Below are 138,235 nucleotides of genomic sequence, written 5' to 3'. Positions count from 1 at the left end.
CTCTCCTCATAAGTCATGTGCTCTAGACCCCTAATCATTTTTGTTGCCCTTCGCTGGACTCTCTCCAATTTATCCACATCCTTCTTGTAGTGTGGGGCCCAAAACTGGACACAGTACTCCAGATGAGGCCTCACCAGTGTCGAATAGAGGGGAACGATCACGTCCCTCGATCTGCTCGCTATGCTCCTACTTATACATCCCAAAATGCCATTGGCCTTCTTGGCAACAAGGGCACACTGTTGACTCATATCCAGCTTCTCGTCCACTGTCACCCCTAGGTCCTTTTCCGCAGAACTGCTGCCGAGCCATTCGGTCCCTAGTCTGTAGCGGTGCATTGGATTCTTCCATCCTAAGTGCAGGACCCTGCACTTATCCTTATTGAACCTCATCAGATTTCTTTTGGCCCAAACCTCCAATTTGTCTAGGTCCTTCTGTATCCTATCCCTCCCCTCCAGCGTATCTACCACTCCTCCCAGTTTAGTATCATCCGCAAATTTGCTGAGAGTGCAATCCACACCATCCTCCAGATCATTTATGAAGATATTGAACAAAACCGGCCCGAGGACCGACCCCTGGGGCACTCCACTTGACACCGGCTGCCAACTAGACATGGAGCCATTGATCACTACCCGTTGAGCCCGACAATCTAGCCAGCTTTCTACCCACCTTATAGTGCATTCATCCAGCCCATACTTCCTTAACTTGCTGACAAGAATACTGTGGGAGACCGTGTCAAAAGCTTTGCTAAAGTCAAGAAACAATACATCCACTGCTTTCCCTTCATCCACAGAACCAGTAATCTCATCATAAAAGGCAATTAGATTAGTCAGGCATGACCTTCCCTTGGTGAATCCATGCTGACTGTTCCTGATCACTTTCCTCTCATGTAAGTGCTTCAGGATTGATTCTTTGAGGACCTGCTCCATGATTTTTCCAGGGACTGAGGTGAGGCTGACTGGCCTGTAGTTCCCAGGATCCTCCTTCTTCCCTTTTCTAAAGATTGGCACTACATTAGCCTTTTTCCAGTCATCCGGGACTTCCCCCGTTCGCCACGAGTTTTCAAAGATAATGGCCAAGGGCTCTGCAATCACAGCAGCCAATTCCTTCAGCACTCTCGGATGCAACTCGTCCGGCCCCATGGACTTGTGCACGTCCAGCTTTTCTAAATAGTCCCTAACCACCTCTATCTCCACAGAGGGCTGGCCATCTCTTCCCCATTTTGTGATGCCCAGCGCAGCAGTCTGGGAGCTGACCTTGTTAGTGAAAACAGAGGCAAAAAAAGCATTGAGTACATTAGCTTTTTCCACATCCTCTGTCACTAGGTTGCCTCCCTCATTCAGTAAGGGGCCCACACTTTCCTTGGCTTTCTTCTTGTTGCCAACATACCTGAAGAAACCCTTCTTGTTACTCTTGACATCTCTTGCTAGCTGCAGCTCCAGGTGCAATTTGGCCCTCCTGATATCTTTCCTACATGCCCGAGCAATATTTTTATACTCTTCCCTGGTCATATGTCCAACCTTCCACTTCTTGTAAGCTTCTTTTTTATGTTTAAGATCCGCTAGGATTTCACCATTAAGCCAAGCTGGTCGCCTGCCATATTTACTATTCTTTCGACTCATCGGGATGGTTTGTTGGTTTGTAAACATCCCAGGGTTTACACTGGTCACCTCTTGCCGCTAGAGAAGTTGTGTACAATTCCACACTAACACATAAACTTTGCATTTTTAAAGGATGCCAGAGCTACTTAACCTTAATTCACTAAGGATTTTCCGGGATGATGCAGAAGATTGTCCTGTTGCACAGCCCTGTTGCGTAGGGGAGTGGCTAGGGGATTAATGCAGTCCTAGACGCACCAGATCCAACCCTCCCCTGACCTGCTCCTCCAAAAACACCCGTGCATTGGGGAAGGGAGCATGGCTCTATAGAATCCATCTGTGGGCTCCTGGAATCCTGCCCCACTTTCCCATGGGCAGTGGAATGGTACCTGTTTGACTGTAATCAGGGATTGCTACACAATTTTTTTTTAAGGGTGAGGGGTAGAGAAAAGATTTGGCTCTAGCTCTGTATTGCATCTCGTAAGGGTGCTGTGGAAGTATAACATTGTATAAGTATAACGTTGTATAAGGGGACATGCTGGATACATTGTATATGAGAGGGCATGCCAAAACATGTTACAAAGTATCTGAGGGAGCACACATAGGGACAGTTAGCTTTTGAATGGAGAAGCAATTAAGATAGAGTCAGCACGTCTAAGAAGCAGGCATCAGAATAGAAGATGTGAAGGACAATTAGTTAAGTTAACTGGAAGCTGTTAAAGGAGATTGTTAAGGGTGGCAGGTAATTGAAGATACGTGACTGGTCTCAGGGATCTCGAAGGGTGGTGACTAAAATCTTTTTCTTCTTTTGTCTGTAACTTCTCTGTAACTTGTATAAATTAAGAGACACAAGCCCCATTTGGGGGGCTCACTTCTAAATATATTAGCAGAGCAGCTTTGCTAATAAAACAGAGTGGTCTGATAAAGTGTGAGTCTGAGTCAAACTTTGACAATTTGGAGGTTCCACCGAGATGGCAAGCGGCTTCACTGAGGCTGTGTGATCCCTGACTGCCTTGCAGGACGATCGTGGCAGCCGGCGCCTGGACGCTTAGTCCAAGCGATCCTCCACAAGACAGAAAGGTACACAGCAGCAGCGCAGTCTACGCCATTGAACTTGTTGGTTCCCACTCTGTTCGGGTAGGGGTCTTTGGATCCAGCTTCTGGAATCAGACGTCTCAGGTAATTATTATTTTTGTGCTTTAACCGGTTTGAGGACTGTCTTGTCTTTGTGTCTATCCGTCTTCCCCGTGGTGTGTGTGTGAATCTGGGAGCCATCTCTGTCCGGAGACTGGCTGACCAAGGGGTCCCCGTCCCCACGGTCTGAATAAGTGGAATCTGCACAGCTGCAGCCGCACCACGCCTTGGGTATAACCCCTGGTGTGAAAGCAAGGGCAGCTGAGGCAGTTGCCTGTTGGCTCCTTTCTGTGTGTTGCACCGGGTACCGCTCTGCTGAGCCCGAATTTCCTTCTTGTGTGAGTGCTGTGTGAAGTCCTCCTGGATGGGTAATCAGAAGTCTAAGGTAGAACAGTTCCCTAAGGGAACTCCAGCTTATTTTATGTATTTTAGGAGGGGTCCGGACTCTTGTAGGTTTCTTGAAAAATGGTCCAAATTAGCTCTAGAGAACCCCAAATTACATTGGCCACTGTTAGGTTCTTGGGACAAGGATCGAGTGGACGCTTTAAAAAGCAAACTCGTCCTCCCAAAAACCAAATTGGAGAGAGGAGAAGTAGACTGCTTCATGCAGTGGTGGGAAGAGGCAAATCGTAGATGGACTGAGTCAAAACTCACCTCTCTTAAAAATTCTATCAAAAAAACTAACAATTCAATTGGATGCAGTCTCTCCCACCACTAGTCCGAGCGCTCCCCTTTGCCCAGTCCTGTGCACTGATCTGGATCAAACCCGACCCCCACCATACTCCTGCGCAAATCAGAAATCAGAAAAGGAAAAATCTTCAATGACTACAGATAATGAAAGTGAAGAAGATACCCTCATTGGCCTCGCAGCTCTGCAAAATATTATGAAGAAGAAATCCAAAGCAGACTGGAAAGATTCTCTTGACATCTCTTCTTGGAAAAGAGAACCTGATGGGAGGTTAATGAGAGACTCTGATCAAACTGTTGTGGCACCCTTACGAGTCCTTAAAATGGGAGAAAGTGAGTCCATATGGGATTATAAGCCCTGGACTCGTACGGAACTTTTATCTATAGTTAAAAGTTTTCCCAAACCACAGGAAAACTCTGTCAAATTTGCTGAGGAGTTTCTGTTGATCTGTGAAACCTATGAACCCTCTGAGACAGATCTCCTCCAACTGTGTAAATTGTTAGCTCCTGCCAGTTATTATGAAAAATGGTTGGCTGCCGCAGACTGGCCAGCTGAGGCACGCCACTCAACCATAAAAAGTACTGGCCCAGATTCGGCATACAGAGACCAGTGTATGGCTCTTTGGAAGCGCCTGCATCAAGCCATTCCCAAAGTGTGGTCTCCTAAAACAAACTGGACAGCAATACGTTGCTGTAAGCAAGGGCAAGGAGAAAGCCCAGGCGACTATAGGTCCCGCCTAACTGATATTTTCCTACAACATTCAGGAATACAAGAGCCCGATGTAAATGGGCAGGGGGCCTTGGCACATGCATTTGTTGATGGTCTTCTCCCTGCCACAGGCAGCATGTTAAAACGAATAAGTGTGGGATGGGAGACTGAAACCATGGACAAATTGCTGGCAGTAGCAGAGCATTGCCACCGCACTTTAAAAGGAAAGGAGGAACAGTCCTCCCAAAAGTTAATGGCTCTGCAGATACAGCATTATTCAGGACTAAGCAGACCACACCGGGGACAGGGACGGGGTTGCGGAAGGGGGAGGAGGGCTGGATTAACTGGGGTTTGTAACTACTGTAAACAGCCTGGACACTGGAAAAAAGAGTGTCCAAGACGACCTAATAATTGTATGGGAAATTAAGTGAACCCCCCGCTGATTCCTCCAGCTGATCCCCAACCCTATTTTTCACCCCAACAATGATGGGATGCTGGGGAACCTCACAAAGTTTTAGCTCCCTTATTACCTCTGTCCCCTACTGGAGAATGTATCCTGACTGTAAATGATCTCTCTCTCCCTTTCCTTGTTGATACTGGAGCTTCTCTTTCTACAATCCGCACCACTGACTTGCCTGAGGTTCCCCGATCTGGAAAATCTGTGTCTGCTGTTGGCATTACAGAGATCCCTACCTCTTTTCCCCTCTCAAAACCTTTGTCTGTTCAGGTCGGTCCCCTCTCTGAGGAGCATGCATTCCTCCTCTCTGATTCCACCCCTGCAAACCTTCTGGGATGGGACTTGCTATGCAAACTTGGCTGTTCTATTTACTGCTCCCCAGATGGTGTCTATCTGCAAATCCCTCAGTCTTCCTTATGTGATTCTGTAGCCTCCCTGCAACCTTGGACCCTGTAGCCCAGGGTTTACCCCCTTGCCTACGCGCTGTAGCTGCTGCAGCGCACCTGGTCGAGATGTCTGAGTCCCTTGTCCTCCGCTCTCCTCTCACTCTCATGGTTCCCCATTCTGTGGAAACTCTCCTTCTGCAACGCAACACTGCTCACCTCTCCTCTGCTCGCCTCACTAGGTATGAACTTTTGCTGCTTTCAGCCTCACATATCACTATTAAGCGCTGCTCCTGTTTAAACCCTGCTACCCTCCTTCCCTTACCTAGTGATGGTGAACCCCATGACTGCCTTGCAACTGTCTCCGCTATCACTGTCCCGCGCCCCGACCTTTCAGATGTACCTCTCCCTAACTCTGACCTGGTATTATTCACTGATGGGTCCTGTTATAGAAATGACCAAGGCCACCTTCTTGCAGGGTACGCTGTGGTCTCTCTCTCTGAGACCACAGAAGCTGCGCCCTTACCCTCTGTGACCTCTGCCCAGGTGGCTGAACTGATTGCTCTAACCCATGCCTGCTTTCTAGCCGAGGGGCTCTCTGCCACTATTTTTACTGATTCTCGGTATGCCTTTGGGGTTGTGCATGACTTTGGCACCCTCTGGCAGGCTCGAGGTTTTCTTACCTCTACTGGTACCCCTATCAAGAATGGCCCCTACATTGCCGCCCTCCTGTATGCAGTTTTACTACCGTCTGCCTTGGCAATTGTTAAGTGTACTGGCCACTCAGCGGCAGACACCGAGGTGGCAAAAGGTAATGCACTTGCTGATACTGCTGCAAAACATGCCGCCACTATAAAACCTTCATCAGAAGCGTTTCTTGGTCCCCTCTCTGTCTCTGTAACGCCACCATCCCTGTCTCATCTCGCTCAGCTCCAGGATTCTGCCCCAGAAACAGAGAAAGACTCCTGGAGTGCTTTGGGTTGCTCTTTGCATTCTGATTCCCTTTGGCGATCGCCCACCGGTACCTTTGTAGCCCCCCTCTCACTCTACCCGTCTCTAGCTGCCCTGCTACATGGTGTTTCGCATGTCGGCAAGGAGGGGATGGTCTCTGCTATGAGTAAGGTGGGGTGGTGGGCTCCCCATTTCAGCTCCTTTGCAACCCGCCACTGTGCCGCTTGTGTTACTTGTCAAAGCCACAATGTAGGCAAATCTGTAAAAGTAACACAAGGGTTCCGGGGTTTGCCTCAAGCACCTTTCCTACACTGGCAACTTGATTTTGTACAAATGCCAAAGTGTCAGAAATATGAATTCATTTTAGTTATAATATGTCTGTTTTCGGGTTGGATTGAAGCCTTTCCCTGTCGCAAAGCTGATTCATTGTCCGTTGCAAAATGTCTGTTAAACCACATTATCCCTACCAAGGGAATTCCTGCCACTTTGTCTAGTGACCGGGGAACACATTTTACTGGAAAAATTGTTCAACATCTAAACCAGGTATTACATGTCACCCACCTGTTGCACTGCCCTTACCACCCACAGAGTGCAGGGGCAGTTGAAAGGCGAAATGGTGGGCTTAAAAATAAGCTGGCAAAAATCTGTAGTTCCACAGGGTTAAACTGGCCAGCTGCTTTACCACTGGCCCTTATGGAAATTCGGTCATCCCCATCCCAGAGACACAAATTGAGTCCATTTGAAATCATCAGGGGACGCCCTATGCGAACAATGGCTACTATTACCCCAGCCCCAGACCTAAACCTAACTCACAGCACGCTCCTCCAGTACTGCAAAGGGTTAATGCAAGCTGTGAGCTCCTTCCATTCGCAGTGCGAGCAGCGTGGCCGACGGAACCCACCTCTGCTGCCTGTCACACTCTTGAGCCCGGTGATTGGGTCTACCTGCGGCACCACCTTCAGAAGCACGCCTGGAACCCCGGTGGAAGGGTCCATACCAGGTACCGCTCACCACCCAGACAGCCGTGAAATTATCCGGCATCGCTGCATGGATCCACGCCTCACAGTGTAAGCCAGCGCCACCTCAAGGGGACCAAGCACCTCTGCAAGACCACGCAGAACCAGCTTCAACCCCAGAAGACAAAGAGGAACAGCCTGCAATACCTTACAATCTGCGCTCTCGTAAGGGTTGCCAGAAGCAGAGGGTAAGCAGACAGCAGGACCCAACAAACAAGAAGCAGTAGTGAGCCTAGCGCCTGCTGCCTGGTGGACGTAAAACCGTGACTGCGGTTCCCTCGAAAGGGGTTGTCGGAACCAGAAAGGGTCCTGCTTCCAACATGTGTCCTTTGAGAAGCTTAATCCTCAGCTACTGTGTCCTGAGTGTCTGGGGAATCCAGAGTGACAGTGACAATTCTTTCATCCAACAACAGGTGCAGATAGCCCAGATCCTGAATATTTCTAATTGCTGGGTCTGCAGCCACATCCCAGCTCACTCACAAGCTAGTATCCCCACCATGGCAATCCCTTTGAATTCCTCAGAGCTTGCTGGAGAACCCTATCCACTTAAAAGGACATGGAAGGAAAATGACACTTGGGGGACACACCATCCATCAGGTTACCCCTAACCAGAGTGCTAATCTAATGTTGTTAAATGTCACCAGTGAAAGTAATGAAAAAGAACGATTGATGTATGGAATCCAGTAAGTCATTGGTCATGGGCGTAGCCTTGACCAAAAGGGGGGATTGTGGAAGTATAACATTGTATAAGTATAACGTTGTATAAGGGGACATGCTGGATACATTGTATATGAGAGGGCATGCCAAAACATGTTACAAAGTATCTGAGGGAGCACACGTAGGGACAGTTAGCTTTTGAATGGAGAAGCAATTAAGGTAGAGCCAGCACGTCTAAGAAGCAGGCATCAGAATGGAAGATGTGAAGGACAATTAGTTAAGTTAACTGGAAGCTGTTAAAGGAGATTGTTAAGGGTGGCAGGGAATTGAAGATACGTGACTGGTCTCAGGGATCTCGAAGGGTGGTGACTAAAATCTTTTTTCTTCTTTTGTCTGTAACTTCTCTGTAACTTGTTCTCCAAAAAACTGTATAAATTAAGAGACACAAGCCCCACTCGGGGGGCTCACTTCTAAATGTATTAGCAGAGCAGCTTTGCTAATACAACAGAGTGGTCTGATAAATTGTGAGTCTGAGTCAAACTTTGACAGTGCCCAGGGCTGGAAGCCAGGCATTGCTGAGTTCTAACCCATTCACCGTTATCTCTCATGAGCCACCTCGCCATTCTCCTCTTGGCAAAATGGGGTTAACACTTCCCTACTTCCCGGGGAGCACAGAGCGGGCTCGCTGGTCTGTGCTTTGGGGATGAATGCGCATGCACAGCAGAGAGACTAAGACAGATCAAAGGGCTTCACAGAGCTAGAGCAGAGGGCCCCAGAAATTAAGGGGCAGCACCCAATCCATGTGCGCCAAACCGTGCCTCCTGGTGACTTTTAGGTTCACTACACAACCTACATTGTAGAAGGGAAATACTGTAAAATATTCACACTCTCGCTCTCTCTCACACTCCCACATACACACACACCTCGCCCCCAAACCGTCCCCAGCTCTCTGTATAAGTCAATTGGCCTTTCTAAATTAAAGTGCCCGTGACACTGGGGAATTGAGCAAACTGGTTAAAAACAGCCCAAGTCCTGTGGCACACACAGCTATTTGCCACCAGTTCTCTGCCAGCGTGCTGGGTGTTCCCAGAGCACATGGATTATTGGCTCCAAACTCTGAAGTGGGTTTTGCTCTTCGTTCAAATATTCCTCTGCTGTGGATTGATACTGAGACCAAACTCATCTCAAATCTGAGCCACCCCGGGTGCTTTGCAGAGTTCTGTCATCAAGGCAAGGAAGAACGGCAAGGTAATGAACAACAACTTCTGCAGATCCAAAGGTCTCAGGACAGGAGTTCAGGTTGTATTGTGGAGATGGGGCTGTGGTTAAGTTTAATGGGAGTTGAGATCACATGCTGGGGTAACAGACAGGACTCAAGTAGCTCAGACAATCTAATGCTACAAGTTTCTTTACTTGAGCCGGACTGGAAACCTAAACGTATTGACATCTGCCGTGAGAGGAGGGTTGATCTGATTATAGCCATGGTGTAGGGATCAGGAGACCCAGTGTCTATTCCCCACTCTGCCACTGGCGTCCTTGGGCATGTCACATAGCTTCTCTGTGCCTGGGTTCCCCATATTAAAGCTGGGGTCAATGGCACTTCACGTGAGGATAATACATTACAGAGTGTGAGGTGCTCAGATACTACAGTGACACAGGATAATGAGTACTGTAGATAGAAAGATGCCCCAAGAACCGATCAATTAATGGGCAGTTTCACCATACAGATAACAGTAAGAAAGCCACATAATGTATCTAGCACCAACAGTGTGATAGGCACTATACTGGCAGGTCTGGAGGAGCCCGGCTTCCTGCCCCCAAAGGACTTAAATGCTTTTTACCACCTCTCAAGAACCATCTCCGCCAATGCAACAGAAGCGAGTAAATGATGGGGAAACCCGAGGTGTGATTGTCAGAACTAGCCCCATTTAATATCCTAAACCATCATTATCTGGGAAATGTTTGGAAAACAACCAAAGATGGATTTTGGAAGGAAAAGTTTGGTAGGACCCATACGCAGCAGCTTGGTGAGTTTCCAGCAGGAAGGGCTTTACTAGGGCTGTGAAAAAGTTCTTACATACAGTTTCTAGCTTCCCAATTACTTTGGGGCTGAAAGAGAAGGTGGCAGTAGGGGAGGGGAATTGTTTTTGGGTCTTCATATTTTTGGGGCTGGGGAGCTCTAATTATTGCTTCCAAGTGCCCACTGTTCTCCCCATCTCACCACCTGAAAAAAGGCAACTTAGATAAGGGTCTAATAATATGACAATGCCAGTCCCTTCAATGCAGGCCCTTCCCACGCCTTTGCCCCTTTGGCCACACGGCCAAAGTCCTTCCTCACCCATGCCTCCCCCGCCTTACCTAACCCTCAAACCCAGGCCCTGGTGGCTTTACCCTAAAGTCCCATCCTTCCACTGCAACACCAGAGGCTCCTGGAGGACTTTGTGGACTAGGGGTTCCCCATGAATTGCTGGGGCGGAGATTTACCCCCCCCCCCACCCCAAATTCAGGTAATTTTCCCTTCCATCCACATAATTGTGACCAGGACTCAAGGTAGTGGGAGAGCAAACAGCTGCAACAAACAAAATCCAGCTCACGCAGCACTTTGCACCCAAGGCAGAGCTGAAGCCAGCATCTCAAGGTCCATCTTTTTTTAGCACGTGCACACACAGGAAAATGTCCCATGGGTGTGAAAATTCTCACTGGTGACTGAGCCACACGCCCCCTGCTCCAGGCTGTACCTCCAAGAGATAAGCCGCACAGCCATATAAGAGGGCTCAGAAGATGCACTTCTCCTGACACAGCTACAGGGCACCATGATCCGTATCCTGTTCGCTACCCTGACGCTGGCCGCTGGGGGTATGTATCCCGCCTAGACGTAGGTTTTCATCTGTTTTACCAACTGCAGACTTCGAGCTTGATCCTGTGGTCCTGACACTGACCAGCAGCCGGGAGGTGCTGAGATATCAGAGTAATGGGTGCAGTGTAAGGGTCAGAATAGACTATGGCTTAGAAATGTCTGTAGTGATAGAAAGGGCGCCAGATCGGTCCCCTAAGTTCAAACATGTGTTACACAAAGATCAGGTCAGTTTTGGTTGGTGGCTTGGTCTGTTCTGATTTCTAAAGCAGACCTCATCTTGTGTCTCTTGCAGCCCTCAGTTGTGGGAATCCCGCCTACCCACCTCTCTTGAACAGAGTGGTTGGAGGAGAAGATGCAAGACCATTCAGCTGGCCCTGGCAGGTTAGTGATTCCCGGGTTTCCTTAGCCCAGTCCAGGATACCTTGAGCCATGTTGCCTTCCCATTACGTTGGGCCTTGCTTTGCTCAGCCTGCACGCGCGTTGATGGCATTTCCCTGTCTGATATGCGATAACTTTTGAACACGGTATCCGATCAATTCCAAACTGCCAGGGAACGTTCTAGGCATCAGTGGTCAGAGCCCTACTGAGTTTAGTGAAAATTGGAAAACGAGAAGGCAGAAAAGTAGAGGACACCTGGAGCCCCCGGCATCTGGTTAGCAGACCCAGCAGCTATAGCTGGGTCTATAATAATAGACATAGATCAGCGAAGTGGTTGATGGCAGCCATTGACCCCTTCCAGTGTAACAACACGCCCCAGATCTCAGCCCTGCCCTGCATCCCAATGGAGCAGAAGGTTTTGATTCCCTGAAGGACTTTGCTCCCACATGGAAAGAAAAGAGATAATTTAACAAATAATAAACATTTAACTGTTTACACATGTCACTGACATGAGGGCAGCACACAAGGAGCTTAGGGGGTAGAATGGGGAATGCAACTTAAGGACCCCTGGTGGGTGCGTGAGCTGAGCCTACAGAAGCAACAAAAGGAGAGACCGTGTAGGTGTATCGTGGCTGTATTCTGAATGGGACACACTACAAGGCCAACTGGCCTTGTGCTTAAGGTGAAGGAAGAGATGTGAGAACTGAGTTCTATCCCCAGCTCTGCCACAGACTCACTGCCTGCCCTTAAGCAAGTCACTTAGCACCCAATCCAGCTCCCATTGAAATCAGTGAGGAGGAGGAACTCTCCCTGGCTTCAATATGTATGGGAAAGGGCTCTCTTTGCACCCAGAGCCATGTGGTGAGCCCTTTGATAAGCTTGTCAATAAATAGCAAACAAGGAGCATGCTGGGAAATGATCCTGACATGCTATTTTGGGACACGGCACCTCCGTTTCTGATCCTACTCCCAAGGGCGCATGTCGGGATTCATTTGCTAATGCTGGAGCTCCTCGTACGGAGTGTGCTAAAGACGAGTTACCAATTAATGACTACTATTAATCACAACATCCCAGATGGTTGTGCAGCGTTATTGTGCTCTTTTCAGGAACTAACTGGGGAGCGAAGCGATTCCTGTCTACAGCTGACAGGTCAGCTAAGTGTCAAAGCCTGCTCAGATCCATCAGGATGAAAGCTCTGGAGGAATAAGAGACCGATGTCATTATATTTTGCTAGGTCTGCAGAGCCATGCTCGGCAAGTAACTGGTGTCTCAAAATAGGGACTATTTAACTCCTAGAATACATTTTAAAAATTGCACTTATTTTGCTCTTCACCTGTTGAAAGGTTAATAAATGACACCCCTGTACCGTTGATACAATCCCCATGGCATATTTGGGCAACTGTGGCAGAGAAGCGGAGCAGCCTACCCATGGTCACACAATGAGTCAAAGGCAGAACAAAACCGACAACGCGGGAGTTCCCGGATCCCTATTTCCCTAGATTCCATTTCCATGATCAGGCCACAGGCCCACTAAACCCAGTGAAATATTTAAAAAACAAAAGCCCCAAACGACTTACAGGGACCTATTTCTGCATGGAGTGACAAAGAGGTCTTTCATGAATCCATTTCTTCTGTAGCAAATACAACCCTCTGTTTGGCCCGTGCTTAGTAAATAGCTTTGGGAAAGCAACAGTGAATGAAACATTGGAAAAAAGCCTTTTCACAAGAGAGTGATCTAGACACGGAGCACCTGGGTGCTCAGCTTTTCACCTTCCCAACAGAAGGAGAGGTCGATCCGTGAGTAGCATTCTTACCGTATCGTTCCTAGGTCTCCGTGGCACTCGGTGCCAATGGTGGCTGGTATCACAACTGTGGGGGAACCCTCATTGCACCCAACTGGGTCCTGACAGCTGCTCACTGCATCAGGTACGTTAGCTGCCGAAGCCTGGACAATCATTTCTTTTAAGTCAACGTGCAGAAAGCTGTCAGTGCTCTGCGAGAAAGAAAAAGCCAGTGCATATTAATAACAAAAGGGACAGATGCCAGTGCAGGAGCCACCTCCCCAGTAGTTAAGTGATTCCTTCAGCCTCCACTATCTCCGAAACTTTCAGACACATTCACCTGAGCTGCTGACCACTTGTGGCTATTGAAGAGTCCACAGCAGTTTCTGTAAGAGTACAAGTGAATTAACCCCAGTGTCCGAGCCAAATTCCAGCTATGGCAACTGAATTCAATTCAACGCCTCTAAATTGCTCCGTGGCACCGCTGTGCATTTCTTAACAGCTGCCTTGCTCGACCCAACAGTGTCTCCCCCACCAAAAAGGTAACGACATCTAGAGCATGTCTCTGGCAGTGGCCCCTACCTGATGAGTCACTGGAAGGGGAAAACTTTCTTCCTCGTCCCCTGCCTGTGCCATGCCCTGCACTGTGGACTTTATTTTTGCATGTATAACAATACATATTAGTTATTAAATTATCCAGCCCTTTTTAAAATCAGCTGTGTTCTCGTTACAAGCACATGTAGCAGTGAGTTCCATAGGTTAACTAGCACACCCACTTCCATGAGGAAATCGTCCCTTTGGGTTTAAAGTCACCTGCCATCAATTTCAGTGAGAGCTTCTTGTTCTCAGATTATGGGGTGCTGTAAAAATGAGGGGCGTGGTCAGCTTTGACTTCATCACCTTAAATACCTCAGTCAAGGCCAGCTGCCCTACCCAGCACCGCAGTACAGGCCTGTTTCCCGTACACACATGCACTGCGGCTGGTTACTACCACTCCAGTCACGGAAAGCATCGTCAGAGCAGATATGGGCCCTCCCGGGCGGGCTGTGTGTGAGGTCAGATTGCCAGGGTGCACAATACTCTTCCACACACCTCTGTACCCGTGGAGATGCTTTCGTAATAGACATGGTCACACTACCAGAGAGGCCTTCAGAATTGCTCAGATGTGCCAGGAAATGGCAGCCTCAAGCTCGAAGATCAGCTGGGGCCCACGTTTAGCGGGAATCTTGGCAGGAGGCAGAGGAGCATGTGGAGACGCAGCCTCTAGTGACTAGAGGTTCCAGCATGCAATGCTCCGTCCTAAACCAACGGCTGGTAATGTAGATCAATGCATGCTGGCCCCTGCAGTTCTCAGAGGGTTCCCACTGGAGACCCCTAGGCTGCATTTGGCCGCCCTTCCCAAAGAGGCGTGTGACTGCGCAGCAAGCCAGAAGTTACACAGCTAAGCGTGTCTCCCTGTTCCTTTTCCTCCCCAGCTCTTTTCAGACCTATCTAGTGTTTCTTGGCAAATTTGACCTAACTGCTGCTGAAGAAGGATCGACTGCCATCAGGCCACAAAAAATCATTGTCCATGAAGGCTGGAACGCAGACAATGTCGCAGACGGGTAAGTTGATAGAAGCTATTGGTACAAAGTATGAGAGATAGGGCCCCAAACCAAACACCCCTGCACCGTGGTCAGCTCCAAATCTGGAGCCAGTTGTTACAGCATAGGCCAGAGGTCCCCAAACTGTGGGTGAAGGCCCATTCTGGGGAGGGGCGCAGCTGGGGCCTGGGCCAGCCCCCCCCCATAAGGGGTGGGGAGGGACCGCCACCCAGCTCCTCTCCTGGCCCCGGCCCCAACTGTTGGCCCCGTGCCCAGGGCCCCACTCCCAGCCCCACACCTGGGGCCCCGGCAGTCATCCTAGGCCCTCAGCTGAGGCTCCGCTCCCGGCCCCAGCCCCGCTCAGGCCTCCAGCTTTGGCTCCCTTACCCCGTCCGCATCCCCCCCACCCAGAGCTGTGGCCCTGTTTCCAGCCTGGGGGAGAGGGGGTGCAGACTGGAGTAAGGGGGGGGGATGCGAGGTAAAAAGTTTGGGGAACACCGGCATAGGCTCATACTGATTATTCCAAAATACCAGGAGACTGGATGTGGGGAGTGGTGAACCCTTTCCCCAGTTCAAACCCTTGTCCCATTATGGAGGATGGCGTGTCTGGCTCAGCGATCAGATGCCCATGACCCACAGAGAGACAGATGCCAGTGCAGGAGCCACCTCCCTAATAATTAAGTGATGCCTTCAGCCTCCACTGTCTCAGAAACTTTCTGGACACAGTCACCTGAGCTGCTGACCACTTGTGGCTATTGAAGAGTCCACAGCAGTTTCTGTAAGAGTCCAAGTGAATTAACCCCAGTGTCCTAGTCAGATTCCAGCTGTTGCAACTGAATTCAATTCAACGCCTCTAAACTGCTCCGCGGCACACCTGTGCATTGCTTAACAGCTGCCTTGCTCGACCCAACAGTGTCTCCTGCAGCTTAGCAGTGGGTGAGGGGAGCTCTCACCAGACAGGTGTGTGGAGAGGTTCAATTAATGTATGTAAAGTAGTATTAGTAACTCGGATGGAGGAGACGTTGCTGAAGGACTCCTTGGTTCTGCTGAAGCCCTAGTGCTTTAGCTCCGTGGATCAGCTCCGTTTCCAACTTTCTACACGTTTCATCCCCAAGTATGTGGCCAAGCCCAGCTCCCCAAGGCAGTAGTACAAGAACTAGGACGTCAGAATGGCCATACTGCCTCAGACCAATGGTCCATCTAGTCTAATATCTTGTCTTCTGATAGTGGCCAATGCCAGATGCCTCAGGGGGAATGAACAGAACAGGGCAATCATCGAGTGACAGTCAGAGGCTTAGGGACACCCAGAGCACAGGGCTGCATCCCTGACCATCTTAGCTAATAGCCATCGATGGACCTGTCCTCCAGGAACTTATCTGGTTGTTTTTTGAACCCCATTATAGTTTTGACCTTCACAACATCCCCTGACTGTGTTGTATGAAGAAGTATTTCCTTATGTTTGTTTTAAACTTGCTGCCTATTAATGAGCCCTGGTTCTTGTGTTACATGAAGGAGTAAATAACACATTCTCCACACCAGTCATGATTTCACAGACCTCAGTCATATCCCCTCTTCGTCGCTTCTTTTCCAAGCTGAAAAGTCCCAGCCTTCTTAATCTCTCCTCATACAGAAGCTGTTCCATACCCCTTCTGTATTGACCTTCTGTGCCTTTTCCAATTCTACTATATCTGTTTTGAGATGGGGTGACCAGAACTGCACGCAGTATTCAAGTGTGGGCGTACCAGGGATTAATAGAATGGCATTGTGCTCTTATGATAACTGCCCAGGGTCAAGCCGCCTCCCTTAGAGGCCTGAACACCAAGCAGTTAAGAAACTTGCTACATTATGTTATCTGCCAAATGTAGGGCTGAACACCATTAAACAGAGCCGGACTATGTCCAACTGCAGCCGACACTTTTAGATTCCACTGGTTTATTACACCTCAGTCTAGCAGTTACAGGGCACAATATCATGATGTTTACTGAGGCTCGGGAAGGCTTGAAAAATTACTTAGATGCTGCCCCGTCTGGAGAGGAAAGGCACAGCACACTGCCCTGCTGTGAGGGTGATGGGAAGGGAAGGGATTTGGCAAACCCCTAGTGTTAAAAAGAAATACAAATAACTATCCTGGAATCATTGGTGCTCACGCACAACAGACGAGCCCTTGTATGTTTGGATGCTGACTCGGGAATGAACTGAAACATAAAGACCTCACAGGCCTCACTTACCTCACACAAGGCCTGGTGCCCCAACAGGGCCGGGGGGCATTAAGGCGTGAGTTTGAGATGGAGTACAGGCAGCACTGACTGGAGGAGGAGCGGGTATGCCTCTTCAACCCACAGTCTCACTCCCCCGGCCCCGACACAGCACCTGCCCCAGGCTGATGAGGAAGCCTCTGGCTGAAAGGCCAGTTTCTGGGAGTCTCTGAGTAGAAGGATGAGTCGGTAACAGCATGGGCACCTCTCTAGGGAGACGCCCACCCACCACAGGGAGTTGAATAGAAACGAGTGCTTTAAATCAGGGAACCTTGATAAACCTGAGGCTCCAGGAGGCTCTCCATGTATTCTCCAGAAGCTCTCATAGTCACAGGCTGAGTTTACGCCAAAGCTTGACAGAGACAGGCCAAGCCTCTCAAACTGAGCCCTATGTGGGCAGAGGAGCTGCAGATGCTGGTGCCTGGATTTCCACACGGCTTTTGGGCCATGGGGAAGGAAAATCAAGGTGCTCCACCAGGGCCTATGGGCACTGAGGCATGTGTTTGTGTGTGTTACGGGCAATACCAAGGGGTGGGACCCCTCTGCCATGGCCTGAGGACGTTCCTTCCCTCCTCCTCCCGCTAAAGGCAGGGCCCCCTCTTTCGAATAGGCGGAGCACTCTATAAATGCTACATGTTAATGGGTCTGTGTTTTCTTCCACTCTCCCTCTGTGCACGCTCCCTCCTCAACCCCGGCTTCTGAACACAGCAACGACATCGCTTTGATCAAACTCTCCCAGAGCGTTGCTCTGAGCAATCAAATCCAGCCGGCCTGCCTCCCTCCGGCAAACAGTCTCCTGGCCCCTGGCTTCATCTGCTACGTAACTGGATGGGGAAGGCTGTACAGTAAGTGTTAATACAGTTCTCAGTGGTAACACTAAGTCCGTCTGTGTTAACATCTCCATTGGGATTGACTGGAATAAGGGATCCTGGCCTATTCATTCCTTGGCCTGTTTGCTGACGCTACCGCCAGTAGGGTGTTGATATGTGAATGTTAAAGTGCTCGGCCCCCAGCTGATTTCCCATGCGATATAGACAGAGAGCCATTGTTAAAATGGATGAGGATTATCCATCTAGTTCAGACACTTTTCTGAAGGAGGGATGCGCTAAGGACTGGATTCTGCAACCCCTCTGTGCTTGGAATCCCTGTTGACTCTTGTACCTGGATACGTTATTTTGCTGTTTCTTGACTGCCAGGAGCTAATGCTACTCCCTTGTTTCTCTTCCCTTCCAGCAAATGGTCCTTTCCCAAATAAACTGCAGCAAGGGCCATTGGCTGTGGTGGATTACGCCACCTGTTCCCTGCCTAGCTGGTGGGGTAGCACAGTGAAACGCACCATGGTCTGCGCAGGCGGCGACGGGGTGATCTCCAGCTGCAACGTGAGTCCGGAGAACTTGGCATTTATGGGCATGGCTTTAGAGAGTTTTCCATTATTGGAAGGGACTCCGAAGATGAGGCAGGGTACTAGGACCTACCCATTCTAGCTGGGCTTTGAAACCCCTTCGTAGAGGTTGATAGCAATTAACGTGTTGAAGGACTATTTAATAAACACATTTCTATACCCCCACCTACAAGAGGGATCCACCCCAAACCCCTGGATCCAAACTCCCCCTACGTGTTGGACCTGAACATGGCAGCTGGGAGCCTTCTCATAAGACAGAACCTATATTCATTTCATTCACACTCCTGCCTTTCTCCCATGTCCCATCTCCAATTATACGAGACCCCTGTCAGTGACTTCTCTTCTCATGCACCATAGAAAGACGTGGATTTTTCCAATCTGGAGTTCAATGACTGTGCCTCTCCTTCCTTGCAGGGGGACTCTGGTGGCCCACTGAACTGCAGAGGTGCTGACGGCAAGTGGGAAGTGCATGGTATAGTCAGCTTTGGCTCCTCACTAGGCTGTAATTATTACCGCAAACCCTCCGTCTTTACTCGGGTGTCGGCTTTCAACAACTGGATCGCTACGGTAAGGGTCTAGTGTCTGCTGCTGAGCAATAATAAACTCTGCTGTGAACTTCTAAATGGTCATTCGGGGTAAAACAAAACAAAATACCCCCTAAACAGTTCAAGACCGAGGGTTTGTCCATTTGGGTACATAGGCCAGCAGCAGCTTCCAATGTGGATACCCCGTAATAGCTAGTGCACTTTAAATTCACCCCCTAACTTATTCCATTATAACGTCACCACGTAGACAATCCCTTAACACAACAAAAGAGAATGTTGTCTTGTTTCTAGGGAATTAGTTCCTGCAGCGAAGGTGAGGTGTCTTTCTGTTGAATGCAACTATCCAAATGATCTTCATTTCTAACCAAAGTTCAGACATTTTGGAATAAATCTGTCACAATTTTATATTAAGGCTATATTTGTAGAATTTTAATAAATGTTAATTGATGTCCAACAACTTAATTATCTATCATCTATTATTATGATAATCAGTAACACATACTGCTCATGGCTATAATGTTCTTATCAAATATTTATTAACTATAAATGAACCCTTATTGTAAAGGATGACACAGAAGCCAAATCACCTGTCTTAAATCCTTAGGAAGAGAGAGGGTTGTAGGACTGGTTTATGTATTTAAAGGGACAATTTGGAGAGTCTGGATGTCCCTGTTCACAGATTTCCTTTGTTTTCTGGTCTGATTGCTCCCTCCCCATTTTGTTTTACACTTTCTGCAGGTTATGGCAAACAACTAACCTGAAGAGCCGTGGACAACAGACTAACCCTGTGCTGGCGGAAGGGAAGCTATTTTGCTGCTTGAAAAAAAGTTGTAATCATGAAATTCCAATCTGAGGTGCTGAAAGAATCTGTATATAATAAATAACCAACGTTTGTTTGCAACAGACATGCGTAGCCTGTGCTTCGGGGAAAGGGAGGGTTTAGGATGGAAGCATATGACACGGTGGCAGGGCGTTATGCAATGGAGCATTTTCTTCCATTAGATAAAACCCAAGGTGAATGGAAGTGGAATATGAAGCACGACACAAGAATGGTGGTTGGGACTCACCCAGAGCCATCTCCTTTCACAGTGGTTGACATGAGGAATGTGTGTTGTCACCCTGGTGTCCCCACACTCCCTTCTAACGCCACATTCCTGTACTAGGCTCCAGCTGCCAACTCTCCCTTTGCCTCACACCTGAGCATGGGGGAATGATAAGAACTATAAATCCCAAGAACCTCGCAATGCTCTTGATGGGAACCCAAAATACGCAATGCAGAGCTCCCAGCACTTCCCCTTTCAGTGATTTGATGCCTTTACTCGTTGTGTTATGGCCAACCGTTGGAAGTGTTCCTGGAGCGGCTACTGGCTGAATTGCATGCCATAGAACAAGGAACCACCTGAAAGCCACTTTGAAATATCAGTTAGGCGTTTTAAGACTGAGGATAATTTCTGATGATACAGTTTAACCTTTTTAAGGGGAATGGAGCCCATGATGCTTATCTCTTCCCAGCAGCCCATAAATCTCATAGCAACAGGAGTTCCATGTGCACCTGCAGAGGAGAAACACAAGCCAGTGTTCATTTTTCTACCACTATAAAATTTAACCGATTTGGAAAGAGTTAGTGAAAGGCCATAAATTCACCCTCTCTGCCTTGAGCTTTCAGAGCCAGGAACTACCCATTAGAAACAGCCTGGAAGGACTGAGGGCCACCTACATTCCCATTGCCTGTAGTCAAATGATCCTAACAAAGAAGCTCTGATGCTCCAGAAAGGAGCAAAACCGAAGCCAGACAATTGGTCAGTTCAGTCCTGCACACGTGAGCAAGAATCAGGATGAGCTATGGCCTGGGAAAAGTTCCGACTCAAAGCCAGATGGATGAAAGGTTCCATATTTGTAAGCAGGGTTTGAATGAATGCTCCCCTGGCAGCTAGCTTGGAGGGGGAGAGACTTTGGTTGTGTTTATGTAAATACAGTTTGCTCCTGCTCTGCTTAGATATTCAGCAGACAGAGCGGTGTCAAAGTGATCAACTTTGGCTGGTGTTGGGTTACTAATCACCTTAATACTGAATGCAGGGGTAGTGAAATATGATTACCAATGTTGTAATAATTGTAGGAATACAGGGAAGCGGGACTGTGCTTAACCTGTCCTAAATGAGGGAGTCACACTCAGTTGAAAGAACCTCGCTAAGCCAGGAGCATGAATGCCAGAGTCCTGAGAAAGTAAGAGGGGTGGAGACAGATATCTAAGCCAGAAGACTGCAAACCGTTTCCAAGGGCTCTCCCCAAACTGGTTTAGCCTGTTTCTCCCCACTGTTCAAAGACTAGAGCTAAATAAGAACCTCTTTGTTATTTTAAATACTCAATCAGAGCTTAAAATCAGTTGTGATGGGGTCAATAACCGAGATCCCCTTGGGCCTGTCACCTGATGTGCTGAAATTACATCTGAGCCCATTTTCCCTGCCAGCTTGAGACTCCAGAACCCTGCCTTGTTGAGCCAGACACGCTAGCCTGCTGCAACACAGACCCCCAAAGCTGCAGACTTTAACCAAAAACAGCTCAGCAGGTTACCTCTCCAACACCCAGTTCCCCATGGGAGCCAAACCTCAAATAAATCCGTTTTACTCTGTATAAAGCTTATACAGGGTAAACTGAAAACTTGTCCGCCTTCTATAACGCTCATAGAGAGATGTGCACAGCTGTTTGCTCCTCCAGGTATTAATCACGTACTCTGGGTTCATTAGTAAACAAAAGTAATGTTATTAAGTATACAGAGTAGGATTTAAGTGGTTCCAAGCAATAACAGACAGAACAAAGTAAGTCACCAAGCAAAATAAAGCAAAAATATGCAAGTCTAAGCCTAATACATTAAGAAACTGATGACAGGTAATATCTCACCCGCAGAGATGTTCCAATAAGCTTCTTTCACAGACTAGACTCCTTCCTAGTCTGGGCCCGATCCTTTCCCCGGTACAGTCCTTGTTAGTTCCAGCAGACATCTCAGGTGGTAAGCAGGGACTTTCTCATGACTGGCAGCCTCTTTGTCCTGCTCCACCCTCTTTTATAGCTTTGGCACAAGGAGGGAATCTTTTGTCTCTCTGGGTCCCCACCCCCTCCTTCTGAATGGAAAAATTTAAAATGGATTCCAGCATCATGTGACATGGTCACATGTACTGTCAGACCCCAGCCTCCATTCTTCCTGGGCTGGCCCACATGTACAGAGACTGGTTTGCAACAGAGCTGTGACGTTACTGACATGAACTGTGACCATATAGATCATTGTTGCAACCAAGGTCCGATAGTTGCACCAAATCTTGTACAAAGAAGGTCAAGTAAGATGTCTATGGAAAGGTTGTAATTTGCTAGTTATGATTATACTGTCTGTATGTGTGTATCATTTTTGTATTTGAAGTTATGAGTATTGGCTCTGTACTTGTATCTCACTGTGTTTGTGTCTAAGTAGCCTCAGTGAAGCATTTGGTCAACTTCTTGAGAAAGGCCTATTCTGAGTAAGTGCCCAACCAAGAAACACTTAACTGACAATGGACTTTGGGAGACGCCAATCCACATCTGAGCTTTCCTGGGAACATTCAAACTAACATGTAAACAATGGCGTCAGCCTGCAAAAAGCTGAATCATTCATGGACATGTGTCTTGTCCAGGTGGCTACAAACTCCATCTTGTTGCTGTGATTTTGCACAGAAGAACAAAGGGGTTTCTGCCCACAAGAGAGAGAATATGAAAGGCCCTGGAAGCCTCTCCATTTTGTCTTCAGCTAGCTCAAGAGATGGTCTCTCCACCCCAAAGGGATGCCTTAAAGAAACTGGACCAAAGGACAGTAACTATGGGGGTTTGAGTGATAAACTACAACACTGGTCTGAAAAGGATTGGGCCCAGACTAGGAAGGAGTCCAGTTTGAGAAAGAAGCTTATTGGAACATCTCTGAGGGTGAGATTTACCTGTATTCAGTTTCCTACTATATTAGGCTTAGACTTGCATGTTTTGTTTTATTTTGCTTGGTAACTTACTTTGTTCTGTCTGTTATTACTTGGAACCACTTAAATCCTACTTTGTATATTTAATAAAATCCCTTTTGCTTATTAATTAACCCAGAGTAAGTAATTAATCCCTGGGGGAGCAAACAGCTGTGCATATCTCTCTATCAGTGTTATAGGGGGCAAACAATTTATGAGTTTACCCTGTATAAGCTTTATACAGAGTAAAATTGATTTATTTGAGGTTTGGATCCCATTGGGAGCTGGGTGTGTGGGTGCTGGAGACAGGAGCACTTGCTAAGATGTTTTCAGCTTTGGGGGCGTGGCCCAGACCCTGGGTCTGTGTTTGCAGCATGTCTGGCTCAACAAGGCAGGTTCTGGAGGCCCAAACTGGCAGGAGAAAATGGGCTCAGAGGCAGTCTCAGCACATCAGGTGACAGTCCCAAGGGGGGGTCTCTGTGACCGAACCCGCCACAAGAGCCATTCACAGGTCATTGATTTTGAAGCACCCTTAATGGCTTCCACTTAGTATGTTTACATCAGTAACACAAGTTTGTATCTTATTCTCCTAACTCCAGCCCTAGAACTAGTCCATGCAAACAAACAGGAGGAGACACGCAGTAGATGATACGATTTGTAATGCTACTTTACAAGAGACCTTTTGCATGAAGCATATTCCAGTTACATCATATTCACATTCATAAGCATATCTCATAAAGCACGTGGAGTGGAACGTCACAGTGGGACGGTGTGTCTGCCCAGAGCTGACAATGACAATGAGACAATGAGAGCTGAAATCCCTTGTGGTAGGACCGTATTCTGCCCAGAGCTGAAAATCACTAAGCGTCTGACTGGCAGAGGTTACAGCAGAGAGGTGGGGGTGGTGAGCAGTGGAGGGAGCATGGTGGCTTTTACCCCACACCCCCACACCCCCACTCATGGCTGGAGGAGAATTCATGCAGGTGCACCTCTGAACTCTAGGTCTGCACTGACCAGGGACAGAGACTGTGAGTGGGGAGTTAAGGGCAGGGGGAGGGAACACTATAGGAACTTTGATGTTGGCCTCAAGAACCTGAAACAAAGGACAAAGGAAACAAAGGACACTGCCCAGCGTACTCTGGGGAGGGTGTCTTGCTCCTGCTTTTATGTTTATGAAAACAGCGTGTGTTGTTTTCTCAGATTAATGCTAGGTTACTTTATTAAAGAAACTCTTTCTACCTCAGTCTCTGTGCTTGTAAGAGGGGAAGAAATGCCTCTTAGAGGTGCCCAAAGGGTAGACTGAAATTTTCCCAGGTTACTGGGTGGGGGCTCAAGACGGTTCTGGTTTTATTGTTGAAAAGGAACCCCCCTAGATATTGAATCTGGCCCTTCTTGCTGCCACTCCAACTGGCAGAAGGGTTATATTTTTATTTGTTTTCAATTATTAATAATAATAGTTCTTTATGTAAAGTGTGTAAAATTGGAGAATCTATGTAGAACATAGGAATTCTGGATGATTTTATGAAATTGCTGTACCACTGAATGCCTCAGTGGGTGTGGGAATATATGCTCTCAGGCCTGGTAACATGGCTCTCCCAGTCCAGGGACAATGGAGAGTCATTAACATGAATTGCTCCCATGCATATTGGAGCACCTTAAGACAATGGGATGGCTGAAGTCTAGGGAAATCCGATGAAGTGAGCTGTAGCTCACGAAAGCTCATGCTCAAATAAATTGGTTAGCCTCTAAGGTGCCACAAGTACTCCTTTTCTTTTTGCGAATACAGACTAACACGGCTGTTACTCTGAAACCAGTCTGACCAAGTGTGTCTGCAGGGAAGGGGTTTGGAGTGAGAACAAAGAGGAGGTGAGGGTACAGCCCATTACAAACACAGAACCTGGGCCGGTCAGAGAGATAAAAGGAAGCTTGTGTCAAGAGAAAGGAACAACGAAGGTTACTTTCCTAGCTGAGAGGACCTTTCTATCCTGCACAACCAGCCATGGTCAAAGGAAGTCTGACAAACTCCATGAGTTGAAGGAGAAGCTATGACTTGCAGGAGGGAGATCCTGGACACCCTAGAGAACTCTGACCTAAGCCCAAAGAATGCTCCAGAGTGGTGAGGACACTGAGAAGGGGAAACAGGTGCAGGTGTGTTTATTATTATGTCTGGATCTGTCTATCTTTTGTGCTGCCTGAAGTAAAGAGGAATTGGTTTAGGATTCCCCTTTTGCAAAGCCTGCGTAGTGTGTGCATCAACTGGCAAGTGTAAACCAGAGAGCTCACAAAGGTGGGAGACCTGGGCCAGGGAATGCTTGAGCAACTGGGGTGTCTTTGTGGAGCCAGCACTTATCCTGGGGGGGCCTAGGGCAGCTAGCCCCTGATGTCCCATTGCCATGATGGGGAAACAGACAAACAGCCTGTGCCATGGGACCATGCCAGAGAGGCCAAAAGAAAGAGACAGTGCTGGAGTCTACCCAGACCAAGGAAAGCCTAAACCTCACACGGCCCAATGTGGTGGGACCCATACGTAGCAGCCTGGTGAGTTTCCATCAGGAAGAGCTTTACCAGGGCTGTGAAAAAGTTATTACATACAGTTTCTAGCTTTCCAATTATTTTGGGGCTGAAGGAGAAGGGGGGGAGGGGAATTGTCTTTGGGTCTTTATATTTTTTGGTGTGGGGGCTATAATTATTGCTCCCAAGTGCCCACTGTTCTTCCCATCTCACCCCCTGAAAAAAGGCAACTTAGGCAAGGGTCTAATAATATTCCGATGCCCGTCCCTTCAATGCAGGCCCATCCCACGCCTTTGCCCCTTTGGCCACATGCCCAAATGTCCGTATTCACGCATGTTCCCCCTTACCTAACCCTCAAACCCAGGCCCTGGTGGCTTTGCCCTGAGCCTGATCCTTCCATTGCAACACCAGAGGCTCCTGGAGGACCTTGTGGACTAGGGGTATGACAGATTCGGTCACAGAGATCCCTTGGGACTGTCACCTGATGTGCTGAAATTACCTCTGAGCCCATTTTCCGTACCAGCTTGGGACTCTAGAACCCTACTTTGTTGAGCCAGACACGCTAGCCTGCTGCAACACAAATGCCCCCAAAAAGCTGCAGACTTAACTGAAAACAGCTGAGCAGGTTACCTGTCTCCAGCACCCAGACACCCAGTTCCCAATGTGTTCCAAACCCCAAATAAATCCATTTTACTATGTATAAAGCTTATAGAGGGCAAATTCATAAATTCTCTCCCCTCTGTAACACTGATAAAGAGATATGCATGGTTGTTTACCGGCCCAGGTATTAATCACTTACTCTGGGGAAATTAATAAACAAAAGTGATTTTATTAAGTATACAAAGTAGGATTTAAGTGGTTCTAAGTAATAACAGACAGAACAAAGTAAGTCACCAAGCAAAATAAAGGAAAAAATGCAAGTCTAAGCCTAATACATTAAGAAACTGATTACAGGTAATATCTCACCCTTCTCTCACACTAAGCTTCTCTCACAGACTACTTGCCTCTACTTGAGCTACATTGAGGACATCTTCATCATCTGGACCCATGGCAAAGAAGCCCTTGAGGAATTCCACCATGATTTCAACAATTTCCATCCCACCATCAACCTCAGCCTGGACCAGTCCACACAAGAGATCCACTTCCTGGACACTACGGTGCTAATAAGTGATGGTCACATAAACAGCACCCGATACCGGAAACCTACTGACCGCTATTCCTACCTACATGCCTCCAGCTTTCACCCTGACCACACCACACGATCCATCGTCTACAGCCAAGCTCTGCGATACAACCGCATTTGCTCCAACCCTTCAGACAGAGACAAACACCTACAAGATCTCTATCAAGCATTCTTACAACTACAATACCCACCTGCGGAAGTGAAGAAACAGATCGACAGAGCCAGAAGAGTACCTAGAAGTCACCTACTACAGGACAGGCCCAACAAAGAAAATAACAGAACGCCACTAGCCATCACCTTCAGCCCCCAGCTAAAACCCCTCCAACGCATTATTAAGGATCTACAACCTATCCTGAAGGATGACCCACCACTCTCACAAATCCTGGGAGACAGGCCAGTCCTTGCCTACAGACAGCCCCCCAACCTGAAGCAAATACTCACCAGTAACCACACACCACATAACAGAACCACTAACCCAGGAACCTATCCTTGCAAAAAGCCCATTGCCAGCTGTGTCCACATATCTATTCAGGGGACACCATCATAGGGCCTAATCACATCAGCCACACTTTCAGAGGCTCGTTCACCTGCACATCTACCAATGTGATATATGCCATCATGTGCCAGCAATGCCCCTCTGCCATGTACATTGGCCAAACTGGACAGTCTCTACGTAAAAGAATAAATGGACACAAATCAGATGTCAAGAATTATAACATTCAAAAACCAGTTGGAGAACACTTCAATCTCTCTGCTCACTCGATTACAGACCTAAAAGTTGCAATTCTTCAACAAAAAAACTTCAAAAACAGACTCCAACAAGAGACTGCTGAATTGGAATTCATTTGCAAACTGGATACAATTAACTTAGGCTTGAATAAAGACTGGGAGTGGATGGATCATTACACAAAGTAAAACTATTTCCCCATGTTTATTCCCTTCCTCCCCCCACCCCACACTGTTCCTCAGACGTTCTTGTCAACTGCTGGAAATGGCCCACCTTGATTATCACTACAAAAGATTCCCCCTCCTCCCCCCGCTCTCCTGCTGGTAATAGCTCACCTTATGTGATCACTCTCATTACAGTGTGTATGGTAACACCCAGTGTTTCATGTTATCTATGTATATAAATCTCCCCATTGTATTTTTCACTGAATGCATCCGATGAAGTGAGCTGTAGCTCACAAAAGCTTATGCTCAAATAAATTTGTAAGTCTCTAAGGTGCCACAAGTACTCCTTTTCTTTTTGCGAATACAGACTAACACGGCTGCTACTCTGAAACCTCTCACAGACTAGATTCCTTCCTCGTCTGGGCACAATCCTTTCCCCTGGTACAGTCTTTGTTTGATCCAGCAGACATCTCATGTGGTAAGCAGGGGTTTTCTCATGACTAGCTGCCTCTTTTGTCCTGCTCCACCCCGTTTTATATCTTTGGCACAAGGCGGGACTCTTTTGTCTCTCTGGGTCTCCACCCCTCCTTCTAAATGGAAAAGTACCAGATTTAAGATGGATTTCATTGTCAGGCGACATGGTCACATGTCACTGTAAGACCCCAAGCACCATTCCCCATGGACTGGCCCACACGTACACACGAAGGCTTTCAAGTAACTAATGCCATTTACAACTGATTGTTTCTGGAACACCCTTAATGGCCTCCACTTAATATGTTTACATCAGTGATTAAAGTTTATATCTTACTTTCCTAATTCCAGATATAGAAATAATACATGCAAACAAATAGGATGAACACACTTAGTAGATTACAAGCTTTCTAATGACACCATACAAGGGGTATTTAACGTAAAGCATATTCCAGTTATGTCATATTCATAAGCATATTTCCATAGAGTATATGGCGTGCCACATCATAAGGGTTCCCCATGAATTGCTGGAGGGAGATTTACCCTCCCTCCCCCCAAATTCAGGTAATTTTCCCTTCCATCCACATATTTGCGACCAGGACTCAAGGTAGCGTGAGAGCGAACAGCTGCAACAAACAAAATCCAGCTCACGCAGCACTCCCCAGACAAGACAGAGCTGAGCCTGCATCTCAAGGTCCATCTTTTTTTAGCACGTGCACACACAGAAAAATGTCCCACGGGTGCGAAATCTTCCCACTGGTGACTGAGCTGCACACCCCCTGCTCCAGGCCCTATCTGCCAGAGATAAGCGCTACGGGCATATAAGAGGGCTCAGCAGAGGCACTGCTCCTGACACAGCTACAGGGCACCATGATCCGTATCCTGTTCGCTACCCTGACGCTGGCCGCTGGGGGTATGTATCCCGCCTAGACGTAGGTTTTCATCTGTTTTACCAACCGCAGACTTCGAGCTTGATCCTGTGGTCCTGACGCTGACCAGCAGCCTGGAGGTGCTGAGATATCAGAGTAATGGGTGCAGTGTAAGGGTCAGAATAGACTATGGCTTAGAAACGTCTGTAGTGATAGAAAGGGCCCCAGATCGGTCCCCTAAGTTCAAACATGTGTTACACAAAGATCAGGTCAGTTTTGGTTGGTGGCTTGATCTGTTCTGATTTCTAAAGCGGACCCCATCTTGTGTCTCTTGCAGCCCTCAGTTGTGGGAATCCCGCCTACCCACCTCTCTTGAACAGAGTGGTTGGAGGAGAAGATGCAAGACCATTCAGCTGGCCCTGGCAGGTTAGTGATTCCCGGGTTTCCTTAGCCCAGTCCAGGATACCTTGAGCCATGTTGCCTTCCCATTACGTTGGGCCTTGCTTTGCTCAGCCTGCACGCGCGTTGATGGCATTTCCCTGTCTGATATGCGATAACTTTTGAACACGGTATGCGATCAATTCCAAACTGCCAGGGAACGTTCTAGGCATCAGTGGTCAGAGCCCTACTGAGTTTAGTGAAAATTGGAAAACGAGAAGGCAGAAAAGTAGAGGACACCTGGAGCCCCCGGCATCTGGTTAGCAGACCCAGCAGCTATATCTGGGTCTATAATAATAGACATAGATCAGCGAAGTGGTTGATGGCAGCCATTGACCTCTTCCAGTGTAACAACACGCCCCAGATCTCAGCCCTGCCCAGCATCCCAATGGAGCAGAAGGTTTTGACTCCCTGAAGGACTTTGCTCCCACATGGAAAGAAAAGAAATAATTTAACAAATTATACAAGCGGGATTATTTACATATGTCCCTGACATGAGGGGGTGGGAGGGCAGCACAAAAGGAGCTTAGGGGGTAGAATGGGGAATGCAACTTAAGGACCCCTGGTGGGTGTGTGAGCTGAGCCTACAGAGGCAACAAAGTGTAGGTGTATCGTGGCTGTATTCTGAATGAGACACACTACAAGGCCAACTGGCCTTGTGCTTAAGGTGCAAGAAGAGGTGTGAGAACTGAGTTCTATCCCCAGCTCTGCCACAGACTCACTGCCTGCCCTTAAGCAAGTCACTTAGCACCCAATCCAGCTCCCATTGAAATCAGTGAGGGAGGAAGAACTTTCCCTGGCTTCAGTGGGTGTGGGAACGGGCTCTCTTTGCACCCAGAGCCATGTGGTGAGCCCTTTGATAAGCTTGTCAATAAATAGCAAACAAGGAGCATGCTGGGAAATGATCCTGACATGCTATTTTGGGACACGGCACCTCCGTTTCTGATCCTACTCCCAAGGGCGCATGTCGGGATTCATTTGCTAATGCTGGAGCTCCTCGTACGGAGTGTGCTAAAGATGAGTTACCAATTTATGACTACTATTCATCACAACATCCCAGATGGTTGTGCAGCGTTACTGTGCTCTTTTCAAGAACTAACTGGGGAGCAAAGCGATTCCTGTCTGCAGCTGACAGGTCAGCTAAGTGTCAAAGCCTGCTTGGATCCATCAGGATGAAAGCTCTGGAGAAATAAGAGATCGATGTCATTATATTTTGCTAGGTCTGCAGAGCCATGCTCGGCAAGTAACCGGTGTCTCAAAATAGGGACTATTTAACTCCTAGAATACATTTAAAAATTGCACTTATTTTGCTCTTCACCGGTTGAAAGGTTAATAAATGACACCCCTGTACCGTTGATACAATCCTCATGGCATATTTGGGCAACTGTGGCAGAGAAGCTGAGCAACCTACCCATGGTCACATAATGAGTCAAAGGCAGAACAAAAGCAACAACTCAGGAGTTCACGGATCCCTATTTCCCTAGATTCCATTTCCATGATCACGTCACTTGCCCACTAAACCCAGTGAAATATTTAAAAAACAAAACCCCCAAACCATCAACAGGGCCCTATTTCTACATAGAGTGACAAAGAGGTGTTTCATGAACCCATTTCTTCTGTAGCAAATACAACCCTCTGTTTGGCCCATGCTTAGTAAATAGCTTTGGGAAAGCAACAGTGAAATGAAACTTTGGAAAAAAGCCTTTTCACAAGAGAGTGGTCTGGACATGGAGCACTTGGGTGCTCAGCTTTTCACCTTCCCAACAGAAGGAGAAGTCGATCAGAGAGTAGCATTCTTACCGTATCATTCCTAGGTCTCCCTGCAATACAGTTCCAGTGGTAACTGGTATCACACCTGTGGGGGAACCCTCATTGCACCCAACTGGGTCCTGACAGCTGCTCACTGCATCAGGTACGTTAGCTGCCGAAGCCTGGACAATCATTTCTTTTAAGTCAACGTGCAGAAAGCTGTAAATGCTCTGAGGAAAAGAGAAAGCCAAAGCATATTAATAACAGGCTCTCCCCCTCTAAAAAGTTTATCACGTCTAGATCGTGTCTCTGGCTGTGGCCCTTACCTGATGATTCACTGGAAGGGGAAAACTTCCTTCCTCGTCCCCTGCCTGTGCCATGCTCTGCACTGTTGACTTTATTTTTGCATGTATAACAATACATATTAGTTATTAAATTGTCCGGCTCCTTTTAAAATCAGCTGTGTTCTCATTACAAGCACATGTAGCAGTGAGTTCCATAGGTTAACTAGCGCACCCACTTCCATGAGGAAATCGTCCCTTTGGGTTTAAAGTCACCTGCCATTAATTTCAGTGAGAGCTTCTTGTTCTCAGATTATGGGATGCTGTAAAAATGAGGGGCGTGATCAGCTTTGACTTCATCACCTTAAATGCCTCGGTCAAGGCCAGCGGCCCAACCCAGCACCGCAGTACAGGCCTGTTTCCTGTACACACATGCACTGCGGCTGGTTACTACCACTCCAGTCATGGAAAGCATCGTCAGAGCAGATATGGGCCCTCCCGGGCGCGCTGCGTGTGAGGTCAGATTGCCAGGGTGCACAATACTCTTCCACACACCTCTGTACCCGTGGAGATGCTTTCGTAATAGACATGGTCACACTACTAGAGAGGCCTTCGGAATTACTCAGATGTGCCAGGAAATGGCAGCCTCAAGCGCGAAGATCAGCTGGGGCCCACGTTTAGCGGGAATCTTGGCAGGAGGCAGAGGAGCATGTGGAGACGCAGCCTCTAGTGACTAGAGGTTCCAGCATGCAATGCTCCGTCCTAAACCAACGGCTGGTAATGTAGATCAATGCATGCTGGCCCCTGCAGTTCTCAGAGGGTTCCCACTGGAGACTCCTAGGCTGCATTTGGCCGCCCTTCCCAAAGAGGCGTGTGACTGCGCAGGAAGCAGGGAGCTACACACCTAAGCATCAAGATAGTTAAGACCAAAGTAGACTGTGAAGAACTTCAAAAAGCTCTCACAAAACTAAGTGATTGGGCGACAAAATGGGAAATGAAATTTAATGTGGATAAATGTAAAGCAATGCACATTGGAAAAAATATATACATACAATATGATGGGGGCTAATTTAGCTACAACTAATCAGGAGAAAGATCTTGGAGTCATCGTGGATAGTTCTCTGAAGATGTCCCTGCAGTGTGCAGCAGCAGTCAAAAAAGCAAACGGGATGTTAGGAATCATTAAGAAGGGGATAGAGAATAAGATGGAGAATATTTTATTGCCCTTATATAAATCCATGGTACGCCCACATCTTGAATACTGCGTACAGATGTGGTCCCTTCAGCTCAAAAAAGATATACTGGCATTAGAAAAGATTCAGAAAAGGGCAACTAAAATGATTAGGGGTTTGGAACGGGTCCCATATGAGGAGAGATTAAAGAGGGTAGGACTTTTCAGTTTGGAAAAGAGGAGACTAAGGGGGGATATGATAGAGGTCTATAAAATCATGAGTGGTGCGGAGAAAGTGAATAAGGAAAAATTATTTACTTGTTCCCATAATATAAGAACTGGGGGCCACCAAATGAAATTAATGGGCAGTAGCTTTAAAACAAATAAAAGGAAGTTTTTCTTCACTCAGTGCACAGTCAACCTGTGGAACTCCTTGCCTGAGGAGGTTGTGAAGGCTAGGACTATAACAGGGTTTAAAAGAGAACTGGATAAATTCATGGAGGTTAAGTCCATTAATGGCTATTAGCCAGGATGGGTAAGGAATGGTGTCCCTAGCCTCTGTTTGTCAGAGGGTGGAGATGGATGGCAGGAGAGAGATCACTTGATCATTACCTGTTAGGTTCACTCCCTCTGGGGCACCTGGCATTGGCCACTGTTGGTAGACAGGATACTGGGCTGGATGGACCTTTGGTCTGACCCAGTATGGCCATTCCTATGTTCTTATCTCTCCCTGTTCCTTTTCCTCCCCAGTTCTTCTCTGACCTATCGAGTGTTTCTTGGCAAATTCAACCTAAAGGCTACTGAACAAGGATCGATTGCAGCCAGTCCAGAAAAAATCATTGTCCATGAAGGCTGGAACCCAAACCGTATTGCAAATGGGTAAGTTAATAGCAGCTATTTATAAAAAGTATTAGCGATAGGGCCCTAAACCAAGGCCTCTCGGTCCAAACACCCCTACACGGTGGGCAGCTCCAAATTTGGAGCCAGTTGTTACAGCATAGGCTCAGTCTGATGATTCCAAAATACTGGGTGACTGGATGTGGGGAGTGGTGAAACCTTTCCACAGTTCAAACCTTTGTCACATTATGGAGGATGGGCATGCCTGGCTCAGCGAGCAGATGCCCATCACCCCCAAAGGGACAGATGCCAGTGCAGGAGCCACCTCCCCAATAGTTAAGTGATGCCTTCAGCCTCCACTATCTCAGAAACTTTCAGACACATTCACCTGAGCTGCTGACCACTTGTGGCTATTAAAGAGTCCACAGCAGGTTTCATAAGAGTACAGGTGAATTAACCCCCGTGTCCAAACCAAATTCCACCTATTGCAACTGAATTCAGTTCAATGGCTGCATAGCACAGTTGTTTATTGCTTAACGGCTGCCTTGCTCAACCCAAGTGTCTCCTGCATCTTAGCAGTGGGTGAAGAGACAGGTGTGTGGAGAGGTTCATTTCATACATATGTTTAATGTATGTAAAGTACTTTGAAAGCTTCAGATGAAAGGTGCTACTAGAAGTGCAAAGTATTATTAGTAACTTGGATTGAGGCCATGTTGCTGAAGGACTCCTTGGTTCTGCTGAAGTCCTAGTGCATTAGCTCCGTGAATCAGCTCCGTTTCCAACTTTCTACACGTTTCATCCCCAAGTATGTGGCCAAGCCCAGCTCCCCAAGGCAGTAGTACAAGAACTAGGACGTCAGAATGGCCATACTGCATCAGACCAATGGTCCATCTAGTCTAATATCTTGTCTTCTGATAGTGGCCAATGCCAGATGCCTCAGGGGGAATGAACAGAACAGGGCAATCATCGAGTGACAGTCAGAGGCTTAGGGACACCCAGAGCACAGGGCTGCATCCCTGACCATCTTAGCTAATAGCCATCGACGGACCTGTCCTCCAGGAACTTATCTAGTTGTTTTTTGAACCCCATTATAGTTTTGACCTTCACAACATCCCCTGACTGTGTTGTATGAAGTATTTCCTTATGTTTGTTTTAAACTTGCTGCCTATTAATGAGCCCTGGTTCTTGTGTTACATGAAGGAGTAAATAACACATTCTCCACACCAGTCATGATTTCACAGACCTCAGTCATATCCCCTCTTCGTCGCTTCTTTTCCAAGCTGAAAAGTCCCAGCCTTCTTAATCTCTCCTCATACAGAAGCTGTTCCATACCCCTTCTGTATTGACCTTCTGTGCCTTTTCCAATTCTACTATATCTGTTTTGAGATGGGGTGACCAGAACTGCACGCAGTATTCCCCAAAAGAAATCTGATGAGGTTCAATAAGGATAAGTGCAGGGTCCTGCACTTAGGACGGAAGAACCCAATGCACAGCTACAGACTAGGGACCGAATGGCTACGCAGCAGTTCTGCGGAAAAGGACCTAGGGGTGACAGTGGACGAGAAGCTGGATATGAGTCAGCAGTGTGCCCTTGTTGCCAAGAAGGCCAATGGCATTTTGGGATGTGTAAGTAGGGGCATAGCGAGCAGATCGAGGGACTTGATCGTTCCCCTCTATTCGACATTGGTGAGGCCTCATCTGGAATACTGTGTCCAGTTTTGGGCCCCACACTACAAGAAGGATGTGGATAAATTGGAGAGAGTTCAGCGAAGGGCAACAAAAATGATTAGGGGTCTGGAACACATGACTTATGAGGAGAGGCTGAGGGAACTGGGATTGTTTAGTCTGCAGAAGAGAAGAATGAGGGGGGATTTGATAGCTGCTTTCAACTACCTGAGAGGTGGTTCCAGAGAGGATGGTTCTAGACTATTCTCAGTGGTAGAAGAGGACAGGACAAGGAGTAACGGTCTCAAGTTGCAGTGGGGGAGGTTTAGGTTGGATATTAGGAAAAACTTTTTCACTAGGAGGGTGGTGAGACACTGGAATGTGTTACCTAGGGAGGTGGTAGAATCTCCTTCCTTAGAAGTTTTTAAGGTCAGGCTTGACAAAGCCCTGGCTGGGATGATTTAATTGGGGATTGGTCCTGCTTTGAGCAGGGGGTTGGACTAGATGACCTCCTGAGGTCCCTTCCAACCCTGATATTCTATGATTCTATGATATTCAAGTGTGGGCGTACCACGGATTAATAGAATGGCATTGTGCTCTTATGATAACTGCCCAGGGTCGAGCCACCTCCCTTAGAGGCCTGAACACCAAGCAGTTGAGAAACTTGCTACATTATGTTATCTGCCAAATGTAGGGCTGAACACCATTAAACAGAGCCAGACTATGTCCAACTGCAGCCAACACTTTTAGATTCCACTGGTTTATTACACCTCAGTCTAGCAGTTACAGGGCACAATATCATGATGTTTATTGAGGCTCGGGAAGGCTTGAAAAATTACTTAAATGCTGCCCCGTCTGGAGAGGAAAGGTACAGAACACTGCCCTGCTGTGAGGGAAGGGTTTTGGCAAACCCCGAGTGGTAAAAATTAAAACAAATATCAGTTATGGAATCATTGATGCTCACACACCACAGATGAGCCCTTGTACGTTTGGATGCTGACTTGGCAATAAACTGAAACACAAACCTCACAGGCCATACACAAGGAAAGTCCTGGTGCTCCAACAGGGCCAGGTGGCATTAAGGCATGTGTTTGAGGTGGAGTACGTGCAGCACTGACTGGAAGAGAAGGAGTTATGCCTCTTGAATTCATAGAATCATAGAATATCAGGGTTGGAAGAGACCTCAGGAGGTCATCTAGTCCAACCCCTTGCTCAAAGCAGGACCAATCCCCAATTTTTGCCCCAGATCCCTAAATGGCCCCCTCAAGGATTGAACTCACAACCCTGGGTTTAACAGGCCAATGCTCAAACCACTGAGCTATCCCTCCCTCCAAAAACTGCTTGTGTAACACTGACAGACGCCAGTTGTCCGCGGGCAGGATCGAACCTGGGATGTCTGGAGCTAAATGCATTAGCCTTTACTGCATAAGCTAAAAGCCATATAACCCTTTTTCTTTTATCCATTTGGGGGGTTCCAAGACAAAGACAAAGGTCTCACTCCCCCGGCCCTGAGAGAACCCCAGCCTGATAAGGAAGCCTCTGGCTGAAAGGCCATTTCCTGGGAGTCTCTGAGTAGAAGGATGAATCGGTAACAGCATGGGCACCTCCCTAGGGAGATGCCCACCCACCACAGGGAGCTGAACAGAAACGAGTGCTTGACAAGCCTTGACGAGCCTGAAGCTCCAGGAGGCTCTCCATGTATTCTCCAGAAGCTCTCACTGTCACATGCTGAGTTTACCCCAAAGCTTGACAGAGACAGGCCAAGCCTCTCAAACTGAGCCCCGTGTGGGCAGAGGAGCTGCAGATGCTGGGACCTGGATTTCCACACGGCTTTTGGGCCATGAGGAAGGAAAATCAAGGTGCTCCACCAGGGCCTATGGGCACCGAGGCATGCGTTTGGGTGTGGTACGGGCAACACCAAGGGGTGGGACCCCTCTGCCATGCCCTGAGGACGTTCCTTCCCTCCTCCTCCCACTAAAGGCAGGGCCCCCTCTTTCGAATAGGCGGAGCACTCTATAAATGCTACGTATTAATGGGTCTGTGTTTTCTTCCACTCTCCCTCTGTGCACGCTCCCTCCTCAACCTCGGCTTCTGAACACAGCAACGACATCGCTTTGATCAAACTCTCCCAGAGCGTTGCTCTGAGCAATCAAATCCAGCCGGCCTGCCTCCCTCCGGCAAACAGTCTCCTGGCCTCTGGCTTCATCTGCTACGTAACTGGATGGGGAAGGCTGTACAGTAAGTGTTAATACAGTTCTCAGTGGTAACACTAAGTCCGTCTGTGTTAACATCTCCATTGGGATTGACTGGAATAAGGGATCCTGGCCTATTCATTCCTTGGCCTGTTTGCTGACGCTACCGCCAGTAGGGTGTTGATATGTGAATGTTAAAGTGCTCGGCCCCCAGCTGATTTCCCATGCGATATAGACAGAGAGCCATTGTTAAAATGGATGAGGATTATCCATCTAGTTCAGACACTTTTCTGAAGGAGGGATGCGCTAAGGACTGGATTCTGCAACCCCTCTGTGCTTGGAATCCCTGTTGACTCTTGTACCTGGATACGTTATTTTGCTGTTTCTTGACTGCCAGGAGCTAATGCTACTCCCTTGTTTCTCTTCCCTTCCAGCAAACGGTGCTCTCCCAGATAAACTGCAGCAAGGACCTTTGCCCGTGGTTGTTTATGCCACCTGTTCCCTACCTAGCTGGTGGGGTAGCTCAGTAAAAACCACCATGGTCTGTGCAGGCGGCGACGGAGTGATCTCCAGCTGCAACGTGAGTCCGGAGAACTTGGCATTTATGGGAATGGCGTTAGAAAGTCCTGCATTATGGGAAGGGACTCTGAAGATGAGGCAGGGTACTAGGACCTACCCATTCTAGCTGGGCTTTGAAACCCCTTCGTAGAGGTTGATAGCAATTAACGTGTTGAAGGACTATTTAATAAACACATTTCTATACCCCCACCTACAAGAGGGATCCACCCCAAACCCCTGGATCCAAACTCCCCCTACGTGTTGGACCTGAACATGGCAGCTGGGAGCCTTCTCATAAGACAGAACCTATATTCATTTCATTCACACTCCTGCCTTTCTCCCATGTCCCATCTCTAATTATATGAGACCCGTTCAATGACTGTGCCTCTCCTTCTTTGCAGGGGGACTCTGGTGGCCCACTGAACTGCAGAGGTGCTGATGGCAAGTGGGAAGTTCATGGCATAGTCAGCTTTGGCTCCTCACTAGGCTGTAATTATTACCGCAAACCCTCCGTCTTTACTCGAGTCTCTGCTTTCAACAACTGGATCGCTACGGTAAGGGTCTAGTGTCTACTGCTGAGCAAGAACAAACTCTGCTGTGAACTTTTAAATGGTCATTTGGGGTAAAACAAAACAAAACACCTGCAAAACAGTTCAAGACCGAGGGTTTGTCCATATGGATACACTGGCCAGCAGTAGCTTCCCATGCACACACACTTACCCCGGAATAGCTAGTGCACTTTAAATTCACCCCCTAACTTATTCCATAATAACTTCACCATGTAGACAATCCCACAACACAACAAGAGAGAATGTTGTCTTGTTTCTAGAGAATTAGTTCCTGCAGCGAAGGTGAGGTGTCTTCCGGTTGAATGCAACTATCCAAATGATCTTCGTTTCTAACCAAAGTTCAGACGTTTTGGAATAAATCTGTCATGCTGTATACTAAGGGTATATTTTATAGAGTTTTAATAAATGGTAATTGATGTCCAACAACTTAATTAGCTATCATCTATTACTCTGATGATCAGGAACACATATTGCTCATGGCTATAATGTTCTTATCAAATATTTATTAACTATAAATGAACCCTTCACATAAAGGATGACACAGAAGCCAAACCACCTGTCTTAAATCCTTAGGAAGAGAGAGGGTTGTAGGACTGGTTTATGTATTTAAAGGGACAATTTGTAGCGTTTGGGTGGCCCTGTTTACGGATTTCCTTAGTTTTCTGGTTTGATTTCCCCCCCACACACTGTGTTTTACACTTTCTGCAGGTTATGGCAAACAACTAACCTGAAGAGCCGTGGACAACAGACTAACCCTGTGCTGGGAGAAGGGAAGCTATTTTGCTACTTGAAATAAAGTCGTACTCATGAAATTCCAATCTGAGGTGCTGAAGGAATGTGTATATAATAAATAACCAACGTCTGTTTGCAACGGATACGTAAAGCCTGTGCCTCGGGAAAAGGGAGGGTTTAGGATGAAGCATATGACATGGTGGCAGGGCGTTATGCAATGGAGCATTTTCTTCCATTAGATAAACCCCATCGTGACCGAAAGTGGAATAAGAAGCATGACACAAGAATGGGGGAACGGGATTGGGGAGGGGGGGGGGCTCACCCAGAGCCAACTCCTTCCAGTGGTTGACATGAGGAATGTGTGTTGTCACCCTGGTGTCCCCACACTCCCTTCTAACGCCACATTCCCATACTAGTTTCCAGCTGCCAACCCTCCCTTTGCCTTACACCTGAGCACGGGGGAATGATAAGAACTATAAATCCCAAGAACCTGGCTATGCTCTTGATGGGAACCCAAAATACGCAATGCAGAGCTCCTGGCAGTTCCCCTACTCAGTGATTTGATGCCGTTATTCGTTGGGTTATGCCTGGCTATTGGAAATGATCCTGGAGCGGCTGCTGGCTGAAGAACATGCCGTAGAGCAGGGAACCACCTGAAAACCACTTTGAAATATCAGGGAGGCTTTTAAAGACAGGATAATTTCTGATGATACATTTTTACCCTTTTAAGGGGAATGGAGCCCATGGTGCTTCTCTCTCCCCAGCAGCCCATAAATCTCATACCAACTGGAGTTTCATGCGCACCTGCAGAGGGGAAAACACAAGCCAGTGTTCATTTTTCCACCACTATAAAATTTAACCCACTTGGAAAGAATTAGGGAAAGGCCATAAATTCACCCTGTCTGCCTTGAGCTTTCAGAGCTGGAAACTACCGAACAGAAACACCCTGGAAGGACTGAGGGCCACCTACATTCCCATTGCCTTTAGTCAAATGATCCTAACAAAGAAGCTCTGATGCTCCAGAAAGGAGCAAAACTGAAGACAGACAATTGGTCAATTCAGTCCTGCACATGCGAGCAAGGATCAGGATGAGCTATGGCCTGGGGAACGTTCCAACTCAAAGCCATCTGGCTAAGGGAAGCTGCAAGGGTGCAAAGGAAGGGGGCAAAGGACAATAAGTGCTTACAGTAGCAGTAACTTACTTGGATTTCGAGAGACCACGTTTCAGCACAGCGAAGGGAATGTACGGTAGCAAACCGCAGCGCTCCAGATTCTCCCCTTTCGTGCACAGAGTCCCTCACCAACCTTAGCCCTGCCATATCACTTGTGCAGAAGGCGCGTGTTGCTTAGCTGCAGCTCCCTGTGACACATGACAGGGCCCCCCAGCTCCACTTCCCACAGATAAGTCTTCTGCCACCCTCTCCACGGAGGAGCGTTAACAGTGCAGGTGCCAGGCATACCATGTTTCTAAAGTAAAGCCAATCAGACTCGTACATAAGACCAGCACCCAAGTGAGTCAGCTGCAGGGGGAAATAATGTAATTGGTGTCTTCAAACAGCAACCAAAGGAATCACACTCCTGATTTTATTTAAAGGGAGAATCGGCCATTAAGCATCACAGACTAGCTGCAGCTGGTCTAAGCTACTCTGGTGTTCCTGGTAAGCGTGGACGGTTGTGATAATTCATTAGTGGGAGAGTTCTTAAAGAGCCATCAAAATATTTTTTTGCTAAAATCATCATGCTTTTATTCCCCCGGACACTGGGAGATGCCTAGCCGTAAGAGAGAAGTCAGAGAACGCCAGGCTAGCTGGAGAAGAGACAAGAGAATAAAAGAGCAAGACAAACTGTATAGAAAGAGTGGGGTCTTTAATACAAAAGGGCAACAGATGCTGTAAAACGATTCCCCATCCCCAAACACTGGCTTTTGATTCAGGGGCATTTTTGATTCAAAGAGTGTAAATACAAAGGTAATTACAAAATGCTGACACTTCACCCAGCCTCCTGGTAGAGGGCACCGTAATCGTAGTTAGAGTGGGGCCTAAAACGGCCACCGGCACGGCCCTCTGGATAGCAGAGATACAGAGTCCAAGGCTGCAACTTCCTAATGAAGGGCAGGACTCTTCCCTTCAGTCCTTGTTGTCGGTCTTAAATGTTTGAGATTAGGAAACGAACAGTCCTGGTCTGACCAGGCAGGAGGTGTGACGTCTATTTCACAGTAACGAGCGCATGAACACATTAAGCTTCCAAGGAAAAATGAATCCATGAAAAGACGAAGGTAAAGAGGAGCACTGGTTCGGAGCAGTAACGGCCAGGTGCAGAATCTCTTCCGGCCTCGTGGAGACAACCCGGGCGTATGGCGGAGACCTCCCCACCACAACTTTAGTCGCTCAGGAAGAAGAATTGTTTACGGAGGAAGTTAAAAGTGCCCGGCATCTGCTTGTACTTTCCTTTAGCAGACACAGCATGAGCCACCTGGGAAAGAGAAAAACCAAGGAGGTGGCTAGTTTGCTGGTTGAGTGTGTTGGAACGTAGCTTTTCCCAGCACTAGAGACGCACAGATAACCATGGGTGCAGTGAGGAGAGCTGTATGTATTAGGAAAGGGGGAGGAGAGGCAGTGGGTAGGTTTAACATTTATAAGGTGAGGGTGGGGAGGGTTTGCTGGCAGAATTAAGACAACTCTGGAGAAGTGCAGGGCAAGATAAAGAGTCCCAGAGCAGATCTTGTGTCAAACCTCTGTACTGTACCGTACGTCTTTGCCTCTAAGACACTTCAGAGCCACTCCATCACCCCTGTGCTCCTCATCAGATGCTAATCTCTGAAGGCTGCCTGAGAGCAGTCAATACCCACCCCCCGCTGCCCAGTCCACACAGACAGCTCTTTGTATGAATCAGAAATAACCTTTCCTTTGCTCACAAGAGATTAGTCATTTCTTTTGCGATGACACTTCCATGCAGTTTCTTTCAAAACAGAAAGGTCTATTATCCTTCTTCCCCTTCCGTATTTGCTAGGACTCCCCATCACCTCCCCAAGAATCCTGCACTGGGACTGAATGATTTCAAAGCATTCACTTTCCCAACTGAAAGCGGTTTGACCACTTTAGAATGGGAGGGCCTGATCCTCAGCAAATTGAAATCAACAGGAATTGTGCCACTGATTTCTACCGGAGCAGAATTAGGTCCAGGAGATTGTGAGAACAATTTTTCTTTCCTGTTTTGAAGACAATGTAGGATGCTTCTTTACACACGGGTTACACAAAAGACCAGCTGAAATTCTGAAAATTGGAACGTCATTTGCCTAGTCTTGAATGGACAAAACAACCACCTCTCCACTATCTGAGTTGTAGGTGTATGCCCAGTACACAATTTCTGGTAAGTGAATGATTATGATTATTGTTGGTAGGGTGACCAGATTGCAAGTGTGAAAAATTGGGACGGGGTGGGGGTGGGGGGTAATAGGTGACTATATAAGAAAAAGCCCCAAAAATCAGGACTGTCCATATAAAATTGGGACATCTGGTCACCCTAATTGTTGGGTATTGCTGAGTAAACACAGTGGCCCATTTGATAGTGACAAAATGGGCTTTTGTGCTATTTCATTGCAGTGTATGAGGGCTGCAGCATGGTACGAGTACCCTTAAAAGTTAGTTTGAGAGGTTCGGATTTTCACTGAATTATTTCTGAAACACTGTGCCCGTCATTCACAATATGGGAGAGTTATTTCTGAGAATCCTAAATTAGTATATACTCAAACTTACTGGCTCATTAACATACACATTTACATTTCATGCACATAAATTAAGGTGCAATTACATCACTCACAAGTCAAGATAAAAAAATAACAGTAACACAAGCATCCGGTGGGGTTATCCATACAACAGGACATTCCAGGAGACAAATCAAAAGCTCACCACAGCAGCAGAGAGAGAGTAAAAGCAAAAAGCTAAGATCAATATGGAGAACTCTGACCATTACAAACACAACCATGTCTTGCTATTTTATGTCCAAGTAGGAGATTATCTCAACACACTACCTTTGTGCCTGCTGCTGCTGGCTCTGACAGTTTGGCTTTTTGTGACAGGACGGACAGATGGTACTTTGCTCTGAGGCAGGGTGAGGGCAGGCCGTTAGGCAAAGATTAAGGCCTATATTTTCAAAAGTGACTTGTGATTTTGGGTGCGACACCTGATTGAGGCCTGATTCTCAGAGGAAAGGTGCTTTAGCCCTTTTGGAAAATCAGGCTTTTTCAAGGCATCTCTTGTTGGGCCTCCCAAAACTGAAGCACCCCAAAATCACTAGTCACTATTGAAAATGGAGGCCTAAGTGTCTAACGCCTGACTAAATGCAAAACCAAATGCCTACATTCCGCAAGAGAGTCAGAAACAGGAACATTTACCCTCACTAGCATGCAAAGCAGGTCTTCAGTAGGAGCGTATTGTTCAAGTACACTGTCCAGTGTTTCGACGTACCACGAGCCAGTCTGGGTATCCCGCCAGGAGACAAAACCTTAGGAGAACACAGGGAAAGTAAGGAACTCATTCCCTACAAGCAGTCCTTTCTTTCCTTCCTAACTCCATAAGGAGATGCCCGGAAGGGTAGAAATTCCACCCTATGGATAATTTCTTCCAAATCCAGCACTAGAATATTCAGAGTCTTCGTGAGGGAGCGTGGCCAGTGCTACAGACTCACTGGGTGACCTGGGGCAAGTCAAAACCTTTCTGTGCCTCCGTTTCTTCCGTCTAAAACGGGGATCATAATTGCTTGCCTCATGCTCGTGAGGGGCTCAATTAATGTTTGCCAAGGACTGAGATCCTCAGATGATAAATGCAGGGTGTTATTGCTCACCAAAGAATAGGTTCTTTAAGACTTTGAAAGAGGGAAAGTAAGAATATATAATAAGCCCTCTCTCTCGCTTTGCACTTCTCATCCATAGCTCTGAAAGCATTTTACAAAGGGGATCAGTATCATTATCCCCATTCTACAGCTGGGGAAACTGAGGCAGAGGGCAGGGAAGTGACTTGTCCAAGGTCACCCAGCAGGTCAGCGGCAGAGCCAGGTATAGAACCCATGTCCCCTGAATCCCAGGCCAGTGCTCTATCCACTGCCAGTGCTTGACTTATGTTGTCTCACCTGGAAAAGTTGAATAGGACACGAAGATGTCACTGGGAGTGGGTAAGCTGGCTACTGCATCTGGCTCATCCAGGTTACCGGGCTGGATCTGAAAGGGAGTTGCATCCGACTCTACGGAACCTCCACGAGGTTGGTTTACAGGTGAATCAGAATCCACCTCAAATCCTCGGTCTTTCTGCTCTGCAAGAGGCAACCAGAAAACCCTTCTCCGTTACCTACGTAACTAATACGCAGTGGTTCCCTCCCACCCCTTAGCAAACACGGTCCTTTAACTAAAGGAGCCACCTGCAATTCACTCAAGCCCAGAGTCCATTCATGCCAGCGAGATGCTCTGAGCCAAAGGCAGAGAACCGAAACAATCAGCTGTGGCAGACTCCATACAGGAGTCTTCTGCTCAGAGCTCCATTGCAGTGGAACGCACCTCCGGCTCTGAAGTGCTTCTAACGGCTCAGTCTTTAGAAACCTCACTCTCTATGGCCAATCAGTGCATTGCCTCAGCAATAAGAATATGGGGCAGAGAGCAAGAGAAGACAGCCTGAGAAAAGGGAATAAGAGCAGCAAAAGAAAGAGATGACAGAGAATTATTACACCCCAAGTGCCTATGCACAAGCAAGCGGCCGTACAACTGCTTCTCCTCCTGAAGGAGCCCCGAAGGCAAAGCACTCGCAGAACTCAAGCCAATATTCACCTCCGCCACAGGCTTGAATAAAGAAGAGTTTGGGTTTTCCTCTCAAGCTTGGGCAATGGGACCCATTGAAGAAGTTAACAATCTTTTCGACTGGAATGAGCTTTCCATCCGTGCCGTAAATGCCTCCAGGAAATTGAATATGGCTGGTCTGAAAGAGCAAAATCCGCTGGCTGTTAACACAAAGGCAAGAGGCCAACCTTTTCTCTAGCCCAGTCGTTCCCAAACTTTAACTACCTGTGAAACCCCTTTCACTAAAATGTCAAGTCTCGCGAACCCCCTCCGAAAAATGAATATTTCCAGGGATTTTCTCCTTTACCTGAGTATAAATTATAAAAGCAGTGATCTTGGAAATATAAAATTTGCTTTTATGACATGATTATTACACACTATTTATTATTAATTATTATTTATCATTACAATATTTTTATTACATTATGAAAACGGCAACACTCTTCCAAGATCTCACTTTCGTAGCTTGTATCACTTTGAATAAGACTGTTATAAGACAAGGCTCCTATGTTTCGTCAAGGAGTGTCAGATGTGAAACAGCATGAAGGTATTTAAGAAGCCAACTCAAATTGTTCCTCCTACACAAGCATTCAGGTCTTGAGCAGTCCAGTCAAACAACGCACGTTACAACAAAGTTTAAACTTGTTCTTCATAATAATTTTTAAAACAGTATTAGCTGCCTATTTAATTTTAAAAACAGCAAAAATATCCACCTCCCTTTCCATTTCTTATAAGGAGTCTTAAAGTTTAAATCTCCTCAATATGATAGATATGCTTGCTTTGATCTGCTTAGCTCTTGGAAGTCCAGGGGCTCCAGGCTGCTGGCCCGGTGCTGCCTGGGGTTCCTAGGGACAGCTCTGTCTGCCATTAGGGAATTTTTTCCTGAGAACCCCCTGTAACATTTCACGAACCCCTAGGGGTTCACAAACCCCAGTTTGGGAACCACTGATCTAGTATAAACAACCCCCATTTTAAAAGTCTTTCCTTGCATATGGATGGTGGGATGAATCTGATGCTCTGATATTTAGGAGGATTTGGGATATGAGTTAAGGAGAGAGAAAACCCATGTGTTACTTTAAATAGTCTAAATTCCAGAAACCCATGCCCCTGATCTTCCAATGGCCCCCACTTCTCCCCCAAAACCTGGGATTTGTCAGCTTTAATTTACGCACTGCCCCATAGGCTAATCTGAATATTTGCTTAACAGCCACCCTAAATTTTCCTCTTTCTGTAATTTCACCACATTTTCTCTAGCTAGGCGCTGTTGTAATCCAGGGATTCATTCCTACTACATTCATTCATTCCAACACTTTTAGGGTACATCTACACTGCAAGCGAAGGTGTGATTGTAGCACAGGTAGGTAGACTCATACCAGATTATACACCCGCCGCCCCCCGCATTGATCCATGGACGCTCCCCTGGCGGATGTAGAATTATTCCACACAAAACACTGTCTAGCAGCAGGCTCCCCTCACTGTTTCATCCACCATAAACTCGGAACACACCCCATGTCCCAGGAAGGTTAGACCCCACCCCCCTGTTCTCCTGCTGGTAATAGTTCATCTTAAGTGATCATTCTCCTTAAAATGGGTATGATAACACCCATTGTTTCATGTTCTGTGTGTATATAAATCTCCTCACTGTATTTTCCACTGAATGCACCCGATGAAGTGAGCTGTAGCTCACGAAAGCTTATGCTCAAATAAATTGGTTAGTCTCTAAGGTGCCACTATTACTCCTTTTCTTTTTATAAGGGACACAGGATGCCCAGGAAGGGGAATTAGTAGCAAGGTCAGATTAAAGTAGGAAAGAGCTTGTGTTTGATACAGCATCTGTCACCCACCTGAGAAAACACCTCACCACGTTTTATAGCTATAAAGCAAATCACCGAGCCTACAATCAAGGGAGGCCCCATCGCGCATGGTAATGGGGCAACCCCCACCATGATTAGCTCAGCACTGCAGTTAGAAGATCCTTTCCCCGGGCAACCCCGCCTACATAGCACAATACCTGGAAAGGAGAGGCCCTAATGGCCTATGTCGGCAGGATAAGATCAGGACAGGAGGGAGCAGAAACCAGTCACCACGTTGATGCCCAGGGCATGGTGGCAATCCACACACGCTTTTCAGGAGCATGCTTCTCCCCCAGTCATGGGGAGATATGCACGAGAGTGCCGATCCTCCTACCTGACAGCCATGGGAAAGGATCACTACCAGGCAGCAGTCCAGAGCGCTGTGGTCCCGCCTCGCCAGGTGCTGCAACTCCCTGGCAATTTCCTACACACATTTGCAAAGGTCAGCATTCAATGATCCCATTTTTCCATTGCCAGTTTAGCAACTGCTACCTTCAATCCTGCCCCTTAGCAATCCCATGTCAATGTCATGCTGCTGAAAGGGGTCAGAGTGTGCTCCCCGGAGACTGCCTCACCCAAGAGCACAGACCAGCTTCCCCGTGCTGCTCAATGCTGATCTGCGGACACTGCTGCTGTGGAGGAGAGCAGACCCATTGCTTGCTCCACGGCCCAGTCAATCCTTGCCCTCTCTTTTGCCAGCAAGGCTGTTAAACTCAGTGCCAAGCAGGATGACAATTTTATTACCCTGACAAGTGTCCACAAGGAGAGCCACCCTATTTTCTTCGTCTGGGACACTGAACCTCTTCTCAGATGGAACAAGCTCAGGGTGATTGCAATCTACTGCTACTTAACATTTGCCATTTAAATGAAGAGATTTACTTTGCTGTTTCAAAGGACACCCCCATTTCTGTGTTTCTTCCAAACGCAGCACAAATGGAAGGCAGTGCATTTGATGTGCGCACGCACGCACACCAGTGCTCCGCCTCAGATTTAAAAATAATCAGACTCGTTTGTATGCCAGGAGATTGAATGCCCTGCTTAATATCAACTATTATATCATTCAAGAACAAACAGAAAATCAAGCCCCTGGGTACGCCAGTCAGGGAGAATCCCGGTCGGAACTATCAAATAAATACATCCACAGACAATTACTTATAAACCATGTTCAGGAATAAAAACTCAGCCCAGAGAGCCCAGAACATGGGGCTGCTTTTTCATCTGTTACTATAACTGCAAAAGACAAGATGATTTGAAAGCAGTGCTTTCGCTGTCTCTTCGAACACTGACGTTTGGGATTGGAGGGTTATGTGCTTTTACCATCGAAGCACATGTTGTCACCCTCTAGCAACACTTTTAGGGTACAGCTACACTGCAAGTGAAGGTGGGATTGTCGCACAGGTAGGTAGACTCATACCAGCTTTAATCTAGCTAGCACGGGTAAGAGTAGCAGTGTAGATGTGGCACCATGGACTTCAGTGGGGGCTAGCCACCCCAGAACGTATGCAGGCTCTCGGATGGGCTTGTCCTCAGGCAGTTAGCCTGTGCGGCCATGTCCGAACCACGACTGTTACCTGTATTAGTGAGATTGAAGCTAGCACAGGTATGCCCACCCCTGCTACCATCACACCTTCACCTGCAGCATAGCCTCTTAGCCCCTCGGCTCTTGCCAAATGCGTCCACCTTTACCTGAGCTTTGAGATCTCGTTGAACCAGGACGTCAAAGTGCAGTGACTTGAAGCGCTTCTCCAGTTTCTCACAGTCTACATTGGAGCCCTCTCGAGAAGACAGGTCAGACTCTTCGGTGAAACGGACGTTGTTGATGATGAGGCAGTAACCACACGGGTTAGCTTTCAGAACATAAACCTGGCATACATACCCACAGGGGAGCAGTCAGACAAACTAAATTCAACCTCATTTTATTCAGCGTGTCTGTCGGCTAATCCAGTGGGATGCAGCTCAGAACTGAAAATGCAGCTTTCATGAACCACATTTTATTGCTTCTGAAAACTCAATTTATTGTTTGCCCAGGATGACAGATGGATAATGGAATCCTTGCTCCCTATCTAAGTTCCCTCTAGGCTGTGCGGCCACATCCGTGCAGGTGGGGAAAGGCATCTCTCCCCTGGCCCCAGAGCTGCCGCGGCTGGGAGAGGTGCTTCTCCCTTGGCCCCGGCCCCGGAGCTCCCGCGGCTGGGGATAGGCGCCTCTGCCCCCGTCCCGGGCTGCTGCAGCGAGAGAGGGTCCTCTCTCTCCGCTGCAGCCCTGGGGAAACCTGCACCCCAAACACCTCATCCCCAGCCCCACCCCAGAGCCAGCAACCCCCAGCCAGAGCCCTCACCCACCCCCATCCCAACCCTCTGCCCTAACCCCTCATCCCTCGGCCCCACCCATACCACACATCACCTCCATATTGGTGCACATAACAAAATTCATTCCGCATATGGATGTAAAAAATTAGAGGGAAAATTGCTCCCTATACGAGTGAATACAAGCAGCTGGGATAATGTCACTCATCCAGCTTTACTTCATTCATGCAGAGTCCCACTGAAGTCAATGGGATCAGCAGAATCAGGGTCTTGACTGAAACGGATACAGGGTCAAACTCCCTTCCATTGACTTACATCAGGGATGAATTTGGCCTCCACTTTCCTAAACATGCAGGTCTGTATTCACGACACTAGCTTAACTTGTAACGGTCATGCTGCACGAATGTGTGCAGTGCATTTTAGTTAGTGGGGGGTTTTTTATTAGTATATTTCACACTATAATTACAAAACCAAAATACCCACTCTACAAATGCAGCACACTTTCAGTGCTGCGCTAGGTAATTATTAGTTGTCTTGATGATAATTGCTTAGGGAAAAATATTTGACTGTACGTTATTGGTCAGATTTATGTTGTATTTAATGTAATTAGAAGAGTGAGTGTGGTGCGACAATTGTTCTAATCTGAACTGAACTGGCCCAGTCAAAGCAGCAGGACTCACTCGGATGCTGCATCTGACACCTGGACATCAAAGTCACATTTGCTAGTAATTATTTAAATGATCTTTTAAATAACACAGAACAGTTTGATTCAAATAAACTGTAAAGAAGCACAATGTAAATTACCAGCTGCGGGCAAAAATTTTCAAAAGCACCCAAATCCCATTAACTTTGGCACTAAGGGCCAGATTTAGACCTGCTAGGCACTTAAAAGTTTTGCCAGCATATCTCTGTTGGTTGAGGGGAGGAGGGACAATCACACCCATAACTGACTGCTCGAGGGCTAGCACAACCCCTAGAGCAGACGCAGTTATTCCAGCAAAAATGTCCTTTTGCTGCTTATTTCGTTCGGGGAACTGGTATAAATTATACTGGCAAAAAAAATTATTTTGCCCAGTATGCCAGCAAATCCTTTCTAGCGTAGACAAAACCTTACAAAGGTATTTAGGGACTTGAAAATAACAGCAGGTGCCCAGCGAGATTTACAACAATACCATAGTGAGATAGACACCTAACTCCCATAGACTTTCAATGGAACTTAGGCACCTCACCTGAATAGACGCTTTTGAAAATTACACTATACACCTGCTTCAACTTTAGGCACCTAAATACCTTTGTAATTTGGAGACTTAAGAGCCTAAGTCCCTTTGACTTTTGAAAACGGGATGCAAAGTGGGTGGGACAGGGGAGAAAAAGAAGGTCGTTCAAGTAAGAAACAAGTAAAAACACTATACGTAGAAGCAGGAAACTAACCATATCCGAGTTCCTCCTGGATTTCTCTGCAGCAGAACCTACAACACGTGATGAGAGAGAAATGACATACAGCTCCACGACCTACCTCACATTCGTTAGAGGTTGGGTCCCTGCTTAATGGGATTCATATTAATGCAAATATTTCCAGTGCTTTGAAACCTGAACTCCTCCTCGCCCCCGGTGACACACCGGAAAGAAACATTGTTCCTTTACATGCACAATCGGACTGCAGATGTTGAGAGTGAGGTTCTGGGGGTTCATTTATCATGGCTTTGGACATTGCCTGTCAAAGAGTATTGGCCAGAAAGTCGTGAATTTGAGCTTCGTTTGTCACAACAGAATTAGATGGGAAATCATCTCATAGCCTTTCCATCCCAAATACCTTCTCTCCTCTCCTAAGCAGCAGGCAATCTAACCTAGCCTATAAAAGTCTCTGGAACAATCAGTGTTACAACTCAAAGTAGTTTTCCTTTTGACAGCGTCTAGTTGTTCAGATTGATTACATTCCATCTTAAATCAACAATTACATGGCACAGTACACTTGGGGCTGCATCCCTCCCACCTTCGATGGACGGATCCTTTATGACAGAGCCTTGGTTTTAGTCTTGATATTTTCTTCTCTGGGTGCTTTTAATGGCTAGCAGGCTCTCAGACACTAGCCAGAAATGTGTACGAATACTATGGATTTGATACAAGTAATGGTAAACAGAGATACCCGCTTCACAGAGGGAAATGGCTGCAGGTGGCTGCCAATCACTGCACACAGAGAGAAAATCATCATTACTCAGGAGAGATGCCTGGACTAGCAGGGAATGGACGCAATGCGTAGACAGCATGATCAGCCAGCCTGTGGCAAAAGGGCACAGGGAAAGGGAAGAGCAGGGTAGAGGGAATGCCTCCAGTGGAGTTATGGAGTGGCACTTATGCACTCCAGAGCAGTGGTTCTCAACCTCTTTACCATTGTGGGAAGCAAGAACCTTAGGTGGGCCGCATCCAATACTCCCTGTATGGCCCTGAGGAGGTCACACGGGCTGCAGCTCTGTACTGATTGGGCCGCAGGTGGAGAACCACTGCTCCAGAGGGTGCTCCATCCAGAAGGCGGATTGGCACAATATGTGGGCCACGCTGAGGCTCCCAGAGGACGATGGGCCGAAGGGACCTACATGAGGTATGGGGAGAGAGGAGATGGAATGACGGATTTAGACCAAGAATTGGCTAGCGGAGACTGCTTACCCGGAGCTGCTGCGCTGGGACATGTTGACACTTGGCCTCTCTCAGTCACGGCTTGGATTGGGGTAGGCAAATATTCATGAGCCTTCCCATCTGTAAAGGTATAAGACATCTGGGCCATGCATTACTGCCCTTCCGATAGACTTTTGCAAGAGAGAAAAGCATACGAAGCAGAGAGCAGGCCTCTCTCCGGAGGATCCGGATGGAGCACTGCTGATTGCAGGTAACAGAGCCTCTTGCCCTGTTGCTAGAACCAGACTCAACAGTGGAGGGGAATTGCGAGCACACAGCAAAACCTGTTCTCACCATCACACGGAGGGCACCTGCCCCTTTCTTCCTGGCTCATGCTCTTACAAATAGCAACCTCTCCCTCTTCCCCCACCCCACCCAAATAATTAAAGCATCCTGAAAAGGCCAAGCCTTCATAAAAAGACTTCTCTCTACTCCACGCCTACCTAAATCCCACCCTAAATTCTCACTCCTTCATGTCCTCTGTCCTACGTGATCTTTGCATCCCTCCTACCGCTCCCAGTTTCAGTTTTGCCTCTTCTTTCCCGCCACTACTTATTCTCAGGATGACCTCCCAAGACTCCTCTCTCTCCTGCTTCAAACCCTTTGCCTTTCTCAAGGCTTTACTGTGCTCATCTTCTCAGCACCAAATGTCTTTGCAACATCTCTGCTGTTGTCCTGTGTATCAGACTTGTCTGAGTGAGAGCAGACACTTGTCAGGGCAGGGATCCTGCCTTTATATTTTTGGTAAAAAAATTTGTAATATGTATAGAACTCTCTCTGTAAGGTCTGGTCTACACTAGAAAAGTAGGCTGGCATAACTACGTCACTCAGGGGCGTGTAAAATCCACACCCCCGAGCGGCATAGTTAAGCTGACCTAAGTCCCTGTGTAGACAGCGCTAGGCTGATGGAAGAATTCTTCCGTCGACCTAGCTATCGCCTCTCAGAGGGGTGGATTACCTACGCTCCAGGGAGAACCCCTCCCGTCAGTACAGTGGTGTCTACACTGAAGCCCTACAGTGGCGCAGCTGTGCCACTGTAGCATTTTAAAGGGTAGACAAGTCCTTGGAATAATAAAGAAAGAAATATGGCTATATAAGGTAAAAACAGGACAGGTAGACAAGTTACACATCAAATGCAAATAAAATATACTATGCTGTACAGTCCCTTCCATCCAAGAATCTTAGCACACTTTAGCTTTACAATAATTAAACCTCAGAACTCCTTTAACAGGTAAGGAGGTTTTACCCCCATTTTACAGATGGAGGAATTGTGATCTGACCCAAATCCCACAGCAAGTAAGACAAAGAGCTAGGAATGGAATTCAGATCTGCCAGTGTCCAATCCCTTCTCTAATCACTGGATCACACTCTCTTGCCAATAGAAAAGAGAAATGTTTGTGTCCTCAGAGGTCAGATTTGAGACACCACTGAGGTTACCTGCAAAAAAACCCAGCCGTTCTAAAGTTATTAGCACAGCACTAGGAGATTGCTGCCAATTAAAAGTTTTCAGTGGTATTGGATAGCATAATATTTTCCCAGTGGCTGTGTGGAATAATCTATACAATCAATGATTCTGGAAGACATCCGGTCTATCAGATTTCACAAGCCGTTAGCCAGCCTCCTGTACCTCCTCAGCAACAGGGTTTACAACTGCTGTATCCAATTTTGCCGTCTATCACGAAAACAGCATCACCACTGATACTTACACGTATCACCCTTTCCACCACGTAAGCCAATTTCAACTGGTTTTAGATCAACCGGACGCAACTGTGGGAATTTGTCCCCTTCACTCAGCAAAGTGGCAAGGTCATTCTGTCCAGTTTCTCGCAAGCTTGAGAGGAATGCAGGAAAAGCGTGTCTTCCTCGTGTCTGAAGGTCTGTAACCAACTGCCTGGCTTGGTCTCTTCGAGTGCCTGCTCTCTATAGGGGAGCAAAACCAAGACAGAAAGCATTAGCATCCACTGGGCACAGCATGTCTACAGTCCAGAAATTCATAAACAGCATGGTGATGAGTACAAGAAAGGACGGGGGATTTTCCAGATGTGAACAGAACATAAACTGATCAGGGTATTGTCTTTTTAGCCTGTAGCCAGGCAACTCATTGATAGCCCTCCCATCTTTCACATCAGCCTCTGGCTGGCAAATTCATGCCTCTGCCTAGTAGAGGCCCAGTGAATTTTTTAACGCCCAGATACTATCATAGGTAGGGAAACTGAGGCACAGAGGAACTGCCCTAGGTCAAACAGCAAGTTACTAGTAGAGCGAGGTATAAAACCGAAGTCACCTGATCCACAGTCCTCCACTCCCACCACCAGACAATGCTGCCTCCCACATGATAGGGCAAGTTCTACTGTATTATACTTTTGTTGGTTTTGGTTTGGTTTTGTACAAACTAACGCCCAGCCTTTAAAGCTTCTCTTTGCTTGTTTACCCCCACGGTTAGGGTTATGCCACTTTAATTCCAAGGTTGTCCTTCCAGCTCACAGTCATAAAACTTAAATTCACAGCCGCTCTGCGACCTCGGCCCCCGCAATAACCCTGAACGGCTCGATCAGAAATGCAGGGAACTCCCCACAACTGTCGATTTGCCCCTGGCTGTAAAAGTTCAGCCGTTTACAGTGGCCTGACAATGGCATCTAGCGGCTGCCGGGTTCCTTGCGGGAGATAGTGGAGAAGTTCCCCAGCAAGCCTCAGGGGGTCGTGCGAACCCCAGGGGGGCTGGGTCTTGTGGCGGGGGCATTGCCCTGCCGTCTGCACTGCAGTCTCTAGCCATGGGGGGGGGCTAAAATGCAATTACCCCAGGGGCATGGGGAAGGAGCCTGGGCAAGGGGGGGCTGAGCAGGGATGGGGAGGGGGGGTACAGCGAGGGCAGGGCGGCAGCGGTGGGGGGTTGGGGGGCCGGTACCGCCGGAAGCTCCCACCCCAGATACAGCCCCGGGGCACCTGGATCTCCTCGATCATGTCCTGGGTGAAGACGCCCTCGTGCAGCAGCAGGTCCCAGAGCGGGGCCACCTGCAGCTCCCGCACCAGGCGCAGGCGGCTCCGCTGCAGCAGCAGCCGCTGAGCCTCCTCCATCCGCGCCGCCCGGGGACCCCCTGGGGTGGGGTGCTGGGGGAGCCGCGGGCAGGAGACAGCCGAGACGCTCCGCCCGCTTCCGGGAACCCCTCTCGGCCCGGCCCCCTTCGGAAGCGTCTCTAGGACCCGCCCTTCCCCGAGGCCGCTCCTCCTACAGGGGCCTCCCCTCCGGCCCCAGTCCCCGGAGCGCCCGCCCTGGTCCCTCCCGTGTAGGGCGGTGTAACACCGTCCCCTGCGGGGCCCCGGCGGTGTGTGCGCGTCCTGCCGCTTTGACACCAGCTCCCTGCACAACCCCTTCCCTTTCTCCCTGTACAGCACCGTCCACAGGGCCCGAAAGAATCGCCCTTCTTTCTTTCTAGGGGTTCAGAAGCTCCTGGGGGGAGGGATAGCTCAGTGGTTTGAGCATTGGCCTGCTAAACCCAGGCTTGTGAGTTCAATCCTTGAGGGGGCCATTTAGGGATCTGGGGCAAACACTGGGGACTGGTCCTGCTTTGAGCAGGGGGTGGGATTAGATGACCTCCTGAGGTCCCTTCCAACCATGATATTCTATGATTCTATAAGCCCCTGCTGCACCTTTCTGTGACATCCTGTAGCCTTTCCCCTATCTCTGTCAGTACTGGTTTTATATGCTCCCCCTGGACAGACAATTACATTCTCCCCCGTCAGGCAGCACCGCACAGCTAACAGCAGTATATTGTGTGCCCACATCCTCTATGCAAGCAGCTGGCATGGGTCAAGATACCAGACTCGATGGACCATGAGTCTGTCCCAGCGCAGTCATTCCTGCATGGAAGAACACATTCCCTGCACAGATGGAAACTTTACTTGCACCTTGGTGTGAATTTGGAGTTACTCTGCTGAAACCTGTGGCTTTACACGGGTACAATCTGGACAATAAGCAGAATTTGGACCCCAGTGTGTGTGGTCTTTGAGGTTGCGCGAATAGCTCTACATGTTTGCATGGAAGCTAAGCAATTTAAGCTATTTTGAATAGGGTTGGCATTTTATACATCTAGTGGGTCAATCATGCTCATTCAGTTACCACGCCAAGAGAGGAGCAGCGGAGAGGGAGAGAAAACACCATATTGTGAGGCCAAGAAGCCACAGGGTGACGCAGCACCCCGGTGACGTGGGCTGACACCATGACGCAACGTCATGTCGTGACACAGCAGCACCATGGTGACCTGGGCTGACACCAGGGCACATTGGTGCTGGAACTAGGTTTACGGGGGGTGCTCTCTCTTGCACCCGCTGGCTTGAAGTGGTTTCCATTATATACAGGGTTTCCAGCTTAGTTCAATGGCTCTCAGCACCCCCCACGATAAAAACTGTTCCAGCCCCCCTGCAATGACATGACGTCACATGGTGACATGGGCTGACATCATGACATGACGTCACATTATGATGCAGCGCCACGGTGCCATGGGCTGACACCATGGCACGCCATCACGCCCCAGGTCACGGTGCTGTGACATGGGCCAATACTTCACCATGACATCACGTCATGATACTCCTGCCTCGACATGAAAGGGGGTTGGTTACAGGGTATCCCCCCATCCCCGCCTTCTCCGCTTGTATCCCGTCATGCTCTGCAGAATGGTACTCGCTAGCCCTCGGAGCCCCGCGCTGCTCTATGATCCGTGTCTCGTCTCTATGACCGGATGGAGCGGAGAGCGGAAGAGAGCCGTGCGCCGTCTCTATGGTGACGGCGAGAGGCGGGGCCGCGAAGCCGGAAGCGGGGACCGGGCGCCCGGAGCGCAGGGTGGGTATCGCCCCCCCCACCATGGGGTCCCGGCCCGGGGTGGGCGCTGGCCCTTTAAGGGGCTTCGCCATGTGATCTCGGGCTGACCCCTGCCCGCCCGCTCCGGGGCTCGCGCTCCGAGCGCCGCCCGGGGCCTGGCCAGGGGCAGCGGGGGCGACGGTCGGGGCGCCCGGCTGGGGGGCTGGCGGTGGGGTGAGCCCAGAGCTGCCTGGTGGGAGGCGACCTGGGGTGAAGTGGGGGGCAGCTGTGGGGATGCGGGCAGCGGGGGGTGCTGGCGGGGCCCTGCCGGGGAGCAGCGTTGGGAAGCTCGGGGCGCTCCCCTCCCCCAGTGCCGGGGGGTGCCGAGAGGGCTGGGGTGCCCTCCTCCGGGTCCCTTGGCTCCTTTCCCTTCCCCCTGCCCGGGGTAGCCCGAGTTGTCAGCAGCTGTGGCTGAAAGGGCTGCTCGGTCCGATCGCATCTGCCCCCACGTTGACAGGTCATAACAATACGGTTTTATAAAACCTGAGACGTATTTCTTGAGATTTTTTTGAAGGTTGTTTTTTTGTTTTTAACTTTTAAATGTCCAGTGCTAGGATTTCTCTTTAAACAAATAAACGCCCCCTGCTAGAGAGTGGCTGGAGACCAAAGCTTGCAGCTCTAAGAACCTGATGGCAAAACTGACTGCATTGATTTCCATTGCCCGAGCTGTGAACTATGCAGAATCTCAGCGAAGAGCATAAACAGTGGAAAAACTGGGTTACAAAAAAATCTCCTCCCCTATTAATAATCTGTTATAAATAACATCTGTGAATAAATTTATTTACATTATCTGTTTAGAAATCTCACCCCATCTGTAAGAAATGGTTTCATTTAACTATGGCAAGTAGTGCTCAAGGTAACTGTGTCAGATTATTAAAAATGTTTTTTTGTATTCTTTCGTTTTATTGAATTGTGTGGTTGGCAGTATTTTAAGTAGTCAACTTGTTGTCATTGTGCATTTAGTTGAAGGAGGTGGTTCTGTGGATCTTATACGTGAACAGGAGAGAGAAACAATTTTTGGAAAATAGGAAAATACAGTTTTAAAAACACAACAGTGGGGGCTGAGGGGCAGATGTAGTACCTGAAAATATTCTAGCTCACTTTTTTGGAACTGACTAGAGTTCAGGGTGGCATTGTCCCTTCAGCTAACATGGTCTCATGTAACTGTCAGCCATCAGAGTTCTTTGGTTTCTGATTGCTAGTCTAGTACTAGCATTTTGAAAATTGTACTGGGCCCTTAAGTATCTGCTAGTCCTGATAAATGAATAGATGATGGAATGGCAGAAACAGCTACAGTTTATTGCTTTTTTAATATCTGAAAACTGGTAGCGAACTGCTAGTAGGTGTAAAGCACAGGTCTCTTGCTCTAGAATTCTCAAGATAGAAGCTACTAAAATGTTGAACTGCAGGTGAAGCAAAATGATGATAACTAGAACGATGTGATATTTCATGAAATGCAAGGGCTGGAACAGACTCTCTACCAAATCTTACCTTTTTAGTAGTATAAGACATGAATGCTAGTCCTGGTTGTTTGAAGGAGATGGGGCCTTTGGTTTTTCAATGCTTTTGCCAGTGGCCCAGGACTAAATATAGGGGTTCCTGGATTTTGCACCAATCCCTAGTTTTGTACTTCTGTCTTATGCATATGGAAATTCTCCTGTCCAGGTTGCCTAAAGGAAGAGAAATGGAACTGAAAAAGTTAAGCATCTCGTTGGTTGTGGTCCTGGTTCTGGTCTTGGTCCTGCAAATTTTGTCTGCGGTGGATTTTGACCCATACAGAATCCTTGGGGTTAGCAGGACATCCAGCCAGGCTGACATTAAAAAGGCTTATAAGAAGCTCGCCCGGGAATGGTAGGTGGATTAAAATATGTTGCATATTAAATGGTTTCTGCAAGGTAGAGTCAGCTATTTTCACCAATGCACCAAATATTTGTGAGAGAAACCATCATCTACAAAATAAAAACAAAGACTTTCAAAATTGTACAATAACCATTTTCCCATACTTGCTCTTACCATGTTGAATAAAACCATATTCTGAATAGCGAGCCAGCACTTCAGCTGGTGTAAATCAACTTAAATCCACAATAGAACTAAACTGATTTATTTCAGCTGAGGAGCTGGTGCACTGTTCTTAAGTAAATGTATCTGCTGGTCAGGGAGAGACCTTTTTTTAAAAAAAAAAAAAAAAGAGAGAGAGAGAGAAGGAAAACTGTTTCCTAATAAAGGGCCCAATTATGCAGCCTGAAAGTGAGAAGTACTTATTTTCATGAGTAGTCCCATTGAATTCAGTGGCTCTTCTTTTGTGAGTAAGTACTACTCAAGAAGAGGTTTGTAGAATCGGACCTATAATGTTTAGCTATCTTGTTTGCATTTGTATTCTAAGTAAAAGGCTGGTTATACACTATGTTCTGTATAAGTGATGAGAGTCTTGATCCCACATCACTTAGTCACACAAATGACCTGTCGACTTCAGTGGGACTGTTCACAGGTACTAAGTATCAGAGGGATAGTCATGTTAGTCTGTATCCACAAAAACTACAAGGAGTCTGGTGGCACCTTAAAGACTAACAGATTTCTTTGGGCATAAGCTTTCATGGGTGAATAAAGAAGTGGGTTTTTTACCCACGAAAGCTTGTGCCCAAATAAATCTGTTTGTCTTTAAGGTGCCACCAGACTCCTCGTTTTTATTCACAGGTTGACAATAAGAACGGCAGGATCTGGCCCTAAATTTTAGCTGTTTGTACACACTGCACATGCTGTAATATTTTCTGATGGTACTAACTTCCGGTTCATCCAGTTCTCTGGATATCAGACTCTGGAGGATCTACTATGAAACTTTTTCCCCTCTCCATCTTGTACATTACAAAATATACCATATTGGAAGAGTCAACAAGGGCAGGCATTTAAGAAACAAATGTCTTTTAATAACTTCTGTACTATATCTTTAGGGTTGTTGTAGGAATTGCAACAGGATCACACTCACTAGTTAATTTCTCTAACTGTTTACGTGTGCTCCTCACATCCAGTAGCGCAACTGAGTAAATCTATTATTATATATGTATAAAAAATTGATCACGGCCAACTTCTAGTCATTGAGCTTTTTTTTAAGTCAAATTTTCAAGAGGAAGTGAATTAAGCTAAACCAAATTATGACCATACATTAAGACCTGTTTCATACACTGAGGAGAAGAGCTGATGTAAAGCATCTGGAAAAACATGATTATCTGAACTACAGAATCTGATAGCTTCTAGGGTCTCATAGAACCTAGGCATTAAGGTTGTGGTCTAATGCTATCATGGAAAAACTATTAACATGCAGAATAGAATTGCAGATGTACCAAGTAGCTGCTTTGCCTAATATATAAAGAGCAGTGGCTAAAGCGTGCATCTTTCAAATTGGTAGGATTGTTGCTGAAGGAATTTACTGCCTGTTGTTAAATCAACTTTTTAGCTCCACTTGGACCATTTATTTATGAAATAAAATTCAAAACCGAGGAAATGCTTTTACATACACCACTCAAATCCTATTGAAATTCTTTATGTGGTTCAGCCTGGGTAGGAGAAATAGACTTGCCATAAATCTGCATCAGGTGGATTAAGAAGTGCATACCAATAAATGGCATTAATGTCTATGTATCCCGCTTAGTATGAGTATTAAATTGAAGCTGAAAACACTTGTGGCTTGCTGTGACTCCCTGTGATAAATTGTTGATGCTTTCTAAAGGACAAAATCCATTTTCTTTATTTTTTGCATTGTAGGCACCCTGACAAAAACAAGGACCCAGGAGCAGAAGATAAGTTTATACAAATTAGCAAGGCCTATGAGGTATTCAACACTGTTTGGTAACTTTGTGCTGCTTTCAGGATGTATGTTAGAGCCTGGAAATTGCTGTTCATCCTTTACAAGTAGCCTTTACTATTTTCTAGTTATATCTACATGGAACAATTTCTCAGCTCTGTGTATGGAAGAGTAGGGCGGTGGAATCTTTGTCTGGGTTTTCTTGACAAAAACCAGCCCCTGGATACTGCTGACTTCAAAAAAACCTATATGTCCATTTAACACTTCCCCAGTTACTGGGGGAGATGTGAATTCATCTCAATAAACCGTGAACATTCCACAGCTGGAAATGTTGTGGAAGAATAAATGTAAAGTTCTGCCTTTTGCTTGCTGAAAAGCATCAAGCAAAGAGTAAGGGGTATCCACCGAGTTCAGCAAAGCAGGCTGGTGCCATCTCTTCGTATTTGTTATACATATTCCAGTGATGATGTAAGCGGGTTTAATGGCTTGAGAGCTTTAGTCACTTCTAAAATATTATTTGCATAAATATTTGCAGGTCACTCATCCAAGCCACACTGAATCAGCTACCTCAGCATGTGGCATCTCAGCCGATGCTCTTCTTACATCCATGCTGAGCTCCCAGGAATAAACTGAATTCTCATCTCCCAGCTCAATCGGCAGTTTCTGCTTAAAGTGCTGCTTGTCTTCCTGAGCACTTCAGCTCTTCAAATTCATGTGGCTGTTAAATGTTTGACATTACGAGAAAGCCACAATAGTCATCTCGACTGTTTGTTTTAGGACTCTCTTTTATAGCCTCTTAGCTGAGAAACTGAAATAATAAAAGAGTTTGGAAGACAGAGTGTCACAGAACTAGGAAGCCAGAAATTAATATTTAAAAAGAATGGTTAGCTAGTGAGTAGGTTTGTACAAAATTCTCCAAATAAATGTTGTGTTTCTTTGTGTGAACTCTGTCTTGCTCCATGCCACATACGTGGATTTGGCTACAGAGACACAGGTGTAAAAGACATGACAGTTCCCTTTCTTGGAGCTCAACTGGGTAAAAATTTCTTCAGCAAAAGAAATTCTTCTTCCAGGGGTGCTAGAACATTTTTTTATAGTGGGGGTGCTGAGAGCCATTGAACTAAACTGGAAACCCTGTATATAATGGAAACCACTTCAAGTCAGGGGGTGCTGCAGCACCCCCCGCACCCCTAGTTCCAGCACCTATGTCCTCTTCCCAGTGTGTCTGCTCCTTATGGCTATTCAATCATTTTAAGAAGGGGAATTGTCATCCTTCCAGTTCCCTCTCAAGGTGAGCCAGGTTTTGTTTCTTTTCAACCCTTCTTAACTCTGTGATTGACAGATCCTCTCCAATGAGGAAAAGAGATCAAACTTTGATCGTTACGGAGACGTGGGTGAGAACCAGGGGTACCCTCAGCAGCAGCAGCACCGCCAGTTCCATCACTTCCACGAAAGCTTTTACTTTGATGAATCCTTTTTCCACTTCCCGTTTAACTCGGAGCGACGAGACTCCTCCGATGAGAAGTACTTGCTGCATTTTTCGCACTACGTGAACGAGATTGTACCGGACAGTTTCAAAAAGCCCTACCTCATTAAAATAACCTCAGACTGGTGCTTCAGCTGTATCCACATTGAGCCTGTGTGGAAGGAGGTGGTTCAGGAGCTAGAGGTGCTGGGTAAGAGAAGCAAATTTTAAAAACTCAAGATGCAACGTGTTTTCAGAAAGAGGCTTTCTCAAAGCTTTCCATCCTAGGCCACAGCAACTGACTTCAACTTTTGGGGGTTGTGTTCGAATGTGAATTCAGCCACGGAGTTCCTTTGTGGTTTATCAGTGTGGTGCGAATAGCTTTATTTCTGTTGTTTTCCAGTGTAAGTGGAGGGGCATTGATCTCTTTCTTTTCAACACCAGTCCTCATCAATGAAACTGAGACAGGAAAAATGGAGGTTTAAAACATGAGGAAACACTTTAGATCTGTAGGGCTGGGTCAGTCTCTGAAGGGAGCTGGTGAAAGCCCCATCCCTGGAGATAGCTGCAACTTGACGAGACAAGGCATTAGGAAATCCTTCCCTGGCAGAGGATGGACTGGATGCAGTCTGGGGAGTCTCTTCCATCTCTAAATTCAGTGATTGTCTCCTTTTCTGCTGCAGTGTGATTAAACCATTCCTAGTGCCTGCATCACTCTAAATAGCACCAAGGAGTGTTGCATGGTCAGGGACTACTATGTTCTGCCCTGCAATATAAACATTACATTGCCCTTTGATATATACCAGGAATGGTACTGAGATGCAATCTGGAGTCCAGAGGGGGCTGTGAGCCAGCCCATACTTGACCAGAGTCAAGGTCACTATCCTGCAGGACACAGGAGGATGGGAGAAAATTTTGGCACCCAAAATAAAAATCAGGGAACACTGGCAATATATACACTTACAATATTTCTTGCTCAGGATGAAAATTCCTGTCCCCCTTATGGGTCATCTACATTACCAGAGATAGTCGGTCACAGAGAACACAGAATCCAAAATAAGAGTGCAGGGACCAGAAGTTGCTACACTGTATATTTAATGTGATTTTTTCCTTGGGGTTTTAACATGCCGAAGAGAGAACCTTTAGGCAGAAGAGTAAGGAGGAGATGGTGCCATTGTTACTTCTTCCTGAGAGCAGAGTAATACAACTCTCCATGGAATGTGAAAAAGGGAAACACTATGTAGTACCAGCTGAATAACTAATCCTCTCGGTGTGCTGGGTAACAGAAGCCACCTTAGTGCTGATTCCCTGTAGGGGAGTTTGGGTCATTCACCCACCATGTCAAGGTGACCCTCTTTTTGGATTGCCCTCCTTTTTCAGGAGTGGGAATTGGAGTTGTCCATGCTGGATATGAGAGACGCCTCGCACATCACCTGGGAGCACACAGCACACCGTCCATTCTGGGACTCATTAATGGGAAAATATCCTTCTTCCACAATGCGGTCATTCGAGAAAACCTGCGGCAGTTTGTGGAGAGCCTTCTTCCAGGGAACCTCATCGAGAAGGTACGTGACAGGGAGATCAGCGTGTTCGGATTCTGGTAAGTAGTAGTGTGTGCTAAGCATTTGGGTCTTTTTGTTGTCTCTGACACATCATCTGAAGGAGTCAGTCTCTGATGTGACCTTTGTCTTGGGGGTGTCAGAAGTTTCTGAAGCTATTTGCAATGGCCTTAATCAAGGGAGAATGGCAGTTTGGATGAGTGAAGTCGTTATAGCTATGAATGCTGGAGGCAGTTTTGAAGGAAACACTACATTCACGCACAAGATGGAATTTTTCTCCATCGTTCCCTGTGCATGGTGAGATAGGTGCCAGAGCTGGCAGCAGGACACTCCCCCTCACTGATGATACCCCACTTCCCATAACTCCCATCCTTCAGGGTTAACTGCAGTGCTTCATGGTAAGCATTTGATCATACACGTGGCTCACTTTAGGGCTCGTAACCACACGGGTGCCAATTTGACACCGTTTGGGACTACACCAGAGATAGTTACAACTATATTAAGGATTCGTGTTTGAACTCTGCTTGGAGGATAGTCATGTCGAGGTTCCAAAGTGGTGCTCCGGTATGGACATGACGTTAGAGACTATCACTGTATGTCTCTTCCCCTCCCCTTGCCCACTTCTGCAAACTGAGAAGTACCTCTTGCAAGATTTTCTGTATTCTCAACTCCTGCTGATATTTAGGCCTGACATAAAGCCTACTGAAGTGAATAGGGTATCATTCTGTTGACTTCAGCAGGCTCTAAATCAGGCCTTTAAATGGGAGTTGAGCGCACTAAGCCCTTTTGGAAGACAGAGTTTTTTTATCACTAGAGACATTTTAAAATAAACATATTGTTCGACTTCTACTCTGCCCTTTTTGCTTATTCCCCATCTGAAGTCATAATCCTCAGTAATGACCACCAGTTAGTTGCTGTGGAAATGATTGTGATGCCACTGAGAATTTATGACATCAAGTCAGGAAAGATCAGCAAAAGCAGAGAGAACTGTTAGTGTAAAAATCCTGATTTTGCAAAAATCGCCTTAGCGAGAAAAGATGTATGGGCACAATTGTCCTTTACCAAAAAAAACCAAAAAACCCCATGACATTTTGGCATCTTTTTAGGACCCAATTCTAATGCAGCCATTTAAGCGTATTGAACTTTAGTTTTCTGAATGTATTGAGGTTGAAACTAACTGTCTGTTTTACATTTAAGATTACAGATAAAAATTATGTCCGATTCCTGTCAAACTGGAAGAAAGAAAATAAACCCCATGTCCTTCTGTTTGATCATATGCCAGTAGTGCCATTGTTATACAAGGTAATGTACTTGTCTTTGTGTGTTATCTCTGGCATTTGGATAGCTTTGTAAATCCACCTGTCTTAGTAGAGAATGGGATCTCGGTGTAGGCACAGGCTGGATGGTTCTTCTAAGTAGCATTATCCACCCCGAACACCCAGCAATTCATGTGTGTTATTTGGAGACTGCATAGTCAGGTGACCTGCTTTTGCTAACTATTTTAAACATCGAATATGAGTAGAACTTTTCTTGCCATAGACAGATCTCTAGTGGGAGTAAGGGCATGGGTGGGGTTGGGGGCAAGGGGAGAAGTCATCATTCCTTTCCCACCACAAATAGTTAATGATCCAGGCCATTTGGACACCGCATCTAGTTTGTTTGAGGACGATGAGTTGCTAAAGAAACATCTGGCAAGATATAGAATGTTAAATTGTAAAATAAAGCTATGGATCCCGCCAACCTTCCTCTGTCATGAGGAAGAAGCTAACTGTGTAATAAGCCTAGTAAAGGGAATGGGCTGACGTTGTGTGTCATTTGGCTGTTACAATGGTGAGTGTTGTAGACTTAACAGTGCTGCGGAGGCTATGGGGAAATAATCACCATAAGCTGTATTGGGGAAGAATCAAAGCGTGATCTGCAATGTAAACATGCACTGGACCTCTGTTTCCCTCTAGCTCACTGCTTTTGCGTACAGAGATTATTTGTCCTTTGGATACGTGTATGTTGGACTCAGAGGGACTGAAGAGTTGTCCAGACAATATAACATCAATGTCTACACCCCCACCATGATGATCTTCAAGGAACACGTTGATAAGCCTGCCGATGTGATTCAGGTATCACTTCGTGGTCTGCATCTTTGTCTGTCTGGGTTTTAAGTAAAAAATATAGTAACTGCTTTTCTGGCCTGTTTCTTACATCAGAAGTTGGTCAGTGGAGCATTTCAAACCAACTCTGGGTTGGATGTGAGCAGAAATTCGAGCTTCAGAAGGATGTCTTGAACGAATGTCAGGGAGCGAGGGAGCGCTGTAGGTTTCAACAAGGATCTTAACTTGGAGGATAACTGGGTGATAGTTTTGGTTTTCACTGGAACATAGTTTTGTAGCTAAGCTGATGGGAGGAGGGTAGGTCTTTGGGTTTCAGTGGAGCAGTGACTGTACAGAGAGTGGGCAGCTCTTAATTGATTCAGCTTTGTCAGATATCGTTAGTCTCCTTGGAAGAACCCTTGGGTCTGAGGAATTCCTTAGAGAGACTAGTCCATGAGACTTAGAGGTTTCACAGAGAAAGTGAATTAATAGTGAAAGGCTGCATATGGGATATGCCCAAACCTTTGTTCTTGTGCAGGTACACCCCAGTAAAATGCTGGGTCGTCAGAAGCCTTCGGTCACTGTTGCGCTTTCTGACAGTTGGGATTTTAATATTAGTGGATGCTCTGATTTTTTTGATTTTTTTTTTTTTTTTTCCCCCTCAGCTCCAACAGCTGTTTAATTCTCCTTCTCCAGGGGCAGTCATGAGTGGCCATGCTTCCAATCTCCCAAACATCTCTTCCATTGTGTAAAACATCTTGTTGACCTTCATCATGGTGACCCTTTAACACTAGAGCATTCATGTTCCTTGAGAGCTGAATATCCTTCTGGTTTAGCTGAACAATGCTGATCTTCTGTTTGCTTTGTCCTTTCTAGGCACGAGAGATGAAAAAGCAGCTCATTGATGACTTCCTTTCCCAGAACAAGTTCCTTCTGGCAGCCAGGCTCACCAACCAAAAACTGTTTCATGAGCTGTGTCCTGTGAAGAAGTCTCACCGTCAGCGGAAGTAAGGCTCGCTGCAATGGGAGATCCTCCTAGCCTCATGCACACCTACTCCTGGTGGCTGCTTACAGGCGACCTCTTGTTTAACTCTCTGGGGGGGTCCATAAAGGGGTTCATTGGAAGAATAGAAATTGCTAGACAGGATCAGAGCAGTGGTTCATGTAGTCCAGTATCCTGTCACCATCAGTGGCCAGTGTCAAATGCTTCACAGGGATGTCCAAGAAGCTCTTCAGTGGCAGTGATGGGACAACCTGCCCCCAGGGGAGTTTCCTCCGAACCCCTAATAATTCAAGGTTAGGTCTATATGCCTTCAGAAGCGTTGAGGGGGGTCTCTCTCTATATTTAGTATTAGAACTTTGGGTGTTCTTCTTACACATCTAAATGTCTAATCTATTTTTGAATCCTGCTAAGATCTTGGCCTCTGTCCCATGGCAATGAGTCCCAGAAGCTAATTGTGTGTGTGAAAGAGCTTCCTTTTATCAGTTTCAAACGTGCCACTCTTCAGTTCTGTTCACTATCCCTTATTCTTGTATTATGGAATAGAATACCTTGCAGTAACTCTGTGGGGACAGGAACATAGAAGATGGGAAGGACTGAGATTGGAACATTGAGCAATAGAGTGTATAAGAAGATAGACACGATGAAGTGTCTCTCTGGCTCGTCAGGGTCCGTTCGAGCTGGCAGGTTGGGTTTGTTATTCCTTTGTGTCTCTAGGCCTGCTGTGAATCCTTCATTTCATTGTGTTGTCTAGGTACTGTGTGGTTTTACTTACTGGCGAGGGTGACAAGTTTGCTAGGACCTATGAGGCATTTGTGGCCTTTGCTCTGGCAAACACGAAAGACACCGTGAGGTTTGTGCATATCTACAACGACCGTCAGCGAGACTTTGCCCATGCCTTGCTGATGGACGATGAGAAATATTGGGGGAAATCTGCCGTGAGTGTCACATTTTCCTTCTGCCTAATCTGTAATTCAGTCTCTCTTTCCCTGAACTTTACACTTTTTCACCCCAAACTCAAAAATGTTGTGGGGGGACAGAACATTGACGCTGCTTCTTTGAAATATTATGGGAGCATGTTATGGGCAGGATCAGACCTTCTACTTCTGACAAATCCTCTTGTATTGCATGGTGGTGTGCTCTGCCTCAGGTCAGATCTTCATTGTCTTGTGTATTGCAATTCTCTTCGTTTTGATCTGTCCTGATCTCAGCTCTCTAGACTCAAGCATGTGCAGAACACGACTGCCTGCCTTCTGACATGTACAAAGTGTAACCTCATCATCTTCCATTCTCATGATTCCACTGGCTCTGTTCATTTCACTGTCCAGTTCAAAATTGTCCTCTTTGATGTTAAACCCCTCGATGAACTTGCTCCTGCCAGTCTCATGGATGGACCTTGTCTCTCTCTACTCCTTCCCAAACTACTTCTGCTTATTTAGCACTGTTCCGTTCTGTCATTTCACTCTGTCACTCCAGTCTTCATGTGAGAGCTTTGTCCTCTGCAGCTCCTCCTATTTGGAATGACCTTCCTATGTCTCACCACCAAATCCACTGTTTTATTTCACATCTCTGCTGAGAAAACATCCCTCTTTTTCCTCCTTGCCTATGCTTCTTAATTACTGTCCTTCTGGCTAACTCTAATGTGATGTGGAATGCAGTGTGTAGGGAAAACACTGTACAAAATAAGTGTTATGCTTCCAAAGAACAGGAGCTGGGGTTTAGAGAACACATGCTGTTCATCTCTATTCCTGTTGGGTATTATGGAACATGCGGCGTATTTTAATACTTGTTCCCATCCCGCTGTTGTGCCCGCTCTTTGACATGGGTGTTGTGAGAGATTAACTGAAATAGCTGTTTTTAATCTGGATCCTTGTGCTGAATTCTCATTTGACACATCAAGTCTTTCTTCCGAGTTGGTATCTTTTTCCCTGAAGCTTGTGGTGATGTTGATTTGTCCAGGTGGCCATCTTGGAAAGGCGCAATAACGTAGGAAGAGTGGTCTATAAAATCTTGGAAGATGCCTGGAAGGGCAGCGAAGAGGATAACTTCATGCTTTTGGATCTTCTGGCTCAGTTAAGAACAGACCCTGGTCTTCTCTCTTCAGACACTGTCCTGCCAGACTTGAATGATGAACTTGCTCCTGTAAGTATTCTCAGTTTTGTAGAGACATAACGAACCTATGTTAGCTGGTTCTAGTTAATTCTAAGACTGCACTGCTGTTGTCCGTGATGGGAATTGTGCCTAGAGGTTTGAGTACTGGAGAGGCAAGACTCTTTCACTGTGTACTCATCAGCTTCAGGGGGCAGCCCCTGTTCTCTGAGGTAGTTGAGCTGGTTTGGACAAGGGGTGCAGAGGGGATAGTGACATAGTTGATGTGTTTCTTCACACGTGGGGGAAGAGCAGCCACCTTGTCATTGACCTGTTGTATCTTTACAGGTGTTCTTTCTCCGATGGCTCTACTCCGCAATAGAGTATGTCTCAGACGTCTGGGATAGCGTATTTCATAATAACTGGTATGGAATCCCATTTAAAATATCAGTATAGCTCTTATTTTGTGTATAGATGTAATAGCCCTCTGTCTTGCCTGAGGATAAATTCAAAAGCGTATCAAGATATGGAGGTATCTGACAGGGACAGAAGGAGGCATATATATCTTCTCTTGGAGAGAGGAGAGGAACTGTGGGCCAGTGAAGCTTGACTTCTGCCTCATCTTCTGGGTAGCTGGTTGAGCTGTGAAGCTGAGGTCTGCCCCTGGATTTTGTGCTGCTAAAAACACACTGTTCCTCTTGGCAATAGTCCTGGCTTGGCTGTCTTGCTGTGCTGGTTTTCATTAGCATTTAGGGTATTTTAAAAACATTCTTCCGTTTGTCTCCTGGCTTTTCATTAGGAGATAGGAATGATGAGAGAGCTTCCATTAAAGCCCTTCAACCAGGAGACAATCAGTTCAAGGAAAATTATATGCTATTATCTGGGGTGGAAGGAAGCTGAAAACCTGAGGCAGAGGTTGACTGTAGGAACTCAGAACTAACTGCAAACCTTCTCTCTTAGGCGGGAAATGATGCCACTTCTGTCCCTGATCTTCTCAGCCCTCTTCATTCTCTTTGGCACTGTTATCGTTCAGGCTTTCAGGTGAGTACCTACCAGACCATCTGTTGGAGCCTTACAGACCAGATTTCAGCATCTCAGTTGAAACTTACCCTATTTTAAAATGCTCCTTTGCAGTGACTCGAGCGATGAGAGAGACTCTCCTCTCCCCCAGAAAGAAGAACCCAATGAAAAGAATGAAAAGAATGACACGGCCTTCAGCAAAGAGAACAGGTTTCTCCTGCTAACTCCTTCCAGCACTAGTCAGGCCTTCTCTGCACCTCCACTTTCCTGCTCAAGAGGCTTGGTGGGGCACAGTCTTGCTCCTACTGCCTTTTCCCCAGGCAGAGAGGGCAGGTTGGGGAAGGGCAGTGGGTAGGTAGTAGGGAAGTAATGGAGCTGGTGTGACTGAAAGGCAGCATGGGAACAGCAGCGCATGGGTCAGTTTGCTGTAGCTGATATAAAGCGTGCATGGGGAATGGGCACAGCTATCGGCCTATCCGGGGAAAGCAACAAATTGAATATTTGGGACCAAAAGTCCCTTCGAGGTAGAGAACTGGAAAGTAGCTGTTACCTGAGCTGTGACTGAAACCTGTCATGTAAGGGAGCCACTGCTAAGTTCTTTGAACTAGCAACAGACTAGTGGCTATACAGCCAGCTTCTTTCCATCCACCCAACTTTCTCCGTCTCCTACATTTAAAAGCTATCCTTCTCCCGCCATACAGTCACTTAGAAACCCACGTGTTTGCCCCTAGACAAATGCTTTGTGGAGTGATGAAGGAGAAAAGACAATGATTTGCCAAATAGCATCTAATCCATAACCTTTAGCAGGCCAAAGATAAACTGTTTTAATAGATGGATAGAGGGCATAGAGGAGTGAGAGTTTTCAGGGGTTCTGCACTGTGCCAGATTAGCCAACACATTGTGACATGGGTTTTGAGTTACTTTGCACTGGGTCGCTCTTTCCTTATCGTGACCAGGTGCATTTACTGTCCTTTGCTCCTTTTTCACTTGAGTCATTCTCTCTGCCCAGCAGGATTCCCAAAAAGGGCTTTGTTGAAGTGACTGAGCTAACAGATGTTACCTATACTAGTAATCTGGTACGCCTGAGGCCAGGTCACATGAATGTGGTTCTGATCCTTTCCAACCCCACCAAAACCAGCCTGCTTCAGAAGTTTGCCCTGGAAGTCTACACGTTCACAGGGTAAGTACGGAGTTCCTCGTTGGGCTTCTGCTATGGTCTTAATGGTCTGTGTAGTGTTGTGCAGTGAATAGGCTTGGGGTGTGTATTGTTGCATTGCTTCGTCACGTGTATACTTGCATGCTTGCTCCCAAGAACATCTTCAGCTTCATGTGGGTGCTTGCACCTGTGAGAGGGCTTAAATGGGTAGCTGTTTGATAGCCAGCATTAAATGGGTTGGTGGGCTCAGTCCCCTTTGTAATGGATGGATGTCCTCCACACTGCCACTAGTGCAACTGGTGATCTCAGCGGAGAGGCCAAGGACTGGATGGGCCATGGAGCCTGAACTCTCCCCTCCAGGTCTATCTACTGCCACTTATGCTATGCCTGTGTTCGGACAAATACAGAGCTTCACTTTCCAGGGCTGTAAGTCAGTCAAAATAGTGTGCGCAAAAAATAAATTACTCCAACCCTCCTTCAGTTTTTAACTTTGATGTTTCCTGTGTGGTGTCTGGTCTGAATTGGAACACAGTCTAAATTGTCTCCCTCTCACTTCTTCCGCAGGAGCAGCTGTCTTCATTTCTCCTTCCTGAGCCTCGATAAGCATAGAGAATGGCTGGAGTATTTGTTAGAATTTGCCCAGGATGCTGCCCCCATTCCAAATCAATACGATAAACATTTCTTGGAGCGCGACTACACCGGTTACGTCCTAGCTCTAAATGGCCACAAGAAATACTTCTGCCTCTTCAAGCCTCACAGATCAGGGGATGAAGGGGGAACCATGGGGTCCTGTGAGGATTATGACCCCTTGCTACACACAGGAGAAGCCCGAGGAAAATCCTCCTGCAGTCCAGGATCCAAACAAGTTAAAAACAAATTAAGCAAGTTGTCCTTATGGATGGAACGTCTCTTAGAAGGTTCCTTACAAAGGTTCTATATTCCATCCTGGCCTGCATTAGACTGAAGGGATTTAAAAGAGATTCTAACACTACAAACTTTTTAAGATGACAACCATGGACAATTCTTTCCAGGAATAAACAATCATAACAAATGGACAGTAGGTTTTAGATGAACTCTCCTAGGCCCAGTGAGTAGAAGTATCTTCCTTCATCTTTGACCTAGGAGTGAAAGATGAAACATACTGAAGTCCTCTGTACCAAATTGTTCTTGTATTTGAATGCTGTACTATCTAAGACAAAACCCAGTCTATTTCCCTTTAATGTCCTGCTCACCGCATCGCCTCTGTCCAGTCTCTTGTTTGTTCTCAGTTGAAGAAAACCTATGAGTTCTTCGCAACGGTGACTCAGTTTGGACTGAACACAATGAACTTGTTACATAGGTCAGGTCCCCTTCCCAATGCTTAACCCATAGTGCATGGTGTGATACTGGGAAGACCCTACAGAATCTCCCCAGCCTCTGAAACTCTGAAAGGCCTCATAGCAAGCATTCTTATTTATCAGCTTTCCCTGCGGTGAGTGATTTAGGAGTGTGGTTACAGTAAATACTGTAAAGATGTTGAGCCATTTAAATGTACATTGTTTTTCAGATGCCTTTTTGCTTCTGTCGATTTTTAGACTGTCTTCTTAGAGCCATAACTTTACCCACATCCTCAGATTGTAGGCATAAGCTGCTATGAGCCAGTAGACATGTAAAAGAAAATTTCAATACCTGCTAGTGAATCAACTTGGACACCTTTCAGACAACAATGGTACATCTCTAGTACAATATCGACACTTCTTTGTATCAAGGAACTTAATTCTTTAATGATTGTATTTTTGAACTATGTTGCCCAACAAATGCTGTCATCAGATCATTTGTTACATATGGAACTAGTTTGGCTGTAGACAGATGTTTACAAGATGCGTAGTTTCAGCTTCTCTCACTTTGTTTTTATCCTCAGCTCAAAGGTTTCTGAACATACAGGTTGCCTTTTTTTTCCTTCTTTTAAACCTATGGTTCAGTGTAAAACTGGAATGGTTCTAGGCTGTGGAGTTACTGTACTTAAATATATCAAATGGGCTCTCCTACCAGCCATTTGGCTTGCCCAGGGAGCTGGCTTTTTGTTAGTGACAAGTAGTCAACAAAGATGGTCTCTTGCTGCTACCTGAACGTTAAGGTAAATGGGAAAGGTTTCTTTTCAAAGCAGGGAACTGTAATCTTGTGACACTGGTACTTCCTTTTTTCTCTCTGTTAATCCGTGTGGACACAGTCACTTTATCTGATGCTTGCTGTAAACTTAATAAACTTCTCCAAAGTGACCTCGATAGGAATCTGAGGCTTCCACGTGAATGGGTCACGTTATGGTACGTGATGGCCAATGAGTTTTCCTCTCATTCAGATTGAGATTAACTCCTGAGTAGCATTCTGAACCTTATTGTAAAGCACTCCTACAAGCATGGGGGTTTACTTAAAAACCTCACTACCCTCCGTGCTTCAACTAAGGAAAGAGCACTTGAACAATAATCATAATGCTCTTATATATAAGGGTACTGTCAGGTTAAAATATTGGACTCAACCGACCTTCCCTATGTTACTGAAACCAATGGAGTTTAATCTGTAAAGTCCTAACTCCAGCGTGAACCCTTTTGATTACTAAGCACAGGCTGTGAGAGGGAAGAAGAGGATTTTTCTTCTGAGGAGAGAGGCAGCAATAAAATGCTGAAAACCCCCATGCATTAGACTGACCCTAAACTAACCTGAAGCAGCAGACTGACTTTTCACTCTTTATGCTGTTTCTGTTGAAGCCGGTGCTTTAGTTGCCTTGGGTAATGAAATAGCCTGGTTATTTTCTTGTGTTTGTAGCCAGTTCTGCCTTTTGGGTCTTGCATGGTTTAACACAGTGCTGTAAACCCCAGAGCTGGACACACTGCAGAAAAAAATCCAAATTTAAAAAGAGAATTTTTGATACGCTAAACACAGCAGAATAATGTCTCCAGGAGTGGGTTAGGCCTAGAAGGATAATTTACAAAAGCTGGCTGTTACTATCTCTTCTGCTAGTCAGAAACCAGTGTCAAACTTTAGGGCTTTAAACTAAGGGCCCAAGTGTGCTATGTAGAAGAAAGGACCCAGGAAAAGGCTATAGGCATTACTTAAACCCTATATTGAGGCTCCAGTGGTATGTAGGCCTTGTGTTTGTTCTGTACGGAGGGGTGACTCTTACTCTGTGTATAAACATCTATTGATGTGGGTCTTGTGGAGAGACCACTCGCAGGAATACACCCTCAGGAAATAGCCAACTGTGTGTGCTACAGATTCCATTCAGTTACGGATAAAAGTGAATGTAGAACAAAGTTGCAGGAGGTCAAACCAGCTCATTTGTAAAAGTACACGATTTATTATTAGTGCATTGTATTTTTAGGGAGACGCTACGCTTTCATGGGCTCAGGCACACCTCAACTGTTCTGAATTCATCTGTTCAGCAAGGATAGCACTGCTCTGATATCCAGCTAGTTGCATTATTCATCTGGGGCAGAAGACCAGTCACAGGACCTCTCTGCTGCTTGGAATTGAATGTCTCTGCTTTCCCTCCACCCTTTTCCAGATGCTGCAAGACCATTAAGCTGGGATAATTTTTTGTCCTACTGCCCTCACTATTGCCCTTTGGTTTGCTTCATAGTGAAGGAAATGCACTCAGCCATTCTCAGTTTGTGCATGGTACTTTCTTGAGCTAAGAGCGAGGAAGTTTTCAGTGCTAATGTACTGCTCTGCGAGAAACCTAAATATAAGCTTTTTAAACGTAAAACTCCTAGAAACTGAAGTGAAACATCGTTACAACACAGGGAAACGTAGCCTAGAGTCCAAATACTGTACCTGCCCTTTCCCCTTAACTGGGTGTGGTACACAGCAGCTTCGCAGCGATGGCTGACATATATGTGGTCAGTAAAAGCTTGCCAGGAACTAATACAATAATGCAGCCTGGGAGATTGGATTGAAAAGCAGGTAAATATTTTGCACTTTTGATACTCTTGGGGGGGGGGAAGGGAATAATTTATTTGGCAAATGTCTTTTTTTAATTTTTGTTTTTGTATTTGTGAACAGGCACTGATAATGTCATTTTGTTTTAAGATTATTACAGATTCGCAACTGAAATAAACTATTTTAATGTGAGACGATGAGGTGGCCTTGCATTTTAATAGACAAACTGACAGTGCGCTGTGGCGTACGTGAGTTAATTGCAAAAGTTCGATAGCTGTTAACTGCTTGTAATTTAGCAAATGCAATGGGCTAGTTATCTCCACTCAGGCAACAGGGCTGCTTAACCAAGGACAACTGTTTCCAAAAGCTGCCCTGTATTTTAGTCAATGTTCCTATTGCCCTCCTGAAGGCTGACAGCTATGGGCCCTAGGAAAATCATGCATAAATAGGGTTTAGAAACGTCCCATCACTGCAAGGGAGAACACAGTGCCTTGGCATAAGTCCTCTCCTAAGGTAGGGCTTGGAGCTAGTGTCAGTTTGGATCCACTGCATAAAGCAGCCAGAAGAACTTCTCTTCTATTCCATGCCCATCGAAGGGAGCCAGGATGTTACATTATGTCTGTATATTGCTCTCCTCCTAGGTTTATGTTTAGTGGAAAAAAATCTTTACTAGGCACTTCCAAAAGACCCCCACATTTTAGATCATAGCCGCCAGTTTTGATATTGAAAGAATTCCAGCTGCCATCATTGGACCCATATGCTGCTAAGCCATATTACTACAGCAACACGAACATTAAGCCTTCCCCCCCCCCCCCCCCGCAATTCCAGCATCTATTCTAGCCGCTGCTTATAGCATACAAGGAGCATGAAATGACTTTGTCTGATGAGGAATGGCTTTTATTCTCTACCACAAAGCTTAGCTTTCCCTTGCCCCTTCTCTAACTGCAGAGGTGAGGGAAGGTGGAAATTAAAAGCAAAATCTGACTGAGTTGTTCCATTCAGGCTTTTTTCTTCATTCATATTATGTCGAAGTACTTGTGCGGAAAGGCTGTGAATATTAAACTCATCTTGTAGGTGAAGAGAGAGCGGTCGTGACTTGATTTGCCTAAGCTGGAGCCCGCCCTACACGGCTTTAAATCGTTTTGACTCGCGGGAGTGCGCACAGCATTTCAAATAGCAGATTTGCTCCCATGAGGGCTGTGTTACCTACAAACAAAGAAAAAACCATGACTATCCAATGGCTTCCAATTAAAGGGTCAGTCAGAAAGTCATTACCACACAAACAAGGGGTTATTTTCCAACTCTTCCTCCAATATCTAGGCCCCAATCCTGTAATTGACTCCATGTTGGCAGAGGCTCATTCAAGTCAATGACGTGCTCCTGCACAAATTCACTTGCCTGACTGAGACCGGCTGCTTAAAAGCCATACGCTAGTGAAAAGCTGTCTGTGCTGGTAAACTACCAATGTAGTTATGCTGAATGCTTTAGTTCTACCAAACTGACTTCTTGTCTTCAAATGGAATCTCTACCCCAACCCCAGGAAATAAATTAGAGTAACTGATAGTCAGCAGCTGAAACAATACACAAGTAACTTAATTCTTAGTCACGCAAGTTTCATTTGCACAGTACACTAAGGCTGTATCTACAGCGCCTGCCCCTGATTCACAGCTGGTGCTACTTCCCTAGTGAGTGCCTTGGTGGAAAGCTGTAATCTTTACCATTGTACAAGGGAAGAGAACACACTTGGTCCTGTCTGTATGTTTTGTGACGGGTTGGATCACAGAAACCCCCTGGGAACTGCCACCTGATGTGCCAAGACTACTTCTGCCCCTGCTTTCCTGCCCAGACAGCTTCGGACTTCAGTGCCCTGCCTGGTTTGAGCCAGACCCGCTAGCCGGCTGCAAACCCAGACCCAGGTCTGAACCACGTCCCCTAACAGCTGTAGGTTTAACTGAAAGCAGCTTACAGAAGTGTGCCTGTCTTTAACACTCAGATGCCCAACTCCCAATGGGGTCCAAACCCTATATAAATCTGTTTACCCTCTATAAGCTTTATACAGAGTAAAACTCATAAATTGTTCGCTCTCTATAGAACTGATAGAGAGATGCACAGCTGTTTGCCTCCCCCTCCCCCCAAGTATTAATACATACTCTGGGTTAATTAATAAGTAAAAAATGATTTTACAGAAAGTTGGATTTAAGTGGTTCCAAGTAGTAACAGACAGAACAAAGTGAATTACCAAGCAAAATAAAATAAAACCTGCCAGTCTACGTCTAGTACAGTACTAAAAACTGAATACAGATAAAATCTCACCCTTAGAGATGCTTCAATAAGATTCTTTCACAGACTGGAGCTGGACACCTTCCTAGTCTGGGCACAATCCTTTCCCCTGGTACAGCCCTTGTTCCAGCTCAGGTGGTAGCTAGGGGTTCCTCAGGATGGCTGCCACCCTTGTTCTGTTCCACCCACTTATATATCTTTTGCATCAGGCAGGAATCCTTTGTCCCTCTGGGGTCCCACCCCTCCTTCTCAGTGGAAAAACACCAGGTTAAAGATGGATTCCAGTTCAGGTGACATAATCACATGTCCTGTGAGACCCCAAGCCTTCTTCCCTCCCAGCCTGACTCACAGGAAGGCCTGCCTGCAAACAGAGCCATCCACAGTCAATTGTCCTGGTCGATGGGAGCCATCAAGCTTCCAAGCCACCATTCATGGCCCATTTGCATAACTACAATAGGCCCTCAGAGTTATATTTCATATTTCTAGTTTCTGATACAAGAGGGATACATTTATACAACTAGGATGACCACACTCAGTGGATTATAAGCTTTGTAATGATACCTTACAAGAGACCTTTTGCATGGAGCATATTCCAGTTACATTATATTCACACTCTATACAGAGAGTGCATCACAACCATTGCTACACATTGGAGCTACACCCATAGTGACCAGCTGACTTTTGCCAGCATAAATGCAACCTTAGACTCCAGGGGCAGGGCTACACTCGAAACTTCAAAGCGCTGCCGCGGGAGCGAGTGTGGTCGCGTGCCAGCGCTGGGAGAGAGCTCTCCTGGTACTCCACCTCCGCAAGGGGATTAGCTTTATCGCGCTGTAACTTGCTGCGCTCAGGGGGATGTTTTTTCACCCCCCTGAGCGAGAAAGTTGCAGCGCTGTGAAGTGCCAGTGTGGCCAGGTCTGTCCCTTTATGTGATCTCACACTAAAATCAATCTAAAGGCAGAGTGGCCCCGGGACAGGACCGTCCAGTGGTGTTATAGTCTCTACAGATCTCCAGGAACCAGATACAGTGTTTGGGGGTTTTGGTGTTTCTTAAAGCAAGCACTTCTCTCCCTGCATGAGCCCGGCTGCGTGTATATACATATGACAAAGTCAATTCCATTAGCAGAGTGTTCTGCTAAAAAGCGTGCCTTTGGCGGGACATGAACCTAATATAGCCATCATCTTATTACAGGGTGCGCTTTGCCTACCACAGTTTCTGAACATAACAGGTTCAAATATTGGTTTTTCTAAATTAAATTAGTTTTAAATGTTGTTTTTTCTTTATTGCTGTTGAAGCATGGAGTCGCCTCTGTCACCAAGGGCAGGACCGATGTCTCTTTGCATTTACCTGGCTGCCACAGCAGTACAGAGGAAGGATTGCTTAGTGGTTAAAGCACTGGACTTTGAGTCCAGAAAACTGGCTTTTATTTACTGCCTCCACCAGCAAATTTGGTGAGTGAGCTGTGACAGGTCCTGTCGCCTCCCTGTAGCTCAGTTTCCCCCATCTGAAAAGGGAGCGACCAGGGGACCAAGTGGATCAGATCACTAGTGGCTGAGGTGCTTGCACTGAAGGTGCTATAGAACTGCAGAATGGAAGTACAGGTTTACACAAACACAGCAGTTCATTCACAAGTGCTTCTTACCTTCCAGCTGTTTCGAGTACTGAGCTGAGTTTCGACTAACGCTGAGGAATCCATATCTTGGTTATACAAGAGCTGTGGCCTCTCTTGTTTACACAGCACTATTTGTCCCCGACATCCTGGTGGTCACACACTCTAGCATACCCTGAAATCGCTGTTGCTAGATTTCTAAAGACTACTCTGCATTTTCTTAAATATTCTCATGCACCATGCTGTTTGAATTGTTGGTAATACACAGAGTAGGAATAGCTGACTATAAGTAAAAAGAAAAGGAGTACTTGTGGCACCTTAGAGACTAACCAATTTATTTGAGCATAAGCTTTTTTGTAGCTCACGAAAGCTTATGCTCAAATAAATTGGTTAGTCTCTAAGGTGCCACAGGTACTCCTTTTCTTTTTGCGAATACAGACTAACACGGCTGCTACTCTGAAACCTGACTATAAGTATTTCCGACAGCCATCACTATATTCTCTAGGGATGCTCAAACTGTCCAGGACCAAATATCTGTCGTTTTGTTTTGAACTCTAGACAGCGTCCAGTGCCCACAGCTAAACAGGACCCAATCTACTACTGACAAACATGGTATGCAACAGTTCTCTAAGTTTGATTTATTGTCCCAAATATTTCCTGTGACTCACCAGAAGCATCATAGATTGGTGCAACTTCAACAAGGTCACATCCCACTATATTCAGTCCTTGGCACCCACGAATGATCTCCAAAGCCTAGGGAAGGTAAGAAAGGGCTAGTTACTAGGTACCCAAATTGTTAACTTTGAAAACACTCTATATATTTAAATAGCCGAGGGGGTGTTTTGGTTTTTAAACACAGCTGACATGAAATCTGAGAAGATACAGTCTGAGATCACTGCTGTAACCCAGTGCCCTTTGTTTGTTACATGCTGACCCGGAGTGAGCGGAAAGCAGAGGATTAGATGTATAAATACTGAGACACCATCAAACTGTATATCAGCTCAATCTCCCTTAGCAGTGGCTTTTCCTATACTAGAAGGGTAAATTCCAATCTCTCTCTAGATTATAGGCAGGACACAATAGGAGTTCTCAATGATTTCAGTTCCCGCTCTGCCAGGTTTCCTGTTTAAAGACTTCTAAATCCCATTTAGATCCTTGACCCTTAGATTCATCCCCAAGACTCCTGTCCCCGACCAGATGAAGGTCTTCACGATCGGGTTCCCCATCGGGGGATCGGAGATGGACGGGATTGGAGCTGAGTCTGAGAGAGCAAGAGGACTGTGAGAGACAGCAAGAGTCCAAGAAAGAGCTGCAGAAGCAACAGCAGCATGAACCGGCGATGGTGGAGTGGAGAGGCCTAGGGGACCTCCCAGGGGTGAGTGGGGATAGACCCCGGGGTGCCAGTTCCGCAGGGAACCTCAAGACTAAATTGCTGCCCCTGGTTAAGGAAAGGGGGGGATGTGGATGCCCACCTCACTGCCTTTGAGCAGGCTGGAGATTTGAACCAGGGGGACCCTGCGGAAAAGCCCCGGTGTCTAGCTCCCTTGCTGGGTCCAAAGGCGATAGATTCCGTCAGCCAGATGGGTGGGGAGGTGGACAGGCTCCCACTCCTGACCCCAACCTATATGTCTGTGTGGAGTTTCCTGGGGCCAGGCCCCTCGGACCTCCAGTGGGAGCAGAAGGTGATGGTCAATGGGGAGACATTCCTGGGGCGGCGAGATCCTGGGACAGAGAGAACTGGTGTCAGGCCCGTGCAGCCTCAGATGCTGAGGGGCCGTGTGTGCTGGGTGAGGGTCCCAGGGATGAAGCCCCTCACCCTGCCTATGGCCCAGATCCCTGTGCAGACCCAGGAGGGGTGGGGCTCCAGGATACCAGCTGCGAGACCCTGTTGTGGGGTGACTGTGCCTCTTTGGGACAGGATCCAGGCCCTGCTCCTGCAACTGCTGAGAGTTTGAATTTGAATCAGGGAACCAATCGGTGGAGAGGGAAATGGTCAGTGAAAATGCAGATGACCTGGCTGGCAGGGGGGAGGAGCTGCTAGGTTCAGGCTACCTGCCTGTCTGTAACCAGACCCCTGGGGCTCCCCGCCCCCTTGCATACCGGAGAGGGCGCTCACGCTGGCTCTGATGCAGTGAGGAAAGCAGCGAGCTCGCTGCCTGCCCCACTGGGACAGCAAGGGCAGCGCTGAGCACAGTGGGAGCTGAGACCCCAGCTGAGTGGGGGAGACACAGGCAGGGCAGGGGATCTGTTGGGAGTGGCAAGGTGCTTGGTAAGGAAAGTTTGGATGAGCCTAGGCAGCCTTGTGATCTGATGGCTTTGTCTAGTCAGCAGGGTGGGAAGGCGAGGAGAGTGGAAGATGAGTGTCCCTGAACCTTACCTGTTAGCTGGGTGGAGAATTGTGACAGTGAAGGAAATGCGCCTGTGTCTGTCAGGGGTATTGACTTGCCTATGGAGGGAGCTACCCTGATCTCCAAGCAGCTGTCTGTGAACTTCCCTGTGTGCTGGGACAAGGGGAATGAGATCCCAAGCTGTGTGTCTGGGAAAGGAGAAAGTGTGTCCGGGGGAGGGATAGCTCAGTGGTTTGAGCATTGGCCTGCTAAACCTAGGGTTGTGAGTTCAATCCTCAAGGGGGCCATTTAGGGATTTGGGGCAAAAATTAGGGCTTGGTCCTGCTTTGAGCAGGGGGTTGGACTAGATGACCTCCTGAGGTCCCTTCCAATCCTGATATTCTATGATTTCTAGGGGCGGACAGTGTAAGCCCTGGGACTTCCTTTAAAGGGAGCCAGGTTTTCCCTGCATCCACTCTGCACATCCAGAAATGAAGTCTGAGCATCTCCTTACCTGAGCAGGTGTGAGACCAGCAATTTCAGGTGTCCCTGTGCCAGGGGCATATGCAGGGTCCAATCCATCAATATCAAAGCTGATGTAAATGGGCTTGGCTCCCATCTGCTTTCTCACCTCCCCCATCAGTGGTACCAATGACTTCAGCCAGCAGTCTTCAGCCAGGACGACACGGAAACCCTGGTGGAGGAAGAAGAAGAAAGGTTGGCTTCACCTGCCTGAAACACGCTGCTGGGGAAAGGAAACGGGTGGAGAGAGCAGGGTCCAGTGTAATGTTTATGCAAACAGCTCTAACTGGCCAAAGCAAGTGTCTTCTGCGGATCACAACTGGTGCTTCCAGCCATTCTGTGGTCTCGCATTTGCTCCCTCTTCCATTATGCCCCCCACGTAGGACAGACTATGGTCTCCACCTGCCCTTACACAAGTAGCGCTTTTCCCACAGGTGAAGCTGTTCAGGGCATATGCTGCTGGAAACAGCACAGATAGGAGAGCAATGAGGGAGCAGGGGTGCCTTTCCCTTGCCATCTGGTGCAAAAGGAGGAGAGGGGGACAATAAATGAAAAGAATGGCAGCGGGTGGCTTTTGTCCTGCGCTAAGTGTCTTAGTTGCAGGGACTGGAGTGGGAGAAGTGTTCCATGCCACGGCATCAGTTAATGAACAATATCATCTTGCACCTGTTGTCTGAGGATCTCACATCACACACACTCAGCAGCCGTCTCAGGAAGAAGAGGGACATTTTGTTATTCCCAGCACTGAAATCAATGGCCATTTTGGCCCTGACTGCACAGGCTGGGCCCGGCGGAGAGTAGAGAAGGTTTTGGCAGCGGTATACGCTACCTGGTCCCAGCAGTATTTGTAGGGATCCGGGGTGTAGGATGAGCCTCTGATTCCGATCTGAACCACGCGTTTGCAGTCCAGGAGCCCCTCGTCCACGCAGCGTCGGAATGGCGTCCCATGGTAGATCTTCTCCCCCAGCGCTGTGTCTCCTGTGTCGGTATGAGCATCCACGTGCACCAGTCCCACGGGACCATGCCTAATTGGGACAGGGCAGGCACAAACACGGCCTTAGCTCCAGCTCCATGCTCACATGCATTTGTGTGGATGCTTTGGTTAACACAGGTGCTTACAGTATGTGATAGACCGAGACCAGTGGGGTACAGGAGTCTGGTAGAAGGCAAATATACTGGCCACAGGATGACTAGTTTTCGGTTCCCTGAGTGACCAGAGCAGGGGCTGCCCTAGAGCAATCAGGAACCTGCTAGAACCAATTAAGACACCTGGAGCCAATTAAGAACTTACTCGAATCAATTATGGCAGGCAGACTAATCAGGACACCTGGTTTTTAAAAAGGACCTCCCATCAGTTAGTGGCGGCTGGGGGGAGGGCATGCCCTGGAGGACTGAGGAGTACAAGCATGATCAGGCTTCAGAAGGAAGATCCTGCGGTGAGGATAAAGAAGGTGCTGGGGGGAGGCCATGGGGAAGTAGCTGTAGCTGTCACACAGCTGATACAGGAGACTTAGACAGCTACTATCCACAGGGCCCTGGGCTGGAACCCGGTGTAGAGGGTGGGCCTGGGTTCCCCCCAACTCCCGATTGGACACAGGAGGAGTTGACCTGGGCTGTGAGCAACACCAGAAGGGAAGGTCTAATTTGGAAAGGGATCTGGCTTGTCCCTCACCCCCTAGGTGGGACAACAGAGACGGTGGAGAAGTTTCCCCCACGCTGGCCGGTGATGAGGTCAGCGCCTCTAGCAGAAGCGGCCAAACTGAGGGCTGCCGTGAATCTCTGAGGGGAGCAAATCTGCCAAAAAGCGCAGGACCCCCCAAAGCAAAGGAGGAACTTTATCATAAGTAGTGCTGACCTTGTTCAATCCTTCAGCATAAAATCTTGGATTCTTCACAATGATAGAGATCTAGATGCCAAACAGATCATACAATTGATTTGTCAAGGTCTTCTTCCCACCCTAGATTCCTATGGCTTCAGCCTTCTGAGAAGGCATCTTTCTATTCAGCAGATTCAGGAAGGCAATAAGCACATGATCTCTCGCCAATTAACTCTAGGGCAAAGATAGCCAGAGACAGAGTGCAGACACAAGATGCCAGCTGGGATCAGCACAAACAAGCTCTGAGTAAGTGAGAGGAGCAAACAGGAAGATTGCCAGCATCTAGCTATTGATTGACAGATACTGCTGCAGCCCAACTTTATCCCTCACATGACTCTCCACCCTGTCTGATTACACGAACCCTGGAACCCCAAATGTCTGAGGAGCCATTGGAAAGATAAGAAGTACAGTAGGAAGCTAAGACGGCTCCATCAGAAGCTCTTTAATGACCTGAAAATTAAAAAGGAAGCCTACAAAAACGTGGAAGCATGGACAAATTGCTGATGATGAGTATAAAAGAATAGCACAAGCATGTAGGGACAAAATCAGAAAGACGGGCACAAAATGAGTTACACCTACCAAGCGACATAAAAGGCAATAAGAAGAGGTTCTGTGAATACATGAGTAGGATTAGAGACACAAAGGAAAGTGTAGGTCCTCCATTTAGCAGAGAGGGAGAGCTAATAACTGACGACATTAAGAAGGCTGAGCTGTGTAATGCCTGAATACTACAGTCTTCACTAAAAAGATAAATTGTGACCCAATACTTAACACAATTAATGTTAAGAACAAGAAGGAAGGAATGCAAGCCAAAATAGAGAAAGAACAAGTTAAAGAATATTTCTTTAAATTGGATGTATTCAAGTCAGCAGAGCCTGATGAAATTCATTTTAGGGTACTTAAGGAACTAGCTGGGGAAATCTCAGAACTGTTCATGATTATGTTTGAGAACCCAGGGAGGGTAAGTAAGGTCCCAGAGGACTGGAGAAAAGCAAACATTGTAATGATCTTTAAAAAGGGGAACAAAGAGGACCCGGGGAATTATAGACCAGTCAGCCTAACTTCGATAGATGAAAGAATCTGGAATATATTATTAAGTAATAAATTTGTAAGCACCTACAGGATACTAGGGTTATAAAGAATAGCCAAAAGGGATTCGTCAAGAAGAAATCATGCCAACCCCACCAAATTTCTTTTTCGACAGGGTTACTGGTCTAGTTGACTGGGGGGAAGCTGTAGACATGATGTGTCTAGATTTCAGTATGGCTTTGGACAGAGTCCCACGTAACAGTCTCATAAGCAAACTAGCAAAATGTAGTCAAGATGAAATTACTTTAAGGTGGGTGCAAAACTGGTCGAAGACTGTACTCAAAGAGTATTTATCAAAGGTCTGCTGTCAAATTGGGAGGCCACATCTGGTGGGGTCCCGTAGGGGTCTATCCTGAGTTCAGTGCTATTCAACATTTTCATTAATGACTTGGCTAATGGAATGGAGAGGATGTTCGAAACATTGCAGATGACACCAAGCCGTGAGGGGTCGCTAGCACTTCGGAGGACGGTATGAGAATTCAAAACAATTTTGACAAATTGGAGAATTGGTATGAAATCAACAAGATGAAATTAAATAAGGACAAGTGCAAAGCAGTACACGAGGAAGAAAAAATCAAACGCACAACTACAAAATGGAGAATAACTGGGAGGTGGTCAGACTGCTGAAAAGGATGTGGGGGTTATAGTAGATCATAAGTTGATTATAAGCCAAAAATGTGATGCTGTGGCGAAAAAGGCTAACAACATTCTGGGGTGTATAAACGGGAGTGTTGTAGGTAAGACAAGGGAGGTAAATTGCCCCACTACACACAGCAATAATGAAGCCTCTGCTGGGGTATTGTGTCCAGGTCTGGGCACCACACTTTAAGAAAGATATGGACAAATTGGAGAGAGTCCAGAGGAGAGCAACCAAAATGATAAAAGGGTTAGGAAGCCTGACCTCTGAGGAAAAGTTACCAAAAATTGGGCATGTTTAATCTTGAGAAAAGACTTTAAACTTACTTTTCTGCCACTGCCTGCAGGATCGGGTATGTTATTGTGTGATCCCCACCTGCAACGGGACAGGGAACAGAGAACATGCTACATAATAAGAACAAGCCAGCACTGATCAGATATATTTTCCAGTCATAGCAAGCTACACTCATATTGCACCTCTCCTCTCATAGGGGAACACATCCGCACTTCACAAAGAGAGAGCTCATCCTTTCGAAGCAACAGCCTTTATTCATCTAACTACCTTCCCTGCAGCTTTAAATTGGTGGCAGATAGTATAAAAAGGGGCAGCTTCTCTTTTTAAAAGCTCTCAAAAATCCAGCTGGCTGTCACTCTCTTGCTGCAGCTGGGACTCAAGGCCAGCTTCTGAATGCAGATCCCAGATATACAGCCCTCTCTCGCCGCAGCAGGCTGGGGGAGAGGTGCCCCTCCCCCAGCCCCAGAGCTGAATCAGCAGCAGCAAAGGTCTGGGAGCAGCTGCAGGAGACTGAATTATCTCAGCGGGGAGGAGAGAGTAGCTCTGTTGCACTCTCAAGACCCTGTTAATAAATTAGTCTGTATCCATTGCAGTGTATGGGGCAAAAGGAGGGAGGTGGCTTTAATGGATCCTGCTATTCTTCTGGGTGCCCACTTTCTGGTGTTTTAACTGCAAAGCATGAGATTGGGCCCAGCCCTGGGTTCCTTACCCATCGTGAGGGGAATGCAGCCAGCTGCCACAATCTTCTGATAGGCTTCTCGGATTTGCCTGCAGCTGTCCTGCAGGTTGTAGAGGTTCACGTTCACATCACCAATGTCAGCAACTACGAGGGAATGGAAAGGTGCTGCCCCAGTGCTGGGGTTATACGTTCTCACCATGCCCGACTCTGCTCGAATATGGCGAGGGCCGAACCTGGAAGGGAAAGAATCCCACACTTCGTTATCTGGGATGGTTCGAGGACGAAACTTGTATAGAACCCGGGGATTCTGAACACATGGCTGGTTGGGCACACACACCTCCTAGACACTTAGGAGCTGAAGGCTGGAAAGACCATTGGGGCAAATGTTTCAAGTGGGACTATATTGTGGTTGTGATAGTCTACGTCAGATGCATAATGAGTATGGCCGAATGGTTTCAACAGACAGGTCATCTGTAGATCCAGGCAGAGAGCTTACTGCAAATCAAGAGTGCACGCAAAGATTTTCACATGTGACTCTGATTCTGGGTGGCCAACCTGAGAAGATTTTCAGGGGCCTGCTTTTCAGATATGCTGAACACCCACCTTTTCAACCTCCGCTCCCTTTAAAGTGTCTAAATTGTCAGGTGCTTTTGAAACTCTTTGCCAGTCACACTAGGTTTACAAGAAAGTCTCTGACTGGAGCCACACATGATCCATCTGCTGAAGTGCTTAGGCCATGCTCACGACCGGAAAGCCTGAAACGGGCGTCTCCCTGCAGCATCCAGTCACGCTCAATGGACACTCACAGACACTATTAGGTTTGCTGTCTCCACAGAGACAATGTACACATTAACCTGTTAGATTAGCTGAAGACTCCTACTTACTTCAACATAACAGCACTGAGATTAGGGTGATCAGATGTCGCTATATTAGGGGCTTTGTCTTATATGCGCAACTATCCCCCACCTGCCCCCCCCCCAAAAAAGTATCCTGATTTTTCGCACTGCTATCTGGTCACCCTAACGGAGACGGTCTATAGTAAAACTAAGAATAAGTTTATTAATAAAGAACCTAGATGTAAATGATACTAAGCCAGAGGAAAACAGACTGGTATGGTTACAAACCAAATATGCTTTCTAGTGACTAAGGATTATTTTTAGCAAGTTATAAACTTCGCCTAAGCAGGTTACTCACTCAATCAAATTCCCCGCAACTCCAGCCGTTTAGGTAAGAGGAATGCACAGCCTCAGTGTTCCCATAAGTGATGGATAACTAGAATGTCTTTTTGCTCTACTTTATCTTGCCAAAGTCCATTGTCTTTGGATCAGGAGCCGGGAAGACTTCCTAGGAGCGCAGACTCTGTCCCCAATATGCTGCCGTTTGTTAGCTTGATTGCTGTGTTTACCTCATATATAAATGTACTTTCATTGTCCTTTGGCTTATAGAGGTTGATCGAAACCAGGGGTGGGCAAACTATGGGCCGCAGGCCAGATCTGGCCCTTCAGGGCTTCGAATCCGTCCCGTGGGATTGCCAGCCCCGCGCCTCTCCAATAAGTGGCCGGCACCACGTTCCTGCGGCCCCTGGGAGGAGTGGGGGCAGAGGGTTCCGCGCACTGCCCTCACCTGCAGACACCGCCCCCCACAGCCCCCATTGGCCAGGAACAGAGAACCGTGGCCAACGGGAGCTTCAGGGGAGGTACCCACAGACGAGGGCAGCACGTGGAGCCCTTTGCCCCCCCATTTCCCGGGGCCGAGGGACGTGGTGCTGGCCGCTTCCGGGAGCGGCGTCTCGCTAGGGCAGGCAGGGAGCCTGCCATAGCCCTGCTGCCACCCCGGAGCAGCTCAAGGTAAGTGGTGCCAGGCTGGAGCCCGCATCCCTCCTGCACCCCGACCCCCCCTTCCTTGATCCCCCCTGCTGCACCCCTCCTGCACCCCAACCCCCTGCCCTGAGCCTCCTGCCACACCCCACACCCCTTCTGCACCCCAACCCCCTGAGCCCCCTGCCGCACCCCAACCTCCTGCCCTGAGCCCCCTCCTGCACACCGCACTCCCTCCCACACCCTGCACTCCCTCCCACACCCCAACCCCCTGCCCCAGCCCTACATTCATGGCCCTACATGCAATTTCCCCGTCCAGATGTGGCCCTCAGCCCAAAAAGTTTGCCCACCTCTGACCTAGACCGGTAAATCCGCATTCCTTTGTCTCAGGCAAGTTGGTTTATCAACTCTCTCCACAACGTATTATAGGAACGTATTTTCAGCACCCATACATAACTCTATGCAGCACCCATACATACATCACGCTGATATTCACGACCAGCATGTTACCAGTTTTCATAAAAGACTTTACTCAATGTGCTTTTATAGTACAATAATATTATATTCAGTCGGTTGATTCAATTGCAAATTCTTTGGGGTTCAGACCCTTGTTCTCCCTCTGGGGTGTCTGGACCCTGACTGTCACATTACAGAACCACTCAGACAACTGGCACCTTCATTAGCAGCCCGAACAGGACTGAATGGGTACCAAGAGCAGACCACCCTCTCCCGCTTTTTCTTGGTCCCTGCAGGACGCGCCCAAGGCAGACTGGCAGGGCAGTACGGGAAACCTTGCATTCTGCCATATCTGTTCCCTGGAATAACAAGAGGCCTGCACGCTACCGGGCAGTCGGTCCCAGTCTTTCATCAGCACTGACTCCCCTGGGATTTTTCTTGAATAGCCCCTATCCCATGGGTTGTGGCTTCCTCCTCCTCAGCTCTTAGCCTAACAGCTGCCCCTTACCTTGCACCAGGACGGTTGGAGGTTCCCGTGTCAAGGGGCACCCCAACAAAAGCAGCATCTAATCCCTCTGGTGAAGTCTGAACGGGCAGCTTCATCATGGAGCAGACCCCCACGGGCCTGGCTACGAATTCAGCACTGGGAGGCATATTGAAGCTAGAACCAGCGAGAAAGCGGCGAGGGGCACCATGCCCAGCGAGCACACGCTCCAAGCCCCCATGATGGAAGCCAGGCAGGGAGCCAGCTGCAACGGGGTGAGCTGTGGCCCATGCACACGGGCTAGCTCTGGGGCTGCTCAGCAAAGGTGGCTGGAGCTTGGCTGCCAGGAAAGTTGCCGAGAACTTCCGAAGGCAGAGTCGCTCCTTGCAGAGCATTCTCCAGAGCAGCTGGCTGCCTCGCAGAAAGAGGGCCTCCATCTGCACCCCCTGCTTAGCCCTCCTCCCCCAGCACAGCAGACACCTCCAGAGCTGGCCCTTCAGGTTCAAAGCAGAGAGTGGCTGGGGTAGCAGAGACAGACAGCACTCATTCCACCCCCCTCATTCCCTTCCCCCTGGCAGGTTCAAAGTGCAACACCGAGATCCACACCTCCCTCTGTTCCTCCAGGCCAAGAGCAGAGATACAGCAGCTTTAAACTCCTACCCTTTCCCCATAATCTATTCCCACTCCCCCTGCCCCCTCCCCCGTTTCCTCCCACCTTGCATTCTGGGAAATGGAGTCTTTTCCTCCTCTGGGTTTGTCAGATGCCTTGTCAGGGACCCCAGAGTCTACTCAGCCAAGTGGCCGGAGCAATTTGAATTTGTGCCACATGGAGCATTATTGCCGTGATCCGACGTGGCCAGGTTCCAGCTTGCAACATGTTCATTTAAATCAAGCAGCCTGTAGTCCCTGCGGTCTGCACCTCCATAAGATTAAAGGAAAAGGAAGCCACAGGCCTCACTGCAGAACTGCCTGAGCTACCTTTGCCTGTTAGTCGAAGGGATCCTTTGCAAAATTTACCACTAGAATTACAAGCTGTCTTCACTGCCCTGCTGCAATACACACTGACGGGGAATGCAGCAGCTGTTTAAACGGGTCAGTTGTCATAGCAAAGGTTTAGGGAAAAGAGAAGAACTTTTTCTTCACATCTCACCCTCTGACTTTCCACTTTCTTGAGGACCATGTGATTTCAGCATGAGCCTTGTCTATTGGGTCTCCACAGACAATTCTCCAAGGGAGTTATGCGGATTTGCCCCAGTTCCAGCTCCAGATGCCCAGCTGGCCTAGTGCAAACCCCAAGCATGTACACACACAGTCCCAGTATGCAGCTTTAGCACTTATAGCAAAGTAAGCTTTAGCAGTACAAACGGCAGGTTTCCTTTTCTAGGGGATATGCACTGGTAACTATACCGGTAACCAGCCACTGATGACTGGACTCAGGGTAAGTCCCCAGGGAAACGTAGGCCTTAGTCATCATAAAAGACTTTGGGTTGGAAGTAATACAATCCTAGAGTTTTATCACATTTTCGATTAATACCCAAGTGATATGAACTCTCATAGTAGGAAGCCCAAGAAATGGCAACTCCTTGTAACAGTGCAGCTGTGAACACTGTCAGTGTATATCAGAAAATGGCAAACTCTCTGCCAAAATTCAGCTGTGACCAAAAGCTTCCAGTGGTTAAATACATTCTGATGATGGACACTCAGCATTTCTTTGCTTCCCAAGCCCCAGCTTTCCCATTTTTAGCAAGCAGGAACCTGCAACCTTTTTAAAAAAACTATATTAATCTTGGCTAGAGATAGTTGGAACATTTTCAACAAACTGAAATTTCAGCAAAACTGAAACATTTCATGGAGACAGATCAGTTTTGAGGAAATTTTCAGCGAGACTATTTTGTGCGCATGCAAGAATACACATGTGCTCTGTTCCCTGGTGACAAGACTGCTGGCCTGGGATGTTAGAGACCCAGGTTCAAGTCCCTACTCTGCCTCATTCAGAGTCATCTTGGATGAAAATCTCTGCTCTGAATCAAGCTCTGCTCTGAATCTGGATCACCTCCCACATCTCACCCGTATCTTCCCAAATCAAAAAGCTCGCATTTCAACCTGAAAACAGACATCAACGTAATTCAATTTTCACAAAAACCTCAAAAGGTAGTGTGAAACAGAATTGCTGTCCTCCTGCCAACTCTAATTTTGGCCACTGGACTGAACAAGATCAAACCAGATTGAATATCCGAGGCTCACCTGTGTTTCATACCAAGCAGGCTTGACTCAGATGATGCAAGGAAGCCGTGAGATGTATTGACTACAGCAGTCCAAAATGCCTTGAGTCAAGATGGATGAAAATATTAAGAGGGTTGCGACGTGGGGAGGTTGGTTAGACAAGGATGTGCTTGGGTGGTAGTTGGTGGAAGTGTCTGCCTTTCCTGCCCTAATTGGTGGAGTATCACCACACCTCTTTTCGCTGTCTATATCAAAGCACCGGACATATCTTTCCCTTTGTCTCTTCTAGGAATGTGTATTTAATTTCTCAATGACCTCTGCTTCCTGGTCCTCTGCTCCTTTTGGTTTTGTCTTCCCTTAGCCCATTGTGTCTCACAGCTGGTCCCTGCCCTAATAATCACCTGGCATACTTAGGTGCATCTCTAAGTAACAAATGCATTTTGAAAACTTGCTACTTCAGGATGCCAGCTGACTGCCTGCAGAGTTCAGGAGTCCCCTACACAACTAGCTATGTGCACTATGGGTTTTTCTTCACTTTTCTTCAGCGGTCTGATCTGGTTGGCAAATGCTATGTTTCTAACTCCACTCCCTACTGTTCTGCAGACTGGAGCTTCTTAGAGACAGGAGGGGCACAGTCACATGTGTAAAGCAATCTGGTTCCAGGGTAGAACTTCTGACAATACCTCTTCACGCAAATAAATGCAGATGGCAGCCTCAGTTCTCTAGTTAAAGTGAAAATTAATGAATGCTGTGGCACATGTCCCAGTTAACCCCTTTTCATAAAAGAGAAGCTGAGAATTCACTGCTGGGGTTGAAAGCTAACAGAAAAGTGACAGCGTTTACCCCTCCCTGCAAGCTGAAATCTCAGCATCAACCAGAGATTTCAACGCAGCAGCGGTTATGCAACTATTATCAGCAGTGCCTCGCCTGAGGTTACTCGCCCTCAGATCTTCTACAGGGTGTTACATAATACAGAGCAGTGGGGCGGGGGAGAGATCCAACCCAGGCTTATATTCAGGAAAATTAGTTACTGTTTCACTATCCTCATTTATCATGGAAACATTGATAAGATTTCTCTAGTTCTGTGCTCTTATCTTGCAGGTTGTCGGAGATGCTAGCACCCCACCCTTGGGGAGCACAGAATGGGATGTTTCAGGAAGCACCTCCTGCTTGGAACACAGGCCATAATCCATACTTTGAAGCAAAAAATAAATGAAAAAAAAAGACGAAGGGCCTCAAAAGCCAAACTGCATAAAACCTCATACCTATCACGGTCCTGATAACTGGCAGTGGGCGTGGCTAGAAACCTGTCAACATGGATAGTACGTTGCTGAAGCAGAGCCCTACCCTAAATATAGGGTAGAATCCGTAGCAAACAGCCATGGTCTACATAACTGTGCAATGAATTTTTCCAAGATCCTTTCAGCGAGGGATAAAGCCCACCCCCACTTCCCATTTACAGATAGCACCTGTAGGTGCTGCCATCCACAAACAATTAGACTGAACTCTACCAAGTTATGGGATTGTTGCTGATGGCAATTTGTGCTCAAAACACCATTAACTTATCAGGGTTTTGAGGTAACTGTTTTTCCAGGGCTAGAATTTACTTTGATTTTCCTGAATCTTCCCAGATCCTTTGTCTTTTGTGGGTCCTTCTGTGCGGGACCATTTCGGTATTGTTGTATGGCACCTATAAAGGTTCAAATTAGGTGGCTGGTTATGTTAGTCAGCTGATACACTTTCTGGTATGTTAGCTATGAAAGCACATAGCTCAGTGGCTGCATTATAAAATGAATGGTGCCAATTTCTATAAGCAGATTTACTCCAGTTCAATACAAATTTGCAATTGATATTTCCATTATATTTTACAAGTGAATGGAGAAGAGGCCTGAAATAAAACATTTTTAAAAGCATTGCAAACGACTTACGAGACCCATGCTACATGGGCAGCTTGTTCCTGTGTAGGGAGTCACTGACACACCATGTCTCACCGCCCAGTTCTAACAATCTCCTTGAAATAAGAGTATAAGGGACCAAGAAAATGTTCAGGACTTCCGTGAATATGTTGAACAATCCTGGTGCTTGGTTTGTTTCCCAAATGCTCTTTGAAAAACTAGACTTAATGGTTAGCCTTAGTGGTGGAGTATGAGAATAAACTGAGCCTTGAGGGCTGGACTGGAAGGAGCTGACGATGCTTTCAGGACCACATCCAGACAAATATTTAGCATGCAACAGAAGAGTAAATCTGAAAGGCCAAGACCCAATATGAATTAACCCACAGGTCACTATGGCATTAAGTCCGGCTACAGTGAACAGAGACAAAACCAGCATCCGTGAATTCATTCATTGTAACAGCACGGTCACCAGTTTATTGTGCAGAGGAAAATGAACTAACTTTTGCAAACACCCACAATACGCAGCTATAAAGTCTCATGATATTTTCAGTACAACACTTGCTGCTGGTTAAAAATTAGTGTTTTCCTTACAACCACAGAATAAGCCCTTGTAGTGAAACAGAAAACCAGGTATATATAATAGGGAACATAGTCAAGCATAACTACCGAAAGAGCCATTAACCCCATGACCTCTTTTCACCATTCTTTCAACCATGATGCAATTCTCTCTGAGCCTGGCACACTGAAATAGTAGCATGTCCCTGGAAGGAATTTTAGATCTGGTTAGAAGAACTAGAGCTACACAGTCTAAAAGGCCACATGACTATCTCAATGGTCCAAGTACTGACCTGCTGTGATCAGAGATGTGACTCAGTTGCTTAGTTCAGATCAAGATCTGAATCCAAACTTCTCAAAAGCCTGGGGATATCTGGATTTGGTATTCCAGTTCAGCTCATGCAGCGAACCTTCTAACACTGCAAGCCTGGCTTGTGAAATTCAGATTTGGATATTAGAGTTGATGAGATATCAAAGGGATAAAAATGTTGTTATAGCAAATCAATCAGAAAACAGAAATTAGTTGTTCTGTATTGAGTGCCTCTATGGCATTTTACATATAATTAGATAAGTACTTTGGCTGTGCATTTTATAACCTACCCCACAGCTCCTGACAGAACTCCTCACAGATAAACAGCTCAATCATGATGCTCTTGGCTGTCATTTTATAAAATGTATCTATGGCTTCAGAGGAATATTATTTTAATAAGAATGATGCTGATTTCAAATTTAAGAAAACAAAGATTTCATTTTGTTCCATCAGTTCAACTTCCTTTATAGTTCGAACAGAAAATCAGTATGATTAACAAAAGTGCAACTGTAATGCTTTTCTGCAAAGAGCAGCTGTGTTATACTTCCCTCAGTGCATAAACCCTTTTGTAAAGGAATTTGCTTCAAGCAGTAAATCTAAATTCTCGGTGTGAATGAAGCTGACCAGATAGCCTTCAAACACTTTCCAAATCATACCAAATCTCATAACAATTCAATGTTGTTTTCTCTACAGGGAAGACAACAACCCTCTGTATACTAATTCTTTCTGTAGGTAAACTCAACCTCTTACATTAACACATACACCAGGCCTGCAGATATTTTTCCTTAAAGTATTTTAGGCTTCCAGAGAGACAGAAGTATTAGACAGATTCCCAAGTGCTTTTAGTAAATGCCATTTATCTACTGCAGGGCCACACACAGAATTGTACCCTTCAGGCAGAATGGTTTCTCCAAGAGAGCAGTAAAAATGCTGCCTCCCAAAGATCTTCGTACTCCAGATTTGCCAAGAAGCACGTCTTCATCTTAGTTTCTACCCTGCTTCTGTCCACCAGTCCATCCATCAGTAAAGTGGCAGCAGATTGGTGAAGAAGCCAGCCAATCATCTTGTCTAGTTTCAGACTCTTTGGGACTAGAATATTTTCACCCCAGAGGCTTAAGTGGAGCACATTAGCTGCAACTCGAGCAGATAGTCTCTGAAACAAGAAGTGAAAGAAGATCAGCTGAACAACAAAGGTGTTAGAATAGACACATAAGATGTATACTGTTGAAATGCTCCCAAGCATCTTCTCATCTCACCGAACATTCACTTCTAGTTGAAAGGCTTTGTGGGGCTGTTGCTGTCAGGCTACTATACTTGAGCTCCCAGTTCAACCAAGTTCCATTAAATGCCACCCTTTTACAATATAACTTCACTATAATACGCAAAGAAGTGTCAGGTACCAATATCTTTATATTGCATCACACTTTCATCGAAGTCCTACGATAGTTTTCTATTATTACCACCAACACAGCGCTTAGGAGCCCTAGTCATGGTCAAGGACCCCACTGTGCTAGGCACTGTACAGTCTAACACAATACTCTCAGGACAGTGACTGCTACGCAACTGACACCCTGTTAAAACCCCACTCATGACAACAGCTGCAAGGTCTCTCACCTTGTTGGGATCCCGCTGAAGTAGCATCTTTACCACCTGCTTCACATCGAAGGACACAGTATCTGGCAATGCTGGGAGCTGGTCTTCTTGGTAGCTTCTACTTTCCAGAGAGGACCTTCCTTGGCCATAGAAAGGATTACACAGTCCAAGGATTTCATATGCTATTGCTCCAACGGCCCATGCGTCTGCTTTACTGTAGTCAATCAGGACACCTGGACCAGGTATTGCCGTGACCACCTGCATCAGAAAGACCATAGGAAATATATGGGAAGGTAGAAATACACAGCACAAGTTTGTTTAACCTTCTGATAAATCTTCTTCTATTCATCAACTCAATTCTTACTTCTGACTAAAGCTTGCACCCAGCTTAGTATTTATAGGGATATATTACTTGGGCAGCTGAAGAGGGACTCCAGATAGTGGCCTTATAAAGGAACCATGTGTTCCATTTCACACCGCATGAAAGCCAGAAGTATCTCTGCCCCGAATACCAGTGCCAGGCAAGGGATCCCTTACCATATGTTAAGACTACTGGTAACGGGGGAGGGAAAGGAAACACAATTAATTTCACCTCCACCCAAAGGATGCAGAGGAATGACTACTAGTTTGATAACAATGCAAGAATTGCTACACAGATGCTGTGTAGGAGAACTCACTGTCCTGAGACCCTTGCAAAAGCTAAGCAGAAGAGGGCATACGAATGGAAGGCAGCCAAATTTGGAATTTCTTACTTTTATGCATAAGATCAACTACCACCTTGTAACACTGATTTTTTTTTCCCCATTTTCAGTTGCTCAAGATACCAGCGGGAAATTGCCCAGCGCAGAGCTCTGTAGTGGTGTTCTCGTGATGAGTTCAACAGCAGATGTGGTTGCCCCATCTCAAAAAAGATATATGGGACATAGAAAAGGTTCAGAAAAGCGCAACAAAAATTATTAGGGGTATGGAATAGCTACTGTATGAGGAGAGATTAATAAGAGTGGGACTTTTCATCTTGGAAAAGAGACGACTTAGCGGGGGATATGACAGAGCTCTATAAAATCATGACTGGTGTGGAGAAAGTAAATAAGGAAGTGTTATTTACTCCTTCTCATAACACAAGAACTAGGGGCCACCAAATGAAATTAATAGGCAGCAGGTTTAAAACAAACAAAAGGAAGTATTTTTTTCATATAACGCACAGTCAACCTGTGGAACTCCTTGCCAGAGGATATTGTGAAGGCCAAGACTATAACAGGGTTCAAACAAGAACTAGGTAAGTTCAGGAGATTGGGTCCATCAATGGCTATTAGCCAGGATGGGCACAGATGGTGTCCCTAGCCTCTGTGTGCCAGAAGCTGGGAATGGGCGACAGGGGATGGATCACTTGATGATTCCTGTTCTGTTCATTCCCTCTGGGGCACCTGGCACTGGCCTCTGTCGGAAGACAGGATACTGGGCTAGACGGACCATTGGTCTGACCCAGTGTGGCCATTCTGATGTTCTTATCAGAGACATTTAACCACATGCTAGTGCCAATCAACCAGACCATGAATCCTCTAAGCAATGCTATTGGAGATGGCAATCCATGGCAGGAAGTTCTGTGGGGAGATAAACTAGACAAACAATGCCACACCCACAACAATCTGCAGCAGCCAACACAGCAAATTAGTGGGCACAGTACTAGGCAAAAATGGCAAGATAACCAATAATGAAGAGGCTTTTACCAAGTGTTGACTAAGATGGACGTGTTTGAACGGCATTCGACTTTCTCATCTTGCGGTGGGGGGGTATATAGAGCAAAGGGGAAGGTCTGGTGTTCCCCAAATCCATTACTTTGGACCTAATCCTGCTCCTATCTATGTTAATGGACTTTACTGGATCCTACACTTCCAACAGCACTACACATATGTAACTACCTAATACAGGCTATAATTACTTACTGAGACTCATACACATGAGAAATTACCTCAGGTGCCATAAGACAGCCATTGCCTCCCCGATCCACATACCAGCTGGTGAAAGGCAATCTCAAGCCAATATTTTCATCTGCCAAACAGCAACCAAAGTCTGTGATCACCAGCCAGGGACAGCCAGCTGTAAACATCAAAGGTTAACAAAGTTAGCTCCCAGTTGAGATGTGCAGTGTACAATACTTGGCCATATTAGATACCACACATCATATCAGAAAACTGACTGACTATTAATCAGCACAAGCAGTCTCATTCCTTACAGGAATCTATATTACTGCAGACTATTTCTGCATCTCCTCTCTTCAGTATTACAAGTTAGAACACTGGGGACATTTGTAAAGTAAAAGGTTTGCCCATTTCTCTATATAAAGAATTAGTTATCCATTCAGAGGTTTCTCAGACACCTCAGTGATTCTCCCAAATTCAGCAGTCTGGGACTCACACTCCACACACACAGTACTTTCAGTTTCTGAGGCTGCATGGAGGAAAACACTCGTGTTCATTTAAACAGCTTCCATCGTAACTTGGACAGCCAGCGAGTGAGGTACAGTGCCAATGTACAGCAGAGATGGGCAGAACGGAAGCATATTCCTAGATATAAAATGCAGTGTAAGAATTAGAGCTGCTGCTGAGTGATAAGAGAAAACAGACTGGTGTGCCAGGTCTGACTGAGTCCCACTCTGACTTCAGAGAAGACACACAAGGTTAAGAATTAATCAGGGATGGAAGGAATCTTTGGTACAGAGTCAGGGAGCTGGCAAATGTTTGAGCTAGTTAATGGTTACTCTGCTGATGCCAAGTCAAACATTGCAAAAGAGAATAACTGATTTCCAGAGACTGAAGTTTTAATCATTACCATCTGCATTCAGTATAGCTCAAACAAGGCTTCAAGAAAACGAAACCTATGTTAGTAGGACCTCTACAAATCTTCTACAGCAGGATTTTTAATTACACAGATCTAGGCACTTGCTATTGTTCCCTGTTCGTTTGAATCTCGGTCACACTGAAACAGTGCTCAGGTAATTAAAATTTCAGTTAAAGAGAGCGACAGCAAACCGACAAAATGCTGTTCCCTCTGGTCTCAGCTAAAGTTTAATGATCTGAAGGTGCATTATCATTAACCTATCTCTGCTGTGGGATTTTAGAAATTGCCTGGCAAGTTACAATGACAGAGACCATGGGCATGGAGCTAATGCGTCATAAATGTTGTAGTGCAGGCTAGTGCATGCCCCTCTGCTCTCTGTTTAAGCAGTCATTCACTTAGTAATTTTTGCAACATATCTTGTTAACAGTGCTTTGTCCTTCCACAGCACCCTTCATCTGATGGTCTCCAAGCATGTAACAGACACTGAACAAACACCACAACACCCCCGTGAGGCTGGGAATCATTATCTCCATTTTACTGATGGGGAAACTGAGGCACAGAGAGGCTAAGTGACTTTCCCAGCTGTCACAACAGAAGCATGTGGTAGAGCCAAGAACAGAACCTAGGAGTCTCAACTCCCCTAAACAAAGGCTGTAACATCTAGGCTCACTTCCTTCCCCATTAAACACCGTGGATGTGATTTTCAAAAGCATCTAAGGCCTGGTCTACACGGGGGGGATCGATCTAGGTTATGCAACTTCAGCTACGTGAATAACGTAGCTGAAGTTGACATACTTAGACCTACTCACTGTGGTGGACTCACTGCGGTGAGTCAACTGCTGCCGCTCCCCCGTCGACTCCACCTGCGCCTCTTGAGGCGGCGGAGTACAGAAGTGAACGGGAGAGCGCTCGGGGGTCGATTTATCGCATCTAGTCTAGACGCGATAAATCGACCTCCGCTGGATCAATCGCTGCCCACCGACCCAGCGGGTAATATAGACATAACCTAAGGCTATGTCTACACTACCGCAGGATCGACTCTCCGGCGATCGATGCACTGGGAGTCAATTTAGCGGGTCTAGTGAAGACCCGCTAAATCAACGGCAGAACGCTCTCCGGTCAACCCTGGTACTCCATCGGGAACGAGAGGAGTAAGGTAAGTCGATGGGAGAGTGTCTCCTGTCGACCCAGCGCAGTATAGACACCACAGTAAGTCGACCTAAGCTACGTCGATTCCGGCTACATTATTCACGTAGCTAGAGTTGTGTAACTTAGGTTGACTTACCGCGGTAGTGTAGACATAACCTAAGTGACTTATATCAGGGGGTAGCCATGTTAGTCTGTATCCAAAAAACAACAAGGAGTCCAGTGGCACCTTAAGACTAACAGATTTATTTGAGCATAAGCTTTCATGGGTAAAAACCCCACTTTTTCAGATGCATGGAGTGAAAATTACATATGCAGACATAAATATACTGACAAAGTGTGTTTATCAACGATCTACAACCTATCCTGGAAAACGATCCCTCACTCTCTCAGACCTTGGGAGGCAGGCCAGTTCTCCATTACAGACAGCCCCCCAATCTGAAGCAAATACTCACCAGCAACTACACACCACACCACAGAAACACTAATCCAGAAACCAATCCCTGTAGCAAACCTCATTGCCTACTCTGTCTCCATATCTACTCTGGCGACACCATCAGAGGACCCAACCACATCAGCCATACCATCAGAGGCTCATTCACCTGCACGTCTACTAATGTTATATATGCCATCATGTGCCAGCAATCCCCCTCTGCCATGTAAATTGGCCAAACCGGACAGTCCCTACGTAAAAGAATAATGGACACAAATCGGACATCAGGAATGGTAACATACAAAAGCCAGTGGGAGAACACTTCAATCTTCCTGGACATTCTATAACAGTTTTGAAAGTAGCTATACTTGAGCAAAAAAACTTCAGAAACAGACTTCAAAGAGAAACAGCGGAACTAAAATTCATTTGCAAATTTAACACCATTAATTTGGGCTTGAATAGCGACTGGGAGTGGCTGGCTCATTACAAAAGCAGCCTTGCCTGTCCTGGAATTGACACCTCCTCATCTATTGTTGGGAGTGGACTACATCCACCCTGATCGAATTGGCCCTGTCAACACTGGTTCTCCACTTGTGAGGTAACTCCCTTCTCTTCATGTGTCAGTTTATTTATGTTTGCATCTGTAATTTTCACTCCATACATCTGAAGTAGTGGGGTTTTTACCCACGAAAGCTGATGCTCAAATAAATCTGTTAGTCTTTAAGGTGCCACCGGACTCCTTGTTGTCTAAGTGACTTAGTAGCCCAAGTCCCAATACAAGTCAAATTACTTTTGTAAACTCCCTATTCATCTCCGGCTGGATTCAGCAAGCTACATACCAGAATCAAATTCAACCAGGATATTGTCAGATTTTAAATCTCTGTGTGCTATTCCATGTCGAACAAGATGATCCACGCCTTCCAGTAACTGTAAGATCATCAAGGTGCTGAGGTGGGCATCTGAATTCCTCTCGCTCAAGTACTGGCGCAGGGTGCATGGATAACTAGACAGATTGAGAAAGACCATCATAGAATATCAGGGTTGGAAGGGACCTCAGGAGGTCATCTAGTCCAACCCCCTGCTCAAAGCAGGACCAATCCCCAATTTTTGCCCCAGATCCCTAAATGGCCCCCTCAAGGATTGAACTCACAACCCTGGGTTTAGCAGGCCAAACCTCAAACCACTGAGCTACCCCTCCCCCCCAATATTTGATTCAGTATTCTACCGCTGTAAAGCAAATATTCAGTTCAACATTAGAGGCAACTGCTTGGAGATACTTCATTGTTACATTTACTAACTTCCCTCTAACCATCCCAAATTCCTTAACCAACCCCAATCCCCTCTCATCCCCAGTACACAAAAACATCTGCTAATGTTTTGCCACATGGCATACTATCTCAAATCTGGCACCTCCATCAGGGCTTCCATACTTCTAGAACTGGAAATAAAAGCATCCTCTCTAAAAGTAGGAGGCTCACAGGGTGTTATACAATGAGATTTCTTAGGTATTTTATTTACAAAGGGTTCTTCTGTATCCTCCTTTGTATTCTGAAGGAAAGAGAGGGAAGTGTGTTATTACAGAACAGACACACTTGGTGGGAAGGGACATGAATCAGAGAAGGAAGAGTTTTTCTGGAGCCAGGTTGGTCAAAATAGCAAAAAATGGGGGAAATGGAGATATCCCCCTACAAAGTGTTTTATAAAAAATGGAGGGATAATTTGGAGCCTAATGGTTGTGTCTCAACTGAAAAGCAACAGCTGATCAGAAACAAAGAGAAAGCCCAGAGTTACTGGGTCCTGATGAGTCACTTTTGCTTTAATTATGCCTTCGTGTACAGCTGAGAAGGTAGGGTTAGAGAACCAGAATATCTGAAAATTGGGAAAGTGTTTGGAGTTTCTAAAATGAGTTAATTAAATTCATTACTTAAAAGAGCAACTAGCCTTCATTGTTTGACAAGATTTAAAGCCTCAGGAACTGGGCAAAGATCACAGGATATTTCTTAAGGTGTTCTTTGATCCATGGCAATGAGCCAGACCAAGAATTCACAAGGCCTTGTGTTGCCTATCCGGCAGCTGCAGAATACAGAGCCTCGCAGCACAGCCACACTAGAAATCTGAGTACCTTACAAAGCTCATCTCTACCTACTTCTTCATCACTAAGAAGAGCGTGCGGCTGTGACCGATCCCACTGGGGTTCAGACTTAACGGGAGAACATCTGGATAGTCCACATATGCTCCAGGTAGCAGAGGAACTGAGGATGTAAAAGCTCGGATCACCTGGATTATATTCGGATGAGGTTCCAACCTCTTCTTCCCAAAAACAGGTCTCCTGTTTCAACATAATTTGTGAATCACATCAGACAAAGAAATTAAAACCCAACAGCTACAGTAGGATGGTGAATTACGGACACTTTCATTTTTGTTATTCTTACTAAAATCATATTTTTCATTAATACAGCACTTTTCCTCCTAAAGGATCCCAAAGCAGTTTATAAACTCACTCATTCTAAAACAAACAATGTTGGCAAGTTAAAATTAAGGTTAGAAAGCGCAGTTCAAAACAAGATGTACCTTAAAAGTGTCTATAAAAAATACTCAACCACTCTCAAACATGAAACGCTCTGGATACCACAAGTTTACAAACAATTCTAACAATTGTTCAACAGATAACTTTCCTAACCAAGCCCCCAGTCCTGCAAACTAATCCATACAGGCAGGTTCCTGCACTCACATGAAATCCCACTGACTTCAATAGGGATCCACAAAGTAGACTCATTGCCTATATTGAGTCCCATTGAGCTAAACAGCGCTCCATACAGACACCAGCATCTGCCTGCATGACTCAGACTTCTTGCAAATCCCCACTCCTATTGTTATTAGTGGACAATCCTCTGCAGATCAAGGGTAGTCAATGGACTCTGGCTTTATAGATCTGACCCACTGACCATAATTAAAACTACAATTTGGCTCTTTCCACCAAATGTGTTAGATCCCCTTGCTCTAATAACCCAAAACAATCAATCTCTATTTTCTGCAAGGTGCAGTTTAATGTTACACCATAAGAGGGCATTCAAAACATTTGTTTTATCGACTATTAAAAAAAAGAATTACATTGAGAAAACAGAATTTTCCACAAATTTGATTGCTGAACATGAGCCAACAGTTGCCTACATTAGAAAATAAGCCCCACTGAGAATCATTAAAAGCAAAATGTAACCCTTTATTTTAATCCAAAATAACCCCTTAAGCCTCCAAAATTACCCTTTAAGTGCTAGTGTTCTAAATTATTAACAGAGGAGTAGAGTTAGTGAAAGAGACCTGACTCTCAATAAGATTAAGGAGAAAACTAGGACTGGCTTTGAAAAAAAATGAATTTATTACTAGAAGCAGATCAAGATCAAGGGGATACCAAACCAGGAAATCTATGCTTTGATGTACACAGTAAGTGCCCATTAAAATGAATGAGAGTTACACACATGTATCTAGAGCAAAACAGACCTCTCTTTTCTCTCATCCCCTGAATGCAAAATATCTGTCTGGTTTGTCTGTTACACTCCTAGGCCAGCTACATACCTAGCAGTGTTTATTATCTATTTGTACTGGCAGCAGAGGTGTATTTGAAATTTAAAACAGATGATCTGGATTCTGGACTACATTCTTTAAACTGGAAAAAAAAAAGCTTTTTTTAAAAGGACACCAATTAAAAAAAAAAACCAAAACAACACTTTCCTGTGTTCACATCTTAGATGACAAAATGTGAAAGAATTTTAAAATTCTAATTTACTTTCCTGTATTTATTTACTTTTCTCTTCTCTCAGTATGTGAAAACAGAGTAAGCCATTTTCAGTTTTGTTTCTGGTCAGTTTTGAGTAAACTCCACTGACATGTTGTTGTTGTTATTAATTACTTGTACTACCACAGCACCTAGGAGCCCCAATCACAGGCCAGAACCCTATTATGCTAGGCGCTGTACAAAGAACAAACAGATATGGTGCTATTCTCTCTTCCAAATCCCTATGAACTAATTCTCCAAAACTGTGTTTAGGGTTCCCTGTACTTCCGGAGGTGCCATCATTTAGCTGAAATGTACAACAGAGGTCCTGACCACTTGTGGTCACTAATAATTCCATGGCCCTTTTTCTTTTTTTGGCAAGTGTAGAAGAGTCAGCCCCAGTATTCTGGCCAAGGTCCAGACTGAGTGATTAAATCCCCTACGTAGCATCAAGTGGATGCAGTTTTTCTCTTAACTTCCTCTATTTAGATACTCTGTGGTATGCCTGTGTACTCTAAACCACTGCTGAATTTCAGAGGTCTGATGAAATGATTTCCACACATATTGTACAAATATACAAGTACAATGAGTAAAATGCGTAAGCCACATTGGGATTTGGATGAAAGGTGCCTCAGATCCTGAATGTATCAGTACTGTTCCATCTTTTGGGGGGATTTTAATGATGGCAATAGCTATTGCAGGGAAACACAGCCCCCTGAATTCAGGTCTTGATAGACATGTGAAAGGGGGAGTTGATTTTCCAATTTTTTGTATCTGAAATTTATGGGCTTCACAGATTCTTATAATAAACTTGTGTTCTTAAAACATGCTAATAAAGGCTCTCTGATCACCTTTAAGGACCAAAAAAAGCATCTACTAATAAAACATACCTGTGGCAAGCAACAGCTCCGTATTCCCCAGATAAGGCAGAACCACTCGCTGGAACGAGCTCCTGTCTCATGGTGCTGAGGATAGCTTCACTTGAAGAACCAGCCTACAACAGCAGTTACACAGAACGTTGTATTCAAACCTGAGCTTTAAAATCATCCAATCTAAATACCAACACTGGAAACAGATAACCCTGAAGCTGAAGCTCAGTAAATGCAGGCTAGAAATAAGGGGTAATTTTTAACAGCGCAGGTGTAGTGGGTTCCTCATCATTTGAAATTTTCAGAATAAAACTAGATGTCTTTCTAAAAAATATTTCCAAGCTCAGCTACAAGATACAGGTTTGATTCAGGAATTACTGAGTGAAATTCTATCGCCTTTGTTACGCTGGAGGTCAGAATAGATGATCATAATGGTCCATTCTGGGTTTAAAAAAGAAAATCTATGAATCCCAACAGATTTAAGGGATCACTAGTTTGGAAGACTCCTCATGCATAGGCGGCGACTCTGTGGGTGCTCCAGCCCTGGAGCATCCATGGGAAAAAAATGGTGGATGCTTAGTACCCACTGGCAGCCCCCCATCAATGCCTCTCTTCCTCCCCAGAGCCTCCTGCCTGCTGGTGGGCCCCGCTGATCAGCGCCTCCCCCTCCCTTCCTGTGCCTACTGCCTGCCACGGATCAGCTGTTTTGCGGCAGGCGCTAGAGGGAGGGGGCAGGAGCAAGGGCACAGTGCGCTCGGGGGAAGGGGCGGAACTGGGCGGGGAAGAGGCGGGGTGGGGGAGGAGCGGGGGTGGGAAGAAGCATGGCCGGTGTGGGGCACTGGGGGAAGGGGCCTGGGCGGAGCCAGGGGAGCGCCCCCAGCAGATTAGAAACTCGGTGCCTATGTCCTCATGTTCAGACTGGGATGGGTACAGTGAATTTTCCACAGAGAAAAGAATGATAGCTCTCTGAATCTCTGGGATAGTTACTTCGGGATATGGCTGATCACAGAATCATTTGGGCTGGAAGAAACTTATGAAAAGAGATCTGGTCCACCCACCTAATTGTGCGGGGCCTCCAGTGGGTAATTTAGCTATCCAGCTTCCACGAAGCATTACTGGTTTCATACCTAAAATGTCCCCAGCAAATGGACATCTAAGTTTTATCCTTGAGTATCTCTAAAAGCAAGTGATTCCTCAAACTTCTTTAGCAGTGTTTTTCCATTTCCTGCTAGTTCTTAACATTTCTCCAAGTTTCTCTTAATATTAAACAAAATAATTTTTTCCCAGAAAATACTGTCAATATTGTCAAGACACAATAGACAAACCAGCAGTGACACACAAATGTCATGCTGATGCTGACTCCCATAGGAAGATTTTTGATGAGCATTAATTACCTCGCTGAGTGACTGTTCATTAACAATCTGTGTTTCCATTGCTATATATCAACAACTTTGTTCCAATGTACTAATTGTGCACAAAATAATTAGAGCTTTCAACACATCTGTGGTAAACATTTCACTCAGACTTCGCAAGTGCCAAACAGGAAGACTGAAGACTAACTCCTTACCGAAATGTTCCACATCATTTTGATAGCTAATGGGAAAGCAGCTCTTTGCTGGTTTGTTTGTATAGGTTTCCTTTCTGCAGGGTGGATAACTGAGCCATGATCCCACTGTGCATCTGGACTCTTCCCTTCTAAAGGCTTGCTGTCTTCACTTCTTTGGTAGTTGGAAGACAAAGGAATAGCTGCTTCATACACCGCAGCACTGCACCCTTTCCCAATGGGTTGCCCAATAAGGTACTCTTCCAGTTTGAAGCCCTGCCAGCGGAAAGCGCTCAGTGGATCTTTCAGTGGCTTGTTCTTTCTGATAAATATGGTCTGAAAGGAAAGTGAAAAATCACTCAATTATTCCACACTTTAAAAAATAGAGAACTACTTTGCTATGTTAAATTATATTATTGTATGTGCTCCAGGGTGTGCATACAAGTATATATACCACATGGCCAGCACAGTCGTCATTTGAAAGCTTTATATCTTCTATTATGTTAAACTACAATCCAGTTGGGCACTTACAAAACACATGGTGGATCCAATTTACAAACTCACGACATCCAAATCCTGCATGTGCATGCTTCAGATTGGAATATAGGCGCATAAAGCATATAATACTTTGTGTTTCTGTAGCACCCTTTATCTGAAGACCTCAAAGCACTGTATAAATATTAAGCCTCACAGCAGCACAAGGTAAGTAAAATATTATCCATACCCTACAAGTGAAGGGACAATAGCCAGGTTCACACTAGAAACTTTTGCTGGCAGAGCAATGTCAGTTAGGGATGTGACATTTTTTGCAACTTTCTCTGTCCGCAAAAGCCCCACTGTAGACACAGCTATACCAGCATAAAAACGGCTTTTGCCAGCATCACTCATATTGCTTGCCGAACTGATAAGTTGTGCCGAGAAAAGCTCTTTGCAGGTACCGGCTGTGTCTACACTGTGAAGGTTTTGGGGGTATAGTTATCCAACAAGTTTTTATTTAAGGTGTTTTTCAACCAATACTACAGACAAATACATGTGTTTGATCAGAAGAGGGAAAAGAAAAACATTTGTTCATCTATAGCAGTGGTTCCCAAACTTGCTCCGCCGCTTGTGCAGGGAAAGCCCCGGCGGGCCGGGCCGGTTTGTTCACCTGCCGCATCCGCAGGTTCGGCCGATCGCAGCTCCCAGTGACTGCGGTTCGTTGCTCCAGGCCAATGGGAGCTGCTGGAAGCAGTGCGCGTCCGCAGGTTCGGCCGATCGCGGTTCTCAGTGGCCGCGGTTCGCTGCTCCAGGCCAACAGGAGCTGCTGGAAGCGGCGCAGGCCGAGGGATGTACTGGCCGCCGCTTCCAGCAGCTCCCGTTGGCCTGGAGCAGCGAACTGCGGCCACTGGGAGCCGCGATTGGCTGAACCTGCGGACACGGCAGGTAAACAAACCGGCCCGGCCCACCAGGGGCTTTCCCTGCACAAGCGGCGGAACAAGTTTGGGAACCACTGATCTACAACATAAGCAAATAAAGTCTGCAGAGAAAGATCTGGCCAGCTTCTGTAACAGGGATTTTTACTGTGCTTCCCTCCCTCTCTGAATGAATAAAATGTTTAAAAATAAAACCTAGTTAAGAACAATGGCAGATAGAATGCCAATGCCCTAAAGCTTTCATGGCAGCTGAAAATGACAGATGGTTAGAGGAGAGAGAATCAATGAGGGGGAAATGTATGGGGGTTGACGGAAAGAGACACAAAAAGGAGAAGAGGAAGAGGACTTCAGGATCAGAAATTAAGAATTAAGACTTTGAAGGAACAAGTTGTGATGAAGTAGGAATTTTCTGTAATGTTTTTATGACGCCGAGGCATGCCTCAGTGTCCCTCTGAGCGTGGCATTGGTAGCCGGTGGGTGCAAAAGGGTTAACAAAGCTCCTGGAACAGCACAAGAGACAGAAGGTATGAGTGTGCCACCTTGCTGTCTGGGAGGAATGAATATAGTCCTTAAAGAACTGGCTCAAACTGATCCAAATCAACAGAGGGCCCACAAAACAAAGAGATGCCGCAACCACTGAACAATCAACACTTAACAGCAGGAAACCCTGGCAGGCAGAAACCGGGAACTAAGCTGGAGAATAAGGTGTCAGCTGACTGGAAAAACAGGAGCCTAGACTGGGGAGACAAAAGGGGAACAGAGGGAGAGAGCCAGAGGACTCCATCCTAGCTTGGCTGGCTCATTGTGGCACTGGTTTGACCAGAGTGAACTATATGGTTTAACTTCATTTCTCTGGGCTAACCTAAGGACTTCCAGATTCTGTAGCCAGATGACCAATAAATGGTTACTTGGCTTTGGAAAGGCTTCCTGTGTCTCTGTAAATACTCCCTGAGAGCACTGGGCCCTAAAGTGGCACAGTACAGGCCTCCCACAAGTCTGGCTGGGTGGATTCCCTGCAGGGAGCCAGAGAGAAAGGCAGGAAACACTGGTGCCGAAGGCCTAGTCTTGAAGACCATGGGCCTGCCCCTATGGAACTGTGTGGGTCCTTGGGGCCCAGTACACTAACGGGGTCACTCCCAGGAGACGGAGGCATAGACCAGACCCAATGACTTTGTGACAGGAGTACACCTCAGAAAGGAAAGGAAACTAAAACGCCAATCCAGCAATGAGACCTGCATGAGTACAGGAGTCAATATGCATGGATGTGACTACAATATCAGGGCCCAAGGCCTGGTTTACATTAGGGCTGTCGATTAATCGCAGTTAACTCATGTGATTAACTCAAAAAAATTGATCACGATTAAAAAAATTAACCACGATTAATCGAACTCTTAATAGAATACAAATTGAAATTTATTAAATATTTTTGATGCTTTTCTACATTTTCAGATATATCTATTTCAGTTACAACACAGAATACAAAGTGTACAATGCTCTCTTTATATTAGTTTTTATTACAAATATTTGAATTGTAAAAATGATGTAAAAACAGTATTTCAATTCACCTCACACAAGTACTGAAGCGTAATCTCTTTATCATGAAAGAGCAACTTACAAATGTATTTTCTTGTTACGTAACTGCACTCAAAAACAAAACAATGTAAAATTATAAAGCCTACAAGTCCACTCAGTCCTGCTTCTTGTTCAGCCAATTGCTCAGACAAACAAGGCTGTTAACATTTGCAGAAGATAATGCTGCCTGCTTCTTATTTACGTCACCTGAAAGTGAGAACAGGCATTTGCATGGCACTGTTGTAGCTGGCGTCACAAAATATTTATGTGCCAGATGCGCTAAAGATTCATATGCCTCTTCATGCTTTGGCTATCATTCTAGAAGACATGCTTCCATGCTGATGACGCACACTAAAAAAAAAAAAGCATTAATAAAATTTGTGACTGAACTCCTTGGGGGAGAATTGTATGTCTCCTGCTCTGTTTTACGGACATTCTACTATACTTTGCATATTATAGCTGTCTTGGATGATGACCCAGCACATGTTGTTCATTTTAAGAACACCTTCACTGCAAATTTGACAAAATGCAAAGAAGATTGATACCATTGTGAAGTTTCTAAAGATAGCTACAGCACTCAACCCAAGGTTTAAGAATCTGAAATGCCTTCCCAAACCTGAGAGGGATGAGGTGTGGAGCATGTTTTCAGAAGTCTTAAAAGAGCAACATTCTGATGCAGAAACTACAGAACTCAAACTACCAAAAAAGAAAATCAACCTTCTGCTGGTGGCATCTGACTCAGATGATGAAAATGAACATGTGTTGGTCCACACTGCTTTGGATTGTTATTGAGCAGAACCCATCATCGGCATGAACGCATGTCCTCTGGAATGGTGGTTGAAGCATCAAGGGACATGTGAATCTTTCGCGTATCTGGCATGTAAATACCTTGCAATGCCAGCTACAACAGTGCCATGCAAGCGCCTGTTCTCACTTTCAGGTGACACTGTAAACAAGAAGCAGGTAGCATTATCTTCTGCAAAAGTAAACAAACTTGTTTGTCTGAGCAATTGGCTGAACAAAAAGTAGGACTGAGTGGACTTGTAAGCTGTAAAGTTTTACATTGTTTTATTTTGAATGCAGGTTTTTTTGTACATAATTCTACATTTGTAAGTTCAACTTGCATGATAAAGAAATTACACTACAGTACTTGTATTAGGTGAATTGAAAAATACTATTTCTTTTGTTTTTTACAGTGCAAATATTTTTAATAAAAATAAATATAAAGTGAGCACTGTACAGTTTGTATTCTGTGTTGTAATTGAAATAAATATATTTGAAAATGTAGAAAACATCAAAACTATTTAAATAAGTGGTATTCTATTATTGTTTAATCACACGATTAATTGTGATTAATATTTTTAATTGCTTGACAGCCCTAGTTTACATACAAAGTCTCAACAGTTTCACTAAAGCTCTGAAGTTAAACCAATTTATTTAAAGCCGCTTTGTGTGTAGACACTCTCCTATTAATTTAACTTACACAAAATAAAATAGGCGGGAAGGTACAGTATTTAAGAAGTCAGGGGGAGAACAATTTTACAAAACAATGGATGAGGATGGGGTGGGGGCAGCAGGAGAGGAAAAGGAAAAAGCCTCCTGAAAGAGAGAAAAGGCGGTTTTATAGAAGTGTATTTAGAGCTGGTGAAAGGTGCTGGTCTGATAGCCCTCAAGACTGTCAGTCTCCACTTCTCTAGCATGGGCAGCAGCACCAGCGTGCCCAAGCCCTAGCATATAGGGACCCTGACCCGTTCTCGGAGGGCGGGGGGTGGAATCTCAGTGCTAAGTCAGTCCTTAGCCCTGCTGCTTGGACCCCCACCCACTTACTATGCTTCTGTGCAAATGGGGCTAGTCCCCCAAAACCCGACACATTCCTCCTCTGCCACTGGTACCTCGCCAACCCAGACGGGATCCCGCGTCTCCCTGGACTGGAGATGCCCAAAGGACGAACTGGGATTTCCTTTTCTGGGACCACCCTTCCCAGGGCTCAGTGTGGGGGGCGTCGGGCTCCTCCACTCGCCAGGACAGTGTCTGCGACCTAACCGTCCCCTGGTCGCCCCCCCCCCCCCCGCACCTCACAACGGGTCTCCCCCAGACAGTGACAGGCAGCTCCCTAGGACCCTGTCACCCCACACCTTGTCAGGCTGTGACCTGGGTCCCCCTCCAGGATCCCAGGGATGGGGGGGCAGCCCTGAGGATGGCTACTTCCCCCAAAGGGCGGGGGGCCTTACTGGGGTCGTCCCCTCCCCCAAAAGGAGGGGGCATTACTGGGATCGTCCCCTCCCCCAACACTCCCTTGGGGGGTTGGGGGGGGGACAGCCCTAGAGCCGGCTACTTCCCCCAAAGGGGGGGGGGTTAGTGGGGTCGTCCCCTTCCCAAAAAGGGGGGGCAGTTTGGGGTCGGCCCCTCCCCCAACACTCCCTCGGGGGGAGGTGGGGGGGGAGAGCCCTGGGGCCGGCTACTTCCCCCAAAGGGGGGGGCATTGCCTGGGTCGTCCCCTCCCCCAAAAGGGGGGGCAGTTGGGGGTCGGCCCCTCCCCCAACACTCCCTCGGGGGGCGGGGGGGGGGCAGCCTGGGGTCGCTCCCCAGAGGACGCAGCCCCCGGGGGCGGGGCCCAGCAGGACGCAGCCCGGGTCCCCCGTTCGCGGGCCGGGCCGGGCCGGTCTCAGCCCCGCTCCCGCCCAGGGCCGGGGCCGCACCTGGATGTGGCGGCAGGCGGAGGCGGCCTGTCTCTGCTCCTCCAGCCCCTGCTCCAGCAGCCCCAGCCCCAGCCCGAAGGCCAGGCTCAGCCCCCGGGCCCCCCGCGGGCCCCGCAGCAGCAGCTGCCGCCGGAGCCGCCCCGCCAGCCCGGACACGGACTCGCGGAGGAAGCGGTAGCGGGCGGGCGGCGGCGGCGGCGGCAGCAGCCCCCGGGCCGCCGGGGCGGGCGGCGGCCGGGGCGGCCCCCGGCGCAGGAGCAGCCCCCGGCCCAGCTGCAGCCCGCGGCCCAGAGCCTGTCGCAGCGCCATGGCCCCGCTCTGCAGCGCCCGCCTCGGCCCAGGCCCGGCCCGGCCCCTGGTTACCCGGGGACCCGCCCGCTGTGACGCGCCCGGCCCGGCCCCTGGTTACCCGGGGACCCGACCCCTGTGACGCGCCCGGCCCGGCCCCTGGTTACCCGGGGGCCCGGCCCCTGGTTACCCGGGGACCCACCCGCTGTGACGCGCCCGGCCCGGCCCCTGGTTACCCGGGGACCCGCCCGCTGTGACGCGCCCGGCCCGGCCCCTGGTTACCCGGGGACCCGACCCCTGTGACGCGCCCGGCCCGGCCCCTGGTTACCCGGGGACCCGACTCCTGTGACGCGCCCGGCCCGGGGGGGGGTTTGTGTGTCAGTCACGGCAGACGTGGAGTGTGTTGGGGGGGTCACTGCGGGTAGGACCAGGCACAGGGTGCTGGTGTGTGTGTCACACTGGGTACGGGTTGTGTGTGTTGGGCGTGGTGTGTGTGTGTGTGTGTCACTGCGTACGGGTTGTGTGTGGTGTGTGTGTGTCACTCTGGGTACGGGTTGTGTATGCTGGGCGTGGTGTGTGTGTGTCACTGCGTACGGGTTGTGTGTGCTGGGCGTGGTGTGTGTGTGTCACTGCATACGGGTTGTGTGTGCTGGGCGTGGTGTGTGTGTGTCACTCTGGGTACGGGTTGTGTGTGCTGGGCGTGGTGTGTGTGTGTCACTGCATACGGGTTGTGTGTGCTGGGCGTGGTGTGTGTGTGTCACTGCGTACGGGTTGTGTATGCTGGGCGTGGTGTGTGTGTGTCGCTCTGCGTATGGGTTGTGTATGCTGGGCGTGGTGTGTGTGTCATTCTAAGTACAGGTTGTGTGCTGCGCCTGGTATGTGTGTCACTCTGAGTACCGGCTGGGTGCCGGGCATAGTGTGTGTGTGTTACTCTGAGTATGGGTTTGTGTGCCAGGCCTGATGCTGTGTGTCACTCTGGGCTTTGGGTGTGTGCTCTGCATCAGGGTGGATAAAAATCAATGATTTTTTTTAAAAAAATGATTTTTTTTATTTAAATCAGATTTTTTTGATAAAATGCTTTTTGAGGAAAAAACCTATCTAAAGATAGTTTTAACTAAGCTACATTGTAGCTCAAAGATAGCTCATCATAGAATAGGGATTATAAATTCTAATTCTATAGTATGAGACAATATATTCATGTAATGTTTAAGAAAAGTTTTATAAATGAGTTCTAATAGTACATGGATTAGGGACCCAATTTTATGGGGTTCCACAGGCTTCTGTATAGATTATTTAGGTTAATCTTTCTATGGGACTCAGTGCTCAGTTTAGAAGATACCATCAGAGATGCTTAGTTTTGCAGTTCTCAAACTGTGGATTTGTGTCTCCAAAGGTAACATGCTTGTTGACAGCAAAAATGTTTTAAAATAAATAATATATAGAAGTGAGAAATAACAGACCTCAACCCTATTGTCCCTCTGCAAATTTGTGTACACAGAGTCAATCCCTTACCTCTCTCTAAAAGTGCAAAGTTTCAAAAAGTTCAATGAATAGAAGATTGTTGGGGGTGGAATAGATCTGGACAAGGAGAAGAAGTCTGGAGATAAATGTGAGAAGTGAGGGACATATGCTTGTTTTGTTAAAATATTATATGTTTGCTGTTGAAGAAAAAAATCAGAATACTTAACGTTGTTGTTTTACTTAAATAAAACAATTTAAATGTCTGTCTGGTGGTGTTCTCTTCCTAATACAGCATGGCAAGAAAATCCCCCAAATATTAATGATTAACTTGTTGAATTGGAGATAGTTCATCTCCCAATGACTTCATAAATATCTGCTTCGATTACCTTTGGTAAATGAAATAACCAAACAATCATTCATTTTCTGATATAGCTGTAAAACTAATTTGAAAAGTTTTCAAAATAAATCACTGTTTAAAAATGTATAGTGTGTACCTTCTAAAAATGAAACCTACATCTATCTCTGAGTTGTGAAGAATATGTATTAAGGTTATAACAACCAACAAGAATGCACTTTTAGGTAGAAAACCAGGATTAAATCAAGTCTTCCTGACTAGTGATTTAAATCAATTTGATTTAAATCAAATCCACCCTGCTCTGCATGCTGTGTGTGTTACTGTGAGTACAGGTTGTGTACTGTGTTACTCTGGGTAAAGGCTGTGTATGCTACAGGCAGCTGTGTGTTGCTCTGGGTATGTATTGTGTACTGGGCATGGTGTGTGTTGGCCTGGGTATTGAATGTGTACTCTGCATGCTCTGTGTTGTGCTTTTTGTGGATTGCAGACTCTGCCTGGTGTGTGTTGCCCTGCGTATGGACTGTGTATGCTTCATGCTGCCATGTGTTACTCTGCGTATTCTGTATTGCCCTGGGTATGGATCTCTTCATGAAGTGTGGTGCCCTGGGTATAGATCATGTACTCTGTATGCTGTCGTTGCACCAGGGATCACTGCTGTATACTCTCTTGTTGTGTAAAAAGAAAAGGAGGACTTGTGGCACCTTAGAGACCAACCAATTTATTTGAGCATAAGCTTTCGTGAGCTACAGCTCACTTCATCGGATGCAGTGTTACACTGCGGGTAATACTGAATGTGTACTCTGTTATGTGTTACTCAGTGCAGTGTGTTACCTGAGGTATGACTGCATCTGTAGCTTAAGTGCTGTGTCGTTCTGTTTTACCTCTAAACTCCTAGGAACTAAAACCACACCGTTTTGTGTGGCTCTGTTCTGTAATAAAACACCAGTTTGATGGAGTAGTAGAATTAGTGACCACATTTATTCTGTTTGGACATTTACAATAACATATAAATAACCAACAGTGCTTCATGATTAGAAAAATTAACCCATTTTTGTTCACTTCAGATCATTTCATTGTGCCTAATGTAGCACAGTCATAATATCATATTACTCTTGAGACAGAACTTCTAGGGTATTGTCTGGTTCTCACCACTATGTTCCCTTTCCCATCCATTCTCACACACACACACAAACAAATAAAATCAAGAAAAATAAACTAAGGGTAACTAAGAAGAGGATGTTCACAAAGTGTTGAAAATTAAGTTACAATAAACAGCGTAATCTAAATTGCCCGGTTTACTATAGGCTGTTGCTTACTAATAACCTGCTTCATATATGAACAAGATAGTCTACTTTGGATTTATTAAACCTTTAGTTTCTCTTCTCTCTTATTTAGTTTTTCTTCTGATCTTTACAAATAACTATTTTACATTACAGAATTCCTGGATTTGTATGATTTATTGGTCTGTGCAATTTTGATCAACAGCAGTGATGGGCCAGAATTAAAACTCCGTGTTAAATTCTCCTCCATTGGAACTTTAGAGGTTTGCATAAAATGAGATCTGGATCCCAACCAGAACTCAATGAATCTTTAGTTTGGTTGTTCTCTAATCACTAGTAGAGAAGTGTACAGCGTATAACTTGAGGTAGGAAGATGTGGGGGAGAAGGTGCCCCATTGTGTTTGAGTAATATGCTTCAGAATAATGTGGACCCTCTAGTGTATCAGAACTTACATTCTGACCTTATATGAGACTCTTAGGCCAGTCTCAGTTAAACCAGTATAAATCTGGAGTAACTGCATTAATGAATAGTATTTAGCACTATAAAAGCATTTCTCACCCAAGCATCTCAAATCACTTTGCAAAAAAGGTTAATGCATCATTATCCAGGTGAGGAAACTGAGGCACAGAGTGGTCACGTGACTAGCTCACATGGTTTCGATCAACGGGTGTTTTCCCATGCAAAATGTTTTGTTGACAAATTTCCAACCTGCTCTAACCATGACATCATACTGCCATGTCTGCTAAACCGAACTTGTGAACGTTTGGGATTGGCCGATTCACAGTGAGGCAGATCTGGTTCTTGCCACCCCTTCCCCAGGCCTAGTACAAATGGAAATTATTTGCACTGGAGTTCCCTGAGGATTAAAGAAGTTGAATAACATTCCCTAAGAGGCAGAGTTGGGAAGTAACTGAAATAAATCTTCGTCCTGCAGACAGAAAGCATATGATTGTCTAGAGATTCTTTACTGCCATTGCAGATTTCTTCAGAACTTCTTCAGATCTTCTGGTCCAAATGACAGGGGCAGGAGCTCTTGAAGAGTCTTGACTATATAGGTCCCATCTGGCTTTGTCATGTAAATGTCCCAGTCTCTACTGAACTAGAAGAAGAGTCAGAGAACTGTCTGTGAATCACACTTGTGCAGAACTGTGAATTGTTCATTGGTATTTACCAAATAGCGAAAACTAGTTAAATAAACCATAAGCAGAAACAATATGTGTGTTTTAAAAAAATGTGGTATCTGTCAAAGTGGCTGGCCATTCTTTTTATGTTTCATTGTCCCATATGATGGTCCTGCACGTCAACCCAGAGGTGGCTGCATTTCACGGGTGGGTGAAGCAATTACTGATCTTTTTATTATATTATTTTTATAGTGCACACAGGCCCTGATCCTGTGATCAAATGTGTCCTGTGCCCAGGTAGATCCAAATGCAGGATCAATGCCAAAGCATGCCCAGCGCTTTACAGATATGCAATAAGACAAAGTCACTGCCATGAAGAGCTTACTCTTGAAGGCCACGATCATGCAAATTATTCCTTATGGGTTGATCCCTGCACCTACGGGCAGTCCGCTTTGCACAGGCTCAGGAATCTACCCACCCAGAACTTCAGGAGCAGAGGCTAAAAACGCAGTCATAAAGAGAGTCACACTCCTATAGCTAGTCTTGCACAGAGTCATTTGCTAGAATATTTGCAGAAAGTGGGGGGTGAACACAGTTAAAGTAAATTCAATTAAAATGAGTATTCTGTTAACTTTTTTTTTTACTGCAGCCGGCACCTGGCTCATTGCCCATTAGATTTTGCCATTGTTCGGCATGTTAACACTTGGCTATTTGGCTTGTGTTTGGTTTGTTTCACCATCTTCCTTTTTTCTTTTTGTTTATTCTTATTGGGGTTTGTTTGTTTGCTTAATGCTTTTGTATTTTCCTAACATTAACTTTGCCTATTCCGACCCCTTTCTCTCCCTGTTCCTATCCTGAGCCTTCTGCCGTGTTTTACACCAAGAGCTCCTTAACCCTCCTTCCAGCTCCCTGCCTGAAGGTCACATCTGCCCACTTGTTCCACTTTAGGCTCTTGGCAAGTTCTTAAAGCAACCTCTTTCTTGGTGCAAAGTTTGGAGGCCTTTATAATATAAGCACATTAATGAAACTCTGAGCAACCTTTTAAAGCCTCTACCAGTTGCTAGATTAGAGCCTGATACTTCATTTCTTGGAGAGCCAAAATTGGCTTAAACCTCCAAAGGGAATTTCAGATGCATAAAGTACACGGGATCAGGCCCTCAGGGAACTTTACCTTTGAAATAATGCTGCTTATCCATGTAGGGAATCTGCCATCAGTTAAACATTAGCCATTAAAGTCATGCTGAAAACATTAAAAGCAGCTTCATGAAGAAAATGAACTCTGTGGCGGCTCCTAAGAGCCCTGTGTTTCAAAATACTATAGCATTCTACAGTAATGGCCCTAAATGCTGCAGGCTGAATCTCGAGCTGACTTCTGCAGATAGGCAGGACCCAAATGCAATGGAAATGTTGCATCCTTGCTGCATTGGCAGACTATGTAACACAGGGAGCCCCCAGGCTGAACTCTGAACCCCTCCTGCATCTCTGCAGTCCATGTGGCCTCAACCAGAGGGGGGTGGGGGGAATGGATGCTTTGGTGACATAGCTAATAGATTTCTGCAGTGCCCCAAACCCTGTGCTTGAGGGGAGCACCAGTCCTTATCTGATACTTCCCCCAGTATCCACAAGCTGAGTGCCTAGAAAACCCCAAAGTATATGCTGGGGCCAAGGATTCCTTGCCTCATCTCTGTCATGTTTCCGTGCATTTTTACCTGAACAGAGCCCTTGCACTCCAGCTTGGCTCCCTTTTCATGCTTTGGTCCTGGAATAATGCAATTGTGAGCTGTAGGGTCAAATCTGGCTCTAGCGTAAGCTGCATTGAAGCCACACCTACTTACACCAGAGCTAAACTTTCCTTCTGTTTCTGCCCTTGAAAACACACTGTGGTCAGCACTCAAGGGATCAATATTGTTTCCAAACTTGGAAGCCCTTGTTTACTGACCCAAGAGCTTCCCTCTCCTTTTGTCATTCTCTACATTCCCAGCTTGGAGCTGTGGGGTGCAGGAAGTGGGACGCTCACAATTTTGCACATCTCAGAATGTTTCCTTACTCTGCAAACTTTTGAGCTATGTCCCCTGACATTTCAGAGTGAGCATTGTGGGGTCTGAAAGAAACAAATGTTCTCGCCCAGGCAGGTGGGTGGGAATTAAAGCAGTTTAGTTTCAGCTGTTGAAAAAGAAAGCAAAAGTTGTTTACCTCTCTCATTACTTGTCTGCAGGCCCCACAGGGCACAATAAAGTCATCTTCAGTGTTGCTATCAAAGGAGAATAGAATGCAGAGGTCAGTCCAGCTCATGATGGAAAAACTGTCTACAGTTAATGCATCAGATAAATAATGTAGTTAATGCATCAAATAATAACAAACAGTAGTTAGTAAATAGCACTTTGATTGCTCTTTCTTCCCATAAATCCCAACGTGTTTTGCAAAGGAGGGTCAAGATCATTGTCCCTATGTGACAGACGGGGAAACTGAGGAAAAGAGAGGTAAAGTGACTTGCCCAACGTCTCCCAGGACAGTAGCTGTGACAGATAATGCAGCCCCACACATTGCGGACCAGATTGTATTAAATCTATGAATGGTTTATGTATGATTGTGTTGTACTCTATGGGGGAGGGCTATCACAGCACCTACAGGAACTAAAGACCGTGCTGGTGATGGGATATGTGTGTGTGTGTGTGGGGGGTGATTAAGGCAAGTCCCTCTCTAGAAGTTCTTTAACATCAGTGAGGTACCACTCCCTGGAGTGGTTTGCACATACTGATTCAAACTGGGTTTTCCAAAGATTAGCATACAAAGAAAGGACTTTTTGGTATAAAGGGATGCCCTTGAACTGATACAGTGCTTGCCTACTGATCCAGCAAATATACAGGACCAAAGGGGGCCCCACCCAGGCGGAAGGGTTGGAAATACTTGGGCTTACTAGGGTCTCATAAGACTGATGAGTGACTCCTGTTATATCTGGTGTGTGTTTTATTGTTTTTATTATGGTTTCTCTGTGGTGCTTTTACCTTAAGAATAAATGTGCTCACTCTGTAAGGCATTCTCTCCAGCCCTCAAATCATTTTTGTGGCTCTCTTCTGCACCCTCTCCAATTTTTCAACATTTTTTTAAAAATGTGGCCACCAGAACTGGATGGTGTATGCCAGTATTGGTCTCACCAATGGCGTGTTCAGATACATTCACCTCTCTCCTCCCACTCAGTACTCCCCGGGTTATAAATCTGAGGATGGTATTGGCCTTTTTGTCACAGCATCACACTGGGGACTCATGTTGAGTTGCTTGTCCACTATGTCTTCTTTTCAGAACCACTGCTTTCCAGGATACAGTCCCCTACACAACAGCACACAGGGAGGTTCTATGGAGCTGGGCTCCACACTGCACAGGGTTCAGATGCAGGGAACATTACAAGGCTGGGAAAATCCACTCCAGGCTTTTACTACCCGGACCTGCAGTAAATCCCCACAGATTTGTGAGTTTGGAGGGGTGAGGGCGGGAGGGTTGATACCACATGGGCAGCAACTTTCTCCCTGGCCATGACCTTGTCATGTCTTCCCAAAACCCCCAGAGGTTTCCGTGGAAAGAGGGGATGTTGCTATTTATGTGCATCTCATCCTCTTCTGCATACATTGGCCATTCTGTGCTGGTATTTATTCCGTTTTCATCCCTTACTGGGAGAACCCCATAGGGAAAGCATTGGCCCATTAGTTTGGACTTTACTAGGATTCTGACACCTGTGTATCTATCTCCAAGTATCTGAAAGGTGTGAAGATCAAGGAAGGCATGAGAATCATTTGGGGATGGGGGGACATAAGATTATATTACTAGGAGTAACGGTGTGAAGTGAAAGAATGGTGCATTTCAAATGAATATTAGGATCAGCTTTCTAACCACAAAGTCTGTTAGGATGTGAAATACCCTCCTGAGGGAGGTGTTGGAAGGCATTTAAAAAACAAGCCTGGACAAAGCACTCAGGAGTACCTCGTAGCTAACAACTCTGCACGGGATGAACTACATAAGCATATAGCTTTTACTCCTTTCTAGTGTTGATGATCATTGTGTGTAGACAAGGGATCTGCTCCTTAGCAAGCACCAGGTTAATATAAATATAGAAACCTGCTCATTATCCCTAGAAATATTCATGAACATTTGAAAGGAGAGACTAAAACAAAGAGAGGATGTCGGGTGATTGTTAAAATTCAAACCTACAATTTCTCTCTCTTCATTATCCCTTTTCATGAATGTGGCCCCTTTGTTCTGAATAAAATTAATTCCTTAGCTCTGGTTACTGACATGGATTGTTCCCAAGTAGTATAATTTGACATCTCTTCTGCTTTTAGTCTATTAGGACAAAATGTTCTCAACAACTCCTCACTTGCTCTGTATCAAGCCAATAATTAGGAGCCAATAGACACATCATACAACATAAGCTCACAGTAAGGACGAACTAAATAGCAGCCTCCAGTTTTAGGTGACCAATTTGAAAGTCTCAACTAGATTTCTAGGATGGTTGCATTCAATCTTTAGTTAAAGGCCCACAGCTGATTTTTGCATCTCCCTTGGGTGCTCACTTGGGCCTGGATTGTGCAAACTGGACCTCTGTGCCCTGCTGAGTCCTGTGAGGTCCTGCACAGATCAGTTTGCGGGATCAGGGTCCCTCAAATGGTCCTACTCACTTCTGTGGGACTATCTGCATGAGTAAGGGCTGGCAGGACCCGGACCTCGGTCTTAAAAGCGGTTGCAATGTAGTTTAATGATAATCTCGCAAAACAAAACTCTCTAATCACTTTTTTCTCCCAGTCTTCAAAGTTGATGCTGCAAAAATTAGGTAAAAGGGAAAGCTCATTTTGAAAGGATGGCAATTTCCTCTTGCCACCACCCAGAGCTGTACGTGCCTGTGTGTTTAGAGCGCACGAAGTAGAGAATTAGAGGAACAAAAGTGTTGCGCAGGTTTCCTGTCCAAGCACATTCTGAAATGATTCAAAGGGATATGATTCAGAGCTGTCACTTACCTAGCAATGGCCATGGCTCTGAAATTCACGTACCCTTCTGATACGGCTTTCTGAATGGCGGTGCGTTCAGCACATATCCCCAAGGGGTAGCAGGCGTTTTCTACATTGCAGCCTAAAGGAAACACAGAGCACGTTGTTACTTTTCAGACTTGTCTGACAATAAATACAGTCTCAGCTACCGATGCAGTGCCCTTCATCCAGGAGTGCTCTACAAGGTCACGGACAGGAATCACTGCACCCAGCACTGGGGTGGCGCACGCACAGCCGCATGACACAGCAGTGTGAGGGGAAGTGGAGAGCGTGGTGCCCAGCTGAAATTGCAGATGGGATTTAGGGAGGCAGAATGTAATTACTCACACTGCAAAACGGCCAGACCCCTATGGGCTAAACCGCCTAATTATGCCCCTAATTATGCCCAGCTATGAGAGCACTGTATATCTGTATACATGTAAACACAGAGTTAAGGGATACAGTGCCAGTAGATGGCCCTCAAAAATACATAGCCGAATTGTTGAGTTTTGTAGGACCAAGAATACTTTTTGTGGCACGCTGCGAATGGCTTCTTTTGTGCAGCTTTTTACATTAGCTCTTAAAATGCACTAGTACAGGGGTGGGCAAACTACAGCGCAGGGGCCACATCCGGCCTTCAGACGTTTTAATCTGGCTCTCGAGCTCCTGCCGGGGAGTGGGGTCGGGGGCTTGCTCTGCATGGCTCCCAGAAGCAGTGGCACGTCCCCGCTCCGGCTCCTATGCGTATGGGCAGCCAGGGGGCTCCACGCACTGCCTCTGCCCCAAGCGCCGCCCCTGCAGTTCCCATTGGCCAGCAAACAGGGCCAATGGGAGCTGCAGGGGCGGCACCTGCAGATAGGACAGCGCACAGAGCCACCTGGCCATGCCTCTGCATAGGAGCTGGATGGGGGACATGCCGCTGCTCCCGGGAACTGCTTGAGGTAAGCACCACCCGGAGCCTTGACTCCAACCCCCTCCTGAGCCCCAACCCCTTGCTCGAGCCCTGATCCCCCTCCTGCCCTCCAAACCCCTCGGTCCCACCCTCCTGCACCCCTGAGCCCGAACCCTCAGCCAGAGCCCTCACCCCCCAGCTGCACTCCTGCCCCAGCCCGAAGCACCCTCCCACAGCCTGAACTCCTAATTTCTGGCCCCATCCCAGAGCCCGCAGCCCCAGCCGGAGCCCTCGCCCCCTTCCGCATCCCAACCCCCAATTTCGTGAGCATTCATGGCCCACCATACAATTTCCATACCTAGATGTGGCCCTCTAGCCAAAAAGTTTGCCCGGCCCTGCACTAGTATAACATAAATCAATATTTAAAATAAGTAATAATTAATGACATGGGACCTGTCAAGGTTCTTTCCCCACTCTGAACTCTAGGGTACAGATGTAGGGCCCTGCATGAAAAACCCCCTAAGCTTATTTTTACCAGCTTAGGTTAAAACTTCCCCAAGGTACAAACTATTTTACCTTTTGTCCCTGGACCTTATTGCTGCCACCACCAAGCGTTTAACAAATATAACAGGGAAAGAGCCCACTTGGAAATGTCCTTCCTCCCCAAATCCCCCCCAAGCCCTACACCCCCTTTCCTGGGGAAGGCTTGATAAAAATCCTCACCAATTTGCATAGGTGAACACAGAACCAAACCCTTGGATCTTAAGAACAATGAAAAAGCAATCAGGTTCTTAAAAGAAGAATTTTAATTAAAGAAAAAGTAAAAGAATCACTTCTGTAAAATGAGGGTGGTAAATACCTTACAGGGTAATCAGATTCAAAACATAGAGAATCCCTCTAGTCAAAACCTTAAGTTACAAAAACAGGAAAATACATTCCATTCAGCACAACTTATTTTATCAGCCATTTAAACAAAACAGAATCTAATGCATATCTAACTAAATTGCTTATTAACCCTTTACAGGAGTTCTGATCTGCATTCCTGCTCTGGTCCCGGCAAAAGACAACACAGACAGAGAGAGCCCTTTGTTCCCCCCAGCTTTGAAAGTATCTTGTCTCCTCATTGGTCCTTTTGGTCAGATGCCAGCGAGGTTATCTTAGCTTCTTAAACCTTTACAGGTGAAAGGGTTTTTCCTCTGGCCAGGAGGGATTTAAAGGTGTTTACCCTTCCCTTTATATTTATGACAGGACCTTTTAAGGCTATAGGCCAAATTCAGCATTGGTGTTAGCTGGCACAACTCCATTGAAGTCAATGGAGTCATGCTCTTTAAGCTTGCAGCGAATTTTGACCTTCAGAAGACAGCCCTTCCGGCACTGGGGTTCCGCTACCACCACAACAGGGGGCGGGTATCGGACTGACCCAGACAGAAGAATTCACCCACTGAATTACCAGCACCACTTTTAACAGCACTCAGAATTGTGATAGCAGCTCCCTCTCTTCATGCAATCAGCAGAATCCTCCGTTCAATGGCATTCAATGGGGTTAGATCACCAGAGTCCCAAAGTTAAAGTGCATTTCAGTAGTTCTGGCCATTCAGCCTTTGTCTTTCTTTAGTATTTAATTGCCTCCTTGGATGACTGCTTTGTTATGGGGATGCAGGTGCAAGGTATTTTATACAGGGTTTGTTATTTTAAGTACTATATGGTCCTGAGACAGCAAAGCACTTAAGCACGTGCCTAATTTTAAGAAAGCAAGTAAAGTTCAGTATGTGCATAAATGTTTGCACGATCTTGAGCCCTTGATTTGCTGAGCACCTGCGACTTCAGCTGAAATCAATGAGCCCCGCAGGTGCTCAGCACCTCTGAAAAGTAAGCTGTAAAGGCACACTGCAGGTTTGCTGATGAAAGGAAGAAAAAGGATCCTAAAGGCACAATATCCAGACTTTTTCCCATTGGATAATTATTTGCAAATACACCTGTACTGCCAACAGATCCTGGTCGTCGACGGGGGGGATCGAACCTGGGACCTCTGGAGCTGAGTTCATGAGCGGGATCGAACCTGGGACCTCTGGAGCTAAGTTCATGAGCCTCTACTGCATGAGCTAAAAGCCACCTGACTCTTAGCTAAGGCTGCAGAGCAGACTCATTGAACTCCCTCAGAGTGGACTCAGTGCCACGAGGTGGGACAAACGCCACACCCAGAAGGTGTGTGGGTTACACATATTTTTCATTATTTACTTAGCTCTAACCATGAAACCTTCAGAAAAGTAGGTAGGTCTGCCCCTGAGCCCAGCTGGCTCCTGTCAGAAAGGGAGGTGAAGTCTCCTGGCTCCCCTCTTTTTCATTCTCCCGGGAGTGAAGTGATAGTGCTGGAGTCTCCAAACCCATCTCTTTTTGACCCTTTCCTTCAACAGGCCCCAGTTTCTGATTGCACAGGGACCTGGGAAGAACCCCCAAGGGCCATCCCCATCCAAGGCAAGATCAGGCATGTCTCCCAGCCCCACAGCATTGTCTCTTTTGTCACTATGACAAAGAGATGCCTCATAGTTCACTATCCTAAGAGGAAATCCCCATCCTGCCCAGATGTCTCAACTTTGACCAGGCATAGAGGAAACCTAGCCCAGGCTTAGCCAGCATCACGGAGGAGCTGTGACTCCAGTGGGCTCTCCCAGCCCTGACTTGTTTTGCAGCAAAGATTTGAATGCAGTCCAGGAGATCAGACAGTAGCCTCTTGTTGCTCAGCAAGGGAGAGCAATATGGCACAGGCAGGCAGGGCAGAATGGCATAGTCAGTGCGATCTGCTCTGACCCCTGACATATGCAGGATTGCCAGCCTCAGCCTTTCAAGACTCATGATTCTTTGCACTGCAATAGCCGTTAGGAGCCCCAGTTATAGGCCAGGACCCCACCGCAGTAAGTGCCCACAAACACAGAATGAAAAAATGGTTCCTTCCTGAAAGCTTACGTTCCATAAGACAAGAAATGGGCCGATATAGACAGATGGGACAGTACCAGGAAACACAGACAAAAATAATGAGTCAGGCCCCCCAGATTGGCTTGAAAATCATAAGATTCTAGCAGTAGTAGATGTGGGGTCTTTTTCTTTGCCTCCTGTGTTTTTGAGCCTTTGGGGGTCGCTTTTTCCAAAAACTTTTGTCTGCAGCCGTGAAGGCTAGAAATGTACTATTACAAAAATGAAAGCTGAGGTTCTCTCATTTCTCGAGGAGCTGGGCTGTTGGAAACATCATGAGACTTGTAAGAGACGCTCAAGGGCTGGCAACGCTGGTGAGTATGCCGTAATTTCCATAGCCTGTGGGCCCCGGCGGGGCACAAACAAGATGGAAGCAAGGGGCTTCCCGGTTTAGTTTCTCTTGCTAGTCCAGGGCTGGAGGAGGAAGGCAGGCCATTGACAGGAAGCAGAACCAGAGACGGATTATAAACTGTGACCCAGTTTGGAAAGGACGGCCCAAATCCAAACCAGCTTACAGCTGCGCAAGGCCAGCACCACATCTTGGGGAAGCAAAGGAGGACGACATGAAGAATACAGGGCAATTTTGCTGTACAGCATTTTGCTCGTGGCACAAACCAGACGCTGCTATCAAACAGTCTCTGCCTTTTCAGGGAGCCCTCACTCCACTGCCTCTGCCTCTTCAGAGACACCTGAATCTCTGGGAGAGCATCGGGCCCAGCTCTTCAGGAGCTGAGGTGTTACCGTATGGGGAAGCGCGGCCCTTACTTACCAGAGAAGATCTTCCCATCGCAAGTCAGTAGCGCCGCTCCCACTGGGAAGTGACTATATGGACAGTAAGCAGATTTCTTTGCTTCCTTGCAGACGTTCAACAGGAGATGAATTTGCTCATGTCCCACGGGGGAGGCTGTTGAATTGGAGACGTTCGGATGATTCCCCCTGGAACAGTCGTACTGCACCTGGGCCATGGTTACGCTCACGGGTATCTGCAGGACTTCTCCTCTTTGCAACTGCAGCCAGTGAGGGGAAAAACAGGTATGAGCAAGAGGAAGTGCCAGTCTCCACTCCTGAAGAAAGTATGTGTGTAAATATGTGTGTGTGTGTGTGTGTGTGTGTGTGATAAACTGACTCATAGTGTGGATGTGGAGGACGTGTCTCTGAGTGCCAGCGAGTGGAGGATTTGCATGTGTCTTCCTCTTGAGTGTGTGTGTTGCAATTCTGCTCTCTCACTCTCATCCTCTGTCAGTGGCTCTGTGATTTTCCTGTGTTGCGTATCCCTCTAGCTCAGGAGTCTAACGGTCAGCTCAGCTCTCACTAAGTGCGAGCGTGCGTTCCCAGGCCTGGCTGCACTCTCCCTCTCAGAGTGTGTAGGACAGGGTGGAGTCATGGGCAGTTTGTGAGGCGTGCTCTACGTTCTCACCAGTATCTCTGCACTGGTGCGCACGCTGTCTCCATGAGGTGGGTCCAGAGCAAATCAGTGCACTTGATCGCCCTCCTCTCTCTGCAATGGAGCTGTCCTTCTCCACCCCGGCCAGTCTGTCTCCCCACTGCTGTGCCTCTGTGGGAGCAAGCTGGGGCTGAGGATGAGCATGTACCTTTGGTAGGACTCTCTGCTTGAAAAGGAGCTTTCAGGGAAGGAGCCGTCCCATGACAATGCAGCAACAAAGAAGCAACAAGCTCCAGCTTGGAGGGCTCTGCATTCATCCTCACAGCGACAGGCTTCCCACACGATTGGCTAAAGCCTGCAATGCCCTGGCCGCCTGGCTCTGATTGGCTCTGCATGAGCAAAAGCAGCTTCCACCCTCTGAGGTCCGAGCTGGTTCTCAAAGTGCCTTTCGGCTAGTGGAACCGCTGGAGAGCTGTCAGAGAGTGCCACCCACTTTATGCCCAGCTCTGCAGTCCCCCCCTCCTTTCAGTGCATCAGCCTGGGGCATTTTGCCAGGAGGTGAATTGGCCTTGGGAGGAAATTCAGGGGGCGCAGAGGAAAATCTGCAAGGAAATACCAGGACTACAGAAACAACAACGCGGAGTCCTTGTGGCACCTTAGAGACTAACAAATGTATTTGGGCATAAACTTTTGTGGGCTATAATCCACTTTGATGAGGTGGGTTTTAGCCTACGAAAGCTTATGCCCAAATAAATTTGTTAGTCTCTAAGGTGCCACAAGGATTCCGCGTTGTTTTTGCTGATACAGACTAACACGGCTACCCCTCTGAAAAAGGACTACAGACACTCAGTGACAAACCCGAGCTGATGGTGAGAGATAGGTAGGCCAGGGGGGCTGGAACAGTTTTTATAGTGGGGGTGCTGAGAGCCATTGAACCGAACTGTAAACCCTGGATATAATGGAAACCACTTCAAGCCAGGGGGTGCAGCAGCACCCCTAGTTCCAGCACCTATGAAGACTTGGAAGGACATCAGTATCTGTCAGTAAATGTCAATTTCCCCATAAAAACACAAACCGATGAAATAATATTTCCAGCAATAATCATCTAAAATGTACAGATAGGCAAAGTAAGAAAAACACTGCTTGAGAACGCATTAAGGTTTGATTTCAGGATATTTACTGTGTATATTTTGACATGTGACATTATCTGATTGTGTCTAACGGTTATAAAGGTTTAACTTTTTGAATCTCGGGGTCTACGGTCATTAAATAATTAATATCTGATCTCCCCTATTATCTGACACATCCTCCCCCCACCATGATTTCCCACAACTGTGAAAATTTAAATTGGAAAAAAAATGCTTAAAAATACTCGATATTATCTATCAAAATGATAAAAAAATAAAAATCAAATTCTGCCAAGCCTAGAGATAGGGCACGTTTGCCAAGAGTTCGGTACCCAAACTGAGGCAAGGAGCCAGCATGTACCCCGGCTTAGGGTGATCAGATAGCAACTATGAAAGAACAGGGGGTGGGGGGTAATAGGTGCTTATATAAGAAAAAGTCCCAAAAACCAGGACTATCCCTTTAAAAATGGAACATCTGGTCACCCTACCTGCACTGAGCTCTCAAAAATTGGCCGGTAGGGCCCAGTTGTCACACGTCCCGAGCACCCACAACTCCTACTGAAAGCACAGGGAGTGCTCGGCAGCTCTGTGACTCTAGGCCAACGTTTCTCACATGTGGCCAGCGTGGCCGCATGTGGCCACCAGGGGCTTTTTGTTTGGCCCCAACAGCCTCCTGGGTGGTGATCGGGGGAGCACGGGACAAAGTATTGGCCCCTCCCCCTCCCTCCTTGTTGCTCCTGGATGTGGCTCCCCTGCACTGCCTCTGGAGAGAGGTGGGGCGCAACACTGCAGGAGCAAGGTGAGTTCTTGACGCACCCTGGGGGGACGGGGTTTGGGCAGCAGGCTGCAGTGGTGGGACTTCAGGATCCTGGCTGTGCGGCCCTGGGCTGCAACCGCGGGGCAGCGGGTACTGACCCTCCCGGCTCTGGCCACACGGCCCTGGCCTCCAGCTGCGGGGCTTCAGACTCCAGCCCCTGGTTCTGGCTCCGTGGCAGCAGACGCTGGCTCCTGGCTCCAGTCCCGGGCTCCTGCCACGCAGTGGCAGGCATTGGCCACAGACGCCGACGCCAGCCCCGGCCGCAGGCTCCCACCACAAGGCTTTGGGTGCCAATCCCTGGCTCTGGCCACGGGGCAGCAGGTGCTGATCCCCGGCTCCGGCCACAGAGCTTAGTCGGCCTCTGGTCCCCAGTTCCGGCCACGCAGTGGCAGGCACCGACCGACTGCTCTGTTCCAGGGCTCTTGCCACGCGGTGGCAGGAGCTGGCCCTGGATGCCAGCCCCTGGCCGCACAGCAGTGAGCGCCGACTCCAGCCACGCAGCAGTGGCGAGCGCTGACTCCTGACTCCAGCCACACACTCCTGGGCTCCAGCATCCAGCTCCGGGTTCTGGCTGCGGGCACTGAGCCCCAGCCCTGGCCACAGGGCAGCAGACACCTGGCTCTGGCCATGCAACAGTGGGGCTCATCACCCATCCCCATTGCCCCTGTGTCCATCCAGGCCCCCGCTGCCTCCCACAGCAGCTGTCAGCTATATCCAACACACCCTCCCCACCAGAACCCTGCTGCCGTCTTGGCCTTGCATCCATCCACGCCATTGTCCTGGGCCCCCACTGCCTCCCCTGGCCCCGCATCCATCCCACCATCGCCTCTGGCCCCTGCTGCCTCTCCCTTCAGCCCCCGCATCCAGGGCTCAATGGGTCCTGGAGGCTTGCTGAGAAAAGTGATATTAACAAACATGCAAATATCACGTTTCACAGCAGACTTACTAGCTATCTGTGAAAAGTGATACTCGTATGTTTGTTAATATCACTTTTCATAGCCTCCGGGGTAGCGACTAAGTGTGCTCTGATATTAACAAATATACAAATATCACTTTTCATAGCAAGCCCCAGGAATTATTAAGCCCTGGATGTATGTGTGGGCGGGGGGGTGTGTGTGAGGGGGGGCACTGAAGGGGAAGTCAGCATTATTTTTGTTACTGAATCTGCCAAAAAAGCCTACAAATATACATTACAATGATTTGGATGTGAATCGGTGCATATATAATTGTCCTTCCTAAAGTTAATTAAGTATTTTAGGCGGAAAGTGTCAGTGCAGCCACCAGTGAGTGTATGGGTATAGCTTTCTGGTAAAACTGCAGTGCTCAGCCAGGCATGCCCTGAAAGATGCTATGGTTAAATATTTCTGTGACCTTAAAGGACTCCCTCCCACAGACCAGATTTTGCAACAGACCTGACCTTGGGTTCTTCTCCCTCGAATGAATAACCCTGACAACTCAATGAATTCCTTGGGGCCGGGCAGGGTCTCTACCTGGGCCCCTACGAACAAGCATGACGTCATTTGACATCCCATTGTGCTCGCTACTCTGATATAAGTGGCTAGACAAGGTGCATAGAGGGGAAGGGGAATAATTTGACTGTTTGGGAGGCAGTGTGGGAAGGTCGGGTCATAGGACTGGGTTGAACCTCAGGCTGGGGCATTTTCTGTGTACTTTGTGGTTATAAACACTAACCCCGGAGGAAGACACCTTGCTGACTGCAGCTGTTTTCCTGCTGAATCATTCTGCCAGCTTACCTTGTGTATGAGGAAACAACTCTCTCTCATTAGACTGTCCCTCAATAAGGCCACCTCGGTGATTTACAGGCAAAGTTGAATATCTAAATAACGAATACAAGGGCTACTGTACTGATCATACTATTCCAGCTGCTGTTTATTCCATTAAAAATTACTCTCCTCCCCCACCCCCCATTAAAGCATAGAGACTTCTGATTCATGATGATAAATGCACTCGTTATCTCTGAAAGGTTCGGTAGAAAGCAGGCAGTCATTCTGCTCCTGCTTGGCATTTAGCTAGATGGTTACTTTTAATGATAGCATTTTGCCCAGGCTCAACCCAGGAAAGGCAAGTTAGCTCCAAAATGCAGCTTTAACCAGTTATTGCTGTTATTATGATCCGTCGTATTGCCGTGCTGCCTACCAGCTCCAGCTGGGATCAGAGCCCTCTTAGTGCTAGCTGCTGCCCAAACTCCCAACCCAATTTCCCACTGAAAAGGGGTTCGATGGAAAATGTTCGACCAGCCCTATAAGAAAACACTCTCTGCCCTTAGAACGGTACCATTTAAATAGACAAGAGAGAGAAAAGGTGGGGGTGGGAGGGGAAAACCATGGAACAGAGTGTGGATGTGACTTACTCAAGGTCATGCAGCAAGGCGGAGACAGCACCAAGATTAGCAGTCTGGCTCCCACCGTTGTGAGGTACCCATGGGAGAACGTTGCCCCTTCGGAGAGAGAGTTACAGTTTTAGATGAAAAGAAATTTACACTCAAAGTATCAGTTTTCCTAGAATTTTTTTAAAAATTTTTCATCAGAAAATTGAAAATTTCCTGTCCAAACACTGAACAACGTCTGATTGTTTTATTTTTTATTAAAAGTCAAAATTTTCCACTGAAAGCTTTGATGAAATTTCTGTTTTGATTGAAATTCTCTGCAGAATTTTTTCCCCAACCAGCTCTAATCCCTTGCTGGGTGTTTGTGCAGCACCGAGCACCAGAGGGCTCCGATCTTGGCTGCAGCCTGTTGTGGGGGGCTGCTTTGTAATGAAGTCTTCACTTTCAGTTTAAAATGCAGCTACTGAGGAAGCCCAGGGCTCAGGATCATGGTACATGGAGAGCACATAGAAATAGACAAGCAGGTACCTCAGAGGTGCGGCATGGGTGTGAAAGATGGCCAGGGGGCACTCTCTGTTTCCACTGGTGCCTGGCACGTACACGTCAGAGCCGTGACTGGGGAGGACAGGCAAGTGAATCCAACTGAACACCAGACTCTGTACACAAGGGTGTCTGCACATGGGTACGCACATTGTAAGCTCAAATGCTTCTCTCTCGCCAACAGAAGCTGGTCCAATGGAAGATATTACCTCCCCCACCTTGTCTCTATAGGATAATAGGGGCTCCGTCCTGCAGCCGGCAGGACCGACCCTGATAGAAACTCACTCTCATCCGCTCCCTTAGGCATTCTTTCAGATCTGCTCCTGCCAGGGGTTTACTCCCTTGTCACACGCTCTTCTGTGGAAGTGGCGCCCTGCGTGCAGCACCAGGGTCCTTCACCATGGGAAAGTCGGTGCTCGGACTCTGACGCAGGCTCAGGTAGAGGGGGCTGAGCTGAGGGCAGCTCTCGCTGAAGGCCCAGTGCCTGTAATAATTAACCAACAGGATCAAGAGCATTATGGGTAACCCAAGTGACAGGTAAAATGAACAGGTGTGTCAGATGAGAGCGGAGTAAGTTCCTCCTCCTTCCGTGAAAAATCCCCTCCAGGACTTCCCCTGGAATTTCCTAATAAACCCAGGCCAACTTCTGCCCTCCTTGGGCTTGGCCTTTCATGCCTCTTGAATCCCTTTTGCTGTTCCTCCACTGAACACCGCCCAGGGCTTTCTCCTGGAAGTCCGGATTGTGTCCGTTTATCAGGGCTTGCCCCTGCAGCCCGCTTCACTCCCAGTGACTGCCCTAGGTCTCCCTTGGTTGCTTGCCAACCTTCTCTACTCCGGCTGGGATCCCAGCTGGTCTATTGACTTTCTCTCATCCTGGAGAGTGACTGCAGACTCTCTCCTTGCCTGCAGCCCTCTTCTGCTGTCAACTTCCTCAGTTTATAGTCCTCTGCCAGCCCCTTCTCTGCTGAATTTCACCCTCAGTTAAGCCTGCCTCTCCCAGTATGTCAGCTGGCTTCCCACATTAACCCTTTTAGAGCCTGGGTGATGTGCACACCCATCATCACACTGCTATCTGACTGGTTTGCCACACGCTGCGGGAAGCTGTGTCCAACCTGCCTTGGCTGACACACATCTCCTGGGAGCATTCAGTTAACCATCTATTGCCCACGGCTGGAGAAACTTGTCGTCACCCACTGCCAGTTATAGATCCTGTTCCATGCCACAGCAAGTCAAACGCTGTGGCTGGATAATTTCACAGCCATTGATAACATTTGCTTTCATGGACGGTGAGATATTCCTATCTCACGGAATCAGATCTCATGTTTCAAGGCTTCTGCTGACTACCTGAGGGTCAGGAAAGGTGTTTTCCCCTCTAGCCACAGCATTGTACTACTGGCTAACTCGGGCGGGCAAACTTTTTGGCCTGAGGGCCACATCGGGTTTCAGAAATTGTATGGAGGGCCGGTTAGGGGAGGCTGTGCATGCCCCGGCCCCCACCCCCTATCCAACCCCCCCGACAGCGCCCCTGGGACCCCTGCCCCATCCAACCCCTCTGTTCCCTGATGGGCCCCCCGGGACCCCTGCCCCATCCACCCCTCCTGCTCTCTGTCCCCTGACCGCCTCCGGACCCCCTGCCCCTAACTGCCCCCCGCCACCCCATCCAACCCCACCTCCTTCTGAATGCCCCCCCGGACCCCTACCCCATCCAACCACCCCTGGAACCCCTGCCCTCATTCAACCCCCCTGTTCTCCGCCCTCTGACCGCCCCAACCGCTATCCACAGCCCCAGCCCCTGACCACCCCCCGTACTCCCCTGCCCTCTATCCAACCCCCCTCCCCCGCTCCCTGCCGCCTTACTGCGCTGCCTGGAGCACCCGTGGCTGGAGGCACTGCAGCCGTGCCGCCTGGCCGGAGCCAGCCACGCACCGCGGGGCACAGAGACTGGGTTCGGCCGGGCCCCACAGCTGCACTGCCCCAGGAGCTTGCAGCCCCGCCGCCCGGAGCATGGCACCGGTGGGGCAGTGAGCTGAGGCTGCAGGGGATGGGGAAAAGCGGGGGGCGGGGGCCAGGGACTAGCCTCCCCAGCCAGGAGCTCAGGGGCCGGGCAGGAGGGTCCCGTGGGCTAACTGCATTGTAGGAAAGTTTCCAGTTCACCTCCTTCTGGAGCATTTCGGGATTGGTCACTGCCAAGGGGTAGATACTGGACTAGGTGGGTCACTGGCTGGATCTGTTAGGCCAAATCTATCCAGTGTTCCTATTGACGGTGGGACAGTTCTTCACATTCGGTCTCCCGGTGAGGAACGGCATGGTCCAAAGAGGAATACAAATCATGGTCTGAGGAAAACATGTGTCAAGATGCTCTTACTCATACAGGAGTGGATCCTGCTGTCCTTCCTAGTGCCGGGGGGAGGGGAGGGGGCCACGCACAGCTGCTGCTGCATGACAACGAACTGTGTCTTGTCTCAGGTTGGGACGTTCTGCTTCAAGCTCCCAGGGTCACACTATACCCTGCTCCACAGGATCCTTTCTGCATGTGTGTGAGAGAGGGCGGGAGAAACACGAGAAGGAAGAACCAGGACCAGGGGTGCTGGAAGAGGGAGGGCCAGGGTGCCAAGCTCTCCCACTTTTTACCAGCTGAAAAGGCGAGCGACAGGAGGGAGGAGGCGGAGAGGAGCGAACAGGGTCTTGGGGGGGAAGCAGCGGTGTAGGAGTGGGGCCTCAGGGGAAGAGGCAGAAGGGGGCGGGGCCTGGGGAAGCGGCGGGGCCACAGTTCGTGTGCCAGTGGCCCCCACCCACTTTTAGGGAGCTGCTGCCGCTCCTGACCAGGACCCTGTGACCTAGGGTCACCAAGAGGCATGGTCAGATCTCCTTTCAGGGATACAGTCCCACGTTGTGTTTCTGGCCTGATACTGCGAAGTGCAGAGCTTGTCCTGTGGCATCCTGAGCGCTCCCGCCCACGGCAGTGGATGCTGCTCAGCACTTCCCACGGCTGAAGCCCCTTTTTAAAAGCTAATTTCCTGCTGAAATTCACGTCACGTTTTATCACCAACTTTCTTAGCCCGTGAGAGCTGGAATTAGCTGAGGAAGAGAACGGTTAAAACCTTCTCTCCCTCTTTTCAGTCATGTCAGGAGAGATTATAGGAGAACATTGACACCCCCGACCTTCCTGATGTACTCCCATTCTGTTCCATGCCTTGGTGGGCTGTATGTTGCCGCTGCACATCTCCGCATAAAATAAAACAACATTTTATTAAGATGATGTTAAAATAAAAAGAAAACGGTACAGAATTTAAGCATAGAAGTTTCTGGTTATCAGGGAATAAGGTGCAGATTATCAAGGAGTGCAAAGTTTGGTTTAGGATCGGGTGGCGTAAGGAATACATAATCTGCAATATCCCTGATTTGGGGTAAAAGGTTAACGGGTCAAAGTACAGACACTGAGATATGGGGGTATGTTGTCCATATAATGGCTATGTTCAGGTGTAGAGTATAATGAGTGGATACGATGATGAGGATGGATTTACCCTCATTTGGTGAGATTTAATGTTCAGTGAGTTTATGGTTCCAGTTCATATGGTCCAATGGGAAAAGTCTCTCGGTCCCTTTCTCGAAGTTGATGCACGATGTCATACCGGCTCACACCTCCTGGTGCTGTCGGTGGCCGGTGATGTGTTTGATGCAGATGTCCCTGGACCATCGGATGGTGTCGGAGACCATGAGGCGCCGCATGAGCCGTGCGTAGCGTTGACCGATCCCACAGGTCCGCAGCACACGCTCGTTGCAGGGGTCCCAAGTGCCCAGGGCTCCGACGATCAGGGCGTCCATCTGCACCTCGTAGCCCTTCGCTCTCGGGGTGTCAGCCAGGGGGGGCGTATTTTTCCAGTTTACAAGCTCAGGCTTCGCGGAAGGCCGGGGTCCTGTTCTCAAAGGAGACTGGGACATCGACGAGGATGATCTTTTTCTGGGCCTCGTCGGTGACGACCACGTCAGGTCGCAGCTGGCTGTCAGTACCGGGGATGGCGCAGTTCACAGCGACCTCTCCCAGGTGCGGTGTGATGGCTTTCACCAGGCGGTTCTGGATGGCTTTGTGGCACAGCTCCCAGGCTCTGGAGTGGGGCTTGCAGCTCCACAGGACGTGGGGCAGGGTCTCGTTGGAGTAGCCGCACTTCCTGCAACGTGTGTCTCGGTTCCCGTGGCGGACGGCTCCGTTGAGCAGGACGCAGTTGAGCCGGGCACAGTGGATGAACCGCCAGTCGGTGAAACGGGTGAAGCCGCCCCTGGCGGGGAAGTGGTTGCTGGTGTCCCACTTGCTGGTCAGTCTGAAGGCTTTACCCTGGCCCGGTTTACGCTTCAGGGTTTCCATGTACAGTGAGTGGATGGCTGCCTTCAGGGTCCTCTCCAGCATGCCCCTGGCGCTCGGGGTGACGATGGTGTTGTCGTTGGACCTGATCTGTGGCACCAGGACTCCCAGCTCCTGGCGCTCCTCGCACCACTCCCCGCGGCAGCCGATGCGCTTCCCCAGGCCACGCGTGGCATTGCGAGCGCGGGACCACAGTGAAGCGATGTCGCATTCTAACCTCCTAGGAAGGATCCTGTCTGTGTTCTTGTGCAGCAAGCTAAAAAAAAAAAAAAAAGGAAAGGGGAATTTTTTAAAGGTAGTTTACAAAACTGGAGCCTAGAGTCACCTAACCTAGAGGTTGCACACCCACCAGCCTTTAATCTGGCTCAATTTATGGTGCAATAATCCAGGTCCCATTCCAAGGGTCAAAACTGCGAATCAGTTAAACATTCAAGAGCCAGGTCCTGTCTGGAATGCACTCAGAGACTCAACATCTAGTATCACAAAATTCTGCCCAGCCTGGAAATCACAGAATGAATTGCACAGATTATTTATTAAGAATGACATCTGCAGATAATTCATACTCACACAACTAGATTCTCAGGAGGTGTAAATCAATTGCCTATGCATATTTACAGCAGCTGAGGGTCTGGTCCTTAGCATCTGTAAGAACTCACAGATGATCCGTTAGGGTAATTTCATCCTGGAGATCTTGCATAAGCAGAAAATATTTAATGGATCTACATGGGGCTATAAAATACCATGCAGAATTAGAACAAGCCCCTCTCTCTTTGGAAACTACTTTGAGCTGAGTATCTGTCATCATCAATTTAAAATGCACATAGATTTAATGTAAAAAAGGTGCGTGGTAATTAGGCTTTCATATTCTATTTATGTCACCTGTGTTAGAAAACGTATATCTCTGCTTTCTTGTAATTTTTCAGATGTAAATACACTGATCACAAGATACTGAAAGCTGGAATGCCACCATACCCAAAGATTTCCAGTTAATACAAATGGCTAAATGAATTAATTCCAATTAATGCAGACGGCAGCATTGTCTAGTGGTCAGGGCACAGCTCTGGGAGACAAGGCTTCCAGATTCTATTCCTGGCTCTGCCAGTGACTCACGGGGAGATCCTGGGCAAGTTTCTCAACCTCGCTTCTTATCCATCTGTGAAATGAAGTTAATAAGACAAAATTGTATGAAAGTTAAAAATTGTATGAAAGTTAAAAATTGTAAGCTCCTTGGGGCAGGGTCTGTCTTTTGTTCTGTGTTTTCACAGTGCCTAGCACTGATCCAGGAGTGGGGTGCTCCTAGAGGCTATCCCAATACAACAAATAAGTAAATAATAATAATAACTTACCTACTTCACGGAGGGTGTGTTGTGAGGCTGGGAAAGTGCACTGAGTTCTTTGGATCTACTGCACCGTATTATTGCCTAGAGCAGTGTTTCTCAACAACCAGTCTGTGGATCGGCGCCGGTCCCTGAGATCTCCCTGACACAGTTTAGGAAGGCAGCAAGCCGGTCCCTGGTATCAAAAAAGGTTGTGAAACACTGATTCAGAGGAATACATGAGGTATGAATCTGTGGGAGCCCTAGTGAACCACTAGATGGTGCACTGGAGTAACTTTTAAGGGACTGTATTTTGGATTCCATGATTTTTGATCTGCAGATGAAAGCCATGCTAGGGAGTTTCAGTCTGGCAGGTGGCTAAGTCATGTCTAGATTTTTTGTTAACTGTCTGTGGTCCGAATGTTGGATGCTTGTTTGTTAAAATGTGCCACAGAAGCCTCCAAAGGGCGGGACACACAAATTGCAGAGGAGGAGGAAAGTTGCAGGGGGATTGTTTCCTTAATCTCAGAGTCAAGCATCATATGTAATGACCAAAATCAGGCAGCCGAGGGAGATGGGAGCTGCATGCTAAGGATTGACCCAGTACAGGGCGGTGGGGCAGGCATCAGAGAGCCCCTGTGGGTGACAGGCAGACCAGGATACATGAGGACATTCAGGATCAAATGGAAGTGACAGTGGGAGCAAACGATTCTGATTTGCAGCAGGACCCTGCTGGGGCGGGGTGCACAGGGGCATGGGAAGCAAATTGCTCTCCTTGTTCTTTAATTATGCCACATTGTCTTCCTTTTATCTTACTGCAGGAGTCTAATTCACTGTTAATTAAGAGATCGTTTTCCAGCTGCTGGCGACTGTCCCACTTCCTTGATATATCTGATAGTTGAGTCCAGCTTGCTTTCCTTCTATATTTTTGCTTTCTTCCTTGGGGGAAATTACTGAATTGCCTGGGAGAGGCTCACTAGCCTTCCAGGCTGACCTGGGCCTGACCCAAACCCCGAGATTTTAGCACCCTCAAACTTTGCTCCCCAGTCCAATCAGAATTTGCAAATGGTGCCTGAGATGTCATAATGGGCTGAATGAAAACCTCGGGTCTGAGTGGAACATTCCCAGATTTTTGGGGCACTAGACACCCGTCTCTGGATCCAAAGGAGAATCACGGGCCCATCTTCATTATCAGGGTGTAAGTGTCGGCACTGGCAGCTGTGTCCAGTAACAGTTGCTTTATAAATTCTTTGGAAAAGTGGTGGTAAAAAGAGCATTCAATGAAAACACCAAGAAGAGACGCAGATCATTGCTTCTTGACCCTCTTTTTTTTTTAAGCACTCAGGAAAGGTTGGCTTGACAGCCCTGGAGTCTGAAACCTCTCTCCACGGAACAATTATTGGCATGTACCAGCTCCTCCCACAGTACCCCACTTACATACCTCCACCCTGCCATGGAGGGGTCGCCCTCAAGGCACAAGAGGGAAGCAGAGTCAATCCTGTGTGCTGCTCATGGGTCCCTCTTGGTATCTGAAGCCTTTCGGCCAGGACTGGTGGCATTAAAGTCAGCTTTTCATTTTAACACAGAAAGGTTGAAGGAATGCGGGCAATGGAAGCCTGGGAGCCTGTGATGCAGAGGATTGATGAATCCAGCACCCTACCTTGGAGAGTAGGCCAGTCATCAGCATGGTGCATTCAGCCACGGGTTTCTCAGCTGTGCTGCCAACAAGGGGCCACGACCCTGTGGATACTTGTCAGGTTGGGACTAGGTGGAGAGGCCAAACTGGTTTCACAAAAGGCTATCAGAGGAGGATTGTCAGCCATGATTGACAGAGGCAAGCTACGAATCGGTGTCCAAGTGGCAATAGGATCCATAACTGCCTTAGCAGTTCCCATATGCAGTGCTGTTATAGCCCTGTTGGTCCCAGGGTATTTGAGAGATCCGCTGGATGA

At 47.1% G+C, this 138,235-nt stretch overlaps 7 protein-coding genes across 15 annotated transcripts; 3 read left to right on the top strand and 4 right to left on the bottom strand.

Annotated features, from left to right (window-relative positions):
- Positions 1-10,305: 10,305 nt before the first annotated feature.
- LOC102940188 (chymotrypsin-like elastase family member 2A) lies at positions 10,306-18,424 on the top strand. Its single transcript, XM_007067740.4, has 7 exons — positions 10,306-10,445; positions 10,739-10,827; positions 12,653-12,750; positions 14,081-14,209; positions 17,152-17,288; positions 17,677-17,822; positions 18,260-18,424. Exons 1-7 carry the CDS (start codon positions 10,403-10,405, stop codon positions 18,422-18,424), a joined length of 807 nt encoding a protein of 268 aa, XP_007067802.2. The 5' UTR covers positions 10,306-10,402.
- Positions 18,425-28,193: 9,769 nt separating this feature from the next.
- On the top strand, positions 28,194-38,475 carry LOC102939967 (chymotrypsin-like elastase family member 2A). Its single transcript, XM_007067739.4, has 8 exons — positions 28,194-28,333; positions 28,627-28,715; positions 30,542-30,639; positions 32,679-32,807; positions 36,532-36,668; positions 37,057-37,202; positions 37,582-37,734; positions 38,458-38,475. Exons 1-8 carry the CDS (start codon positions 28,291-28,293, stop codon positions 38,473-38,475), a joined length of 813 nt encoding a protein of 270 aa, XP_007067801.2. The 5' UTR covers positions 28,194-28,290.
- Positions 38,476-40,330: 1,855 nt separating this feature from the next.
- Positions 40,331-54,402, bottom strand: CASP9 (caspase 9). 2 transcript variants are annotated; one of them, XM_037881309.2, is made up of 10 exons: positions 54,081-54,351; positions 52,844-53,057; positions 51,129-51,218; positions 49,896-49,933; positions 47,845-48,021; positions 46,493-46,582; positions 44,297-44,444; positions 43,609-43,788; positions 42,875-42,984; positions 40,331-40,953 (listed from the first exon to the last, which is right to left on the bottom strand). In XM_037881309.2, exons 1-10 carry the CDS (start codon positions 54,210-54,212, stop codon positions 40,861-40,863), a joined length of 1,272 nt encoding a protein of 423 aa, XP_037737237.1. In that variant the 5' UTR covers positions 54,213-54,351; the 3' UTR covers positions 40,331-40,860. The 2 variants fall into 2 exon arrangements, with proteins under 2 accessions (XP_037737237.1, XP_037737238.1); XM_037881310.2 differs by lacking the exon at positions 46,493-46,582 and having other exon boundaries at positions 54,081-54,402.
- Positions 54,403-55,687: 1,285 nt separating this feature from the next.
- Positions 55,688-74,270, top strand: DNAJC16 (DnaJ heat shock protein family (Hsp40) member C16). 3 transcript variants are annotated; one of them, XM_037881311.2, is made up of 15 exons: positions 55,688-55,974; positions 57,658-57,843; positions 59,752-59,818; positions 61,134-61,467; positions 62,637-62,821; positions 64,013-64,117; positions 64,771-64,929; positions 65,776-65,906; positions 66,654-66,837; positions 67,859-68,041; positions 68,336-68,412; positions 68,948-69,028; positions 69,122-69,217; positions 70,020-70,187; positions 70,728-74,270. In XM_037881311.2, exons 2-15 carry the CDS (start codon positions 57,677-57,679, stop codon positions 71,125-71,127), a joined length of 2,337 nt encoding a protein of 778 aa, XP_037737239.1. In that variant the 5' UTR covers positions 55,688-55,974; positions 57,658-57,676; the 3' UTR covers positions 71,128-74,270. The 3 variants fall into 3 exon arrangements, with proteins under 3 accessions (XP_037737239.1, XP_027685714.2, XP_027685715.2); XM_027829913.3 differs by having other exon boundaries at positions 55,724-55,974; positions 70,017-70,187; XM_027829914.3 differs by lacking the exon at positions 55,688-55,974 and adding an exon at positions 56,304-56,848 and having other exon boundaries at positions 70,017-70,187.
- On the bottom strand, positions 73,475-88,857 carry AGMAT (agmatinase). Its single transcript, XM_007067718.4, has 7 exons — positions 88,174-88,857; positions 85,423-85,625; positions 84,746-84,794; positions 81,647-81,842; positions 80,810-80,989; positions 78,637-78,721; positions 73,475-75,284 (listed from the first exon to the last, which is right to left on the bottom strand). Exons 1-7 carry the CDS (start codon positions 88,584-88,586, stop codon positions 75,211-75,213), a joined length of 1,200 nt encoding a protein of 399 aa, XP_007067780.2. The 5' UTR covers positions 88,587-88,857; the 3' UTR covers positions 73,475-75,210.
- Positions 88,858-92,710: 3,853 nt separating this feature from the next.
- Positions 92,711-111,373, bottom strand: PINK1 (PTEN induced kinase 1). Its single transcript, XM_037881312.2, has 8 exons — positions 111,010-111,373; positions 105,351-105,662; positions 103,805-103,908; positions 101,289-101,471; positions 99,982-100,145; positions 96,695-96,822; positions 94,747-94,983; positions 92,711-94,285 (listed from the first exon to the last, which is right to left on the bottom strand). The coding sequence occupies exons 1-8, from the start codon at positions 111,316-111,318 to the stop codon at positions 94,025-94,027; spliced, it is 1,698 nt and encodes a 565-aa protein (XP_037737240.1). The 5' UTR covers positions 111,319-111,373; the 3' UTR covers positions 92,711-94,024.
- Positions 111,374-114,072: 2,699 nt separating this feature from the next.
- Positions 114,073-131,178, bottom strand: CDA (cytidine deaminase). Of its 6 annotated transcripts, none has more exons than XM_043531829.1 (7): positions 130,596-131,178; positions 130,092-130,178; positions 129,475-129,557; positions 125,162-125,399; positions 120,522-120,633; positions 117,709-117,766; positions 114,073-115,493 (listed from the first exon to the last, which is right to left on the bottom strand). In XM_043531829.1, exons 3-7 carry the CDS (start codon positions 129,502-129,504, stop codon positions 115,380-115,382), a joined length of 552 nt encoding a protein of 183 aa, XP_043387764.1. In that variant the 5' UTR covers positions 129,505-129,557; positions 130,092-130,178; positions 130,596-131,178; the 3' UTR covers positions 114,073-115,379. The 6 variants fall into 6 exon arrangements, with proteins under 6 accessions (XP_043387764.1, XP_043387765.1, XP_043387766.1 ...); XM_043531830.1 differs by having other exon boundaries at positions 130,893-131,178; XM_043531831.1 differs by lacking the exon at positions 129,475-129,557 and having other exon boundaries at positions 130,596-131,160.
- Positions 131,179-138,235: the final 7,057 nt, after the last annotated feature.

The sequence above is a fragment of the Chelonia mydas genome, chromosome 18 (genome assembly GCF_015237465.2).
Source record: "Chelonia mydas isolate rCheMyd1 chromosome 18, rCheMyd1.pri.v2, whole genome shotgun sequence".
In the NCBI taxonomy this organism is placed as follows: Eukaryota; Metazoa; Chordata; order Testudines; family Cheloniidae; genus Chelonia; species Chelonia mydas.
Note: the sequence above shows the minus strand (reverse complement) of the source record. Positions and strands in the feature narration are given on the sequence as shown.

Excerpts from the sequence above, each read along its gene's own strand:
- CASP9 (XM_037881309.2), bottom strand. The coding sequence starts at position 54,212 with ATGGAGGAGGCTCAGCGGCTGCTGCTGCAGCGGAGCCGCCTGCGCCTG. Across the intron at positions 51,219-52,843 it reads TGGTGGAAAGGGTGATACGT|ATGGGAAGGCTCATGAATAT; the intron begins GTAAGTATCAGT and ends ATACCTTTACAG. Across the intron at positions 43,789-44,296 it reads TATTCAAGCCTGTGGCGGAG|AGCAGAAAGACCGAGGATTT; the intron begins GTGAATATTGGC and ends TGCCTCTTGCAG.
- LOC102940188 (XM_007067740.4), top strand. The coding sequence starts at position 10,403 with ATGATCCGTATCCTGTTCGCTACCCTGACGCTGGCCGCTGGGG. Across the intron at positions 10,446-10,738 it reads CCTGACGCTGGCCGCTGGGG|CCCTCAGTTGTGGGAATCCC; the intron begins GTATGTATCCCG and ends TGTCTCTTGCAG. Across the intron at positions 14,210-17,151 it reads GCAGACAATGTCGCAGACGG|CAACGACATCGCTTTGATCA; the intron begins GTAAGTTGATAG and ends TTCTGAACACAG.
- CDA (XM_007067717.4), bottom strand. The coding sequence starts at position 125,522 with ATGAGTCAGTTTATCACACACACACACACACACACACACACATATTTA. Across the intron at positions 120,634-125,161 it reads CGATGGGAAGATCTTCTCTG|GCTGCAATGTAGAAAACGCC; the intron begins GTAAGTAAGGGC and ends TGTTTCCTTTAG. Across the intron at positions 115,494-117,708 it reads GCAGACAAGTAATGAGAGAG|TTCAGTAGAGACTGGGACAT; the intron begins GTAAACAACTTT and ends CTCTTCTTCTAG.
- PINK1 (XM_037881312.2), bottom strand. The coding sequence starts at position 111,318 with ATGGCGCTGCGACAGGCTCTGGGCCGCGGGCTGCAGCTGGGCCGGGGG. Across the intron at positions 101,472-103,804 it reads GGAGCTGTTGCTTGCCACAG|GAGACCTGTTTTTGGGAAGA; the intron begins GTATGTTTTATT and ends ATGTTGAAACAG. Across the intron at positions 94,984-96,694 it reads GCTGTCTTATGGCACCTGAG|GTGGTCACGGCAATACCTGG; the intron begins GTAATTTCTCAT and ends TTTCTGATGCAG.
- LOC102939967 (XM_007067739.4), top strand. The coding sequence starts at position 28,291 with ATGATCCGTATCCTGTTCGCTACCCTGACGCTGGCCGCTGGGG. Across the intron at positions 28,334-28,626 it reads CCTGACGCTGGCCGCTGGGG|CCCTCAGTTGTGGGAATCCC; the intron begins GTATGTATCCCG and ends TGTCTCTTGCAG. Across the intron at positions 37,203-37,581 it reads GAGTGATCTCCAGCTGCAAC|GGGGACTCTGGTGGCCCACT; the intron begins GTGAGTCCGGAG and ends CCTTCTTTGCAG.
- AGMAT (XM_007067718.4), bottom strand. The coding sequence starts at position 88,586 with ATGGAGGCCCTCTTTCTGCGAGGCAGCCAGCTGCTCTGGAGAATGCTC. Across the intron at positions 81,843-84,745 it reads CTGCAGGCAGTGGCAGAAAA|GCATGGTCCCGTGGGACTGG; the intron begins GTAAGTTTAAAG and ends TGTCCCAATTAG. Across the intron at positions 78,722-80,809 it reads CTGGTCTCACACCTGCTCAG|GCTTTGGAGATCATTCGTGG; the intron begins GTAAGGAGATGC and ends TACCTTCCCTAG.
- DNAJC16 (XM_027829913.3), top strand. The coding sequence starts at position 57,677 with ATGGAACTGAAAAAGTTAAGCATCTCGTTGGTTGTGGTCCTGGTTCTG. Across the intron at positions 65,907-66,653 it reads AAGTCTCACCGTCAGCGGAA|GTACTGTGTGGTTTTACTTA; the intron begins GTAAGGCTCGCT and ends TGTGTTGTCTAG. Across the intron at positions 66,838-67,858 it reads AATATTGGGGGAAATCTGCC|GTGGCCATCTTGGAAAGGCG; the intron begins GTGAGTGTCACA and ends TGATTTGTCCAG.